This window comes from Canis lupus, chromosome 12 (genome assembly GCF_048164855.1).
Source record: "Canis lupus baileyi chromosome 12, mCanLup2.hap1, whole genome shotgun sequence".
Lineage (NCBI taxonomy): Eukaryota > Metazoa > Chordata > Mammalia > Carnivora > Canidae > Canis > Canis lupus.
The window spans coordinates 53,301,912-53,446,090 of NC_132849.1; the positions used below are offsets into that span (position 1 = coordinate 53,301,912).

Genomic DNA, 144,179 nt, shown 5'->3' on the forward strand with positions numbered 1-144,179 from the left:
CAGAAAATTCCCTTGGAGATCGCAGAAACAGGTGTCTGCTGCATTTTAAGCCCTGACAGAAGGCTGGCTCCCAGACTGTAGGAATAATTGTTTCTCCATAGCCTGCAAAGCCTACCCCAGACAAGTTCCTACAGGAACCCTTCCCTTCACTGCCTCCCACGCCCCCACCTCACTTCCTCTCCTGTCCGCCTCCCCCTCTCTCTGGAGTCAGGAATGAGATCAGCACCTCCCAACTGGTATGTGCCAAGTAACCTGCTTAAACTCATTTGCTCCCTGAACATAAATCCGAGGAAGTACATTTTAATTAAACTTTCCAGCAAACATGTCTTTTGCTCTGTAATAACTCCACTAAAAAGGAATTGCTATAAAGAGGCCCTTCTATCCACAAACACTGGAAATAGGTAAACAGACTTCAGAATCAGTCTTGTGGCATGGGGGTTCTCCACCCCTAGGGCTCAACCTCCCCTGCAAGGCCTTGCTTTGGCTCTCCTGCCTCCTACCTTTGCTCCAGGATTCTCCCCACCTGGAATGCTCAGAGGCGCTCTGCTCATGGGACCAAACTGACCCTGCTGATTCACCCTCACGGACCTCTCCCCACTGAGCTCTTCCCATAGTTCCTACTGCATAGCCACATCCCATAAAACATACTATCTGTTCTCCCCAACCAGAGCGTAAGTGTCATGAGGACAAGGACCAGGCCACATACTTCCTGGTCTCCCCCAAGACCCTCTCAGAGATCTTTGTGCAGAATAGAAATATCACTCAACAGATTGCCAAGATACAGCCACTAAAGAATCTCCGACCGCTGGCAAATAACACCTGGCAAAAAAGAGTGTTTTTAATTAACCCAGTGGTCTAGGAAAACTCTTGTCTGATTACCACCTAGAAAAATCTGGAAAGGACGTATGTGATTGTTGATTGCTTCCTCCTAAATTAGCTTAAGACATGTGTGTGACTCTCCAAAATACAAGTCAACAATCACTTGTCTGCAATTCGAACATACAAAAAGCTCTTTTGAAAAGTGGTTTTTGTTTTTTTAAGCTGATTTGGCAGCAAGACCTGAGTTGACCTAAACTTGTTTGCCAGCAAAATTTGATCCAAAACTAAAGTGAAGCTTTTACTTTGTGGAGAGTCATCTGTTTTGCAAAAATACTAATGTGCTCATTACAAGGACAGCCAGGGGTCCTGCAAGGAGTATTGTATATTATACCTATGGTGTATGTACTATATTTCTTTTCAAAAATCCAATACACCCTGAATTCTCAAGACATCGTGCCCCAGTGATTTCAGGTAAGGGATTATGGAGCTGTACCTTCAATGATCAGAAGTTTCCAAGCAGCCTGGAGGGGCTCAGCGGTTTAGCGCAGCCTTCAGCCTAGGGCATGATCCTGAAGACCCAGGATCGAGTCCCATGTCAGGCTCCCGGCATAGAGCCTGCTTCTCCCTCTGCCTGTGTCTCTGCTTGTGTCTCTGCCCTCCCCCCCGCCGTGTGTCTCTCATAAATAAATAAATAAATAAATAAATAAATAAATAAATAAACCCTTTAAAAAAAAGAAGTTTCCTGTTAAATATTTGTAGGCTGACTTCTATCTTTCTGATTCACGTACTATAAATCCTAGGGCAGGTATTGCAGATTGTATCATTGTTCCCCATTATCAACTTCTCTCTCCCCTGTAACCTAAGAGGTTATGTGTAAGAATGTAAGAGATTTTGCATTCTTGCTATCGTCATGTGGGTCTTCAGTGATTCCCAGGAAAGAATACTTACCACTCCATTAATATCAGGCTCTGTAAAAGCAACGAGGGCAGACACACCACACACCATGTTGGGGCTGAGTTTCTAAAAGCCATTGGATGGTTTGTATTTTGTTCTCTTCCCTCTACTACAAGAATGTTGTGTCCCAGAAATAGAAGATACACTTTTCGCCTCAATCCTGGAATGCAGAAGATACGACTTCACATCATACATAAAAATTAACTCAAAGTGAGGCACTGACCTAGACACAAGAGCTAAAACCACAAAGCTCTTAGAAGAAAATAGAGGGGTAATTCTTCATGACCTGGGATTTGACAATGATTTCGTAGTTTTGGCACCCAAAACATGAAAAACAACAAGATGCAATTAGACTATATTAAACTTATAAATTTTTGTGCATCAAAGTGCATGTTCATACCAGTACTCGTCACAACAGTCAAAGGTAGAAACTATACAAACTTTCCTTCATTGAATGAGTAGATTAATAAATTGTGGTCTATCCATGCAATGGAATAATATTAGGACAGAAGAAGGAATGAAGTGCTGCTAGGTGTTACGACATGAACGAATTTCAAAAACACTGCACTAAGTGAAAGAAGCCAACACAAAAGGTCACATATTATATGATTACACTTATATGAAATATTCAGAATAGGTTGATTCATAGAGAAAGATCCCAAATCACTGGTTGCAGGGGATTGGGGGTATAGCAAGGAGAAGGGAAAATGGAGTTTAGTGGTTACAGGGTTTCCAAAAGGAGTCATGAAGATGTTTTGGAACAAGACAGAGGTGGCGGTTGCACAACATTACGAATGTACTAAGTTCCACTAAATTGTTTGCTTTAAAAAGTTAAGAGGTGCCTAGGGGGTGCAGTTGGTTACACATCTGACTCTTGGTTTTGGCTCAGGTCATGATCTCAGGGTCATGAGATCAAGCCACGCATTGGGTTCCATGTTCAGTGCAGTCTGCTTAAGATTCTCTCTCCTTCCTCCATCTCAAATAAATACATAAATGTTTAAAAAAAATAATTAGGAGCACCTGGGTGGCTCAGTGGTTGAGCGTCTGTCTTTGGCTCAGGTCATGATTCCGGGGTCCTGGGATCAAGCCCCACAGCAGGCTCCCCACCGGGAACCAGCTTCTCCCTCTGCCTATGTCTCTGCCTCTCTCTCTGTGTCTCTAATGAATAAATAAATAAAATCTTAAAAAATAGTAAAAAATTACATCATATGAATGTCACCTTAATTTTTAAGAAGAGAGAGAAAGAAAAAAAAGGAAGAGTGATCAAAATTAGAAGTCTATAAGTCATCCAACTTGGAACCTCCCAATTAGTAATCCAGGAGGGTTACAGATTTGGAAACATACTGATACCCTTAGTTTTGGGGGCACCCAGGAAGGACCTGAAGTGGCCAGAGCCCTTGGCCATTCCCCAAGGTCATGGGATCTGATCATTTTCCTGATGGGCCAAGATGTGGGACAGTTGGAAGACATTGTTTTTCATGTCCCCTCCCCTCGTCCACTGGGATCAGCCTTGGTTGCCAGCATGGAGGGGGATCTGGGGAAGAATGCTCACTACTGGGCTCTGATATCTGCTGCTGTCCAGCAGGGTCCTGGCAACCTAGGCAATACAGCCGTGGCCTCAGGAATCACAGAGGGTCTTCTGATGGCCTTGATTCTGTGTGTGATACTGATGCTGGAGACCCTCTGCCAAGTGGTGGTAGCACTGCCAGGGTTGCTTAGCCCAGGCCCATCCCCACAAGGATTGTGGGAAGAGGCCCGTTTCCACAGTCCTAGTGGGAGCTTTTCATGGTTAAAACTTCCACTGCTATGTGAGGGAGACAAAGAATTGGCCACTGGAGTTTCTCTTTCTGGAGGAATAGCATCAAATTTTTGAAAGCTTTAGCCACATTGAGAGTTTAGAGTTCTTAAATCAGCTATTCTAGAAGTCAGACTCAAGAACAAGCTCTCAGAAAGAGCAAATGTAAAAACCACAAACAATGAGCTGGAAAGTGACAATCCTCTATTTGGTCTTAAAATAGATTCTTACGGAAAAGCATGAAGAGAAGAGAAATCCAAATGTTTACAGCCAGTTGGGCTGATAGCTGACATTACAGGTGAGTCTCAGTCCAGAAGACTCAACTAAGCAAATCTAACTGCCAGTGCTGCAACCAAAATGTCCTTTTAAACCCATCTGAAGTATGCGGCATAGTGGAAGGAGCACCAATACAGGGTTTGGAGGGAAACTCCAGTCTTCATAGAAGCATAAAACTTCATTCATGAGAATCTCAAAAATGGAAAAGGAGAACAGGTGAACTTATTAAAGGGAAACAAGATCTCAGAAAATCCTAAGGAGCCCATGGAGCAAGTTCTGAACCATGAAGAGAATCAAGTCAAGAGTCTACATGGACACCTGCTCAAGATGAGCCACTGGCCTGCTGGCAGGAGTGAGTCAACAGGAAGCACAAGAACGTGGAATTGAGTGTAGGGAAGACACCTCATGGAGGGAGAGCCTTTACCAAATGATCCAGAGGAGTTGTGAAGAAACTGATTTATGTGGCACAGTTAAATATGTATTGAAAAACTCTCTAACCGAGAAGAAATGGAATGAAGGCAGCATTAACTGAAGAAGCTAGAGTCATCAGTGCACTTAACTCATATGGAAACTCTCCAAACCAAAAGCTTCCTGGAGCAGCCAGAAAACAACCCTGCTGGAAAGGGGGTGGAGGTGCCAAAACTCCAGCAGAAACATCGAATCCTCCTAGACTGCATCAACAAAAAGAAATGTTTACCCCATAACTAATTTACAGAGAATTTACCCCATATATATACAGGAGACTCTTTCTAATGCAGATGAGGACATTAGCAATGCACATGAAGGGTTGCACACCTGTAAAATTCAAGCCAAAACTATCTCAGAAAAATTCAGAAGGATCACTGAATGATGTCAAGGCCACCTTATTTCCCAAGGAAGAGGAGCTCACAATATTTGGGTTTTGTTTTGAGGTGTTGGGTTTTTTTTTTACACGAACAAAGGGCAGAAGGAGAGAGAGAGAAAGAATCTCAAGCAGACTGCCCGCCGAGAGTGGGACCCTGAGCTCATGACCTGAGCCACAAGCAAGAGTAGGACTCTTTATCCAACTGAGCCATCCAGGCTTCCTGAGGAGTTTACAACATTAAGATGAGAACTCTGTCAGCTAAAAAAACAAATAAACAACAACAACAAAAAAACCTGAATAACATAGAAAAAATGGACACAGCACAGAAAAACTGATTGAAGGAAATGTAAAGGTTCTACAAAGTATCTTCTGTCCTTGATTGCTCCAAATGGGAAATCTGACAGAGGCTTGAGAGGTCAACCAGGGACCCTCTAGACAACTGGATCCCAGAGGAAGGAAAAGCATCAGGCTGTGATAATGGGGGACTCAGAACCCTGTGAGGAGGGCCTCCAGTCTGGCCAACGCCACCCTGAGTCAGAAGATCCTCCGCGAGAAGAAGACCCTCTCAGTTCTTCTCTGCAGGTAAAAGCTCAATATCTTCCTTTGACTTAATCACCCCAATACCAGAGGAACAGCCAGCTCAGGCACTGGTCCTTCCCTTTCCCTGCTGCAAGAGGTCAGCCGGTGAAAAAGTGTCCCAGGAGGAAGCTCGTGAGATGAGACACCTGTGCTTCCCACGATTTAGAGAGAGAAGTGGGTCGCCTTCCTGGTTGATCCACCTGCCGCTGAGTCTACTGGAAAATCCAGAGTAACAGCAAAAATTTTCTCTCTCACTCTCTTTCTCTCTCTCTCTCTTTCTCCAAAAATATTTGTAATCTGTCTCTTTTAGAATTATTTGATTAAGGGATCGTACATTACATGGCTCAGTGGAAACACAGAGGGCTCCAATTGTTAGTTTAATGTGTTATAATTGTAGAGTATATAATATAAGTAAACTGCTCCCATTTTATTCAATTTGTAGGTGGTGTATTCAGACTATTTTCAGTGTTGTTAACTAAAATAATCCAGAAACACAGTGTATTGGTTTTTACTATTTAAAATGTCTCCCCCATAACATCAACTGTAATAAAAGTTTTACTCAAGAAGTTTCGCCAGTGGAAATATTTGAAACTCGAGGTTTATTTCTATGTAACGAGGGCTCAATACCCTCTGGTTACAAGACTAATATTATTTCCCATTATAAATGTTGGTTAATCAAAAAAGCTTTCTGAAAAAAAAAAAAAAGACGCATGAAGCAAAGCAGAGCTCTATAAACCCGCTGCCAGCAGGCAGCTTAAGGGAGCAGTTCGTCTCGGCTGGCACGAGCCACTGGGATTTGGGGAGGGGCAGCAGGGGTCTCCAGCCCATTACGTAAGGAAAGCTAACAATTGTTATACAGCACACTAAATAATAAAAATAATAGAAATTTTCACGACTAACAGGCTGAAACAGCATTTTTAAATTTTAAGGGTAATAATCCCGTCCCCTCCCACACCTCCCACAACCCAGTCCCACGGAATCTAAGTCAGGAATGGGCCCACAGTCTTTCTGCGTTGAGTGATTCCACCTGTAATCCCAGAGGAAGGATGTGGGGTGGGCAGGGGTGAGCGGAGGAAGGAGGTCAGACACTCAGGTTCCCCCTCACCCTCATCATGGACCGTCACTTAAATCCTGGTTTCCTGGAGTACGTCTTCTTCAGGAGATGTGTTTGGAACCGAGAGTAGTCAGACTTTTCCAGCTAATCTTCCTCCTGGATATCACTCTTTCTCCCACTTCCTTCCCAGCTCCTTAGCCAAGAGCCTTTAAAAATAGCCAACACTCATTTGAGCCCTCACCGCATGCCAGGCACTGCTTTAAGATCTTTCCTTACGTTACCTCTAAATCCTTAGAGCAGTCCGTGAAGAAGCTTCCACTAGGAGGCCCATTTTACAGATGAATCATCCAAGGCACAGGAGACTCCGCACCTGCTAAGTGAGGGAGCCGGACCACTGCACCGCCCACCACACCCTTGACCACTGTTAGCAGCCCTGTCTCCTCCACACCTTCCTCTTACAAGGAGCCACTCGCAGAGCTCCTAGGGACACCGGCTCATTTCATCGTCACAACGATGCCCTGAGGCATTGGCATTATCCTAGGAAACCAAGCCCCAGAGCATTTCAAGGCTCACTCAAGGGTCCATGGTGAGAGAGGGTGTAGTGGGGGGTCTGTTCCAGGTGTGCCTTAGGCCTTCCCCTTAGTCACACAGCTTCCTGTCTAAGATATTAAAAAAAAAAAAAGATTTTATTTATTTATTCATGAGAGACACACAGAGAGAGGCAGAGGGAGAAGCAGGCTCCATGCAGGGAGCCCGATGCAAGACTCGATCCCAGGACCCCCAGATCACGACCTGAGCTGAAGTTAGATGCTCAACCACTGAGCCACCCAGGCATCCCTAAGGTAGATATATATTTTTTTAATATTTTATTTATTTATTTATTTATTTATTTATTTGACAGAGAGAAAGAGCACAAGCAGGAGGAGCTGCAGGCAGAGGGAGAGGGAGAAGCACGTTCCCCGCTGAGCAGGGAGCCCGATGCAGGGCCCCATTCTGGGACCCCGGGATCATGACCTGAGCCGAAGGGAGATGTCTAACCGACTGAGCCACCCAGGCACCCCTAAGGTAGATATTTTAAGTTCATATGAGGGCACATCTAAGGCCAAACAAAGCAGCTGCGAGAAGAGGAGCCTCTCTTCCATTTGGTGAAGGTCAGACACTCTCAGCTGGGAGATCCTCAGAGTGAGATGCTACTTTCAAGCATGTGGGTTCACAATCCAAAAAGGAGGAACTCTCCAATCATATGAGCATTTTTTTTTCTCCACCTGAGATGCCAAATCTCATTTCCACTGTGGTCCTAAATTCTGATAGGCATGCCAAGTCTAATCACTAAAATACACGCGCACGCGCGCGCACACACACACACACAAGAAGGTGAAAACCAAATTTGAAAAATAAGTCAGGACTATATATAAAAAAGACAAATACTGTTCCGTACGCATGAGGCACCAGGGGCTGGTGCTGCCTTAGAAGTGTAGAAGGAAAGAAGGCGGACCAAATTCATCATTCAGGTTTCTGCTACATTTCTGCATTCAATACCTGCTGTGCACTTCTCTTTAAGATAGTACGAGATTTTTTTTGGTAAAGGTGTATTTGTTAATTTGACACACAGAGAGAGAGAGAGGCAGAAAGAGGGAGAGAGAAACTTTAGCAGACGTTTCCATGCCAAGCACGGAGCCCCACGTGGGGCTGGATCCCAGGACCCTGAGATCATGACCTGAGCTGAAACCAAGAGTCAGACACTCATCCGACTGTGCCACCCAGGTGCTCCAAGATAACACAAGACTTTAAAGACATTAGTGACTTTATGTGAACGAGAATAATTTTGAATTTCCATTGGACTGACTGGCATGCAGGGCCCTGGACTCTGTAACTGACCCTCACCACTAAGTGTTCTTGAATGATGGACTCTCACCAAATAAATAAATAAATAAATAAATAAATAAATAAATAAATAAAAGAAATATAATAAACATGAGCTCTCAGGTGTATAAATGCACTTGTAGGTCCAAACCATTTTGCAAGGATCACCTCACGTGGTTTTCCTCGCAGAAGGAGGCAGGACGGAGCACTGACCACCCCAGGCGTTTAGGGAGAGGGAGAGGCACGAGGCCCGCGCCCGGCGCCGGAGGAGCAGAGGGCACCTTGCGTGCACCACTGGCTGCCTCGTCCAAGGGGCCGGGTGCTCAAAGCCTTGTGAGCAAGAACCGAAGCCCCGCAAATCGAAGGGATCCTTACAAAACCATCAGCAAGGGCGACAAACTCGAACCCAGATCTCCTGCCTGGGCCGTCTGCAGCTTTTCCGCATCACATCTCTCTGAACGCATTTTTGAAAGGAGCCCTGAAGGTCCAGGGCGGCCCCTTCGAGGTGGATCAGGACAGAGCATGTTTAAAAAGCAAATCATGTTCCCAGGATCTGAGCAAATTAGATCCCTTTCTGCCTCACAGTCCACAGCTTCATCACCTACTAGAAACAAGCTCTTTTGAGGTTGCAAACAGTGCCCTCAGCATCCCTGGTCTTCCTCCCATTGAAAACTAAAAAAAAAAAAAAAAAAAAGAAGAAGAAGAAGAAGAAAGCAAGAAATTCCCTTAAAAAAGATGAAGAACTTTACATATGTTCAAACATCCGCAAATCCAAGCCCCTTATTTGTCCCGTGTGTCTGGGCCGTGCGCAGACATTCAGCAGCCCAAACGCCCGTCGTCTCTATTCGAGAATGTGGGGTGAGTTTATCGGGTTAAAATCGGCTTTGTTTGGGTTTGCGCCGCCCTTGTTCCCCGGGGGCCCCACATGGGGCGCCAACATGGCCTGGAAGAGGGGCATGTCAAGTGCCCCCCATCACGCATTGTCGCTGCGCACTGAACTGGAGGCTCAGAGGGAAAGGGAAAAAAAAAGTAATTCCTCATTTTCATCCTGACCAGGGTTCCCCTTTTCTTTGGCGGCTCGGAGCCGCAGTAATCCGCATTCACGGCGCCCAGCCCCGGGTTCCTGGAGGAGTTCTCTCTGGCTCCCTGGCATTGTCTTCTTCTCTGGGCCCGCTTCTTCCAATAGTGCTCCTTGAAAGCTCTTTCTCCGACAAAAAAGGACCAGCTCTATAATAGCCAACTTGCGTCCTTTCTTCTCTCTCTCTCTCACCCTTTTTTTGTAAGCTTTCCGACCGAGCCGGGCTATTTAATCTTCTTGAGGCGTTCAAGATGTCACTTACCTCTGATGGTGGAGACAATGGAGAAATCCTTCCAGCCTGAATGCCGGGCCTTGCTGAATGCCTCTGGCCGCTTTGAAGAGGGTTCTTGGAAGTCTCTGTTTCAGCCGCTGTCCTGGTGGCCCGAGCGCAGGGGGTTTTTTTGTGCAATTGCATGCATGCCTCCGGGCAGCCTCCCCAGAGGCGGCTCCGCATAAAGGGAAGGGGTGGCTTTCTCATCAGAAAGACCCTGGTTCAAATCCCAGCTCAGACTGGAGCCAGTCATTCATTTAATCTTCGGGGCCTCAGTTTCCCTTACCTGCAAAATCGAGGCGAGGGGACTTCCCACACGAGCGTGATGCGAGAACTGATTACAGGAAAGCGTGTTTCTGCTTCCTGCCCTGGAAGTGTGTGAGTGTGTGTGTGTGTGTGTGTGTGTGTGTGCGTTAATTGATTGATTGATTATATAAGTTCCTGGCAACTGGTGTGGAATGCTGCCATTCGTCTCTGATGGAGGGGAATAAGAAGAGCTGCATTAATTAATGAATTGGAAGAGAAGGAGCCAAAAGCTCACAACCTCTGTCACCTTTGAACCCTCTCTCCCTGCATCCAATGCATTGCCAGGCCCTGGGGGCCGCGGGTTCTGTGGGCCATTCCTGTCCCATTGCAGGCCCAGCCTCCTCGGAGGACTTTTCCCAGGGCTTCCTATCAGGTGTCACTCCTTTGCTCCAGAACATGTTGTGGCTCCCTATTGCTTGTGGGATAAAAGGCAAATTTCCTCTTCACTTTCGGACTCTGGATGGTGGGCCTGTTTCTCCAGCTTCACCTTCCAGGAACCCCACCCCCAAGGGCTGCCAGGCCCTCTGCAGTCCTACTTCCCAGCCTTTGCCAGGACTTTTAACCCCTGGAATGACATCCTTCCCCCGTGCATAGCAGCTTCTCCGACCTCGTCACCCTCCGGGGCCCAGCGCTAAGCCAGTGCTTTGTCCTCCTCATACCACAGCCCTCCTCTCAGGTCCACGGACACCACGGAGCTCCTACTCTGGGCTGAGAAACTGGAGACCCAGAGGAGAAGCAGCACAGCCCCTGCCCTCGAAAAGCTTGACGCAGCCTGTCAGGTGCAAACTCGCTTCCAAGGCCCAATGCACACCCCGGGAAGGCCGGGGTGGTCTCGCTCACATTCGGGCTGCCCTCAGCACCCAGCAGAGTGACTGGGGCCCACAGACGCTCAGGCTCTAGGCTGTTGGAGGAACGGACATGGGCACTGCGGAGTCACTGAGAACTTCCCTACTTGCCAAGCCCTAGACTTTCCTGTGGACTAGGTCTTACCCCCATTTTACAGGCGACAAAACTGAGGCCTGGACATTCGCTGGCTGGACCGGGGTCCTGCAGCTGTCCTCGAGGGCATCCTTCACCTATGAAGAAATGTCCCGCCCCGTCCCCAAAAACAACTTTTAAGAACTTGGTCGTTCACTGGGGTGATCGGGTGGCGGTGGGGGGGGATTTTTCAGAGAACCCAGACTGAGCGGGGATAGGTGACTGTCAGGGACGGGCACCCCATGGGGACGATCTGCGGGCAGGGCTGCCCCGGCCCCGGGCTGACCCGGCGGGCGCCGCGTGGATCAAACACACATCGTGCACCTTCTCGGGGGCCCTGCGCGCGGTGAGGGCGAGCGCGCCTTCCCGGGCCTTCCCCGAGCGGGTACAACTTTTCATTTCCCATATCAATCATGAGAACAAGTTGAAGTTCAGATAATGGCAGCTTGGTTTCCCCTAATTGTTCGGGATTTGGACTGACTGTTTGCACTGCCGACTGCGGCCACTGGGCTCCCGGCGGGGGGCTGTGGCCTGCTCTTTCTCTAACAAACCCATGTTCATGCGTCCATTCAGATCCATCACCCTGAGATAAACTGTGAATATTGCCCTTTGTCGCCGCTGCATTCTTCCCGGCATCGTGGGGGCACTATTTACGGATTTAAAGGTTCATTTGCACAATTCTTTTGTCAGGAGCCCCGGCGCAGAATGGCAAAGTGCGGGCTGCCTCTTCTTTCTGGGTTACTGCCCCGGAGCTCTCCCCGAGCAGAATGGACATGCCTGCCCCCGGGCTCAGCACGAAGAATGTCAATGCGAAAATTACATTTTTTAAATGACCTGTCTGCTTCCGTGGCCAGGGAGGTCACCAGTTCACAGAGGGCGGGATTACGCGTTGCCACCCACCCCTTCAGCGGTGTGCACAGCCAGGCAGCTTGGAAGAGCAGCCGGTGGGGATTGAGGGGGTGGGGGGTGGAGGGGGGAGCAGGATGCACTGTGCTGCATGCTTCACGCCCCTGCAGCTTGGGGGTGGGTGGCACGATGCACTGTGCTGCATGCTTCATGCCCCTGAAGCTTGGGGAGGGGTGTGGCACGATGCACTGTGCTGCATGCTTCATGCCCCGAGTGCTGCGCAGAGGACTCTGCATGCCACCCTCCTACTCATGCCTCACGCTGCGAGTCCCATTTTACAGGGCAGGAAACTGAGGCTCTGTGAGTTCAGGGGAATTGTTGGAAGCCACACAACAAGGAGATTGGCAGTGCTGAACTTCAAACCCAGGGCTCTCGATCTCCCGTGTTCCCTCAGGTCTGCTCCCAAATAACCACGGTTTTGATCAGAAGACCCTGGGATGGCCTTCGGAGTGATGTGGTAAGAATCTGTGTCTGAAACCATGTGGCCCAGAGACACAGGTGACCGGATGTCAGGGAACATAAATGCTTTTCTGAGTCTAAGAACCCCACAACCTCTAAGGCCTCCATCAGATGCCGCCTCCTCTGGGTTCTCATCCTGATTTCCTCTGCCCTGGGCAGCCCTGTGCCAGCTTCTTATCCCATTTGTGGAGACTCAATTATGCGCTCATCTGCTCCCTCCCTCTAGATTGCAGGCTCCCTGAGGGTGAGACTGAGCTTTCATATTTGTACCTCAGTGCCCTGCAGGGGTACAAAGGGGAACCCTTCAGTCCGCCTACACACCAAACATTCTTGCAAGAATGAATGGATGCATGGCTTTTGTGCACAGGGGTATTTCTGAGAAAAGGAGTGATTCTGTGCACACCCACGTAGTTGTGCAGCTCCACCTGGAAGAGATCAGAGCCAGAGGAGAAAGATGACACGGTGAGCTCACCTGCTGGGGACGCAAAGATAAAGCAAAGAAAAAGAACAGCTCTCATCCAGTCTCAGATTCTCATTCATAGCCCCACCAAGTTCCAATCTGTTTTATAAGAAATATCTGCATTTATCTTTATTCTTTTTCCTTCTTACTTTTTTTTAAGACATTAGCCCAAACTTTGTGTCGCTCGGAAAACAACCAAATGCCTGTGCTCCCAGCACTCTGTACTTTATCAAAGCAGATGGAAGATGTAGAAGAGACAAAAAGGAAAGTTAAAAAGGCAGGGTGAAGGAATACAGGGGTTTGGAAGTGGTGAGCATGTTGAAGGAAATTTAAACAAACAAACAAACAAACAAACAGAAAAAGAACAGAAACACAGAAGCTATATTTTTATATTGTTATAAAGAATACTCACTTCTTTCAATATTCCCATTGCATCTCGAAATAAAAAATGCCACATTTGGATAATCTGATAAAAAATTTGATCCTTCCCAGATACAAGGGATGTTTCTAGAATATCACTATTACTGCTGGTCAGAGGTTAATATAAGATGTGGTCTATGTCTACAATAGAATATTCCTCAGCCATTAGAAATGACAAATACCCACCATTTGCTTCGACGTGGATGGAACTGGAGGGTATTATGCTGAGTGAAGTAAGTCAATCGGAGAAGGACAAACATTATATGGTCTCATTCATTTGGGGATTATAAAAATTAGTGAAAGGGAATAAAGGGGAAAGGAGAAAAATAAGTGGGAAATATCAGAAAGGGAGACAGAACATGAGAGACTCCTAACTCTGGGAAACGAACTAGGGGTGGTGGAAGGGGAGGTGGGCCGGGGATGGGGGTGACTGGATGGTGGGCACTGAGGGGGGCACTTGATGGGATGAGCACTGGGTGTTATTCTACATGTTGGCAAATTGAAGACCAATAAAAAATAAATTTATAAAAAAACAAAACAAACAAAACAAAAAATATATATTATATATATTATTATAATATATAATATATATAATATATATATTCCTAAAGGCCAGTTACACTTTGCTTAGTGGATAGATGTTGGGTCTATGCATTGACCTAAAATATGGCTTTGAGCCTTATGGTTCTTACACCAGGAGCATGGCTAACATTTGCAGAAAAAAATTTAAAAGCCACCATGTCCTTTTTTCCTTTTATCCACTTTCAAGAATATGTTCAAACTGAAATAGAGACAATGGGTTTATGCAAAAGGACATTCATCCCAATGCCACTTATAAGTAAAAAATTAGTGGAAATTGGATAGGTCCATTAATAGGGAAATGGTTCTATAAATATGTCAGTGTTATGATGTCAGTTTAAAAACCCAAAACACAGGGGCATCTGGGTGTCACAATTGGTTAAGCCTCTGACTCTTGGTTTTGACTCAGGTCATGATATCAAGGTCCTTTCTCTCCCACTGCCCCTCTCCCTGCATATACCCCTCAAAATAAATAAATAAAACCTTTTTTAAAAAACCCGCACAAAAATATATATGCTGTATAAACTCAATCATGCATATATATATATATATATATATATATACACATACATATATACATATATATATACATGGAAAAAAGAATTGGAAGAAAATTTGAAAAATTGTTGGCATTGATGATCTTCAGACAAGGATGTGATGATGATTGAAGGATTTGCTACTTCTTCATACTTTCTAAAATGTACAGATTTTATTTATTATTTTGATTGTTTTTTTAACACATTTTTAATAAGCATCTATGATATGTAATACATATGCTAGTAGTTAGAGACATCGCCAAGACAAAAGCAGACATGGGTGTGCCCTCTGGAGCTGGCATTCTTTGAGGGTGGGCACGGAGGCACAGACATCAGAGCAATGTGTTCATTACTACAGAATCAATTACTCACAGCAATGGCCACAGGCGATGTGAAGGGGGTGCAGGGAGCTGTGTCAGGGTGTAATAGATCCAGGGTGTTTGTGGAGGGGTGTTGAGAAGGGTTCAGAGGTTTCTATAAGTGATGTTTGTGCTCAGCTCCAAACAATGAGTAGGATTCAACCAGAAAAAAAGAGAAAGAGGTGAATACAGTGGTATTTAATACTGTAGCTTCTTAGGCATCCCTTCTACTCCCCTGGCCCACACCAAGGCTTCCGAACCCAGGTGGCTGATTTTGTGTGTGGTGGTAAGGTGGGAGGAAAGAGATTTCCTTTATCCCTGGGGTCTAAGAGTAGATCCTAGTTATTTCAACCCAATCAGGTTATCCTCATCCTCCTTGCACCAGCTATCCATTTCCATAATTTAGACCCAATCTAATCCCTACGTAACACTCCCCCAACCAAGGAATCAGTTCAAGAACCAGCACTGTATTCCAAAAAGACCTAAAGGGAGATCTGCCATGGTCTCTTGAGCAAGGGAGGAGGGGGCAAGAACCAGCATTCCTTTAAGGGAGTTATAACAAGCCAACTATTACTCTCCTTTCAGATAGAGGAGATCATGGATATAAAATCTAAAAGACTTCTGCAGCCATTTTGGCATCACAAGGGAAGCCAACACTGAGATGAAGAACAAAGACATGGAAGGAAACTGGATGAGTTTCAAGGGCTGGGTCTCATAGGATATGTAAGGAATTTGGTCTTTACTCTAAACACAATGAATTGTCACTGAAGGAGATTGGGCAGAGAAGCACCTCAAAGAGATTTGTGCTCTTAGAAGACTGCTTTGGCCGATTATACACAAAATGGATTTGGAGGTGGGAAGGCAGGAGATTGGTGAACGTAAACTGGGTAAGAGTGATGCAGGGAAGTCAGAGATAAATGGACAAATTCCAGAGATAAGATCAAAATACTAGGACTTGGTGATTATTGGATGGGAAAGGTAGAGAGAAGGAAGGAAAGGAAAATGAGCCTGATGTTTAAGGCTTTCAAAATTAGATGACAAGGTGGGATGCCTGGGTGGCTCAGCGGTTGAGTATCTGCCTTCGGCTCAGGACCTGATCCTGGAGTCCTGGGAATGTGTCCCACATTGGCCTCCCTCCATGGAGTCTGCTTCTCTCTCCGCCTGTGTCTCTGCTTCTCTCTGTGTGTCCCCTATGAATAAATAAATAAAATCTTTTTTTAAAAGTTAGATGACAAGGACATTCATTGAGGAAGGAAACCCCAAGGAATGCCAGATTGAGGAAAACACTCTGAGGAGTGGTTTGAGGAGACCACAGAAGAGGGTTCAGAGAGACAGGAGAAGAGAAGACTCTGGAACAGCATGTGGTTAACAGTGTTGAAAGTTGCTAAGTGTCACCTAAGATGACTGAAGGTTAATGAGTTGGGTGACTTGGAGGCATGATGGAGGCAGGATCCAGACTGGAGCAACTAGACAAGGAAGAGACACTAACATCAAACATGAACAAATATGCACAGCGGCTTGCGATTTGGCCATGCCCGAGGAAGACAGAGAAGCCCTTCTGGGTACAAACCCAGTGAGCTCAGCTGCTCTGGAAAGCTGGGTTACATTCTTCATGATTCTCCAAATCTGAGGATATTGCGTAGAAATGATTCTTGTTGGAATCCACAGATAAATGGACTTCTTTCATTGTCTTCTTTTCTCTCACATATTCATTTATTTCATGTGGATTGTTTGGGTTGCCCAGAAGAATCAAACCAGCCACTGGTGATACTTATTCCTAGATTTTTACTAGTTTCCTACAGCTTCCCTAACAAAGTATCACAAACCCAGTGGTTGAAAACCACAGAAATGCATTGTCTCATAGTATTAGAGGTTGGAAGTTCAAAATTGAGATGCTGGCTGGACATGCTCCCTCCAAAACCTCCAAGGATAGATCCTTCCTTGCCTCTTTTGGCTTCTGGTAACCCCAGGTTGTCCTTGGCTTGTAACTACATCACCCAAATCCCCACTTCCTTCCTTATGTGTCTCTGTGTTCAAATTTCCTTCTTCTTACAAGGATGCCAGTCATATTGGACAGCAGACCCAGCCTACCCCAGTATGACCTCATTTAACTTAACTAATGATACCTGCCATGACCTAATTTCCAAATAACGGAGTATATGAGGGACTGAGGACTAAGTCTTTAAGCTCTCTTTTTAAGGGGAAACAATTCAACCCATAACACCAGCTCTGAATCTGTAGGATCTGCAAGCTGATGGCATAAGCATGAACCGGAAAGACACATAACCATCTGCACCTTCATCTGCAGCCACCTTTGACATATCACTCACCATGTGGCAACAGGAAGACTGATTTAGGCTCAGGCTGGACAGAAAAGGCAGCATTGACTGAAGAGGTGTATTTAAGGTTTATCCTTACAGGGTCACATCATCCATGCTGGGGGTCTCTCCCAACTCAATTCCAACCTATTTTTAAAGGAATGACAGGAGCTACAAGCCCTATCTTGATTTCCTGAGATGCTGGAGCTGAGATGAGATGATGAGATGAGATGAGATGAGATGAGATGAGATGAGATGAGATGATGAGATGAGATAAGATGAGATGAGATGTTATCAACTCGTTCCACACACACATAGCATGTGCTTCCCCTCTGTCAAGCCCTGGGAACAGACTTAACATGTGACGTAGCTCCCTACCCTTAGGGCTCCTTGTCCGGTAAGGGAACCCGGATGGGTATAGCGAGAGCTGGACATCTGCTGAGCAGAAAGTACTAGAAAAGCTACAATAGCAGAAGGGGGATGTGCTTTCCTTCCTCCCAATTCATAATTGTGATTATCATCCAAATCCCTGAAAATCACCAAGACGGAGTGGCATACACCCACTGAGCCAGCCAGGGGAGCTGCTGCACGTCATTTTAAAATTTTTTATTCTTACGATTTGTTTGAATTATGAGTCCTTGGTCCCCTTCTACACATTACACATAAAGTTTCCCCTTTGCACATATTCTATTAGTGCTAGCTGCTACCTACAGGGGTAGCAGCACCAGCCACCTGGCTCCCTTTTACATTCTAAATGATGCCACACAGTGCAGTGGAAGAGCCACATGTTTCAGAGTGTCACTTACCTTCATGTTCGACCCTATGTGTCTGTTAATAATTGCAAATCATTACACGTGTTAGTAATCTTCTCTGAGACTTGCTTTGCTCCTCCGCGCCCAGTGAGCTAATATGCTAATTGTTGGGGGATAAACGATAAGGAAGGTGACAGAGACTGTGCGCATAGTAGATGCTCAACAAATGTGCCCTGTCTTTGCTCCTATAATTGTCCATGTTTCGCTGAGTCACAATATTTATCGAACATCTGTTTCAGGCACAGGGAATAGCAGAGTGAGTAAAACAGTAAAACAAATCGTTTGCTTGCTTTCTCAGAGCCTACATCTAGTCGGAGGGAAAAGAGAAGGAATAAAGTATTTTTTCAAGTGAGGTTAAGTGGATGGAAGGAAAGGACAAGATAATCTGATAAGAGACAAGACAAGGAGCTACTTCAGACAGCGCGCTCAGGGAAGGCTGCTCTGGAGGATAAGGAGGCCCCAGCCCTGTGGGGATCTAGGGCCAGGTCCCAGGAGGCCAGTGCAGGCCTGGGGCCAGATGTGAAGGGCATGCTGCAGGAACAGTGCTGAGGCCAGTTCACTGGGGGTCAAAAGGTGGGAGGCGAGGATGGCCAGATGGGAAAAGGCTAGATCCTGCAGGACACCGTTAGCCCTGGCTGGGGTTGGGTTTTCTTCTAAATATGATGGGAAGCCACTGTCATGTTCTAAGCAAGAGTGTGGTTTGAAAGACCACTCTGGCTGCTGTGTGGAGAATGGATGGGCTGAGCAAAGGGGGAAGCTGGTGGACTCCTCGGGGTGGAGGGTGGGGGGTGTCTTGCTCATTTGCCTGTGCAAGAAACAGAGGAGACTTAGACCAGCTAGGTGTGGGGAGAAGCAGGTAGATATGAAGATATTTCGAAGGTGGATTTGAGGAGAAGTGAAAAATTCCAGTTAAGTGTCGAGATATTAACTTTTATAGAAACAACACTCTTTAGTCGTTAGGAAGACTAATCCAAGTGTATCAAGAACTTAATAGCCAGTAAACTATGATCAGGATAAGGAAACAGCTAAAATGTACACAGCACTTCTATGTACTTTTACAAGCCATCTTCACATGCTTTGTTTTAGGTGATTAAAAACCTACATAGCAATGGAATTCTAGGTATTTTTCTGTCTTGAGAAAATATACCCCAGCACACATTCATAATATAGACTCTGGGTCCTGCTCCTGATATACAGACACCAATTTGTGTTTTCTACATTTCCACAACACGTCATCTATGTGCTTGTTTTTCAATGCCAGAATTAAGGTTTTTTCTGCGAAGGAAAAAAAATGCCTGTAAACATTAAGTGATTGATCTCTTGACTTTCTACTGGTGTTGTTCACCAGGATTCATTAGGTCAAGAGGGACCACAGGAGGTCCAAAGAATCCATAAATGTCTTGTGAGCACAGAATGTGGTTTGTTGATCATGCCTGAGAAGCTTTAAACCAGCAATTTTAAATTACTTCACAAGGAATGGATGCATTTCTAGACTGAAGGAGTTGACATGTCTTTGGGGATGAGCTTTGGTCTAGGAACCAGAAAGCCCTTAGATCTGGTTCTGCCACTGACTGTACTTCCTTGGGGGAAGTCAGTCTCTCTCTCTGACCTTCATTTTGCCCATTCAGTAATAATAGCATTTGTCAGCGCATCGCACATCCTTGTTGTAAAGTTGAAGTGAGGTTTCAAGTCTGCAAGCACTTCGAAAACTGTGGCATGCTAAGTTAAAGGGAGGGTTGTTTACTCCCGTGCCTTTGGAGTCACTCCGACAGCACTTGCCCTTGGCAAGTGCTAAGGGCAAGCACTAAGTTAGCACAGGCTTCATGCTCGTGAGGGATGCCAGTGACTTCTTGCCAACACCCTCTCTAGAAGCGATGCCTGCTGGACTAGATGAGCTCACTGGACCCTCCCACGTCTAATAGGCGACCTACAGGAGCACCAAGCTCCCCTTACCACAGACCATTTCCAAGGTTTTGTGATTGAGAAGTTTGGAGACCGGGCGAGTGCGAAAAGTTAGCACCTTAATTGTTGAAAACTCTCAAAGATTCCAAACTTGTAAATCATGAAAGGCCACTGTTTAGCAGGCTGGAATGCTTTTGAAAAAGACCAGCGATCAGAGATTGGCCTCGTTAATAACCACAGTAAAACTAGCTCTTGAAGCTCAAAGACGCAGCTAATTAGGGCAGAAAAATTCAACCTCAAATTAAGTATGTGTGTGTGTGTGTGTGTGCATGTGTGTGTGTGTTTCTGAAGTGTAAAAGCTTTTCTCCCAGAGAAGTATGTCTAAGTATATTTTGGACATCTTCCAAGATCCACTGTAAGACAAAGCCAGGACCGCAAAAATGTCAGGGTGGGGTTAATGAACTCCCCAGAGCATCTGTGTGCCCATCTGTCCAGCGAAAAGGAATAACCAACTTCATCGTCTAGAAGATTACCTAATCCTAAACTTTGAAAAGAGAAATTCGAAAACTGAGATTCCCTAAGGATGTTCTATAATACCTTCCCCTTTTTTTTTTTTTAAGTCATAACTTATGTCCATGACCCAGCACAGTCAGTACTTGAGAACTCACGGAGTACGTCTCCACGTTCTAGATAACGGGGATTTAGATATGAATATCAGCTGGTCCCTGTCCGGAGAAGCTTGTATCTGCTACAGACCAGAGCCTGGTACAGCAAAGAAGCTCAACATATGTTTAGGCCTTCCACTTTACGAGAAGAGATTTTACCCTATGTAAAGGTCAGCTGCAATGGACTCAAAATTTGCCAGTTTTGAAGATTAGATGAAGTCTTAGAGCCCAGTGACTGTTTATCAACTGTCTTATCAGTTTAAACTTAGAGCATCCCAACAGCCTGAAAGCATGGCCTTGTCAATATTACTGTAAGATTTTATCACTTAGTAAAATGTTCCAATAGAAAAGAAGTGGGGCGTTAAGACATCAGCTCGGCTGAGCGACCCAGTGCCCATTTTCTCACCACTGACACTGCCTACATGGTGCAAAAGGTCAATAATCAAACAAGAAAGAAATTTGGAGCCACTGTGGATCCAACCCAGTGTGAGCCATGCCCAGCGAGGAGTATCTGAGACCACAGGTCACTTCAGTACAAATAGGAGAAGACCTGGGCCCTCATAGAGGAACAACTCTCCCATGGGGCGGCATTGAGAGAAGAAGGTGAACTTCCAGCTGAAGACGCTAGGGAGGTTTCATAGGTGCAGGGATCATCAGCCTATATTTTAAAGGATGCCTGGAATTCTGACACATGAACATGGAGCAGAGAGTAAACTTTACTACTCTAAGTGCGGTCCATGGAGCAACAGCCTGGGCACCCTCTGGAAGTGTGTTAGAAATGCAGAATTTCAGGCATCACCCCAGACCTAGGTAGTCAGGATTTACAATTTAGTGAGATCCCCAGGTAATTAATTTGTCTGTGGAAGTTTGAGAAGCACTACTCTAGCTGGGCCACGTGGAGTTTTATTTTGCGGAACATAATCACTGGACAGTTACAGAGTGGGCAAGAAACATCATTGTAGTAGGATCAGGAAACCCTCACCTTTCCAGTCACAGCTAAGAGACTCTAGGAAAAGTGGAGTCTTGGTGTCTGCATCTGCAACATTGATCCATGAGCCCCATTCTGTCTACTTCACAAGTCTGCTTCGAGAGGCACCGAACTAACAAATGTGAAAGCACTTTAGTTGAGTACCCATTTTTGCTGACAACTGGCAGATGCTTTTCCCTTGCAAAGTGCTCTTTTTGAAAATGAGACCGTTAGATGTGACCACAGCCCCTCAGCACTGGCTCTAGTAGGCGATGGCCAGTGGAGATGGCCAGCAAAGCTTCCAGAGAATGCCTCCCTCACAGAAACAAATGGCAGATGGTGGTGGGCATAGGCACAGCAGAGCCCAGGAAGGACAATGCGAGAGCCTGAGGACTAGTCCATCTTATAATACCTGGATGTCCAGGGGGTAGAGGGTCTAAGAAAGCAACAGGCCTGCCCTCAAGGGGCCTGCAATCTTTCGGGGATTAGAACCTTTCCATAGTAGACCTCCAAAGGATTTCGAAAGTATAAACCTAGCTTGCAGGGCCTCTTGTTGTGGTAGATGGAACCACCCAGAGGTGATCTAGCAGGTTGGGAAAGAGGCAGAGGACTATGGTGTAAACACCAGCCCCGCCTCTCAGTAACTGGGATCCTGGGGAAGTCGCCTCACCTCTCTAAGACTTGGCATCCTCAAATGGCAGATGGGGGTGCTGATAACACCCCCAGAGGGTTGTTGTGAAGAAAGGTGAGTTGGAAGTAAACATGCCGAACACATGTGTCCCCCCCCCCCTTCACTACCACATCCCTCATTTTATTTTTTCATAGTACTTAGAACTACTTAATTGTTTTCTGAAAGCAGAAACCGAATGTCTGGTCCCCGTGATATTTTCAGCACCTAGAACAGTGACTAGCACAAAGGAACGGCTTAATAAGAGCCTGTTGAATGAATGAACAAATATTAGCACTCCTTTTGCCCAGATATGGATTTTTCTGGAGCTAAGTTAAATTTTCACTTTTGCAGCCAGAGTTACAAGCGCCAGTGTCGCCTCCGGGTAGTCACATCTCACACTTGGAACCGGGGTTGGTCTTGAGACTCGTGGATGTATCATCACTTCTGGGATGAGGTTACCATGGGTTGCAGTTTCCACTTTTGCTGCTCTGTCATTCTCTTGCTGTGGGACCACTTGCTCTGGGGGAAGCCGTGTCATGAGGAGCCCTAAGGAGAGACCCACATGGTGAGGACCGACATCTCCTGCCGACAGCTGTGTAATTTAGCTTGGAAGTGGGTTCTTAGACTCAGCCTTCAGTGACTGCAGCCTCATGTGGGACCTGGAGCCGGAACCCAGCAAAACCACAAGCAGTCCCTGACACTCGGAAACTGTAAGAGATAATAAATGGTTGTTGTTTCTAACTGCTGAGTTTTGGGGATAATTTGCTGCACAGTAATAGATAATTAACACATTCCCACTGAATGGCCTCCAGATCTTTGGCTAGAGGAAAGAGATGACTTCCCCCACCACCCACCCAGGAGCAGGTAAAGTGAAGTGGGCCAAGATGCTGAGTTATTTGCAAACACGTCTTTAAGAGGATTTCTCTCTTTCCTTTGAAAAAATGGCATCCACGGGGTGGGCATTGTCCTCAAACACTTTGTCAAGCTCATTTCCTGGTACAACAATGAATTTGGCTACAGCAACCGGGTGGTAGATTTTATGGTCCACATGGCATTCAAGGAGGAAGAGCCTCCTAGGCTACCAGCCCCAGTGAGAGCACAAGAACAAGGGAGAAGTCCTCAGCTTCTGGGGAATCCTTGCCCCGGCACATCCCCCAGCACACTGAGAATCTCCCCACCTTGACCTAGTTTCCATCCCAGATACCCCAGGATTTTCCATCAATAAAGCACATCAAACCCAATAAAAGAAAGAAAAAGAAGAAGAAAGAAAGAAAGAAAGAAAGAAAGAAAGAAAGAAAGAAAGAAAGAAAGAAAGAAAGAAAGAAAGAAAGAAAGAAAGAAAGAAAGAAAGAAAGAAAGAAAGAAAGAAAGAAAGAAAGAAAGAAAAAAGGAAGGAAGGAAGGAAGGAAGGAAGGAAGGAAGGAAGGAAGGAAGGAAGGGAGGAAGGAAGGAAGGAAGGAAGGAAGAGAGAGAGAGAGAGAGAAAGAAAGAAAGAAGAAAGAAAGAAAGAAAGAAAGAAAGAAAGAAAGAAAGAAAGAAAGAAAGAAAGAAAGAAAGAAAAGAGGGCAGCTCCGGGTGGCTCAGTGGTCCCAGGGTCCTGGGATCGAGTCCCACATTGGGCTCCCTGCATGGAGCCTGCTTCTCCCTCTGCCTGTGTCTCTGCCTGTGTCTCTGTCTCTGTCTCTGTCTGTCTGTCTGGTCTTTCATGAATAAATAAATAAAATCTTAAAAAAAAAGAAAAAAGAGATGAAGGGAGGGAGGAAGAAGAAAGAAAAAAGGAAAGGAAAGAAGGAAGAAAGGAAGGAAGGAAGGAAGGAAGGAAGGAAGGAAGGAAGGAAGGAAGGAAGGAAGAGAAAAGAAAGAATCTAGGATCCGCAGGCTCCACATTTGACACAGGAAGGTCATCCTGGACCATGGGGGTTCCTTCCACTGCAGAGATTTCACAGGCCCAATGGATGTGCAAAGGGGTTATCTTGCACTGATCCTTAATACCTTTTGTCATCTGGCATTCTGCTTTTAACACTCTACCAACCACAGCTGAGACCTGATTAGAACAGTAAAACGAAACTTTACTAAAGCCTTCAGGAAAGAAATACACACACGAAATACAGAACATCACCCATTGAGAAAATTTGATTGATAAAGAGAGACCCATTTATCTTCACACCATGAGAAGTGTTTCCTTCTTATCTTCCCATCTGCCTCCTTGTAGCTACCAGAACCCAAGACTTTAGAGTACCTACATGGAAATCTCAATTCCCCAAAATTATGGCTGAGCAGAAACTCTCTGAGTCACATCTCCAGCCTTATTATGAACCTATTTCTAAGTGCCCACTGCTTCCCTCATTCTTCAACACTGGGAACAACCAGACTGTAAGGCAGGACTTGCATTCACAGGCTGTAGCATATAAATATCAGCCATCCTTAAATCTCATACCTTCTTAACATGCCCTTGAGGGCTGCCTCTTTATGGTAACAGGGGCTGGGCTGCCTCCCCCCACCATCTCTACATCGTCCATCTTCACTTTAGAAAAACAACCACTAACCTACGTCCTGGGCTTTCTCCTCTACCTTTCAGCAAATAGAAAGACCAAAGGATAATGAATGCTCCTGATCACAAAGTTAATGGCCAAAATAGTCCTGGAATTACCTCTAGGATGTCCCATTTCTAGTCACATAACTCCTGGGATCTCCCAATAATATCTATATCGTGTGCTTTGTCCCATGATTGCACACCTTAGGACTGGAACCTCAGGCTAGTCCAGCCACCCACTCAGTGCTGGAACCCCCACCCCACCACAACATCTTAGACTTTCCAAGTGACAGGCTGCCTACTATCTCCCAAGGCCACTGTATCCATTACAGGACACCTCTAACATTAAACAGCTCCAGCTCATACTGAGCTAAAAATATCCCCCCACCTAACACATGCATCCAATATCTTCCAATATTAAGTGTGTCTCTGCACTCTGGCCCCATGTGACATACCTTGTCCCTCTGCTCCATGGCGGGCCATCAAAGATGTGACCAGAGTGATCATACTGCCCTACATCCTCTCCTCACCAACCACTCCTATATGACATTGTCTCAAGTGCTTTCATCACATTATTCACTTTCATTCTATTCTATTCCGACAATATTCCCTGTAATGTGACAAATCAAGACCTGCACGTCATCCTCTAGGCAAGGTCTGGCCGGTGCAAAATAAAGCTGGACTTACTTCCTTTAAAGTTATCACCATAATTTTATTATTATAACCTAAGTTGACACCAACTGATTTAAAAAGTACATCATCCTGTTGGTTCACAATAATCTTGCGGTAAAAATAAAACCAACCCCTCTGGCTCATTTTCTCATAAACTGTTGTTAATCCAGGCACCACCTGCCCCTTAACCTTAAAAAACTCATTGTAGGCACCTGGCTAAGGACCATATGCTCGTCTGTGTCAAATTTCACTTCATTGATTCTAGCCCATAATGTCAGCTTCAAGAATTATTTTTCATGAAATATTTCAGACATATAAAAAAGAGCTTGAGAGAGAATATAATATCCACCCACCTACTCACAAGCCGGCTTAAGAAAGAAAATATTTTAGATCTGATGGAACTCCCTGTGTGCCCTTCCCCTTTCTTCAGAAAAGCTACCATTTTGAATGTGATGGTTATCACCCCAACCCATTTCTTTATTTACTTTATCATATTGTTTGATGTTTTTTTAAATTTTTTTTTAAATTTTTATTTATTTATGATAGTCACACAGAGAGAGAGAGAGAGGCAGAGACACAGGCAGAGGGAGAAGCAGGCTCCATGCTCCGGGAGCCCTACGTGGGATTCGATCCCGGGTCTCCAGGATCGCGCCCTGGGCCAAAGGCAGGCGCCAAACCGCTGCGCCACCCAGGGATCCCTGTTTGATGTTTTTAAATATTGTATGAATCATTTCAGAGCCTAACATATCCCTCTGAAACTTACTTTTTTTCACTCAGAATTGTATTTATGATATTCAATCATGCCGATACATGTAGCTGTAATTTATTCATTGGCCCAAAGTCTGAGGAAGTGACCAATTTGTTTTCAAGTTGATGATCATTACAGTTTGCTTCCAGATTCCTCCATTACAAAAATGCTGTCAGGAGCATCATTATACGTGCTTCTCTCCGTATGTGTACAAGGATATCTCCAGTTACTTGCCCCAGAGAACTACTAGATCACTGATTATGAGCATCTTCTGATATATAAATATTGCCAGCTCGTTTCCTGAAATGATGGAGCAATTTAACACTTCCGTCAGCAGTGTGGGAGAGGTGCCGTGGTTCCACGTCCTCACGAAAGGTCAGCAGGTATCGGGCTTGATTATCAGCCAATCTAATAGGCATGAAAATGTTTCTCATTATTGTTTTACTTCTCATTTATCTGTCATTTGTCTCTAATCTTTATCTTGATAGCTGTTGACTCTACCTCCCCTATTCATGTGGTATATTAGTGAGAGTGCTCTTGAACACAAATAACTACACAGTCAACTAAAAGCAGCTTAAATATAAGAAACCTGAAGATACAGTGCTTCTTGATTTGGTCAACTTAGTGGCATTAGGACCAGGGGCTTCATTTCTCTGCTTTCCCATCTTCAGCTTCGATCTTTGCCTGCCTCGTGGCGGCAAGGTGGCTGCCCCACAAATTCACACAACTGCATCCAAAGGCAGGCAGGCTGTTCCTCCTCCTCTGTCTCTTTCTATCAGTGAGGAATACCTTTTTCAGAAGCCCCCTAACCAGATGTCCCTGACTTCCCTTCATTCCACATTGATTAGGATTTCTTTCTGTACCCATGACTAAAGTGATAACAAGAAGGAAATAGAATTTCCATGGTCAGTTTAGACTAATCAACATTCACCCTTGGGGATAGAATGATTCCCCTTCCTCTAAGCACACGAGAGGGTAAACTCCTCCCTCCCCCATTGTGGAGATTTTCTAACAATAAAGAAGAATGGGAAGCAATGGGCACTGGGTAACAAGGCGAGTGCCCATCACAGCAGACAAATGAAGTCCTTTAAGGCTGAAATCTAGAAAAAACACTGAATTCTAGAAAACATTCTGATCCTCCAGATGGGCCACAGGGAGATTCTGGGCACCTGGGCTGGCTAGGACTCCCACACTAAGGAAGCAGCTGGAGGGCCACCGCTCAGCCCCAGACCCCCTCACACCCACACAGACGTGGAGTAGCGGGGCCTGAGACAGGAGAATCACCACTCTGCACTAGGAATCATGATAGTTTCCTTTGGCCCCTCATTTCTTCCCTCATTTCTATTTTTTGAGAATCCCTGTAAACTAAAAATAAATGGAAAATTAACTTTATTTTTTATTTTTTTTCTTAAGATTTTATTTATTTATTCATGAGAGACAGAGAGAGAGAGAGAGAGAGAGAGAGAGAAAGGCAGAGACACAGGCAGAGGAAGGAGGCTCCATGCAAGGATCCCGACATAGGACTCAATCCCAGGTCTCCAGGATCAGGTCCTGGGCCAAAGGCAGGCACTAAACCTCTGAGCCACTCAGGGATCCCTGGAAAATTAACTTAAAAAAAAAAAAAAGGCCTGCCTTCAATACAGCATTCAGGAGGAAAGGAAAGGAAAGCTGATGCCACAAGAGGGGTGCAGAGTAGGAGTGAGGTGGTCTGGGGAGGGGAGGAGGAGGGCGTGTCTGAAGGCTGCTGGCAGCACAGGTCAGCTAGGAGAGGTGAGCGGGGCCTCTGAGGTGAGTGGACAGAGCAGGGAACCTATAACCCAGGCCTCTAGCAGCAGACCTTAGCTTTTCCTTCTCTTTCCTGAAGCTCTGGACCGTGGACACTTTGCAGAACAGAGTGACAAGACCCAGAGCCCTCTCAGCCACTCGTGATTGGGAAAAGCAACGTGGGGTGGTCTAGGCTGCCAGCCAGAAGTGACCGGAAGTGAGAGTTGTGGCTCCCACCTGAGTTCAGCCCAGTTCCCCTCATCGGGTCAGCATCTGCAGGCATCTCTGGGGACCTGCGAGCCCCTCTAACATGACTGCCTGCTGGCCAGGCCACCCTAGGTGCAAGAGACAGACGCTGAGCCTCCAACAGCGAGAAGCCCCCAAAAGGTGGGAAGCTGGGGAGCAAGGCAGAGGGGGAGGAGAAACATTTTCAGGGAAAAGAAAATGGGGTTAATATGGAGTTCGGTGTCTTTGAAAGTAGCCCAGGGCTATAGCACACGCTCTTGGTGATTTTATGTGCACGATCTTGAGCCACACCACTGCTGCACGAAGCTAGCGCTGGTAGCATCCAAGTGGCCCCAGAGTAATAGAAACGTACATTTTTAAAAATCACAGAAGTCACTCTGGTGATGAAGCTGCTCTTACCAGAGCACACGGACCCCAGCGGTTGCTTTGCCTTCCAACTTGTGACATTTTTACTACTCTTATTTTTTAAACATGGAGCTCCATGGGTTCCTCCAGACTCAGATTTTCCACCCTCCTTTCTGCACCTACTGTTATATTCAAAGAATTTTTAACTTTTTCCCAAAACTTTCTCTTCCCTTCGTATTTCCAGCCACCGCTGGAAACATAAGGGGATCCAGTTTCCTACCCCGAGCTCCACTCTTATGCCTCCAAGGATATCCCTTCTTCACACACGGTGCGTGTCTTTCCTTAGGATCGTAAGTTGATAGAAATGTTTACTACTTTTGCGATCCATCCAATTCTTTCCAAACTGGGACTATTCCCATCTTGTTTATGGTCTTTGGGGATGAGATTTTCTGATCCAGAACCTCAGATTGGTATTGCGGCCATTTTCTGGAGCCCTTAAAAATATCAAATTTAGTATAGAAATAAAAGCACCACTGGTGTTTCTGTCCCGTGAGACCAAAACCAAAGATCCTTTAAAAGTGGCACTAGAGACCAAAAGTTTTCCTGGGTGCTGATTCATTCCTCATCAGCCATATCAGTGATTAAATATTTACATGCCAAGGAGTCTGTGATTAAATATTAATTTCCAGCCAGTCTGCTATGAAATATTTAAGGGCTGGTGAGTCAGAAATATGCAGCTTTCAGCTCAGAACAAGAAGAGACCCGTCAAAGGCTGGACACTAGATGATGAAGCAGGTGCATGAAGACAAGTTGATGAGGAAGTGTATCAGGTACACCTGGACCCGGACGCCCCGGCTCCACAGAACTGAGATTGTGTGCACCCACACTGGGCTGCTCTGTGTGTGAGTGATGATTCGCCAACACAAACTTATTATGTGCGTTTTAGAGATGGTAACACTGAGGCGTAGAGAAGTGGAAGAAACCACCCTGGGTTTCACGATCAGCGAGGAGGGCTGTTGACTAAGTTTTTCACTTTTGAGCAGGAATTCATTTTTTTTCTGCCCCAGAAAGACCCAACAAGGAATTCTTGTGCAGTTTTTGTATCATTAAGAAATCACTGGCTCGGGATCACTGGGTGGTGCAGCGGTTTAGCACCTGCCTTTGGTCCAGGAAGTGATCCTGGAGTCCTGGGATCGAATCCCACATCAGGCTCCCTGCATGGAGCCTGCTTCTCTCTCTGCCTCTCTCTCTCTGTGTCTCTCATGAATAAATAAATAAAATCTTAAAAAAAAAAAAAAAAAGAAATCATTGGCTCTAATATTTCAAATGGAGGGAGTTTCATACCGGCAATTGGTTACAAAGAAGGTAGAAGGACTGGAAGATCAAATAAGGACTGGTATTGGTAGAACTAAGGAAAACGGGGGGTAACAGAGATCAAATGCTACCAGCACCTACCTGAGCCAGTGCTTGGAAGCCTGTTCCTGGGCTGAGTTCCTGGAGATGGTAGGTGGGTGGTTCTGGATCTACTCGAGAGGCATCTTCTCAGCCAGAGTCACGGCTGCTGAAAAAGATGCTGACTCTTGCCAGCCAGGCCTGGGACCTCCCTCAGGTGACCTCCCTGGACAACTGCAGCTCGGTTCCATCACTCAGGCCTTCGTGTTCTGCCTTGTGTCCTGCCTGCACCTGGTGGGCTTGTCTTTCGATAGAGATTGTCTTGTCTTTGTTTCTCATCATTTCTCACACTTTCTTTTTATCTTCCTAGTGAATCAAAGTCATAAAGAGAATAATTCATTTCACATGTTTTACAGTTTATAACATGTTTTTACACCCATAATCTCCATTGATCCCAAAAAGAGCCCTGTAGACAGAAAGCAGGGGCCGTTATTCCCACGACTGAATGTTCCAGGCACAGCAAGGCTAAGTGACTTGCTCAAGGGTACACAGCAGAGTACCTGCCGTATAGCAGATGCCTGAAAACTCCTGTTGAATAAATTACCAGTGGAAAGACTGAATGGGCCATTGTCATCATTCATAAAAACCAGGGATGGAAGTATTAGTCGAAGCTCAACAGGAGAAAGATTTTGCGAGCAGAGAAACAGATGGGGCTGTTGAGATGGAACCAGTGGGGAAAGGGGTGATATTAGTTTCCCCAAGTGGCTCCCAGAATCTACAGACAATGGTACGTCAGCCTATTTTAAGATTAGGCAGGAGGAACATTCTAATTACGGAAACCCTTGAAAGTGGGCTATTGCTTCTGGAATCCCTGCCTCTTGCCCATCACCCCTGCACACCCCTGACCTCTTTGGGTTTGGGAAATTGGTGTTCGCCAACTGCTCAGTGGATCGCACCAGATTTCTGACTGTCCATCCATATCCTATTGCCCTTGTCATCCCCTATCACCCGCATGTCCCACCCTCACCAACCTGTCCTCTCCTTACCCTGAGTCTCCTGGGCATCTGCCCTTCCCAGCTCCCGCCCCCTCCCACACCCACCACCCCTACTGTTACAAAAACAGACAGAGCCTACTGGCCCTATTTCTCCGATCCCTAATCCAGGGTGACATTCCAGGCAAACCACCACATCGTTCCCTTTCTCTTGCTGTTTAGGGCCTGCTTTATGCTGACTCCATTGCACTTGTTCTGAGACAAGGGGGAAGATGTGCAGTCTATTACCCTTATAAACCAGCTCCTTTCTTCCTCTCTCTGCCATTTAAAAGGGCCTTTCTATTTGACTGAACAAGAAAAGGAACTCTAAGAGGGGAATTAACATTGTCCCCATTATATTGTCCAATTAACACTTGTCCCGTCAAAGACTGAGTAGGAAGCCGGGAGCCTTGGTCAATGAGAACTTTTAATCCCTCAGGTAAATGCAAAGTCGCATTGAACACGATCAAAGGGCAGATCTCAATATATTCTCTCCCCAAGCCCCTTCCCTCCCCCCTCATGCATAGGACTGTATGAGGCTGCTAAATTCTGGTTTGAATGAGTCTCAACCTTCCTTTGTGGCCACGTTGGGTGAAAGTGTGGGGGATGGTTGATCAGACATTTAAAAACTCACACCAAGGCTCTTAATTACATTCAAGACAAAGACACCAACACAGACGTGGTGAAGTAATGACAACCCAACCATCTTCTTTTTTAAAAACCTATTTCCTCTCGGTAGGTACGAGGCCCAGCACTGTTATGAACAAAGTAAATTATGCAAATAATTAATCCTTTAGGAGGATGGAATTTGGGGGTCACTTTCTTCGTTTGATAGAATGTCCGCGTTCGCTGAGATTTGACCCATGAGAAACCACCGGGCAGATCGAGTGCGGGCTGCAGCAGCAGAAAGGCAGGGAAGGGCAGGGACTCTGCAACACTTGGTGGCCACTTCCCCATCTCCCCCCATCCCAACACGCCCCTTTTCACACAACAGCTGCTCAAAACTTATTTATATATGAAGATGTCTGGAAAAGTTATTTGCTTAAGGATTAATTTAAGACCCAGAACACTTCTGAAAGATTCAAACTGGTTTACTAATGTGAAAAATTAATCTAGGAGGAAAGCGAAAGGAGGAATGGTGGGTCAAAGCCCAGGGTGAGCGCGGTCACAGAAGTTCACACCGGTCACTCCTGTCCAGTTGTTGCTGATGATCCCCGGTGCCGACGAGCTCTGTCTGGCTGCAAAATCTGTATCGTCCAGAGCGTATCTACTTAAATACACTTCAAAATAAGAATGCAGTATGAACAAATGGAATAGCCTGGAGCAAGCACGTAATAGGAAGCCTCTCTCAAGGAGCAGGTCACGCTCCTCACCTTCTGGATGCTCGGTCTGGCAAATGCCTTTATGAAATTATACAGAATGGTATCAAGTGAAGAGGACATTCCCCTGAGATCTGCCCCAGTCCAGGTCTCCAGAGCAGACTGGATGACAGAGAGGTACCACGCAGCCCCTCTGGAGTCTGGGGCGGTCGGTGACAGTCGGAGGGAGCGTGGCTTGGGGCTCAGATGATTGGGAAACCTCAATAAACCCATAACAAAATGTCAGCGGTCTCATCACACTGGCAAGGCTGGGGCTGGGCTGTCCATGAAGCTTTGACTCAGAGCCACAATGACCAAAAGAGCCAGTCGATGTGTGATGCCGCCACTCCTCATCCACCAAGGTTATCAAGACGTGAGTGAGCTTTACTATCAAGCCAGAGCGTGGGGAGAACAGAGGGAAAAAAGGGCCCTCGGGGACTCCTAATCTATGTGCACGCTTACCACCCTCCTGGCACTGACAGCTATTCCACCCTTTTTAGGATTTTTTTTAATACACGTGGCTCCTTTAGTCTGAAATGCTTTCTCCCCACTGGGGTCACTCCCCACCTCCTTCAGGCTTCTGTTCAAATATCACCTTATCAGAGAAGGCTTTGCCCATCCCATATAAACCAAGACAAACAAATTCCCATCACTTTCCGCCTGCACCCCAACCCAGCCCTACTTTTTTCCATAGTCTTAGTCTATCAGGGAACATTATATATATATATATATATATATATATATATATATATATATATATATACACTTATTATTTCTCTGTGTGGGGCTCCTCCTGTGTTGCCATGGTCTGGAATGCTCTGTCTCATTGTCGGTGGGCATGCAGGACTTACTGGATGAGTGAGGTAGAGGAAAGACTAGTAACCTACATGGTAGGGTGAGATGGAGGAGCCCCAAAGCACTTTGCCTGGAAGGGAAGATCAGCTTGAGTTAGCATGGCAGGAGGGCTTCCTGGAGGGGGGTAAGTGGCAGCTGAGCATTGAGGGTCAGGAAGCACTCTGATCGTAAAAATGATAATTAGGGTGACCATATAATTTATCACCCAAAATAGGACACTTTGGGAGTGAAAAGAGAGCTATTAATAATTACACCAGGGCAACAGGCATAAAATAGGACTGTCCCAGGCAAATCAGAATTTATGGTCACCCCGGTGATGATTAACTAGTAAAAGAAACACCCTACTTGAAAGTGGACGTGGTTGGGTTGTATTCCAAGGAACACCCCGTAGAGGTCTCTAAGGCCATTGGCCTATGGACAGGAAGGGTCTGTCCCGAAGGAAGTGGAGATCCCCATGGCATCCCCCCAAGGAAGAGGTGGGCCTCACACACTCTGATGCAGAATCCATGTCTTGTGTGCAAAGCAGAGGGCACTGCTTTCCACTTAGTTCAAAATTTTCCAGGTCTCATCTTCTCAGGGCCTTATTTTGAGTCCAGAAGAACTCCTGGGGAGGCACCGAGACAGTACCCAGGGGGCAGGGAGCTGGAGTGGGAGGCAACCTTCTAGTAGTAGGGAGTGAGCTGGCTCTGATGTACCTCACTACCCCAATACGAGATTTCTTATTTATTTCCCTCTTGTTGTCCCAGAGACAGTCAAGCATTTGACTGTGACAGCCTGGCCTCCACGATCTCATGTCGTGGGAAAACAGTCATTTGTCCTCAATAGAACAGAGGGATAAAGGGGAGATAGATGATTTGTAGACCAAGAAGTGTCCTCAAAAGAAATGAATAAAATAGCTCTTAAGACAGTGATTTTCAAACTGTATTTTAGCCTATGAAAAATTAAATCAAATGTTCTGATTCTAATTGGACAAAACTTAATAAAACAAAGGATTTCTGGTTTGATCAGGAGTTTTACCTTCTCTTCCTCTCTCTCATCCCCTCCGCCACTGAGGAGCTCTCACGAAGTCCCTAAATGATGCTCTGTGGAGCCGGGTGTGAAGACCCCAACCCTACAGAACCACCTGGCCCACATGGAGCCAAGGCTACCATTGCAGAGGGTCTGTTGGGGCCAAAAGTGGCTTGGATTTTTCTTTAATTTTGTTTTATTTTATTTCATGTCCCTTGATTTAACTTTGTGTCATTTCATCTTCGTGACCCTTCCATGATGTCCTGAAAAGTCTGAAAGTGATGCAGACATTAAACATCGCCAGGAAGATTTATGGGCCGATCCCAAACCCACAGAGCCAGGGTCCCATATACATGCAGTGCCCTGTCCCCTAGTCACCCAATGGCCTACACACAGACAGCCTTTTGTGTCTTGACCCTCAGTCATTCCTGGCCAGGCACCACCTCCTAGATCTCTCTGAAGTCAGGGCCACAGAGATCTTCAGTGTTGCCTCCATCCTGAGAGATGACTACAGCTCCTCATGACCAGCATGCACCAGAACCCACAACCAGGAACCAGGGGAAGACCAGAAAGGCACATAGGGTACAAATCCAAGGTGACATCCTTCTCAGTAGAGGTAGTACATCCTAGATGTGCCCCAGCTGCCTCACCTGCCTTGTCCCAGTCTTGGGAATGGGCTCTAATCTTCCAAACCTTCCAGAGAGAAGCATCTAGAATTCATATTTTTACTAATATGGAACCCCTTTCATTGAATCGTATGGGTGAGTTACCATGCTAAGGACCCCACTCCAAGGGTGAGCAGGGGAAACAATGAGGGAGGAATAGAACACCCACCCTACTGCGTAAGAAAGTCACGTCTGCAGACCCATGGAGCTCATAAGGGACCGCCATGTGCACACAGCAAGCCAGGCAACGTGGTCGCTGCTGTGCTTGCTCACGTGTTCTTCCTTTCTCTGGGGTCTTCAAGTGCCACGTGGAAGAGGCCGGGTGGAAGGAGACACTCAATTTCTTGATCCATCTGTTTTGAAAGAGTTACAATTTTCCCAAAGCTGAAAAGAAAGATATCAGTGTGAAAAAAAATGGTTTGAGAGAAGCCAGCACGGAATTTGGGCAATCGGGTCACCAGCCATGCCTTTAGAGGTCCACGCTTTTCTAAAATGAGCCCTATCTCCCCAGCAAAGTCAGCAGCAGGAGCAGAAAGGCAACCAGATGTATGAACCTCGACAGTGCTTGGGGGCCTACACGCCTTCTTGCACTTACCCCAAGCCCCCGGTGAGACAGTGCCACGCTTAGCTGGACTGCCCAGTCTGACTTCCAGCCCACCCCTCCTTCCTAGCTGTGCATCAAGTTACTTAACCTCTCCGTGACTCAGTTTCCCCATGTGCCAAATGGAAATGTTAATCGCTCCGAATCCATAGTGGTGCTGGGAGGGTGATGTGAATACACACACATACATGCAGCTCCTGCATACAGAGTATGGTGGAATGAGTGGGGGCCACAACCTCCTAAGGGGTGACTGTTATATCCATCATCCCCCCTCTTAAGTCTGAGGCCGTGGGGCTGTGCGTCACCCAGCCGGGGAGCGGTGGAGCCAGGCTGAGAGGGAGGTCTGGCTGGTATCGCACCTCCAGCCCCCGTGAAGCCAATGCACCATCTCCTGGAAGTTGTCTCTTCAGATCCTCACGGGCCCATGAGGAAGGCACAGCAGGAATAATAATTCCCATTTTATAGGCAGGAAGACAGACCCACAGGGTCTCCCACAGGCCAGCAGGGGCCCTTGGTCCCCTGAGCCCTCTCCTCCAGCCCAGGCCAGGCCTGTCCGGTGGCTCCCTCGCAGTGGCCCTGCCCCACCCCTGCTAAGACACCTGCTGCGAGTGCCAGCCCTCCCCCTTCCTGGCACATTCACCGTGATGGTCAGCTCCATTTCGCCGGGCCAGGTGAGGACTCCCGGCCTCACTGTTAGTGAGAAGCCTCACCGGACTGGGGCTCTGGTGCCCTGGCCCCATGAACCAGGACCTCCCCACCCGAGGCCACTCTCTTTGTGCCAACATGCCCTTTTCAGCTCAGGCGGTGGTCCTCACAGGCAGGGGTGCTGAGGACCCCCACTTCCTCAGGAGACCTCAAGAACATCTAGAGTTGCAGAAAACACCCTGAGAACCACAGATCTAATCCTGGCTTCTGCATAGATGAGAAGCTGGAAGCCCTGGGAGGCCAAAGCCCTGACCTAGGTGACACCGCATGTTGGGAGAAGGATGAGTCTCTAACCAGTTCCTTTGTCTCCGGGCCCCAGCTCATCCCAGTGAGTGAAGCTGGCTCTCTCCCCTCGTTCCCAGGCTCCTCTGATCCAGAACTTCTTTCCCATCACTCCATCTCCCCATACCCCATAAACCAGAGGGCACGTTTCAAGAGAAAGTCATCTTCTGGAATTTGGGTGTTCAATCCAATCAACTAGGTATCAGCTACATGGCTTTGAGCAAGTTACTTAACTTGGCTGAGCCTCAAATTCCTCTCCTCTGTAGGAAGGGGGTAGTGCCGCCTATATCCTACTTTGCCTTGGGAATTAGATGCAGAAAGTGTAAGTGACAATATGGAATAATGATTTGTCATCCTGGATCCACCGAGTGTCAGGTACTGCTCTCGATTCTGGGGGCCCACCCAGGAGCTGACATCGGGACACCTTGATTCTGATGTTGAAGATGTCAGTTCTGGAGATAGAATTTTTAACGATTTTAAGATAAAGTAAGGTGAGAGGGGCTACTGGTTGGAAAGACAGGGAGGATCTCTGAGGAAGTGACAGCTCAGCAGGGACCTGAATGAAGGAAATGCGTGAAGACAGAGAGAGAGGAGTCCCCACACCACAACCCCACTAACGCCAGTGGCCCCTACACACCAATCGCAGCCCATGCACAGTTCAGAGCAGAGGCTCACATGGGACCTGTGGGCATGACAAGGACAGAATGCCTTTCTGGGGGCTTTGCCTTTCATGTTTCTGCATGCAGGTGCCCAGAGTCTCCTCACGGGGGTCCTCATGGCGCAGGAAGCCAGGACACAGTCTGCCCAGTCCAGTGTTCTGGAGACCAGTAGGGCATTGCTGCACACCCCAAACTGGGCAGAAGCAGGTTGGGCCAATAGACAGACACACCGAGCTTGATGGTCCAAGATGCGGAGACCTGCCAGGACCCTGGCTCCTTGAAGGGGTGTGCGTCCAGTGAGTGGCTTGCCCACATCTACCCTTACAGTCTACACCCCGAGGAGCGCACTGTGCTGTGCACAAAGCCCCGGCGGCCTAGCCTTGCGTTCACGCCTCACTGCAGTGCTTCATCTTCCCTGCTTGCTCCTGCCCGGCACTGTGATCTGCTGAGACAGCCTGCATGTGACCGCAGAGCACTGGTTCTGGAGCGTGTGTGTGCAAGCAGGCTCGTGCACATGTGTGTGCATGCACTCCCGAGCGCATGTGTGCAAACACGCCCCACACTCTTCATCTTTCCTCTTCTCTCACTGCTTTCTCTACCTTTTAAACACTGTCATTTCTGGCACATAGGATGCCAAACGTATGTCAAGGACCATCTCTGTGATTAGCAAGAAAGGGAAAAAGAACACAGATGGCAGAGGAGCAAAACAGAGCATCCATAACTGAGGGCTACCCTTTGGCGACTGTTCCTTCCAGCCTCCTTATTATTGTCCCAGTGACCCCCTGCTGCTTCTAGGTACACTGGGCACTAGTGTGCCTTTTAATGGGGGGGGGGAAGATGTGGGGTAATGGATATTCTAGGAGATTCTTGGGGGAGAGACAGGGTTGGCCCTGCAGAGTGTGGAGCCTGGGTACTGCCCTTCTTGGTTCAAATAGAGTGTGCGCACCCTCTCCCCTACCGGGGCACATCCAATGGGCACGTCTCTTCCATCTTCTTTTGGCCAGAAAGCGTTCTCTTTCTTTCCATTATGTTTTATAGTCTCAGGCTAATAATAATAATCCAGCCCAACTGGTATTCATTCAGAAGGCAATGGTATCGGCTGATTGATAGTAATTAATTCAATGTCATTTAGTGGGTGTTTTTAAATAAACCTTTCTGGATCTTGCAGGGGAAAGGAATGTCTTCAACATCTATCCTCACCTCCAAAAACTTGGCATTCTGTGATACTGTGGAAATTCGAGGGTGGATTCTGGTCTGGCAGAGAGATCCTGGAGTACTTCCTGGGGGAGGTGGTTTTTAGGAAGGGCATTGAAGGAGGGGAAAAACAGAACAGAGGGAAAATATATTCCAGGGAGAAGAAGGCTCAGGAAGAAATGCCGAAAGTCTGGAACACATGAAAGATTTTCAGAGAGCGGTGCCTAGACCGACTGGCTAGAAAACAAGAAGTGTGATAAGCTGCTGGGGTTAACATATGTGAAATCTTCTTTCATAAAGTGCATTAATCTTGCAAATGTTAGTTGCTATTTTAAGGCTGGAAAGGCCAGCAGGGGCCTCGTGAGAAGCTTCGAATGCCCCACCCACAAGTGTATTCCTGGTCAATTAGAGGCCTTATGGGGGGCTTCAGCAGGAGGCTGGTAGGGTCACACTTCTGGAGGCCAGATGGTGGGTGGGCTGGGGAGAAAGGCGACCAGCAAGAGCCAATGAAGTCCTGACCCAAGGCAGGGAAGAGGAGTCAGAGAGGCAAGGAAGTAGATGCGGGCCTTGCCCGAGCACAGCATCAAGCAGCGAGGGTGTGGTGCCCTCATGAGAACATGGTGTGAGCCCTAACCCTTCCTCCCTCTCCCCTCCATGGCTCCTCATGGGACTTTGGGCAGAGGTCTGAGCCTCAGATTCTCATTAGATGCCCAGCTCTGTGTGTACGGTGGTCTCATCGGTCAGCCTCCTACCTTTGTAGGCTTCCAAGCCTCTGTGACTCACCTTTTAGTAACACCAAAAGCAGAGTCTCGTTGGCAACTGGTGAAAAGAGTGAATCAAAAGATAGAAGAATCTATTAGTCACTTATCCTCTGAACTTAACTCCGGTTAGATCAAGCAGCAGAGAGGAAGTGAGAAAAGACAGGCCAGAGACAAATACTGTCTGTGCAGTTGTTCAACTGGGTTGCAAGGTGGGTGACATACTGTGTGAGGGACGAGTGACTTGAACACGTTTTCCTCTCTGACTGGCTGATGCCAGGCCTCGGTGTGATGCAGGGAGCTGGCGAGACATTTCCAGATACCGTCATCCAGACCCAGAGCAACCAGCTCAGGTCCCACGGGCTCCTTGTGACCAGCGAGGAAATCAGTGTCTCCTTTGCAGGACTCCCAGCAGGGCCTCTGAGCTTGCCAGAGGAGAATTCTCCTTGGTCGGCTGAGTTTACAGAGAGAAGGGGCAGCCCCTCCATCTGGAAAAAATGTTCATGGTGCCTGCTGGAAATCAAAGAACAACCAAGTCGCAGGCCTGGATGGTCAAGGGTTGACCTTGAGTGCAAACATCCAGAAGCTGGGTAGATGGGGAACCCAGCTCCACAACCCACTAGCAGTGTGACCCCAAGCAAGTCACAAAATTGTGGAGACTCAGATGCTTCATCTGCAAAATGGGCATGATAGGGCCTATGCTGTGGGGCTTTTGGGGGGAGCAAAGGAGATAGTGGATACTAAGGTGCTTTGAGATTCAAAAATATTGTTCTTACCTTGATGACAGTGTGCTCCCCGGGACATAGCCTTTTGGCAAGGACACCTCCCAACTCTTTCCTCCTCCCCACCTTCCCCCCAGCTAAGCTGCCCTCAGGCCCTCACAAGTCACGGGAGAGCTGGATTGCAGTTCCATTGAACCATCCGCCCTGCCACCCTGCTGCCTCTGAGCCATCCAGGCGTTCCCCGGACATGTGACCTTGACTAAGTCACTTCACCTCCGTGAGCATCACCCTCCTCACCACCATGTGAGCCTGTGGCTAGGACTTTCAAAGTCCTCAGCACCCATCACCTGCTAAAATAGAGCCCCTGCCCCAACTTTCCCTGTGACCATTGTGAACCCAGGCAGGCTGTGTGACCACTCTGAGCCTCAGGTTCATCTTCCACAAACAAATATTAAAAGTACTTAATGCCGGGAGCCATACGAGAAATGAATAACCTGATAAATAAAGTGCCCAGCACCATTCCTGGTTCATGGTAGGTGTTTAACAAGGAGTGACCCCCTTTCTCATTCCTGTCCCCTACTCTGCCCCCAGGCAGGTTTAAATCCTTAAACTGTTGGCCCAAATCTTTGGTAAATCATAAATCCACCTGACAAACATCTTCCATCTCCTTTAACCATGATTTAATCCTGCCTTGATTGGTGAAAACACTAGGTCTAGTATCTGTTCTCCTGCTCCTGTAAAAAAGCCAGAATTGGGGCACCGATTCAGTGGGTTCAGCAGCTGACCCTTGCATTCAGCTCAGGTCTTGATCTTAGGGTCATGAGAACGAGACACACATCGGGCTCTGCAGTGGGCATGAAGCCTGCTTAAGGTTCTTTCTCCCTGTGCCCCTCCGCCCCTCCCTCCCCTACTCATGTGTGCCCTCTCTCCCTCTTAAAAAAAAAGCAAGAATCACCCAGTGACTTGAGGATTTACAGGATACATGGACATTTATGGGATAATGGAAATCCTGTTTATAACCTACTTACAGTACCAGGAATGCCATTGAACAGACACTGAGTCCCCACTGTGTGCCAAGCATGGTGCCGAACACCTGAGAGGTCGCAGAGGACAGAGTGGTCGCTGTGCTCATGGAGAAGACCAACGAGACAACGATGACACTGTAATGCCAGAGAAGGGAAGGCCAGGGGGCCTGGGCCTCAGCTCACCCTGGGGGCACCCCCGAGAAGACACTGGAAGGGCGGAGGCAGAGGCAGAGGTGAGGCCTCTAGAGGAGGAACAGTTTCCAGCAGACAGGCAGGCAGCTGAATTCAGAACGTGGGTTTCACCCCAGTTAGGATCGGCCACTAGCAGGGAAGACAGGGACCCCCTGGGGACCAACCCAGATGGCTAGCCAAGTGTGTGTGCATGTGAGCAGTTCCCCGGGGCCAGCCTCCACAGCTTCCCCAAACCCTCCAAAGGACCTATGCCTGGTACTCTTTCTCTGCCCGCCCCCCCCCAAGGTCAAGAACAACTGCGGGGGCGGGGGGGGGGGGGCTATTTGCACACATGTCCCTGGGGGCAACCGCCCTGCACTGTCCTCGGGTGGGGGGAGCAGCCCACCTGCCCTCGGGGCCTCCCATCCGCACCCAGAGTGGGGCCTGTGCGCAGGGCCAGGGGCGGGGTGCCGAGGGGGCAGCGGAGGGGTCAGGCCAGGGTCACTAATGGGGAGGAGTGTCTCTCATCAGAACCCCTTCCCTGAGAGCTCATCGATTATTCATGGCCATTAAGAGGCCAAACTTCCTTCTAAGGGAGGGACCCAGGGCTCAGAGGGCAGCCGGCCGGGGGGGCAAAGGAGGCCTGGGGACAGCCCCAGCGGGAGGGCGCCATGGGCTGGAGGTGGCCGAGGTGGCTCCGCAGAGCAGGGAGCGGCCCAGGCAGGCCCCCGGCAGCCTGCGACCCCGGCCTGCACGGAGGCGGCCGCCTGGGCCCGCGGGCAGCTGTGTGCATCCACTAAATAATTCACGCCCTCCAGGAAATGGGCCGCAGAGATGCCAAAGCCATTAGAGGCTCTGCTGACGGGGAAAGGGGACCCAGAAGACAAGAAGACTTGGAGGAATAACCTGCCCGGCCCCCCCGGGGGGGGGCGCTCACTGGGCAAACAAGACCCAGAGGGGTTGAGGGAGTTACCCCAAGACTGCACCGCCTGCTGCTGTTCCAATTAGGGTCTTCTGATCTGCAGCGTGTCCTTTAGAAGAAAGTTCACTAAGAAATCAAGTGCCGGGTTTCTCTCTTCTTCACTTATTTCTGGGCGACACCAGATGCTCTGCTTCTCCCTCTCTCAGGCCTCTGGACCTGGCTCCAGGTATTCCCACGCTGCCCCGACACACCGGATAGACTGTCCCCCACCAGGACCCCGCCTCTAGAACACTGACCGGGCACAGATTGTGACCAGCTCCATCCATGGAGAGCCTGAGGCCCAGAGAGGAGTGACCTGTCCAAAGTCCCTTGGTGAGGAACACAACAGGATCCAGGAGCCGGGACTTCTGATTCGAGCCCCCTTCCTTTTGGGGACACTGCCTCTGTGTCAGACCTCAGGCACCACCTCCAGTCCACTGTCTAAAACATCCGGTTTGGACGGACAGCTGGTTGTGTTTCTGCCCCAAGAGGCAAGGCTGGGACCTCCGCCTTCCAGGAGCCCAAGAAGGTCCCCGCAGTGACCCACACAAAACCAGGGCAGCGAGGACAACGCCAGACCCCCACACACTTGGTTGGATGAGAGAAAGCAAGCTCCGGCTGACAAGCCAGCTCTCGGGCTGGCCCACACGAGGGAAGTGAAGTGCAAAGCCAGGGCAGATGCAGACGCGTTGCAGGCTGTAGACTTGCCCGGGGTTTATTGATCATTTCTCAGAAACTAGGTCAGTGCTGGAGAAAAGTGTCGGTGCGTGTGCTTCTGTTGTACAGTGGCTCACACGGCCCTCACTGCCTTAGGAGGGCGGGCTGGACCACACACACATGTTAGCCCCCTGGGACTGCCCAGCCAAGGCCCACAGAGCGGGTACAGAGATCACTGACTCAGTTCTGAGGCCAGAAGTCCAAATCCAAGATGTTAGCTGGCCATGCTCCCTCTGAAGCCTCTAGAAGGGGGGGATCCTTCCTTGCCCCTTCCGGCTTCTGCCAGTCCCAGGTCTTCCTTGGCTTTGGCAATGCGACTCCAATCTCTACCTCCATCTTGCGTGGGCGGCCCCCACACTTTCCTCTTCTCATAAAGATACTCATCATGTATGGAATAGAGGCCTCGATTTACCCAATGACATCTGCAGTGACTCCGTTTCCAAATAAGGCCACGCTCTGATGTGCTGGCGCTAAGGGCTTCAACATATCCTTCTGAGCAGCATCATTGAACCCATAACACTATACCAGATTTTAAAAATTCTTGGTTATAAGGGTTGGGCAAGGATCAGTGAATCCTGGTCTCCTTTTCCAACTGCCAGACACTGTCATGGCCCATTGGTAGCAGTGGCCTTTGGCTGAGGAGTTCAGTCTGTGTAAGAGAAAGAGCACCAGGCAGAGAGTCTGCAGCCATCAGGGCACCAGGATTATCTGTCACTACTTGCTTTGGGGGGCTTTGTTAACAAATAAGCTACTTATAGAAGGTTTTATAAGGTTTTCTTTCGCACACAGTCCAAATGATAACATTCCTTTGATTCCGCAAATATTTACTGAGCATCTACTATGTGCCAGCACCTGTGGGGAGCATCGGAAATACAGAAATTAACAAGATGCTGTCCATTCCCGTGCAGAAGTCGAGGTCTAGAGACAGAAGCATTTGAGTAAATGGATAATTACACCATAGGGTGATAAATGCTGTAATAAAAGGGAGTTCCAAATGTCATGGGGTACAGGACAGCAGAAAGCAAATCTCCGCGCTACCTTCATCACTCAAGTGACCAAGCTCTCTCTCTGTCTGACCCACAATAGATGTATCGCCTCCAGTAAGTACGCACAAATCTGGGTCTTCTTTTGACAATAACAGGTGGCTTACTGAGGAATTGCATGGTACTCTGGGTGGGTAATGAGGCTCGAAAGCTCTCTCCCAGAGCCTTCAGCATCTCACACCATGGAGCCAGAGATGAAAGGGGACGGTTCAGGCCAAGCAGCCTACAGTCGCCCTGAAAACCACCCAAGCAGCACAGCCTTATGGCGCCCACTTCCCTCTTGGCCACAGCAGGTCCTTGTATCACTGGGACATTGAAAACTCTCGACATGCTTCTACCATTTGGAGCACACAACCCCCGGGGGGCAGAAGCACCATAAAGTGCAGGACCCCGGAGGCAACTGCATGCAGTGGAGCCTCAGATCTGAGATTCCATGTCATTCTGTAGGAAGGACTGTGTATAGCAGATCCCTGGCAATGCCACCCAGGTGACAGCTGCAGCAATGGCCGTGTGTGGCAGCCCATCCTATAGACATTTTTATAGGAGGTGACAGCTTTCCTACTGCACAGCCCATATCTCATGGGAGGCGAGGAGCAGCTGGACAACCACAAAAGGACTTTGATGTCAATATCAATTCTCTAGACCATGAACAGTCAGTTCACGGGAAAAGGGGAACAAAGAGGCAATAACTGCATGAAAAATGTCTAATCTCTCTCAAACTCAAGGAAATGTTAATTAAAGCAACAATGGGTTATCAATTTGCATTTATTAAAATAGCAAAAAGGTATACGTAAGATGATCCTTGACGCAGGAAAGAGCAGTCATCCTTCATTTATAAAAGAGAAAAAGTTAGGACACCCTTTCTGGGAAAAGAAGACATCTGGCAATACAAACCAAGTCGCTTTAAGAATGTATAAACTTTTTTTAAATTAATTAATTAAAAGAATGTATAAACTTAAAAAAATAATTAAAAAAAGAATGTATAAACTTTGGTCCACCTCTAGCAAGCGATCTTAAGGAAATAATCAGAATGTGTTTCACATAGAACGGTGGCTCTCACGGAGCTACTTAGGATTGCGCAAAATAGTAAGCTATATAAAATGCCCAGCAACATGGGGGAAATTAAATAAATAACAGTACTTTCAGATGAAATGTACAAAGTCACTTCGAATTACATTTTTAAGACAATGTGATAAATGAGAAAATATTTACTTTAAAAGAAACGCTGAGAAGAGCCGCACAAAATCATACCTACCACTGCATATCAGCCCTGCAGATAATATATTTTAAAAGACTGGAAAGCAGGAACAGTGACTGTATCTGCTCGTAGGATTACAGCTTAGGAGAGAAAATTTTCTTCTCGAGAAATTCCAACTTTTCTTCAATACCTGTATGTGAGTGTCCTAGTTAGAAAAATATTAACCAAAAAAAAAAAAAAAGAAAGAAAAATATTGACAGCAGTTTACCTTGTATAAAAATATACACATGTGTGCTAATATGGCTAATTTTAAGGCCAGGACTCTGTTACAGGCCAAAGAATATTCACGTAGTGAAAGAGAAGGTAGTGGTGACTTCAAAATCATCACTCTCTACGCCAGACATCTTTATATTCAGTTGTGTTCAGTTGGCATGACCATTGTTTTAAATATTCGGCTGCCTTGGGGACAACCGAAACATTGCTTATTTTTCAATGCCCAGTTCAAGTCTCATCTCTTACTGGATGACTCCATGAAAAATCAGTCCACAGGATCGGCCCTCCCCTTGAAAGTTTTGGACATGGCATACTGTACAGTCACTGATGCTCTAGCATTTGCTTCCATTCCATGCGTGTGCGTCACTGCCTTGCTAGATTTTGCACTCTTGGGAGCAGATGTATTGGTTAATTCTTATTGCATAACAAACCATCCAAAACTTAGTGACTCAAAGTCACAAGTCTAGAATTGTCTGAGGGGCTGCAACTGGTTATTTTTAGCTGACTCCACTCCTGTGCCCATGGTTAGCTGCCAAATTGACTAGGGCTAACTGGTCTAGAGAGGCCTCCATTGACACAACTGATCTCTGCTCATGTAGCCTCTTAACCTCCTACCAACTAACCTGGACTTAATCCTGGAGACGGGATTCAAAGATAGTAAGTGGAAGCATACAGGCCTTCTGAGGCTTAGGCTCGGAACAGGCATATGATCACTTCTGCTATATTTTATTGGCTGATGCAAATCACAAAGCAAGCTTAGATTCCAAAGGTGGGGAACTAGACCCCCACTTCTTAAGGAAAGAAGCTGGACGGTTGCATTGCATGGATACAGGAAGGAAATAGTTAGGGCCATTGTTGCCATGGAGGTTCGATTTGTTTCAATTCGATTTTGTGCCTAATCACTTGTCTGGTGATAATATATGCACCAACCATTTTACTGATTGCTAACAGCTTCATTCCCACTTTGTCCCCCCCCCCCCCCCCCCCCCCCGTTCTGAATTGCAGGAGGCTGCAAGCCTGGAAACTATATGCAAGCCCAGATTCCCTTGCCAGATGGCTTCGGATTTGGTTCTGCCAATGAGAGGCACTGCCAGGAGATTGAAAGGCAGGAGGAAAAGAGAAGCCACTTTGTTTTTCCTACTTTTGCTTCTAGCAACAGCAAGAGAAGCAGCAGACAGACGTGGGCTCCAGGGTTTCTGCTCAGGTAACACAGCTCCGTCGGGAATGACAGGTTGGTAAGGGATGTGCGGGCAGCACGATGCCCATGGGCTCTGGCACCAGGAGTGGCAGCAGCACGTCAGCCATCGGGTGGCATGGAGCCTGAGTGCTCTGACTCTAGAGGAACAGTACAGCAGCAGGCATTAGGGTGGCCTCTCAAGATCCCATGCTGTCATTGACAGTAGGCTCCCCTCTCCCAACTCCCTACAAGCAGGGCTTTTGCCATAGTACCAGCAGCCACACCAGCAGGTTAGCTACACAGGCATAGACTCTGCGCAACCAACTCTCCAAACTGGCAACCTGAAATGAGTTATCTGGGTATTTGGTCAAAATCATGTGCGAGTAGACAACGTTCTAGAAAGTACTAGTAGGGGCCCCTGGGTGGCTCAGTGGTTGAGCATCTGCCTTTGGCTTAGGTCATGATCCCAGGGTCCTGGGATCGAGTCCTGCATTGGGCTCCCCGAAGGAAACCTGCTTCTCCCTCTGCCTGTGTCTCTGCCTCTTTCTCTGTGTCTCTCATGAATAAATAAATAAAATCTTTAAAAAAAAAAATAAAAAGAAGAAGAAGGTACTAGTAGATGGCAACTAGCACAAGGACAAGTTACTTAAGTTATTATCTGCAATTGTCTGTGACGACTTGGGCATTGAAAGCAACGTTTCCAGAGATGAAGTCACTGGTAGTGTTGGACAGAATGATTACGAGAACTGGTGTGATGGGGAGGTGCTATCTCTGACTCCACAGGAGAGTTTACCTGAAGAGAAGGTCAAGACCCAAGTTTGAATATTTAGCTTAAGGTAGAATCTGAAAACTGGAAAACCTCCGTGTCAGCCCTAAAAGAATTGCCAATTTCTCATATCCTCCAGGTTGAGTCAGGCCCAAAGTTTATGTCTACAAGTCGCAGAATTACAATGTAAATCGAATTCACAGCCTTGCCGGGATGTTCTTAGGACATTGAGGGGGAAAGAGTGGAATTCTCAAAGTTAGAACAGGTCAGTTGAGATGACCTTAGATAAATGTCAGAATCTGGATTTATCAAATCCCCTGGGAAATTTTTCTCTGTAGAAGCACCCTGTCCTTCTCTCTGGAGGAAACCCTGGAATGCAAAATGACCTCCGTAATATAATACATCAGTCATTAGGGGCTGAGAGATTTAGGATATTCACAGGAAATGACTCAAAGAAATTGTATAAAGAGTGGAACTGGGCCTTAAAAAAGTCATCTCACCTAACCTCCTTAGTCAGCCGGGTAAACGGAGTCCCAGAGATCAGAACCCTCAGCCCTTCCCATCACTTTACGAAAATTAAATGGGAAGTGAATACTTGTAGGTTCAAGTTGAAGTCATTTTTATTGGGTCCACTCATTTTTTTGAGGGTCGTCCCTACCGAGAATCCCACAGGAATGTGACATCGGCTCGTCAAATGCCACTACTCACTGCTACATTTGATCAACAGGTATTCCAGTCTGGCTTTCTAGAGACTTATTCACAGGTTACAGATTCGGATATATGCCCTTAGAAGGCAGACAATCACCGTCTGTGGAGAATCCCCTCACTCGACTTCAGAGTCCACGGGGAAAGGTGGCCTCACCTGTGGTGATGTTTCAATGACTGAGTGGCTGGTATTGAGATCAAAACACAATATTCTCTCAGCAACCTCCCCAGCATGCCATCCTCAACATGATGCTGGAGGTTCACTTCCTTTCTAGATTTGGTATATTTTCTTAAACTTGGTATATTTTCCAGGGCAATATGAGACAGCCAGCAGAGAGCACTATGGGAGCTCCCCAAGGTCAGAGCCAGGATGGAAAGAGAACAAGTGGATTTGAAGCTTATGCTCTTAAGCCCACATTGCCTCCCCAGAGATTCAGATATTCCTGAAATATCTCTTTATGATGTCCCCTCCTCTCCACTTCCCCTGCAGCTGCCGTGGTCAGCACGTCTCTTCTGCAGGGTTGTTCCAATCATCTCTTAACGCCATGTCTACAGTCTCCTTCTCACATTCTCCACATGGGCTTCAGAATGAGCTTTCTGAAATGTCAATCCCACCAGTTCCTTGGGTCAATGGCTCTCAAAGATCTGCAGATTGAATTCCAAACAATGCAGCCTGCAGACAAGGCTGCCCATCGTCTTCCCCCTGCTCTCATAGCTGCAAGTGAGCGTATGTTCGGGCTGAGCAGAAAGGCTTGGAGTCCCCCAAGCATGCCGGATCTCACGTGAAAGTTGTCTCTCATGGTGGTCTCACAGCCACCACTGACAACCCACTTCTCCCTGGCTTCGTCCCCCCACCGCTTCAAGAGTCAGCTTGCTCAGTGTCCCATTCCTTGGGAACCGTTCCTGGGCACTTCTGGCCTTTCTGTTCCACCACCTGAAAGTTTAGCTCTCTTCTAAAGCTTATCCCAATTTAGTGTCCTTGTTTCGTGACATGACTCTATCCCACTATGTGTGTGAGCTCCCTGGAGCCACCTCTGTCTCCTACAGCAAAGTCTGACACTTAGTTCATGTTCAGTGGTATTTAATGGATGTATGGATGCATGGATGGATGCATAGATAGACGGATAGATGGATGGATGCATAGATAGATGGATGGATGGATGCATAGATGGACGCGTGGATGGATGGATGGATAGATGGATGAATAGATGGATGGATGTATAGATGAATGGATGGATAGATGGATGGATGGATGCCTAACATGCTTTTTCCTTTTGCTAAAAAAAAATTGTTTCTTACCCACCAGACTAGTTTTTCCCCCAATCCTGCAAATTAAAGGATATTATCGCTTCTATCAGTCATAGTTTCAGAAATGTAAAGATTAATACTCACTACAAGCAGCAAATGTTTCATCCTTAAGGTGCCACAGGAATAACATTTGCTAATTTGTATTTGCATTTGAAATTGAAACACAAATTGGCACAAGAACTATTACACATCCCGGCTAATTAATGTTCTAAAAATGAATTATGCAAATCAACCTCAACAGGCCTCCGAAGCTCTTTCCCTGTATAATGAACAACTCGGAATGTGAACCTTGTTTAAGGGCTGATTCTGATGGGCTGGTGCAGTGGATAGGAGCTGGGCTCCGGAACCAGACTTAGCTAGTTCTGTCACTTTTAGCCAGGTGGCAGCCCGCCTGCGCCTCACTTTATTCACCTGCTAACTGGGAATGAGAATGCCTACCAACTCGGGTTCCCGAAAGAGTAAAAAAAAAAAAAAAAAAAAAAAAAAAAAAGCCTATTTAGAGAGTCCCTGACTATTATAAGTAGCTGCCTTTAAACATTTGCTTCCTTTGTCCTGGGCCTTCATGATGCAGTCCCCTTCAGAATGTCCTTTCTCTTCCCACACTGCCCCTGCCCTGCCTCCCCCTTGCTTTTGCCGGTCCTGCCTCAGACATGACTCTGCCCCACGGATCCCGTTTTCATTTCGTGTACTAAGAATCCAGCCAACGAGGTAACATCTAGCTTGGCCACCGAGCATTCCTTAGGCCTTGAGAATGGAATGTCAGAACAGCTGGGGGGAGGTCACGGTGACTGTTTAGGGAGCAAAGCAGACAGCAGTTAAGTTCTGGGCAGCTGTCTGTGTGGTCTGCAGCAATGCCCTGATAACCTATCATCGTGACCATTAGCTGTCTCCTGGCTCAGCTGGACCTACACCCGTTCCTACAAACCTGTTCGTGTGATGCAAGAGGGTGGGGTCAGGGACATTTGCTCAGAAAGGACTCTGGTCAGCAGTGTGCATGGTGAGCATGATGATTAGAAGGAATACACTAATGGGTTTCGAGGAGCCCAAAGAGAGCTAAAGGCCGGAGCAAATGGCAGGCCCATCAGGGGACAAAGCAAGGGCTTACCAGGGAGACTCGCTGGACAGTGTAGCTCTGAGCTCCTGCGGCCAAGGCCATCAGCATGTCAATATTTCCTTAGTTTGCAGCTATCCATGCACATGGGAAGGGTAACAACACAGGAGGAGCCTGACAGCCAGTTCCTTTCTGAAGCCACTGTTGCCACACATTGGTGACCAGCCAGACCTCAATGAGCGGAGTCCCAAGGAGAGGGTGGCATCAGCCGCAAGACCCGCACTGCCAGTACCACCAGTCAGCTTTCCACATCCAAGCTAGAAGACTTTCCCAAACCTCCGGTGAGGAAGAAAGGCAATTTAAAAGAGCATCACACATTGCCCAGGCACATGATTGTCAGGCCTTCATGCGGAGCCCTTACGCAGACGGGGGGGGGCAGCATCTTCATCTGTCCAGTGCAGATAATTCGGGTCCTTTACATTTATGCCTTTGATTGAAAAGTTCAGGTTAAGGATCAAGCTAAAGGTATTATTTCAATAGCAGTAACGGAATCAAGAGCCATGTGCTCAGAATCTCAGTTCTAGGCACATTCCCCTCTGACCCCTACCCCACACCCACACTTGTTATGTGTCTCAGACACGCAAAGAACAGAAAAGCCTTGGGGTAGGAACTAGCTGTGAATTGAAGTATTTAAAGTAGGGATTATAAGAGAAAATGAAAAAAATCTCCTGAGAGGAGCTACCTCTAAATAACCTATGGTCAGCGCCGTGTTGTTTTATGCTTAAATTTAAGCGCGGTCTGGAGACTTCACAAAAGCAGCAGCTTCAAAGCCAGACTTCTCAGCTTCGAATCCCAATTCCACATCCGGATGCTTGTGTGACCTTGGGAGAGTCATTTTATCATTCATTAGGTGTCTGGTTCCTTAGCTACAAAATGAGGTTTATACCTATAGCACTGGATGGCGCATGGATCTGGAAGGCACCCAACGTAGCTGCTAGGGGTGAAAGCACCAGGGACCCAATCAGACCCTGACTCCAGCACCCTCCAGCTGGGTGGTTCTGCAGTTCCCCGGGGGCCTCCACAGCCAAAGAGGGCCTCCTAGGATCAGTGACAGTACCAAGTGAGTCTGCCATGGTCTGGTTGTCTGTGTTGACATCCTAACTCCCAAAGATGTTGGTAGGAGGAGGTGGGGGCTTTGGGAGGTGCTTGAAGACGGGAGCCGTCTTGAGTGAGATTAGCACCCTCTCCAGAATCCCTTGGCACCTTCCACCACGGGAGGACATAACCCGAGGTCAGCACTCTGCAGCCCAGAAGAGTGCCTTCACCTGAGCGTGGGGGCAGCGCGATCTCACTCTTCCAGCCTCTAGAACTGTGAGCAATTAATTCCTGCTGACTATCAGCCACCAGTCGGTGGCATTTTGTCATAGCAGCCCGAGCAAACTAAAACAGAGTTGACACATGAATACACTGCCTGGTGCACAGTAGGTTCTTACATGTTGACTTTTAGGATTATGGATTCATTCAAACACTCATCGAGTGCCCCCTCCATGCCAGGTCCTGTCCTAGACACCGTAATGCAGGGGATGAATGGAACACCAACCTCAAGGGGCCCGATGTCCACTGGGCAAGACCACACACACACACACACACACACACACACACACGCACGCACACGCGATTGCTGCAGAGCCAGGGGTTCCAGAAGAGAGCAGGCCCAGAGAATCCCAGGGAAGGGGACCTTTTGAGACAAACCTTGAAGGAAAGCAAGAAAAAAAAAAAGTCCGAAAGGGTAAGAGTGTGTTCCAGAGAGCAGTACCTGAACGAACAAGGTGAGGTGAGGACAGCAGGGAGCAGAGCGGCAGGTGGGAGCCTCCGGGAGAGGTGTGGTCCAGCTTACACAAACTCTACCCCAGTGACTGGGAGCCAAGAGACCTTGGTTTTTAAACTCTCCCGAGCACCAGCCCTGAGCGTTTGGATTAATTTCCCAACTTGTAAAATGAGCCTATTAACAGGCATGATCCTTGAGGGGCCCTCCCAGCTCTAAAGCAATTCAATTCTCACCAGATTGCAACTTCCTGGAGGCAGATTTCATGTCCTATTCCTCGGCTTCCCCTCGCGCACCTCAGCGGGGGCCAGGTTTGGTGCTTATGAAATGCCTTTGACGCTTTCTGAATTTTCTAGTCTTTTCTAGCTCGGAAAGCTCTCATTTTAACAGTTTGTTCACAAGCAGGTTTCAGAAAGCACGTATTTATAAAACTGAGACTCCCCCCTCCCCCCCAACACACACACATCTTGAAGTGTTTTCCCATTAAAACGAATCAAAAATACCTAGACAATTGATGTCAGGGCTTTTAACATTCTGAACCAAAACGTGACTATCACCGGACTTGTCTGGTTCAAAGGACGTTGAGGTCGGGGAGCCTCTTGGACAAAGACAACCCCAGGACTCTCCAGAGTAGACAACTTGAGAAACGTGCGAGAGCTGCTTCCAGCCCTGGCTCCTGCGCCCGATAAAATTAGCCTAAAAATGATCTCCATGGCAACCGGAAATTTGTTCTTAAAGAAGGTTAGAAATAATGCCTTTGGAAGAAACTCGGCAGCAGATAGAATATTCTCAGATTACACATAAATGGTGTCTATGCCAACAAAGTGACGGGCCAGGCGGCTCAATTATCTGGATAATTTAGGCCTGAACCAGTGATTTGTAAAAGAATAGGAGGCTTTTAAGACCTGAAGAATGGAATGTGGCAGGTAGGCCCAGGCTCCTGCAGGGCCATCGGAAGCCCTGCCTCTCCAAGTTTCCTCTACCAAACTGGGACCCAGAACGGGACTCGACGGCCCCGGGTGTCAGTCTCTGCCAGCCTAGTCCCAGGAATCCAGGAGGGGCGCACAGAATCCTTCACTGAAAGGTCTGGAAGTCACTGGGGAGCGAGGGTGAGTCCTGGAGGGCCAATTCCAGCGAAGGTGCTCAGACGTCCTCCTTTTTACACGAATCAAAAGAGAGCCAAGATCCTGAGACCCTCAAGGGTCTCTCCAACAGGTCTCTGTTTGCGACCCATTAACCTTCTTTCTTCTCTGCTTCCATCTTTACCTCCTTTATTCCAACCCTCCTTGGACGATCGTGGGTCCTTTGGGAAATTGAAACCCATTCTGCTTGGATCAGTTTTGAGAGGAGACAGCAAAGCGTGGCCAACTCTGGGGCCAGGCTGCCCAGATCCAAAGCCTCCAAAGTCTGGGCCTCGCTTCACCTGTAAAAGGGAAAGGAGAATAAACTTGACTTTCTCGGGGCACAGAGATGAGGATTGAATGAGTTAATGTTTGTAAACACTTAGAAAGGTGTCTTGTGCATAGTAGGAGCTGTATCTGCATTTGACAATCCCCACCCACCCCCCCACCAAATCATTTAAAGTACTCATGAGCCCTTGGTGTTATACCCAAGGGATAAATTATTGAACACTACATCTGAAACTAATGATGTACTCTATGTTGGCTAATTGAATTTAAATAAAAACATTTTTTTAATTAAATAAATAAAGTACCCAAGCCACTGCAAAAAAAAAAAAAAAAAATCAGACTGGAATCTCAGACACAGAGGCACCCTGGTAATTCCTGGGTTGAGATCTCTTTCACTGTGAATCATTAAAGAATTACAGATGATGTGAAATGCCACATGTCATCCTGTGTCCTTGTCACACGGATGAGAAACTGATGCCCAGAGAGAGAAGGCATCTCTGGGGTGCGGAGTCTCAGGGTGCCCCAGGGACTTTCTGAAGGGGACTTTCTTTCTTCCAGGCAATGCCACGGGGATCTGAGTGTGGGGCTCTCTGCAGCTCCCAGCTCAGGCCAGGCCCTGGCAAGCACTCTGTAAATGTTTGCCTAACATCCAGGTCTCCCTTTGGCTCGTGTTTGTTTATTTATTTACTTGTTTGTTTGCTCATTAATGCATGAAGGTAGTCCTCAGGCAGAGATAAGGATCCCCAGGGCCCCGTGAACTCTTCAGGAGCTGAGCATATAAGCCGTATCTCCACTGAAGTGCCATTGGATAATTGATTTTGAAACCATCCAGCTGTGGGATTCCGTGCACCCCCCCCCCCCCACCGTGACAGTGTTTCAACAGCTCCAGAACCTGGCGGAACCCAGAGTGTGAGCTTCAGAAGCAAAGTGGGAATCCGGGCTATGACACTTCTCAGCTCTGTGAGTTCGCCAAGTTACTTAACTGCCAGTTTCTCCATCCCGAAGTATAATAATATCCAACATTTGTTGAGCATTTACTGTTTGCCAATAACTGTGTTAACAGCTTTAGGCATATTATCTCATTTAAATCTCACCATCAGAGCCGAGAACACAGGGGCACCCAGAAGGTATCCCGCACCCCGCCCCCTACCCCGAATAAATAACGTGCCCATAATGCAAATTTACTTATTGGTTAATAAGTAAATGGCACGACTTGGGTAATTATCCTCAGGGTCTTCCTGGTGGCTGTGAGAACTGAGTTTTATAATGTATTGGCTCTCAGTGGGAATCAGCAAATACTACTTCCTCCTTTCCTCTTGGTTCCAACTACTAGACTTGATCCAAAAGAAAATGACCTTATTTCCCTCCCTCTCTCCTCCCGCCTTCCATTCCTTCTCTCCTGCCTTCCTTCCCTCTTTTATTTATTAACCAAACATTTATTGAACACATCCTCAGGACTCCACACCAAGCTCCTTATTAGGCAACCACACAAACAAAACTGAACCAGGCAGGACTGTCCCTGCCCTGAGGCAGCTAGCGGTCTTGTCTTGGGTTTTGCGATGTTACCTAACTCCACGGAAGCACAAAGATCCCCCCTCACCCTCCCCCCCAAAAAAGAACCAACCAAGAGCCCAAATTTCCATTTTATTTTGTTCTCAAAGAAGAAAGAGAATTCATTTCTCAAGCTCCTCCATGCATGGGCAAGGTGTTCTTCTATCATCTCATTGGATTATGGTGGCCACCCTTTGAAGGGTGTTATTGTGCTTATTTTTTATGTGAGAACTGCTCATGGACTTGTCCGTGGAAGCCCAGATGGGCTTGACCCTCGGTCCCTCCCCTCACCAGACGCAGACGTTCTGTTGTCCTGGGCTTCTCAATGTCCCCCCTGTCTCTGGGCTCACTTTGCAAACGTGAGTAACTTTGGGTTACTACTAACTCCAAGATTTCCGGGAATGCTTTTCTCCCTTTTTGGTGGAAATACTGCTTTAGCCAATCACGGTGCCACTAAAAGCCCCCACCCCATGGAGGCTGGCAACCACAGTCCCAGGGCTCAGCCTCAGCCGGGAGGGGGCACCGCCCCTGCACCCCCTGCCCCAGGAAGGCCTGCCCCACCCCCGCCAGATTTACAGCCACTCACACAGCTGTTTCCAGCCAAGGTGAGGGCTTCCTCTTAATGGTGTCGTTTACAAGTCAATAAAGCGATGGAGCCCCGTTTCCGCAGCCGGTCCCACCTGGGGGGGGGGGGGCTCTGTTGTCTCACCCTGCAGTCAGGGTGCCAAGGGGCCAGCGAGGGGCCTCATTCCTGCCCTAATGGCCCTGCTGTCCCAGCAGCCCCAGAGCCCCGGGCCATAAAGTCCTCCTCCCCTCGGAGGGCAGAGTTCAAAGCCCTGGCTCCCCAGGACCCCGTCCTAAACCGTTGGCCCGCCCTGCTTTATGGCTCCTGCTCCCCTTCGCCCAGCACAGAGCCAAGCCCGGGCTCTTATCTGCCCGGGAGATAAAGGCCGGGGCTCTGGGAGGGCGCCTCGGGCCTGGCTCCAGCTCCCCCTGCTCCCCGGGCCTGTGTTTACTGAGCTGGGGAAGGAAGGCCTTCCTCAAACCACAAAGAAGACCCTCCCTCTGGTGCTGGCTTTCTGTCTTGGGGTGGGAGGGCCCCGGGGGAACCTCTGAACTCTCTGGGGCTCCCTGCATCCCCGGAGGCTTCCCCAGGCCAAGGTGATAACGAGGTGAGAGAAGATGGCAGCTTAATGGGCCTGGGCCTGGGCCTGCGGAGAAGCCCAGACCATCAGACCTCCCGGCCCAGCAAGCAGAAGCTCCCCACAAGGAAGGGGGAACCAGGCCAGGTCCTGAAGCCCACAGGGGGCACCGCAAGGTCAACCCTCACCCCCTTCTTCAGGAAACAGAACGAGAGCACCTACTACGCACACAGCCCTTCAGTGGATGCTATGGGCTTGGACGTGGGCAGCAGCTCCGCCCACCTGCTGCGGTCCAGGGATGCTTGCCAGAGGAGACAGGGGGCACCCTGACAAGAGGAATCAGCCGGGAAGAACAGGGAAGCAATTGCATCTGCAAAAGGGAAGGGTGTATACCAAAGGCTCAGTTGGCGTAGGTGACTGAGGTGGAGGCCGGGGGACAGGGCTGGGCTCTCTCGCTCTCCTTGCAGACTCACACTCAGAGGGGAAAGAGGTGCTGGCTGTTCCGTCTCTGCCCCCTGGCCCATGTCTAAGCCAGAGACACCACACACACACACACACACACACACACACACACACGCACAGCCTTCTCTCTTCTGGTGGTCACAGGAAGCCCTGTGGGGAGGGCCAGGGTCATCTCCTCCTGCCCCACAGTCCAGCAGGGACGGCCTGCATTTACTGAGACCCAACTCAGGAACTGGAATGACCAGTGGGAAACACCATGAGCCCCCTGGAGAGAAGAATTCCAGGGATGCATCGCCTTGCCACCTGCCAGGTTGCAAATAGACCAAGAAGCTCATGCAGCAGCCCACCGCTGACTCTGTGCTGGGTCTGGTAGAGATAGTCCTGCTTCCCCCAAGAGCTCACAGCAGACGGAGAAAGATTCCCACTTCTCAAGAGGAAAAACTGAGGCCTAGAGAAGTTATACAGACCACAGCTAACATGGGGCCATCGCTGGCCAATTCAGAACCTTTGTGTGAACTAGAAAAGGCACCCCTACAGGGCGGGTGTGGGCCCCACGGGGACAGGCTTCAGAACAGACAGAAGCTTTCTGCAGAGGAGGAAGTGCCCTTCCTCTGGGTTGGTGCAGACTCGAGCTGGGTACACAAGGTGTCAAGGAAAGCATCCACTGGACCGTGGCCTCCTTGGTCGGGTATCCTGTGCAATGGTCAGCGGCCCCCCCTGAGCTAATAAGAGAAAGCACCCGGGCCACATAAAGCTGAGGGAGAGTGACCCTGACAGGGACTGCTGTCAGCCACAAGTGTCACTCACTCCCAGCTCCATGACACCATCTACTAGCGCTGCAGCCACGGGTAACTCACTACCCTTTATCTGTGGACCAGGGCTAATAATATGTCCTTCACCAGGGTTGGCAAAGATTTGAAAGTAGATAGCAGTTCCTATTATTCCAGCGCCTCAAGAGCCAAAGATAAAGGATCCCCAGAGCCCTGGATGTTTTCTTTCCTTCCTCACTCAGAGACAGGTCTTAGCTATTTGTTTCCTGCCTCCATATAATTACAGCGCAAGGGCCTCATTCTGCAGGCCTGTTTTAGCGAAGGAGGAAGGAAGTCACAGGCCTTTCCACTCCCCACTCAGAGACGCCAGCTGGGAATTTGACTAATCTCTGATTGCAGCCCATAACCCCTACATGTTCCAGATCCAGGTACGGCCCAGGCCATTTGGGACTGCTCTTGTGGCCATCAATCCACCACTGTTCTCAGGCTTAACCTCCAGGACACCCAATCCTCTCCCACGGCCCTGTGAGTTTATGGCTGGGGAGAAGGAGAGTCCCTTCACACATTCTGCACAGCACACCAGGGCAGGGCCACTCCAGCCACCACCTGCCGTGACCACTAGCCGGGCCAAGGAAACACCCACAGCGCGCATCCCTCTCTGGAGGGTCTACGCAGAGTGCTATACCAAAGAGCACTTGCAAAAGTCTTGGCAGAGCTGGGAACCCATCAGAGGATGACTCCCTGGAGTACCTGGGTGGCTCAGTGGTTGACCATCTGCCTTTGGTTCAGGTCGTGATCCTGGAATCCTGGGATTGAGTCCCACATCAGGTTCCCCACAGGGACCCTGCTTCCCCCTCTGCTCTGCCTATGTCTCCACCTCTCTCTGTGTGTCTCTCATGAATAAAGAAACAGAATCTTTAAAAAAAAAAAAAAATGATGACTCCACCTCAGGGCTCAGCTCGGTGACCCAAGGTCTCCAGAGGCAACCACTAGCTCTGTCCAGAGGTGTCCTGGACAGTAGCCATTTCCATCGAGTTAAGGGAAAGAGACACAGCTCCAAGACTGGCTCTGCTCTATGAGCTCAAACAAGTTCCCTCCTGCTCCGCAGCAGACCCTCCTCTACAATTGGGGAGTAGGAATAGGAATATAGAACCCGCAAGGGCCCTTCTGGAGCTGACAGTCCGAGATACTGTGATTCCGGAAGCTACAAAGGACCCTTCCTCAACTGCTGGTATGGATCAGAAGAGAGTATTACTTGTAAACATTGAGCTGCAAAAAAGAAGAAACCCCATCCCAGATTGAGGGCTGCAGGGTTCACGTAGCTGTTACAGAAAAAGCCATAAATTTGTTTTGCAAACAAAGTTGGCTTTAATGAAGCATCTTGTGGATAGATAAAGAGACTCCCATCCTTGGAAAGAAAGGGTCTTTTAAAAAAAAATTTATTTATTTGAGAGAGAAGAGAGAGTATGAGCTGGGAGTAGGGGGGCATAGGGACTGGGAGAGAGAGGCAGAGGGAGAAGCAGGCTCCCTACTGAACAGGGACCCCAATCCAGGGCTTCATTCCAGGACCCAGATCATGACCTGAGCCAAAGGCAGACACTTAACCCATTAAGCCACCAAGTCGCCCTGAGAAGAAACCATCTTTATTATTTAAAGAATCAATAGGGAAGGAAGACTCCAGTTAAGGTCCACATGCATTAGAAAAGGCTATTCTGGCTAAGATGTAAGAGATTTACAGCTTTATTCACCCCAGACCCACAAAGGACCTGCTTACCGTGTGCCAGGCCCTGTGCTGAGGACAGAGAACAACACACCTCTTGCCCACAGAGTGGGTCTGCTCCAGAGAGAGTCATAAAGAAGACAGTGGTTTACCTCACAGTAGTTTACCCAGGATGCTCGGGAACATGACAGGTCTGAGAGGTGGGTTGGGCAAGAATTATCATCTCCCTCTTACAAAATGTTAAGTGAGGCTCAGAGAAGAGCACTCATTTGTCTAAGGCCACACAGCCAGGGAGTGGAAGAGAAGTTTGAAAATTCTGATTGGTGGGCCAGAGTTCTTTCTCTCCGTTTCTGTGCCTATCTACCACAGAGAGCCCAAGACCAAGAGGTTATCATCCCTCAGGGTCTCCTGCGCAGAGTAGGTGCTCCATGAGCATTTGTTAACCAACTGGGTTCTTGGCTCCGCTACTCTAGACAAAGGCTCGATTGCCTCTTTCTAAGCCCTTAATTTACCTGTCTCCAGTTCTTTCATACCGAGTGTTTGTTAAAGGATTGTGGCTTCTGCAAATGGAAAATCCTAAAAGACATTGCTCTTGCAATCCCCTTAAGCCTGCTGGTATTCCGAGCACAAACCTCAAAACATGCTCCTAATTTCCTCTAAAAATTGCAAGCACTTCTGTCCGTCCCAATGGCAAGAGGACATAGCAGAGCCCAGGAATCAGGCAGGACTGGGTTCCTGTCTCTGGGTCACTTCGGGTAGATAAATTGGCCTATCTGAGCCCAAGGGTTCCGGTCTGTAAAATGGAGTTAGTGCTCCCCCGACAAGATGTTGGACTTACCAGATGAAATCCGTCAGGGTCTTTGCCATCTTTGCCACCCCACGGGCTTGTTTATGACATGAGTGGCCTTCTGTACTCCAACTCCCTTCCACAACTGGACTCAAGCAAGTCCACTTCTCTGGCCCATTTACTTCTCTGCAAGAGTTTTCCCACCATCACACTCTCTGGCCCACTGGTATTTAGCCAATACCTGAACCGATGATCAGAATTGAACCATCTGAACTCATGATGGAGAATTCAGAGCCTCCAGAATTATTTGGTCATCTTCTTGGACCTGCTTATTCCATTGGCTGAGCAGCAGGGTTTCCTGCCAGCAGCAGCATTTAGCTCAGGGTGAGTTTGCATACTCCAACCCAAAGGACAGCTCGAAATGAGGGATGATTCCTCTTCATGACTTCAGCTTTGAAGACACAACCACAGGGACTTTGGGAGCTCTTCCCATTGGGAAAGCACTAGCCTCAGCCATCGGATCTGTCAGTCTCCATAGCTACAGGATCCGGCTCATGAGATTTTTAGCGTTCCGCAAAAAAAAATCTGAAAGCTGAAAAAAAAAAAATCAGTTCTAAAACACAAAACAAAAACAGCAAAATCAAAGTAGATAAATGTTTAACTAATTATCCAAAAAATGAAATGTTATGTCATATGCCACTTCGTTAATTGTTAAATTTATCACTTGTGAACATGTCATTACGTTAGAAAACAGGGTGTAGGTTATATGTTCTCACTTGGCACGAATTTCCGAATGGATGGAGAAGGGAAAAAAAGAACTTACTGTAAATTAATCAAGTTACCCATAATTAAATAATTTCAAAAGCAAAATTGCAGAAGTTCTTTTGAATGTTTTTTATAGCAAAAGTAAGGAAAACCTCGTGATGCACAATAAGGAATGACAGAGTCACGGCACATAGGATAGGAAGTCACCTGAGATCTCCAAGAGTGAGAGAGCCAGGGCTTCCAGAGGCCTTTCAAGAGTGCCTGGTCACAGATCATCGTCTGGTCAGTCCTGAGGCTTTCCCCCAGAGGTAGGCACCCACCTAGATGGGTGTAAGGACTTGCGGAGATTTGCCCACCCAAGAATCGGGTGCCATTTTCAAATGCTGGGTCACCCTTTCCCAGCCCCTTCTGCTGAGCATTCCTTCAGCTAATGAAACACAGGTCATCCAGCCCTGGCTGAATATTTACTCAGTACACACCACCCTAGAGTTAAAGGCTGAAGGCCACGCTAAAGTTAAAACATTAAAAAGGAAGTCTTACCTCCTGGGTCAGTGTTAGAATTTTCTGGGAGTGGAATGTGACCCCTGGTGGATTTTAATCACGACAAGTGGCGTTACCTGGGACTGAAGCAGAATATTTAGATCGGCTTCCAACCCTGTCTGAGGCTGACATTGCAGAAATTCTTTTTTACTCCCTTCTAGAATTCAGTTTCCATGGCTGTAAAATGGGGGTGATGAGTCCTACCGAGAAATAGTGAGCAACAAAGTGGCTTCTGCTAACACTTCTGGGACCCGAGAAACACTGCGGGGTAAGGCAGTTATGCATCATTTAGCCCAGAATTTCTTTTTCACTTAAGTGTAACAATAAAACATTCCCAATTGAAATGATTGTAGCTTCATTGAACATTTTAGCGGTAAATACTGAGATTTAATTGTGAGAAGTTGTATTTCTCAAAGCTGGCCACATTGGTCCATCTCCCTTCCCGCATGCTCTCCCTACTGTGGGATGGTCAATTCCTCCACTAAGAGGTGGGCTCCGTGCACCCCCTACTCAAACCGGAGTGGAACTTTGTAACTCCCTCCAGCAATGCCATCCCATGGAGATGAGGCTGAGTGGCTTCTGAGGCTGGGTCACAAGAGATAATAGAGCTTCCGCCTGACTGTCTCTTGGGACACGGCCCTTTGGAGCTCCGAGCTGCTATGTAAGCACTCCGGCTACCCTGAAGCCACCGTGCTGGAGGGACTGGGAGGAGACCGAGAAGATGCCCAAGTAGCCCTGGTGTTAATGCTCAAGATCCTGAAATGGTATGATTATCGTTTTGTTCATGTATTTTTTTATTCTTTTTGCTTATCTCATTTATAAAATGTCTATAGCAAATACATTACTTTCCTCAAAATAAGACATTATTGTTTTTTAATTCCCCTCAAAAGGGGAGTGTTTTTTTTAACACCCTCTCAAAGCATCACCAGGCATTAGCTAATATCTCCCTGGAATTCCAACAACGGACTCTGCATAATTCACCAAAATAACTGCCCCCTCCCCCCGCCCAGAATCCTGACAAGCTTATACTAGTGGACAGACTCCAGGAACCATCGAGGTCCTCAGCCGACACGATTGGATCTGATGCTTGAATTCACCCATAGTTAGATCCACCAGCCCAGCTGAGACCTGAGCATCTGGTTTTTTGGTGAGTTTTTTTTTTTAAACCATAGGAAAATAAAACTTTTCTTTCATTCATTCAGCTAACATTGGTTAAGCCCTCTATGTGCCAGGGACGGGGGTAGGCGCTGGGGATATGGATGTGAGCTGAAGGAGGACTTGCCTTCTGCCTTCATGTAGTGAAAAATACAAATGGAGCAATGATCTGAGTGCCATGAGAGGGGGCACCCGGGGCAGTGAGTGGACGGAGAGGGCACACCTGGCCCAGAGGTGGAGCTTCGGGAAGGCTGCCCAGATAACCCAATACTCTGATAGGCAGTGAAGGGATCCCCATGTCCCAAGGTAGGGTGCAGCGTGCTATAGACCACATGTTTATTCCTCTCTGAAGCCTGATGTTGACATACTAACCCTCAGGGGCTCCTGCATGGCTCAGTTGGTTAAGCATCCCACACTTGATTTCTGCTCAGGTCAAGATCTCCAGGTCATGAGATCGAGCCCTGTGATGGGCTCTGCGCTCAGTGGGAAGTCTGCTTGTTCCTTGTCCCTCTGCTCCTACCTGTCCCCATCTCTTTCTCTCAAATAAATAAATAAAATATTTTAAGAAGAAGAAGAAGGAGGAGGAGGAGGAGGAGGAGGGGAAGGAGAAGTCCTCACCCCCAGTATGATGGTACTAGGAGGTGAGTAGGCCACGAAGATGATACCCTCCCAAATGAGATTGGTGTCCTTATAAAAGAGACCCCAGAGAGGTCCCTTCCCTTCTGTTCTGCCCTGTGAGGACACATCAAGAAGACAGCACCTGGACTGTCTCTGACCAGACGCTGAATTTGCCAGTGCCTCGATCTTGGGTGTCCCAGGGTCTAGACCTGTGGAAAACAAATGTTTGTTGTTTAAAAATGGTATTTTTATTATAGCAGCCAGAACCAGCTGAGACGGAAATCAAATGAGATCATCTTTGTGAGTACATTTTGCAAAGTGGAAATGCAAGGTGCAGTGGCCAGCCGCTGTCCCCACAGCCTCCGGCTGCTTCTGTAAACCAGCCGTGATTCTGATGGGGCAAGAGGCCTCTGTTTTCCACACTGGTGAGCACAAAGAGCCTCGGACCGTGACACTGACACAGGTCCTTGGTTGCCGTAGTCTCTTGTACTCCCGTATGCCGTTCACTAAACAGGCAGGGCACAGAGAGCCTTTCTTGCTCTAAGGCCAGTGGCCAAGGTCCAAGATGCTGCTGGGGACACATTGCCCCTGCCAGCCTGGCCTGACCATGCTGCCGGCCAGGTGGGGCTTGTGAAACAAGTGCCCTTAATTTGTTCTGACGTCCAGCCACGGAGAGCGCCAATCCTCCAGGGAGTACGGAGAGCTTGTCCTGTCCCCCATTATCCACTGGAACCAAGGGTGGAGGCCAGAGCTCTGTCTTTCTCCTGCAGCCACCACCCTGGGCGGGTCACTCGGAACACTGGCCCCAACTTCCCAGTCCCCATGTGTCCTTCTGTGTCACAGTCCATCATCACTAAGAGGCTCTTTCTACTGGGAAAGCCCTGCCATCCCTCCTGGGAGTCCCTCTCTGTGTTTCTCTGGTCCCTGGACAAGGAAGCCCAGACTTGTCAGCCAGGCCCACTGTCTCCTGCTCCTGGCCAGCTGCTTCATCTCCTGCCATTTGTTCTACCCAAAGCCAATTCTGACCATTTGTTCCCACCAGGCCCCAAATGGGACACCATACCACCTCCTTCATATAACTCCTGCCAATCTCTTAAATCTTTGTTAAATTGTCACTTCCTCCAAGAAGCCTACCGGAAACTGCCAGCCTTCTGCCCCTCATGAGATCCCACAGATATGTATCTTCTACTAATCTTGCTGTATCAATGGGGCCACTCGCTGCCTTTCTTTTTTTTTTTTTTTTTTTTTGCCTTTCTTTATCACACCACACCCTGGGTATCCTGGGGAGTCTTTGGTGAAATGGAGACTGCAACTTATTGGGAGAGACGTTATGCAACAAGAAGGGTCCATATTGGCAACAAAAGTTTTATTCATCTTGCAGACGCTTAACTCTGAAGACCCCGCAAGGGCCACAGCTCCCTGCACGGCCCCTGCCAGGTGTGGGCAGAGCTGGGATCAGATGCTCTTGCTGAGGGAGCCCAGTCTCTGAATGAGAGGCAAAAGGGAGAAAGGTCTATGGAATCCGATGGATGCAGTGACTCTCCTAAAGAGATAGAATCTGCCTTTCTTCGTGGAAAATGCTTCTGCAGAGTCCAGTTCCCACAAAAGGTCCAGGGAAACCCAACCGGCCGCATGAATTCAGGGATTCCCCCGAATGTTGGTTCTGTGGCCCAAAAACTTTGGGAAATAATTATTTGAACCCAATTTACTGGGTTTCTTTTCAGCAGACTCCTTCAGGTCCTCAGGAGAATGAATGCATTGCAAATCTCCAAGAGGGAAGTAAGTGTGAATACTAATGATGTTTATCTGGCCACAGCATCTGATTCTGAGGAATACCTCTCAATATCTTCTAGAATCACTGTTTCACGGAACACAGTTCAGAAAATGCTGCCCTAAAGATATTTATGAATTTAAGAATTCCCAAAGGGTCATATCTCCTAATAGCTAGATCTTTTAGAGAATTTTATTGATATTATTTCTTAATACATCATGGAGAATCTGCTTTTACAGAGGCAGTTCTGTTTTTTGTTGATGCCGTGAACCATGTATTCCTGTTTCCCTCATTACCATGGTTACCAGGGAGCTCAGAACTGAGCCCTGGCCCACATCCAGCTTCTACCCAGGCTTCTGGAGGAGAATTTCTGTCTACTTATGTTTCCTTGTTACCATCTTATCTCTTCTCTTTTCATTTTCTCTGTCATGATTCCCTTGTTTATTTGTTGTAAACTTATTTTACTGATATGTCAAAACCCTTTTGAAAAAGAAGCAAGATGGGGACAACCTGGGTGGCTCATTTGTTTGAGCATCCGATTGTTGATTGCAACACAGGGTGTGATCTCAGGGTTATGGAATCCCACATGGGGCCTTGTGCTGAGCAGGGAGTCCACTTGAGAGTCTCTCTCTCCCTCCGCCTACCCCCACTCAAAACATAAATAAATAAATCTTTTTTTTTTTAAGAGGCAAGATGTGCATAAATAACTGTAAACAACTATAGTATTGTTAGCAATAATGACGACAAAAACACTTTGATTCCAAAGAAGAGGTGACTCTCCTTTGAGAGATATTAAGGACTAGCTCTTTTTGGATCAGGAAAGGAGGACCCAAGATGGGTTTCCTCCTGGGCTTAATTCTCACGTTTAAGTGTTTCTAGTCTTCAAAGTCAGAAGAAATGTCTGCTTCCCTCCCCCACTCCCTTGAGAAACTGAAACAAAACCACCCTCGAGATCAAATAGATTACGTTAATGACATAGAGAAGAGAGGATGGTCTGTGCCCACTCCCTGAGCTCCCCAGACAACAGGCTTTTGTGCTCAAGGGAGAGACGGGGGGACGGGGGGCACTTGATAAGTTGCATCCACTGGACAGAGTATGCTGGGCTGACACTCCTGCCCTCCAAGACTCTGTAAGTTGAGTGGACGGAAGGCCATTGATTCTCGGCCACTGCCCCCACCACTGAGGACCCCTGCCTGCTCAACTCCTGGGGCCTTTTGAGGACCCAAAGGAGAAGTTGAGTCTTCAGATGGCCCTACCTTATTTGAATGTTCTTTCTCTAGACAAACTCTATCTAATCCTCTTCCCTTCCGACAACCTGTGACGTGACATACGTATGGTAATAACTCTTTTGCCTGCCCATCTTTCCTGAGCTGGAGCTGCAGGCTGTCACCTACTGAGCCCCTTGTCCCCATCTTTGGACAATAGCCATGTTCTTCCTCATAGCGATTCCCTCACGAGTGGTCACCCAGGAGCAGACCGCCGGCTGCCTATATTCCTTTAGAGTTCTCTTTGGAGGCCGTGAGCCCCTGGGGGGGGGAACAGAACCAACTGTCTCTCTCTTCCATGGTGCACACACCCTTTCCCCCAGACACTGAAGGGCACTGCTGGCAAGAAGAGCCATGGATATGAAGACAGCCGTATGCATGAAGCTGCGGAAGGTATGACCTAGACCCTGATGGACAGTAAAAACTGCCCAAACCAGGTCTTCCCTCTCTGAGCCTATAAACACACCTGATGCCACATCATTCTCAATCTCCTTGGCAGTGCATCCCAGCAGGTGTGGGCTCGCTGAAGACTGGAACTCGTGGAATTCATGAATTTGTGTCTCTGCCAGTGCCTGCCTCTGAGTATGATCTAATGAAACAGGAGGAAAGATAATAAAAATTTAAAAAAAATAAATAAATAAAAAAGGAAGAGAGAGCAAGGTCTTCAGAGTTTGGGGAGGTCAGACATTATAGTCATGACCTCTATCAGTCTTCATAAAACCCTGAAAGGTTTGGATGTTATCATTAATCCATCTCAGAAAGGAGGACATGAAGCTCATCTAGGAAAGAACCAGTTGAGTCGGGACCACCCTCCAGACATTTCCATGGCCCTGGCTCTCCAGCTGTACCCAGGGCCAACCAGGAGTTTCAGCTTCATCCCAGAAGCAGTGGACCTTGAAATCTTTTTGAAAACTTGTGAGTTGAGTTTGCAAAGCAGTGTTCAAATCAGAATAGGGATTTTCCACCATAGAATTGGCCACAGCCCCAACTGGACCCCAAAGACATACGCTTAAAGCAATCATATTTATTGGACACTTAAATCAGAAAAATCTAGAAAACAGGGATGTCTGGGTGACTCATTGGTTGAGCATCGGCCTTTGGCTTAGGTCGTGATCCCGAGGACCTGGGATTGAGGTCCCCATCGGGCTCTCCACTGGGAGTCTGCATCTCCCTCTCCCTGTGTCTCTGTCTCTCTTTCTGTGTCTCTTGTGAATACATAAAATCTTTTTTTAAAGAAAGAAAAATCTAGAAAACAGAGATTTTCCCCCAATTCATCTCTACACTTAGAGTAGTGTCCTTCTGGAAAGCCCAGACTTCATTCCACAGGCATCTTCAATTCTCCTGGGGAAAAGAGGAAAGGAAGTTCAAGCCTATCAGCCAGGGCAGCTCACTTCAGGATAACAAGGCCTCATCAGGCCGCCATGGGCACGCACCGAGAAGACCCCCGAGGCCACAGACCCCACCCCCTGCCCACTGGGCACCAGCATCCCGACGGGAAGTTGGAATAGAAATAAAGTACTCACAGGTTCACCACGTGCAATGAGAGGTTTACATGGGGGCCGTGAAAGTTTGGCTAACCCTTGGTTGTAAAAACTGCAAAGGGCTTTATTTGTGGCTGTCCCTTCAGTGGGTGTCTGCTCCAGGGGAAAAAGCAAATCTTTGTGAGGGACCTATTGGTTCCTGTGTACGGCTTACTTGGCTCAAAAGAAAAAAAAGTCTTTAAACGATTTAATTGGCCTAATTTGTGTTCTTAAAAAATGAAAATGAAAAAACTGAGATTTTATGGGCGGTGTTACATTTTTAATGGGCAAGTATCCCAGGCCGGTACTTTTAATTGGAAAATGTCAAACAGCTGGTTGTTTTTGGCTCGGAAATAAGAATACCTACCATTTGCTGGAGGGCCACAATTCACGAAGTACCTCGTGTCAACGTGGTGCTTGCTGCTAGCATGTGCTGAGATTAAATGGTGATGTCCGAATTCATCTTCACTACGCTGTGTTCCAAAGGTGGCTTGAGACAACTGGTAGCCTTGCTCGTACAACCCACGGGTGTGAGGCCTTGCTGACACAAGCTCTATTCCAGAAGGTGTGGCCAGGAACTGGGAGCATTCCCACCACTGAGACTTTTCCCAAACATAGCATTTGTGCCTTCCTACCGCGATTATCTTAAAAGGCCTGGAAATTCAGGCTAGTCCCACACTTCTTGGCCATTGCTGGAGCATGAAGGACCATGCATTGTTGGAGCATGAAGGACCTCGCCTGAAGCTGGGTACGCTGGGACAAGTGTGTGGAGCTGGGGTCAGCGGTGCCCCAGTGTCCCCTCTTTGGCCAGCATTCTCCTCGATGCCTTAGGCCACGTCTTTGTCCTCCCTGAGCTTTCATTTCTTCATGGGCAGAGACTGAACCCTGCCATGTCCAGTTCTCAGCATCACTCCAGGGCTGCTGTGAGATCGTGCGAGAAAAAGGCTTTACCGTGCTGTTGTCATCTGAGACCTCCGTGTCAGGAGGCCTGGCTACCAACTGCAGCTCCATCTCTTGCTGTGAAACCGTGGACAGGTTATTTCTTCCTTCTCAGCCTTTATGCCCACATCTGTAAGACAAAGGTGGTGAAGGCCGATGTTCTTGGTCAGTGCACCTCGAGTGTAGCCTTCAGATGAGCACAAGATGAGGAGCTTATATTCAGTGCTAGAATATAAATCAATACCCTCCCCTCCTCATTGAGAAAGTCTTGCTGTGAAAAAGAAAGAAGAAAAAGAAAGAAAGAAAGATAGAAAGAAAGAAAGAAAGAAAGAAAGGAAGGAAGGAAGGAAGGAAGGAAGGAAGGAAGGAAGAGAAACAAGGGAAAAAGCCAGCTAACCTAGACAGTAGGCCACAACGATTCCAACGACATTCTTATCCTACTTACAAGATACGCGGGGACCTAGGAAATGGGTTTGATTCAGAGTTATTGCTATCCAGGTGGGGTCACTGTTCTAAGTAGCCAACAGGGTTTCCTGGGGGACTTCACATAGCCCAGCAGGGCTTCAGGTCAGCACAGTGGTCCCTGCCCACTTCCAAACTTGAAACTGCCCAGAAGCTTCCAAACTTGGCGGAGAGATGAGGCACGAGCAAGAGTTTATCAAGAACGGGCCAGACCTCTAGCTGAGGGACTGGCAGCAAGCAGCCCTACACGAGGCCTGTCGGCAGAGGAGCCATGGAGAGAAAGTTCACTGAGATGGCACAAGTAGGGAGGGCTTTCTCACCAGGGTTGTTAGAGTTAACATGCCGCTAAATGAAATTTGGACAGGTCCGGGAACACAGTGCCTCACACACATTATCCTTGTGCTCATTTTTCCATAATCTAGAAATGAGTTCTGGGGCTCATGTGTGGGAGACCAGCCAACTTTCTCAGGCAGCTGATCTGGACTTCCGACGTAAAGTTCGATTCCCGTGAACACCATGATACCCTTGTGTATATACCTGCATAGGCAAGCATCAATGTACACATCTACATGGATGTACGCTAGCACCTCTGCAGGGGGGGGTCCCAACTGTTGATTTCCGTGATGCCTCTGCCCCCGCAGCCACGTTCTCAGCTGGGACTCAGACCTGCTCATGAAACACAAACCTGTTCTCATGTGTCGTCAACTCCATCCCCTCTGTGCTCAATTTGCTGTGACAACTGGAAAGTGAGATGCACAATCGGCCCCTTTGTTCATTTTCCACACTTCACTGTAAAGAACAAGAAATTATTAGGGAAAATATGGAGGTATATAGGCTGGGAAATTCATTTCTCCCCTGTAGTTCAAAATTTTGCAATTTGAGGGTGTTTGTCATATTTTCAATCACCTGATGATAATTGGCTAGGGCAGTATCTGCCTGCATGGTAATCTTATTTTGCCTTCCGGGGTTCAGGCATGAACTTTCTTTCTCCTTGTCTCTGAATTTCTTTTCATCTGTCTGTCCTTTGGTGGACTTTTTTTTTTCCGTCTTTATGGTTTTTCTACGCAATCCGTTGGCCACATGATTGCTTAAATTTAACTTCCAACTTTCAAACTGCTGTGCATGTGTCTGCGTGCGTGTGTGTGGCTTCTGCCCCACCCCCGTCTAGAAAGGAAATATTCCCATGGGAAAAGATAAGTGTGAAACGAGGGTGGCTAGGGTCCTATCTTTGAGGTGTCCAGACTCATACAAAGAACTTTTTAACGAATTGTTTTTCCTCAAAAAAGGAAGACATGTGTAGTCTCTCCCCCAGAGGGTTCTGAATTCTTGGCTAAGGAGGCTAGAAAGAGAACGCTTCCAACCCTTCTCCCTTCAAATCCGAAATCTTTGAAAGCTACGCAAGGATAAAGCAACGTTTTCTTGTAAATTTTGCGACAAGAAGTCTAGACTTTTTGAATCTGAGGCACATTTGAGCTTACGAAAGGGGCAAATCGCCTTGGGTTTTCGGGGGCCATTCTAGAATGCTTGGGAAGGGCTCCCTTTATTCCTGGCCCGCCTTTGATGCCACATGACCTTTGACTCTGATCAATGCATCCTCCTCCTGGAGCAGCAGACAGGAGATGAACTCTCTCAGCGCCCAGAGGAAGAGCGGGCAGTTCGGCCCTGACCTCTCGCCCTGGCCCTAACCTCACTGATAATTGAGTTTTCCATCCGTGCTCATCAGCAGGGTAGAAACACAAAGAAATAAGCCCCTCCTGACTCTGTCGTTGCCCAGATGAAACCTCGAGCCAAATCTGTTCAGCTCACACCGACATCCAGCGCGGGAACGCACACGAGGGGCCGTGTATCGGGGGGCCCGGCTCCCCCATTCCAGCCTGGGCCTCCTGGCACTCCCACATCCCTGCTCCAGGCTGTGTGGCTCCCACAGCCTTTGCTCCTCCTCACAGAGAGCTGAGAGACAGAGACAGAGACTGGGGGGGGGGGGCGGGGGGCGCTTCGTCTCCTTGAAAGATTGCACAGCCACCTACAACACCTGGCCCCCGGGGCCTTCTGTAAAAGTCTGTTTCCCAGACACTCCTTGAAGATGAAAAATTTAAGACAATTTAGAAGAAATTTTCTCTACCTCACCTTCGATCTTCGTAAAAGTTCTTATTTTAGAATAAAGTGAGCGATCAATAGGCTTCTTTGGAGCACTTCCAACCCTAGATTTGCCCTCCTGGAGGAAGCTGTGGATGGCTAGCTTCGTGGCCACGGCTGGCTGCATTGGACACAGCAGGTGCGGGCTGGGGACACAGGGACACACGGATCTGTCTGCAGCTCGCGGCTCCCCCGGGACTGGTTTGAGGGGAGCCAGGGGAGAGGCCCTCCCTGTGTTGCTTGTGGATAATAACCACCTCATCAGCGTGATGCTTTCCCACCTTGCAGTTTGCACAGTCTCCTCTGACCCCCCACAGCCCCACCGAGGGAACTGAATGACATCCCAGGACACTGAAGGGCTGCAAGCTTCTCAGTCACCCAGGCCTGGAAAAGGTGAAGTGGAGAGTTGAAGCCAAGGTTGCAGATTCTGCGGCCCACGAACTCTCTGGAGCATCTCGATGCTGCAGGAGGAACACTCCGGGAATGCAGAAGAAGGAGGAGGCTTCCAGGCTCTGATAAACACCCAAGGAAACAGAAGCAAGATGGAGCAGCGATGGCCAGAGGGAGCGGTGGAGACCGGACTTCCGAGGATGGAGAGGCTGTGGCTGGAGCTTCCTAGGAGAGGAAGGGCCTCCACGGAGCCTCAGGACGGAGCAGCACAGAAAGAGGGAACCAGGAATGGTGGAGGGAGAGGTCAGCTCAGGGACAGTGGCCAGGCTGGTCAGTGGACGCCACAGTCCGGCAGTCCCGACGGTGAAGCACTTAGGGATGGAGGGAGGCACCAGGTGTGTAGGGCCTTTGCTGTCGGGCCAGGAGTTGGGGGTTTCTTCCAGACCCTCCTGGAGTAACTACTGCAGAGATATGATATGTGTGCAGCATTAATACAATGAGAATATTTTCCCATTTGGAAACTGAAAGGTGAAAAACCTCATCCGAAACAGTGCCTGGTCCCTGGGCCTGCCAGTGGTCTTCCCAAAGCTGGGACCTATCGGCATAAAGAACTCCTTGCCCTCCTTGCTACCTGCCCTCCTGTCTGGGCGGTATGAAGCTCCCGAGGCCCTCCCTAGACCTCCAACCTCTGAAGTCCCTGCGCTGCCTGTTTGGAGGTAGAGGGTCTGGAAGTGAGGCAAGAAACTGTATTTTTACCCAGTGCCCACAGGTGGTTATTGGCCGTGGACATGTTTAAAAAGAAGGAACACGACCATAAAAACCACCCAGGGCACTGGCAAATAATAGGGCACCTCCTGGAAAGACTGAGACAGTAGGTCTGGTGGCGGGGGAACCAAGGATCGGGATTTTTAACAAAAGCTGAGATAGAATTAGGGTAGGCCAAGAGGTGGGTCATGCAAGTGTAGGGTTAGATCCTTTCTTTATTTAAAGGTTTGCTCTGTTGCTCATCATAGGTATGTTTGCACTTATTTGTTTTATTTGTTTGTTTGGTAAACGTATTTTACTTAAATTCACTTAGTTAACATAGAGCCTACCATTAGCTTCAGATGCAGAGTTCAGTTATTCATCTGTTGTATAAAATACCCAGTGCGGGACACCTGGGTGGCTCAGCGGTTGGGCGCCTGCTTTCGGCTCAGGTCGTGATCCCAAGATCCAGAATCGAGTCCCGCATCGGGCTCCCCGTGAGGAGCTTGCTTCTCCCTCTGCCTTGTCTCTGCCTCTCTCTCAGTCTATGTCTCAAATAAATAAATAAATAAATCACCCAGTGCTCATCACATCACGTGCTCTCCTCAATGCCCATCACCCAGTGACCCCATCCCACCCCTCCCCTCCTCTCCCCTCCAACAACCCATGGTTTGTCTCCTCTGATTTCATCTTGTATTATTTTTTCCTCTCTTCCCCATGATCCTCTGTTTTGTTTCTTAAATTCCACATATGAATGAGATCATATAATAATTGTCTTTCTCTGATTTATTTCACTTAGCATAATTCTCTCCCATTCTTTTTTTTTTTTTTGAATTCTCTCCCATTCTAACCACATTGATGTAAATGGTAAGAATTCATCCTTTTTTTTTTTTTTAAAGATTTTATTTATTCATGAAAGACAGAGAGAGAGAGAGAGAGAGGCAGAGACACAGGCAGAGAGAGAATCAGGCTCCATGCAGGGAGCCCGACGTGGGACTCGATCCCAGGTCTCCAGGACCATGCCCTGGGCTGAAGGCAGAGCTAAACCGCTGGGCCACTGAGGCTGCCCGAATTCATCCTTTCTGATGGCTGAGTAAGATTCTATAGTGTATATACACCACATCTTCTTTATCCATTTATCTGTTGATGGACATCTGGGCTCTTTCCATAGTTTGGTTATTGTGGACATTGCTGCTATAAACAATGGGGTGCAAGTGCCCTTTCGGATCACAAAGTTTGTGCCCTTTGTGCTAATTTATGATGTTCTCTATCTCAGTGACTGACTTTTTTGGCCCTCCTTAAATTTTGCACCCAAAATGAGTTCCTCACTCCCCTCACCTGATCCTAGCCCTGAACAAAAGCCCCGGGTGGTCCTGAGTGCAATCACTGCCACCACCTTCCAGGTTCTTCCCTACATTCTGGCCTCATAGGCCTCCACTCCTTACATTTTCTATGGCCTCAGCCATAGGCACAGGCTCTGCACCCCTACTGCACCCACTCTGATGACTAGCTCTCAGCTGGGCCCTTGGACCTGCTGTCCTACAAAGTCCTTATTTCCTCTGGGATCCTCACTCCCCCTGGTCAATTCCTCCTCCAGTGTCACCATGGCCTTCTTCCTGTACACAGCACTAGAAGCCCTGCAACATACTCTTCCATTTAAATCCCTGAACCCCCAACACCTCCAGAGGAGAATAGTTTTTGCACACACCTCCGCGATAGGACTATCTCACCATCCCAGGATTTCTCTGTGCCTGTGAGCCCTGGTTCAGCAAAAGAAAACAACCTTAGATTCCCTCACACCTAGAACATATGTTGGCACTCAGGATTTTGATGAATGAATGAATGAATGAATGAATGAATGAATGAAAGTCAGGGTGCAATGGGATGAGCATAGACTTTGGTCTCACAATACAAACTTGAGCTTGAATCCATATCCACCACTGACTACCCTAGTGCTCCTGACAGAGACTTAGAATCTCCAGGCTCCATTTCTTTATCTGTGAAATGGGCCTGATAAAGCCACCCTTCAGGGTTGTAAAAATCACAAGTACCTGGGACACAGTAAAGGATGTTCCATAAACTTATAAAATACTAGGGATCAGAGAGTAGATCTTCCCCTCTAACCATCTTCTGGTGCTGTCTGCTCTGAGGGGTGTGCACTAGTATCCTCTGAGGCTGACTATTGTGGTTCCTGTATCATGTCTGAGTTTAGTTTGATGGGTGATTAATAATGAGTAAGACTTAGGTGAGAATTGGTCCCCAAATCAACTAGATGGTTTGCACAATCTAAAGCCAGACATAGGAAAGAATTAATGTGGGTCTTTGTTGAATTGCCCTGATTTACCCCCAAATTTCAGGATCATCATCTGGTGCCTGTGCTTGTGTGTGGTGGCACTCTGCTAGGGAGACTCCTATATACCATCACAGATAGAGTCTCCCAAAGTCCCTTGAAGGCCTAAATGTCACAAAAAAATATCTTACTCTGGAGTAGATTTATCCTGACCCTCCCCATATTAGTAGAGTTTTCTAGAGAAACAGACGTAGGGTGGAGAGAGAGAGAGAGAGAGAGAAAGAAAGAATTTAAGAAACTGGCTCAAAAAAAAAAAAAAAGAAAAAAAGAAAGAAACTGGCTCACGTGATCATAGGTGATGACAAGTCCATAATTTGCAAGGCAAGCCGGGAGGCTGGAGACCCAGTAAAGAGTTGATGCTGTCTTCTTGAGTCCAAAGACCATCTCAACACAGACTTCCCTCTTTTGGGGGGATCTCATTCTTTTTATTAATGCCTTCAACAGACTGGATGAGGCCCACCCACATTACAGAGGGTGATCTGTTTTATTCAGTGTTCTGGTTTCAACACTAATCTCCTCTAAAAAATATTTCTCCAGTGACATTTAGACTGGTGTTCAACCAATCAACTGGGCACCATAACCTAGCCACGTTGACACATCAGAGTAACCATTATACTCCCCAAGTTTACAGCATGAAATGAAATCAGCGCATGAGATAATCAACATGTAACTAAACAGAAGCAATCATGGGAAAGCACTTTGTGCGGGTGGCAGGGAGGATCCCACATGCAAAGGTGCCACTGGGGTAAGGGTTGTGACCAGTCCGCTGCTGGAGAACAACCAGAAGTCACCAGGTGCTCATCCAAAAAATCCCTGAGTTATCCCTTCAAAGACTAATTCATTCACCAAACGTTGTTGACCCTCCAAAGTACTAGCCATCTCACTAGGCTCTAGGGTAAAGATACGGATCTGACCATGGACCTCAGGACCTCACAGTCCAGGGTGGAGGCAGACACCCAAGAGACAAGTGCTATGACAGCAGAGTATGTCAAAAAGGAAAGGCAGGTATAAGCACCTCCACTCGCGGAGGATGTGATGGTGTTTGTGGGGATAAAGAGCTAGCACCAAACATAATGATCATCACTAGGGAGATGAATAAGGAGAAATCGATGGGGCACAATGTGAAATTTTTTACAGCATTTAGAAGCAAAGAACTAGGTGTATGCACAACATTAGATTTTTTTTTTTTTAATGTAATGTGGGATGGGGGAAAGAAGTAAGAAGCAAAACAGTGGATGGCTTGGTGGCATTTACATGATCTCAAAATACACTGCACAACATACTTTAGAGAGATGCATGTGATTTCAGGGGTACACAGCAGATGCCTTGGGACAGTCGTCTGTGAAGAGAGGGGGATGGAACGAGGACGAGTGAGTGCATCAGCGCGAAGAGGAGCCTGGCAGGGACCAGTGAGGGATGTTGAAGACTATGAGGGACTCAAGCCTCTGCACTGAGTTCCAGAGAATCCCCACAGCAACCACCATGGGTGAAAAATCATGATGAGAGAGATTTCACAGCCTGGTTGTAATGACTTGATCATTACAAGTCATTGGTCAACGCCTGTCTTCCCTTCCAGGCCAGAGGTTGGCATACTACAGCCCATGAGCCAAATCCAACCCACCATCTGTTTGTGTAAATAAAGTCTTACTGGCATAAGGCCACGCTCATTCATTCGCAGAGCGCCCATGGCTGCTTCCACGTGACAATGGCGGCTTCTGGAACTGCAACCGAGACTGGGCAGCCTGCAAGGGTATTTACCAAGTGGTCCTTTCAGAAAAAGTTTGCCCACTCCGTTCCAGATTAAAAGCTCATGGCCAGGGCCAAGGATAGAGAACAGAGGACTCCACAGATGGTGACATATATATATATGGTGATCAAACACTAGACAGGAGGGGCACCTGGGTGGCTCAGTGGTTGAGCATCTGCCTTTGGCTCAGATCGTGATCCCGGGGTCCTGGGTTCGAGTTCCACATTGGGCTCCCCATGGGGAGCCTGCTTCTCCCTCTGTCTATGTCTCTGCCTCTCATGAATAAATGAATAAAATCTTTAAGACAAAACAAAACCAAAACACCAGACAAGTGCAGGAGCATCTCAAGATCAGACTAGCAGACTCAGAGGGCAGGTGAGGGCCACTCGGTTCTTCATGAGCACTGGGCCTTTGTACCTGGCGCTCTTCTACGTGCACTGCTCTCCAGGCCTGCTTTTCCTGGCTGTGCTTCTCATACCTCTTCCTGGAGGCCTCTCTGGTCCCCCACCCTCAGGTCGAGAAGCCCTGCTCTGTGCTGTCATATCATTCTGCGCTTCCTGGTACTACACGACACTCTGGTGATGATTTGTTCAATGTTGAACTTCATTTCTTCACACGGGCAAGGGTCACGTCCTGCTCAATTCTAGATTCCCAGCAATTCCAGAATGTATACGGGAAGAGCAAGGAATAAGATTCAAGGAAAATGCCAAAGGCTTGGAGTGCCCAAGAGAGTGGATGCTTTCACCCAAGGGGCAGGTGCTTAGTCCTGACTTCCTCATACAAAGAAGATGGTCTGCTCCAACAATTATTGACCTGGAGCTAGAAGGAGCCAGATCCAGGCCAACCCAAGTCCCTTCTGGAGTTTGTGCTACCTTGTTCGCATCTTTGTTCCTCAGTGAACCAAGACTGCACACAGAGCATAGAATGCAATATTGCTGTTTTAAAGACCTGTCATCAGGAAGAGGGTCCCTGAATTTGGAGTGCTAGATCATCCCTGCCTCCATCCATCTCCAACCTCCAGGCACTGTTCTAGGGGCTTTACATAAATTCATTCCTGGAATCCTCAGGACAACTCATGTTACAGATGAGGAATCTATGGCAGAGGGAAATCTAGCCTCTGTACCCTGGGGGATCCATCTTTTGAGCACCAGAGCCAGATTTATTCCCTGGGAGCCTGGTGACAGAGTTCAGGCCTTGGCCATTACTCTACGCCACCTCTCCCCCAAGGTTGCTGGTGGACTTGTCACATTTGACGTTCAGGTCCTTATGTGTTCCTTCTAGCACCGTGTGGAGGGGCAGATAGGAAGAGGGATTCTTATCCCACGGAGCAGGTGAGAAATCAAAGAAAGTGGGTGCTCTGAGCAACATTCTGGACTCTTCCTGCTGCCTCTGCTACCAAACCCCAACACAGTGCACCCATGGCAAGAGGACAAGGCATTCTACATAGGAAATATTCACAGTGCACTAGGCCATGCCAGGTCCCACGCTAAGGATCCAGGAGACCAGAGAAAGAGCAAGACTGACCAACCCTGGAGAGGGTACTGGGTCTGTGGATAGTAGGACATGGAGACACATTCTGTAACCAGGGGGAACGTCAAGGTGAGGGATCAATCCCTAGGTGTGATCATTTCCTTCTAGGATTATCAGGCCGTCTTCCTGGAAGGGAGTGCACCTGCCAAGTCCTTGAACTGAGTCCATGTTCCCACATTTTTTATTTTATTATTTTTCCCACATTTTTTACCCAGTAACCAATAAAAGGGTGCCTTGGGCTTCCTCTGCCTACAGAAGGAGCCTTCGCTCCAGGCTCCCTGACTTGGATTCAGCTTTGGCTCCCACTCCCAGCTCAGCCCAGACGTCCCCATAGAATGTCTACTACACAGCAGCTCTGTCCCTGTCCAGCCCCATGACCTCCCTGAACGAGGCACACAGCGTCTGACCCTCAGGATCACACAGGAACCCCGCTGGAATTCACAGGCTCTTCCCTCCTGGTCTCTTCTGGTGCCCCTCCCTGCTCAGCCGTGAGAGCTGGCCTGGCATCGGAGGGACCAGAAAGGACAGAACTGAAGGCAACCACGTGCCCCAAGGAACCCCAGGCTTCCTTCCTCTCTGGGAAGTTGATGGCTCGCTTGCCTGCCTTCTCCATCCTGTCCTTCTGTTCTTGAGGCTATTTTCCCAAAGGAACCTTTGGAGACTGTGCTTGTGGGGACTTGACGACTTCAAGGGTGACTTTCACTTGAGCAAATCTTGACTTCCTGACACACGAGGTGCCCGCATGAGGTGCGCTCTGATGAAGAGTACAAGTGACTTCTTCGACACAGGAAATGAACCCTGGCCAGTGCAGGAAAATGAGAATAGATGGAGAGAAATCTCCCTCCCAAATGTCCCAGGATCCCAAGGATCTGCCACAGTAGAACACGAAGCGGCTCTAGAACCGGGTCTCCATCAAGCTCCCACAGACACCTTCAGAGGATGCCCCCGGGAAGATTGAAGCCAAGTGCCACCTACCAATGCTGGGGTCAGCCTGCTGGCTTCTCCTCCTCCTCTCCCTGAGCCCTCTTCTTCCTCAGCACGTCCCCAGGAGGGTTTAAAACTCAGCTTCAAGTGAGATTCCCTCTCCTGGCTGTTGTCCCTGACTCGTCTGCTTGGCCTGTTCCTGCCTCTTGTCTCTTGTCACAAACCTTGGGCCCACTGACCTCTGGCCTCTTCATGCACCACCTACCCTGGCTTCTTTTGTACCCATTTATCTGATTGGCTGACCTCTGTCCATCCTCTAGGACTCTTGATAAGTCCTCGGCAGTGAGGGACCGAGCCCGCTTCAGCCTGAAGCCTGGGCATACTGGACAGCCCGTTCTGTCTCTGACCAGGGAAGACTTCAGCCAGTCAGGCCTTGACCTTTGCAAGGATCAGCTGGCCTCCAGGCCAAACTGCCTCAGACACCCAGCAGCCAAGGTGACCTCACCATCTGCTCAGCAGTCACACAGACCCTTGAGACTCCTCCGGAGCCTCTTCGGGCTCCCATTCCGGGGCCTGACAATAATACAAGGACACTCACCTGTCTTACAGGTAATAGCACTTGCATCATCTAACAACGAAAACAGAATCTTTACCTTCCATCAACTGGAGGATCTTCCTGTTGCCAAATATGATAAGGAAAGGAGCCCAAGGGAGCCCCTCGAGTGGGATCTCTGGGGTATGGACTAGAGATTCAACACTGAACAGAATGTGGACCACCCTCTGCCCAGCGGGCCTGGAACAGTGTGGTTAAGGGAATCCCTGTCCCCTGCTCTGCATTCCCATAGGACGCTGGTCGAACCTCAATCAAAACACCAATCAGTAGCTAAGATCTCATTAACTCTGTGCAAGGTGGTCTAGTCTGCTAGAATCTATTTTTTTAAAGGCAGGGAAGGTATCCTCACTCTTCCTTGCATTTATTCAGATATTCCCCCCCTCATATTCCTGTTGTTGCTTCATTTATTGAGCACCTACTCTGTACACAGGCCCTGCCCCAGGCCCTAGGGACACAAAGATAAGTAAGATACAGTCCCTGAACTCAGGGCTCCCAGCCCAGGGACAGGTAAACAGATCATCAAACTTTATTTATTTATTTGTAACGATTTTATTTACTTATTCATGAAAGACAGAGAGAGAGAGGCAGAGACACGGGCAGAGGGAGAAGCAGGCTCCCTGCGGGGAGCCTGATGCAGAGCTTGATCCCAGGACCCCAGGATCACGACCTGAACCGAAGACAGACACTCAACCACTGAGCCACCCAGGCGTCCTGATCACTAAACTTTAATGTGACAAGTACAGTAGTAGAAAGATGCAGCGGGCAGTGGGAATTCAAAGGAAGAAGCTTTTCTCCTGCTTCAGGAGATCTAGGGATGCATCATACGGAGAAGAATCATTTTCACAGGGTTTTGAAGGACGAATAGGAGTTCTTTTGGCCAGAAAGGCAATGTTGTCATGGACACATAACCATCCTCATTAATGAAAGCTCAGCACTTCTCACCTAGAAAATGCTCAGGAACTGCGGCATCCTAACCAACGCAGACTGAGTGTTGGGACAGGGGAGGGAGGGCATTGTCCTCGCTCTTCTGCCTCAAACCTGGAGATACATTGGAATCCCTCGGGGTGTCTTAGAAAATACCAATGTTCCGTCCTCCCCTAGGGATCCCCACATCCTTGGCCTGAGACGAGATGCTCCCTGGTCATTAAAACTTTTACAAGCTCCCCGGGTGACTTCAATGCCCAGTCGTGGTCGAGAACCCCCGCTTTACACCAACGTTCCTCAAGCTTAAGTGTGCAAATTCATTCAGGGCATCTTGTTAAAATGCAGCTTCGGGGGTGACAGGTCTGGGGCGGGGCCCGAGAGCCTGCACTTCGAGCAAGTGGAGGTGATGCAGGTGCTGCCGGCACTGGGACCACACTTGGAGTAGCCAGTCTCTGAGGCTGAGCCCCCAGAGCAAACTCAACACAGGCCCTTGCCTGCACCCCGGGGAGATGGTTCTGCTCCCCGAGAGCTAACCTTCAGTTCTGGATTTGGGGTTGGGGTGGGGGGAGGCTGTTTGTTGGTGTCTTGAGAGCTGGCACGGCGTCCCTGTCCCAGCCAGCTGCCCGCCCAGCCGCACTCAAGGCCGGGGCACAGCCAAGGGGGCCCCGGGCGAGCCAGCTACATCCCAGTGCAGAGGGTGGCGGCGGCGGCTGCGTTGGCAGGAGCTGCCTGCTGGGTAAACATTGTTCTGGGTTTTTTCTTTTTTTCTCTTCAAACAAGCCCTTCCCAGCGCCGGCCACATAACCCTAAACAATGCCTCTCTGTGCTGTTGACACAAAGGCACAAATGGTGTCATTCCAGCCCAGAGATAAAACTCTGATCCTCCCATAATGGGGGGCATTTCCTCTTGGGAAGAACACCAGCAAATCAGGAAATTCAACAAGCCCAGTCTAAACCCTGCCCTCCGGCTAGGCTCAGGTTTTTTGTTGTTTTGGGTGGATTTCTTTCTCCCCAAAGCTCTGCTTGTTTCATGTGCCTCCGTCAGCAGATATGTCAGCCCCAGACAATGGCCTCTTTCTGCAGACAATGGTCAGCGTGAGGAATGTCGCAGGAGGGCAGGGCTTGAGGAGGGACAATCAGCTTTCAGAATCCAGTGGCCGAGTGGGTGCTGCAGGGAGGGTCCTGCTGTCACCGGGGCAGCCTCCTCAAAGGCACCATTTATAGGACCCGCAGCCCCGGACAAACGGATGCTTGGGCAGCTCAGAACCAGAGGCCCCTGGCTCGGTGGCCACCGCCGCAGGCCGACCCCCGACCCGCGGCCCCGGCTTTATCGGCCTCCCGGGGCGCCTGCAGCCAGGGCCCCTGCCATGCAGACTCTGTTTAATGAAAAAACAGTCACCCCCAAATTAGAGCGAGGCCTGCTGTTCCCCACACTGCCCCTCCTGCAGTACCCAGCCCGGGCCTCCACTGGCCAGCTCTCCAGAAAAGAAAGGGCTTATTCATCCCCTAAGGTGGAAACTCGCTTTCTCCGGGGGGAAATTGTGTAACCGTTTTGTAGTGGAATTGACTACAGTCCTCAAGGTCTTCTGGAAAAAAAGAAAAACAGATAAGGGGGCGGAGGTTGGAGCCGGTGCTGGCAGTCTTCTCGTTAGATTTGCTCACTGCAGAACAATTTTTCTGACAGAGGCCACAGGCCCAAACATCCCTGGATTTCAAGGACCCTCCCTGCAATCGGAAAATGAGAAAGGAACTCCTTGGCAGATAGCCATGCGCGCATGCCCTCATTCACTCCTCTAGTGCGATGCCTCACACACAGTAGGTGCTCAGTAAACGTGTGTTGAGGGAATGAAACCTTTCGTAATATCGGATTCCATCTCTCCCTGTTTCAAAAAACCTTCAGTAGCTCCCTATTACCCATAGTGTAAATTCATTTTTCTTGACATGGTGGCCCAATGTGTCACCTGGCTCCTCAAATACCTCTCCAACCTCACCATCGCCCCATTTGTCCCCAATACATACACCAACACACACACACATATGCTGCCCACTGCTTCTTGAACCAAACCATTGTACGAGACCCTACGCCTTTGTCCCAGCTGTCCCCTAGCCCCCAGGCCCTTCCCAAGCTGCTCTAGAGACCTAGAGAGCTCCTCCCCCATCAAGACTCGCCTCCAGGGTTTGCCCCGCCTCTTAAAAGCCATCACAGGGCTTCTGACTCTACCGCCTCGCTCTTGCACATGGCCCCTATGATTACATTTGCCACAGTGTCATATTTATCTATTCTGATCATATGTGGACTCCTTGGGAGCAGGCTTTGCATCTCATTTAGCCCCATAGACCCAGTAGCGGCCCAAGGCCTGGTCCATCGTGGGTTCTCAGTAAACCGGAAGCCATCCAGCCCTGACATGGCCAGGACACTTCTCATCTTAGGGCTGAAAGTCCCACATCCCAGCAAACAACCTAGTCCTAGGCAAACCAGATGGTTGGTCTTCCTATCGCTGAGTGAGTAGTGAGTGAATAAATATCGGGTCTCCATTCGTTCATTCATTCATTCAACACATGTGTAGAAAAATCTGTAAGTTGGGTCCCCCACTCATCCAAATGCAGGGCGTATCTAAACAACCCAACATCTCTTCCAAACAATCCCACTACCCAGCGTTGCAAAAAAGAGGAGTCTTTGCTGTTGAATGAGCAGTAAGTCCATTATGCATCTTTCCGTGGCCCTTCCCGTGGCCCTGTTTGTCTTCCTGGCTGTCTCTCCAGGCAACCAGCCACACTGTTTATAAGGCATCTGTTGACATCTGCCTTCTGTCCCGGGATTTGCCCGGGGTCTTCCCCAGTCTGCTGCCCCCCGAACGGGTGGGCTCTCCAGACTCAAAGCCTCATAGATGAATTCCTACATAAGATTTTAACTCAAAAGGTGCATGCTAGAGCTCGGTCCCAAAGCAGACCCGAGCCCCAGGCCCTCAGAACGGGAGCCGTTGCAGCCAGGACCCATTTGTCTGCTCAGCCTCCCTCAGACCCTCAGGCAGCTTGAACCCATCTGTTTCCCAGTTCTAGGTCAAATCAAGCTGAGAAAGGATCAGGCTTCTTTGACCCGAGATGGCTGCGGCATCTGGCTGCCCCCTCCACCCCACCTCCTCCCCATCCTGGCCAAACGAGCCTTAATCCCCCACCCCCCTTGGTGGGCTTTCAGGGACACCATGTCTCCCAGAGGATGGCTGCAGAGCTCCTGAGAAGTGTGACCCAATAGAAGCCACAGAGATGGACACATCTGGTTTGAATCCCAGCTCAGCCACGTAGCTGGGTGATTGCAGGTAAGTTACCTAAGCTCTCTTGGGCCCCTTGATTTAACCGAGAAAATTCTTACGATCCACTTTGCAACATCATTATAAAGATGATAAGAGATTGACGGGGGGCATCCAGTTCAATGTCTAGCACAGAGTAGACGCTTCAAAAGCTACTTCTCACACCTTCAGGGAAGAAACAACCATTTGGAGTGAATCCATTCGGCACCTTGGGACCAAGCCCATCCTTTTTGGAATCTCATTCCTCTAAGTAAGGAAGAGAAGGCATCACGGGGCAGGGTCACCATGCTCTGCCCCTTCTAAAGTGTCCTTTCGCATAGGAGGCGGGCCCAAATTGGAGAAGCTGCCCCCAACCAAGATGGATAAAAGTCATAATCCTAGATTGGAACGTTCCAGAAAATCTTTGGTTGACAAAAGATGAGAAAAATAAATATTAACAGATGAATTTCTTTGTAATCCTTGCCCCCCAATTTACAACAGAAACATTAAAATTTGCCAAAAATTGACTATAAAGCACAGCATGGAGGCAAATATAAGGCATCTTAATGCTAATGTTTGGAGGTCCCACTTCAAAGAAGCAATAGTCTAAAATCCCTGTCGTTTCCCATGAAAAAAAAAAATGATTTCTTTTCATGCAAGCTCCCTAGTTCTCCAGGAGACAAAGGCTACGAGTCGTGTGCGTGACCACCCACCTTTTAAAATGCATGTATTTAACCAACCTGCTCCGTTCACATTGTGTACACTGCCTTGACCTGGCATTCAGGCAATCCCTAGCTCACTTCTCCGTTTCTTCTCTCCATATAATCTTAATGCCCCTATTTATTTCTTGCTTGTTTCTATGAACGCTTTGACTTTTTATTAAATCAAAATTAATAGCTTTGCACCCTAAGAAACCAGGAATGAGCTACAAAACTATGATATTTTTGAAATATCAGCCAAGGTTTTGGTTTTTTGGGCTGTTTTGTTTTGTTGTTTTCTCAGTGGTAGCCCTGAATTAATTACTTTAGGGACATCTAAAGTAAGGCTGTCTGAGCTCACACATGTTTAATAAACATTGTGTGTATGAGCACACAGGTACAAGAAGGGTGACTATCATAGGTCAAGAGTCGTGCAGTGGATGTAACACAGGGGAGCTTTATTATCGACAGCAGGTGCCTTCTATCATATTCTATGTTGTTGCAAGTCAGATTGGAGAAAGACTGGAAATTAACTGGGATAGCCATAATGACAACATCTGAAACTTCATTGTGCATGCTGCGGTCATTTTTTCCCAGTTAGTCTTTTGAAATACTTGCTTTTGTTCCTCACTAATTTCTGGGTAATTGTCCACTTTGGAACTCTTACAGAGTGGGTAGGTATTTGAGAACCATGATGACCTATGACCTCTGACCCAAGGTGATCTTTACTGGGGGGATCCATGAAAGATTGATTTGAGCAGAGCTGAGTTAGACAAACAAGCCATTCACATAACTTTAAATCCGGAGGCAAATCAGGTAAAAATGTTAGCAACCTTAGTGGCCTGGAATTTCCTGCCCCCATAGTCGGGAATTAGGACAATACTGCTCCCAGCCTCTGAGAGTTATGAAGAAGAAGTTTCTAGATCTTCCTCTTCAAGTGAACCCCTAGAACAATCCAATAGAGCATACTGGGTCCCATTAACATGTAAGTGGGCTTCTTGGCAAATAGTTTTAAAAAGGAATCGAAAAGTGTGTCTTTTACCCAATTTAGAGCAATAATTCTTAATATTTCAATCACAGACACATTGAATCACACGAATATTCAATCGTTCTTCCAAGAAGCCTAAGTTCTAGGAAGACTTTCTATTAAACAAACTGCACTATTTTAATCTGTGCTCCCAGTCTTTAGTCATCAAAACACAGGAAATTAAATATCAGACTTTCTGGATCCCTGGGTGGCTCAGCAGTTTAGTGGCTGCCTTTGGCCCAGGGCATGATCCTGGAGTCCCGGGATCGAGTCCCACGTCGGGCTTCCTGCATGGAGCCTGCTTCTCCCTCTGCCTGTGTCTCTTCCTCACTCTCTCTCTCTCTGTCTCTCATGAATGAATAAATAAAATCTTTAAGAAAAAAAACATCGGAATTTCTGACAGGGCTGAGGTCCCAGGGTCTACCACGCATATAGGACAGGATCACAACCTCAGAGAAACTGGCTAGTGCTACGCTCTCCAGTGAGGGGACCTGCATCAGGGTAGGACACCAGCTACATCTGGGCAGCAGTAGCAAGCATTCTAGGCTGCACTTACCGCCTTTCCAGAAACTCCAGTAGCTGTGTGGTGGCCCAGGCTGGGAGCTATTGACCCTGAGGCCTCACTCCCACTATCCTGAGCCCATTGACCAAGCCGAGGAAACAAAGTAGGTAGAGAGGGAGGGTTTAGGAGGCCACCTGCAGGCTTCATGTTCATTTTCTCTGAGGTGTATTTATTGTAAAATGTAGAAAACAATAACAGCAGCAACAACAAAAAAATTGATAACATTAATGAAAAAAATTTTTAAGATTTATTTATTTATTTGAGAGAGAGAAAGAGAGGGCATGCGCACTAGCAGGATGCACAGAGAGTGAGAGAATCTCAAGCAAACCACGCTGAGCATGGAGCCTTCTGTGGGCCTCAATCTCAGAAGACTGAAATCATGACCTGAGCTGAAATCAAGGGTCAGATGCTTAACCGACTGAGCCACCCAGGTGCCCCAACATTAATGAAAATTTTATTTATTGTTTTATATTTTTTTAAGATTTTATTTTTTTTTATCTGAAAGAGAGAGAAAAAGAGCACGAGCAGGGGGAGAGAGAAAAGGAGAAGCAGACTCCCTGCTGAGCAGGGTGCCCTGACCCAGAGCTCAATCCCAGGAACCCAGGATCACAACCTGAGCTGAAGGCAGATGCTTAACCGACTGAGCCACCCAGGTGCACCAACATTAATGAAAATTTTAAAACAGAAAAGCATCCATAGTAATCCTATGACCACTGTGTTTATTTTCTTCTGTATCATCTCCAGTCTTTATTCACAAGCACACATTCATTATTTGTGGATTCCTTGTTGGCAAACTTGTCTACTCGCTAAAATGCATCTGTAACACCAAAACCTCTGCTTGAAGCACTTTCATGGTCATTCACAGACACTCACAAAGTGAAAAATTTGAGTGATCCCACATCCAGGTTCCCAACCAAGGAGGAACACAGAGAAGCTCTGCCTTCTTGTTTTAGCTCCGTACTATAAACAAGTGTCCTCCTCCCAGTCCATTCAGTGCAATGTTTGTCGTATTTCTCTGCTTTCTTTTGGTGATTTCAGTGTTGGAAATAGACACCCACCATAGCTTTGTCAAGTGTTTCCAGGAGCAAGAAAGCTGTGATGTGCCTTATAGAAAAAGTGCATGTAAAAAAAAAAAAAAAAAAAAAAAAAAAAAAAAAAAAAAAAAAAAAAAAAAAAAAAAAAAAAAAAAAAAAAAAGAAAAAGTGCATGTTAGAATAGCTTCACTAGGCAAGAGCCATAGCACTGTTACTTATGAGTTCCATGTTAATGAATCAACAATAGATATCAAATAAAGTGTCTTTAAACAGAAGCACACATAAAATATGGTTAAAAATTGACCAGTTGACAAAGAGGCTATAACCGGAGGCTCACAGGAACCTAGCCATGTATTTCTCATAGGAGCCATGGTTCATGTTCACTAAGTTGGTGTTCGAAGTGACTTTATAGAATGTTACCATGAATATTGAGAATTAACTCTCCTTAAAATTTCATTTCTTGCTTCAGTTACTATTGTATCAATAATACTTGTCAACGTTATCATATATTAATGCTCCCTTGTGTGCCTAAACCATCTACTTAACCATTCCTTTATTGCTGGGCCTTTGGGGTGATTCCAAAATTTCAACCTTATAGACAAAGCTGCAGAGAGAATACAGTGTGTGCACTCCCTAAGGACCTGTATCCATCTTATCTTTGTCTGCATCCACAGAACAAATCTCAGGGCTTGACATATAGTTTATCTCAGGTACATATTTGTTGAGGAAATAAATAGCTTAAAGTTGGACCATGATGGGCAGGAACCATCAGTTCAAACAAGACTGTTGGCAGGTGTTCAATACATGCCTGTTGTTTGACATATTAACATCCGCTGATCACCTCTCGTTTGTTACGTGGCTAACACTAGGCCTGGATTCTTACTTTCATTATATTATTTAATCCACATTACCTTTGGAGGTAAATTTTATTAGCCTCAGTTTACCAGTATGGAAGCTGGGACTTAACCAGGTCGTATGTTCAAAGTCACACAACTAACCAGAGCCACCACCATGCTTCTAGCCCAGGTCTCGGTGACTCCCAATCCCTGCTTTTTCTACTGCACCAGGCTGATACCCTCAGTGCATGCTGAGCCATGTGGGCCGAGCTCTAGAGCCACTGGATCAGGGTGAGTGATCGGTCAGCCTCCTATAGAGCCCACAGGACCCCCAACCCCTGAGGCTCTGCTTCCTCCCAACTCTTCATAATCCTCTCACCTGAATTCCTCCTTTCTCCCATAATCACACGAGCCTGACATGGTGTCTGTCTCTATTCTTCACTTTGGGGCCCTGCCCTTAAAGCGGTAATCAGTGGGCACTCAGCCTTCAATACGTGGTTGCAGGTAAACTGAAACCCACACCTGACTTGCCTGGACTGCGGGAATCGATGTGAAGAGGCCAGCAAGGCAGAGGCTATTGGATTCCAGGAACTTTCTAAGGTTGAGGTTTTGATCTCTTTTGATGTGAATGGGTGGGAGTTGTGGGTGAGACGGGGGCATTGTTGGGTCTTTTTCTGAAATTTATAAACAATGAGGCATAGATGGAACTAGGGTTTGCTCCATGTGATCTGCATTTCAAAAGTAGAGGGATCACCCTGACTGGTAACTCCTCAGCCCGAGAAGGATGATGGGGCTTTGGCATAAACCCAAAGGTAGGTATTCTTGATAGAATAGCTCAGATTTGGCGGTTGGCCCCAAAGCAGGGGGCAGAGGCCTGTCGTAAATTCCATAAATATAGAGGCTTACCAGTTGGTCTGTCAGGAAGCTTTCTCATTTGCTGTTTTACAAAACAGTTACATGCCATTATGTTCTCTGTTTCATGAGCTCATCAGGAAGGAAGAGAGAAGATGGTGTTCCCTCCTCTGAGAATATCCTTTGCCTCTCAGTTGTCTACAGCACTCCCACTCATCGCTCTCGCAAGCCCCAGGGTCGATGTTTTTACTTCTCTGAAGACTTCTTTGGTAGATGTAGTCACAGCCTCCCCTTTGCCATATCCTGCCCCGTGTAGACTCATTGTACACAACACTGTCCTATAAACACGGGCTTATTATGTCTGCCTCTCCTGGGGACAGAAGCCATATCTCATCCATTGCCAGGTCCCCAGAGCCCATGCAGTGTCTGCCACACAGAAGGTGTTCGGCAAGCACTGAATGAATCAGTGGGAGTAAGCAGAGATCAGTATCTTTTTTAAGAAGTTGCAGTATCTTTGTGCAAATTTATTTAAGAACCCTAAAAATTCACAGTATTGCCTCGAGGCCTGGAATCTTCGAAAGGGACACTAGCACTAGCTTCTCTGACCATCCAGGAATCCCTTTTGCAGTATCCCCTAAAAAAAATAATTGCCCCGTATCTCCCCCTGGACACCCCCTGTGATGATAAGTAGGGAGAATTGTTCATTAATCCTATCTTTCTGCAGGTACTCTGCCTAAGATTCTGGGGGATAGAATGTCAAACACAATAATGACAGTCGTGGTTTGTCAATAGCAACGTTCATCGTAGCAGCTAACGGTCACTGAGGGGCCACGTACCGTTCCTGGCGATTACTTCACTTAATCTTCATTCCATCTTTTACCAACCCTATGGAGGAGTACGATTGTTATATCCACTTTATAGACAGGACACCTGAGGTCCAGAGAGGTAAAAATAACTTGCCCAAGGCCACACGGTAAATTAAAGAACTAGGATCAGAACCCAGACAATCTGGCCCTAGAACCCATACCCTAACTACCAAGCCGTGCTGTTCCATAGAAATGAGTGAATGATGTTTATGGTAATGCACGGGCTCCTGGGGACTTGTTAGTCCTTTTCCATAAACTAGCTCACTCATCACTGGAGACAATCCTTCAACACAGACAAGAGAATGTCCCCCTTTGACAGGGGCAGCGACATCCATATGATACGCGCCACATGTGCCCCAGGTTGGTGAGGACCACACCTTGTACACAAGGAGATGGTGGCTTGGAAAACACTTCTTCCTTGTGACACAGAGATGCATTTTCTATAAATTCATTCTGGACCTGTCAATATATATGTATAATGTCCAAGGAGTCCCCTTTCTCCTCTGGGCCTCGTTTCCCCACCTATAAAATCTGGAGGCCATACCGAACTCTCAGACCTGTCCTACCATGGGGGTCCTGCTCCCCTGAGATCTAAGGGAGAAGAGAAGGGCAGAGAGAGAGGGAGGAGGAGGGTGGCGTTGGCAGTTAGAGGAGGAGGGATGTGGCATCAGAACCCCCATATCTTTTTAAAGATTTTCTTTATTCATGAAAGACACAGAGAGAGAGAAAGGCAGAGACACAGGCAAAGGGAGAAGCAGGATTCAAGCAGGAAGCCCGACATGGGACTCGATCCCAGGACCCCGGGATCACAACCTGAGCCGAAGGCAGACACTCAACCACTGAACTCCCCAGGTGCCCCTGGAACCCCCATAGTTTAAAAATGGGCATAGGAGAAGAACCTACAAAAAGCAGCAAAAGCAAAAACAGGAATGAGCTCTCAGGCTCTCCTGGTGATACCCCCAGGATTCTGTTCTCTACCCCATTCAGTGCAGACCACCCCCTTGCCAGACCTCCTAATAGAACCTAGGCTAGCCCCATTTCCAGGCAGCTGATGGAGCTGGCAGTGATGGGACATTTCTCAACACTCCTCAGGCCATCAGTTCCAGCACCTTCATCCCAGCCTCCCTGCTCAGCCCCCTGCCCGCTGTCCTCCTTTTGCGGGCTGCGCTGGGCAGAGAGAAGTCTTCCTGAGGACCCCAGGTGGGTGGAGTGGGCGGTCCCACTGACACTCACCCCGAGGTTAGCTGAGGCTTAACGCCCCACCTGGAGAGCAGGTGCGCCCAGCTGCTCCCTGACAAAACCCTTCCCCTGGTGGGGGCCGGCACCTCAGCCTTCTGCAGCCCCAGTTGATGCTGAGAACCCTGCTTTGGGGAAGTGGCAGGTGCAGGGGAAAAGTTGAGGCTGCTGGGGCACCTGGGGGGCTCAGTGGTTGAGCATCTGCCTTCCGCACAGGGCGTGATCCCAGGGTCCAGGACCCAGCCCCACATTGGGCTCCCCATGGGGAGCCTGCTTCTCCCTCTGCCTATGTCTCTGCCTCTCTCTCTGGATCTCTCAGGAATAAATAAATTATTTTTTAAATTCTTAAAAAAAAAAAAAAAAAAGGACTCAGCTTTTTGTGTGTCATTCATGACTGGGGACTCCAGAGCTCAATTCAGCCCGGCAGGTCAACCGAACCACACTGTAGGTGCACCCCGTGTGCGGCAGGCTGGTGGGGAACCTGGCTGGAAGGCACGTGAAAGGAGGCTTCATAGCATAGAGCCCCCACCCTGTGACCATTAGGGAAACTTGTGCACCGTCTCTGAAAAGGCAACGAAGAGGTAGTAAGACACTTGGGCCCTCCTTCCCCTACCCTCATGCCTCCTGAAAGGATGAAGAGGATTCCCTTTCAGCCCTTCTCTGGGCCAGCCCGGCCGGCTGGTGTGATCCCCCAGGCTCTGTGGGGTATCCTGAACCGTGACACTGAATGCTCAAGGTCGGGGTCTGGCCAGAGCTGAAACCCCAGCACAAACAGGTTTGATGCGATGAGGCAGCAAACAGGAACACTTCAGAGCTTCTCGCTCTTCCCCAGGTTTTGAAGTATAAACTTGGGGCGATGGGGTGGGGGAGGGATGTTAGAAAGCCAGGCCATAGCCAGAGTGCCAAGCCATGCCCCCCAAGCCAACCTCAGCAATAGTAAGGCTAAGACTTGTACCCCGGTAGGCCCACTCCTGAGGTTGTTTCTCAGTTGGCCCAACTCAGAGGGAAAGGAACGGGTGTGAGCCCCACCATTTGAACCCCACTATTACATCTTCACCACACCAGGAAGAATGGCAAACAACCCTAACAGACCTCATCCCCAACTTCAGTACTGGCCACCAGGACAGCACAGGTCTACGACTCACACCGTGGACCCAAATGACAAATTATCCAACCTAGAAAGAGAGGGGTCCAGGTCCAGCCCCACCTCTTTATCTCTCAGGGCCTCAATCTGCTCGTCTGTAAACCAAGGGTAAGAAAAGCCTTTTCAACGAAATGACCGCAAATCATAATGTGAAGAGTATTTGCCACCATTGGAGGGAGTCTTACCTGAGAGCTTATCTCCCTCCACCGTGAACCCTCATGGCCCAGAAGTGTGCACCCTTGGCCTTTCTGCATCCAGGGACAGATGCCTCGCCTGACACACAGTGGGTGCGTGTACATTCGTGAGAGGGAGGTGTAAGGGGAGCACTTGGTCCTACTTACAAAACTAGTAGGTGTCGCCGAGGCCACACTGCTGTCACACCTGCACAGACATAGCTTGCTGAGAAGTCTTTAGGATTTCGCAGGTGCAAAGGGAAAAGAGCTAGGCCCGGTAAGTGAAGCTGGGGCCCGCATTCTCCATTTAGAAAAGCTGATATTGAACATTCCCTTCAAGAGAGAGGAGAAGCCAACCAGAACTGTTTCACAGCTATACCTGCTCCCAGAGGAAAAAGGCCTCTGGGGCTGGTGGAGGGTATTATCAGGGCCCAGATGAGCTGTCGTGGGTGATGCTGCTTGGCCAGGGCAGGAGGGGAAGGGTTCAGGGGCCAGGGGCTGGCAGCTCTCAGAGTCGGCAATTGTCTGTCGCCCGGCTCCCTCACACATGTGGCAGGCAGAGATAAATTAATGGCAATCAACAATAAGACTTCAACTTTCTAATGAACTTGGTGGAGTGCGCCTTCTATTTTTAACTGGCCCAATTTCTCGGTCACATCACATGACTCCCATTGTCTTGGCTGAGAATTATGAGAAACAGAGAGAGGAGGAAGAGAAATTGGGCCATATTTTTTAGTTCAGCAAGGTGATAAACCCTCTAGTTGCATGTGTATTTTCTCTTTCATTTGCAATTTGGTTAAGTAACTTTAGAGAAAAATAATGCCTTCTTACGAGGTCGGTGCTCTATTTAAAGAAATGAAGAGCTATCAAACGATCTTGTCGGGGCCATATATAAAGTCCTAAACTAAACAGGGAGTTGCTTTGGAGACTATGTCAATATTCCAGGTTCATTTAGCTCCAGGGGTTCCAAAAAGTATTCTGGTTTGGTGATGGGGCCTATCTTAAGTTTTTATGATTCATGTAATATTTCACCTCATATTGAGCAACACTATATAGGGTAGTAGAAGACTGCCTTAAACTTGGAATGAAACTATACTCTGCCTTTCTTAACCAGCGTGGTGTGGGCAACTCTTACCATGTAAATGTGTTCCCGGCGTACTATGTCATCCCCTCAGTCTCGAACTATGACATCTTCCAGGGCAACCATCAACGTCTTAAAGACAAGAGGTAACTCATAGCTCATCGTCTCCGAGGAGGGAGGGGAGGAGATCCTTGTTTCTCATCTGTTACATATGAAAGAAAGCAGAGTGGTTCTTTAAAACTCATCAGTTTCAACATTTCAGCTTAACTACACAGGCTCCAAATTATCCAAGTTCAGAGCATCCTAAAAATTTGAAATCGGAATGCCCTTGTTAGGAAGTTGGGTATTTATTAAGAATCTGCATCTTCAGCTGTAGAACCCTAATTCTAAGTCTACTATGGGTAAGCCCATGATTCCCAAACTGTGTGCTGAGGTACCCTGAGGCCCACGGCAAAGTCGTGGGAGCACTGAAGAATATCTTGTAGTCTGGAGCAATACCTGACAACCATTAAACATCACATAAACCATGACCTCGTGGTTGTCCCTTCTTGCAGCATTAGACTGTGTTACATTCCTTTCCACGACATCATATCCTTCCTTGCCAAGTGGGTTTTGGGGGTTCAGTGATACCAAGCATATGAAGTGTGAAAATCAGTGTGAAACAGGAAATGAAGAGGGTGGTGTCCAGTCAAATGCCAGGATCTAAGAAACTGTGTAGCACCCAACAGGTTCACAGGGCTCACACATCCTGTTAGCAATATCTATTTAAGGATGAAACAGGGGTGCTTGGGTGGTTCAGTCAGTTAAGCATCAGACTTTGGTTCATGATCTCAGGGTCCTGGGATTGAGCTCCACATTGGACTCTGCGCTCAGCAGCAAATCTACTTGAGGATTCTCTCTCCCTCTCTCTGCCCCTCCTCCTGTGCTCACTCGTGTTTCTCTCTCTCTCTTTTTCTCAGGCAAATAAAATCTTTAAAAATAAATGAAATAAAGATGATTCTTTTTCTTTCAATTTATGGGTATTGTTACTATTATTAAATGGCTACTAATACAGTAAGAGATAAATAATTATTAAGTTGTTGGATATAACTACTTAATGAACAGAACTATTAGGTATTTCTTTTGGTCTAGTGCCACCAGGAGCCAACACAGTTTAGGAGACCCACAATCTAGCGTACAAACTTAGAGATGGCCATTCAGCTTTTTACTAATAAAACAATATAAAAATATAATGGAAAGGATTATAAATATTGTGATAGGTCCTATTTTCCCCCCAAAAGCCTACAGGAATATTTCCAGTCCCATTCTGATTTTTTTAAGAACCTTGCCTCTCCTCTCATTAAAAGGTTGAGATTAATCTCGCTTCTCTTTTGAACATGAGTCAGGTTTAATGACTCCCCTCTAACAAATGCTACGGAGTACAATGTGCAGAAGCCCTGTGTCACTCTTATGACCAGGTCAAAAAGGTGGTGTGGCTTCAGCCTGCCTCTCTTTCCAGATGCTCACCCTGGGAACCCACCCACCATGCTATGAGGGAGTCCAAATAGCCCACGTGTCAAGTCCACAGGAAGAAGCCCACATGGAAACTGAGACTGCCACTGGACAACAGCAAGCATCAACTGCCCCCTACTTATTCAAGTCTTGATCAAACAAGCCTTCAGATGATTCCAGCCCCAACCTTTGAGTCTGGTAGCTAAGACCCTAGACATCATAGAGCATAGAGACCATAGAGCAAAAACAAGCCATCCCCTCTGTGCCCTAATAGAATTCCTGACCCAGAGTTGAGTGAGCACAATAAATGGTTGTTTTAAGCCTGTGAAATTTTGGGCACCTTGTCATGCAGCATTAGACAACCCATGTAAGTATGACAGATATTTATGAGACACCTCTCCAGCCCAAGAACTATTGGCTTCCCCACGCTCTTCTCTAGAACTCTCTCCATATACATTCACCCCAGCCACATAAGTGTAGGGAGGACACCCCCTACACTTCTGGCCACAGAGGATTAGGTGAGGAGCAACAACCTCACCAAACTGGGCCGACCCAAGTCCCGTCTCAGGAATGTGGAACCGACTGGGTCTCCTAACGAATAACTTCAGGAACTTGGGGGGAGCCATCTTGCACGCCACATAGAGTGACAAGCAGAGAAAAAGAAAGAACTAGACACACAGGGGAAAAGTAGAGGTGAAGGAAAGAGAAAGTAGGCCCCCGGGGTCTCGGAAGGACTTGCCATTCTAGAACCCAGTCCTTCCTGAGGCTCCAGAGAGCAACCACCAAGCCATTTCTTTAAAAATAAATTCCCCCTGTTTTGCTTACATTTGCTCAGGTTGGTTTCTGCAGCCTCAGGGTATTTTTCACGTCTACCCAGCACTTTCCAGCCCACTGAGCCTCTTTATATGGATGATCTCATACGATCCTGACCAGAACTCTGTAAGATGTATGTCATTACCCCCATCACTGGGAAGAAGAAACAGAGGTCCAGAGACAGCAACACGAGCAAGGTTCACAGGCAGAAGCAGATGCTAAATCAGAACTAGAAACTGTCCTCTGTCTCCAAACACCAAGCTCTGTTTCAGAGACATTTCTTCCTCCTGCTCTATAGAAGTGGGGAGGAGACACCCGCTTTGTCCTCAGAAACTAGCCGTATGTCCACAGCCTTTTCCTGCTGCTACATCAGACTCAGGGAGGTCCTGCATCTAGGCCCGTCCCTATAAGACCAGACCCTCAGCCCAGAATATGGTGCCCAGCACCCAGTGCCCAGCAAGCTCAGTACCCAGAAGAAGCCCAACCAGTGGGCCCTGTGGGCACTCTGGACAAGAGACTCCTCAGGCCTGAGGTGGCTGGAGAGGCTGCCCAAAAGAAATGGCATTGGAAGGTTGGGAGGGCTTGGAGAAGTAGAAGGGTGAGGGAGATCATGCTCCACAATCGCTGTTTTCTCCCAAGGATCTTCTTGGGTTCTTTAGGAACAAGAAATCTGAGCTTTTCAAACCTCAAGGCCTACAAGTCTCCCTGAGAAAGTCTAGTGAAGAAAGCATCTGGTCCAGCCTCCAAGCAATGCCTGAGACCCCCTCTGCCAAAGCCCAGCAATGCTCTACTCTCCTGTTCTCTTGAACAAGAGGCAGGAGGCCGGGGGACATGGACAGGGCATGAGCACTGAAAAATCTGGGTTCAAGACTTGATTATTGGGTCTTGAACCAATAATCAAGGGTTCAAAACTTGATTATTGGGGTCCCATAGCCCCACTGGTCCCTAAATACATCCCTTACTATGTCTAAACCTCGGTTTCTTCAACTCTCGTCTTCCACTGAGATGGTGTTCAGCTCAGAGAAAAGGTAGGCAAAGTGCCCAACGTCAGGGCCGAGTCACAGTAGATGCTTGATCAAGTCTAACATTTAAATGATCTCGTCTGACAGCCCATCCGACCTTGGTTCTGTTCGAATGGTTAGAAAGGCTCTCTTCTATGTGGATGAGCTGAGTCCTGTCTGCCCGGAATGCCCACCGCTGTCCTTGCCCTTGCCTCCGGGGCTCCCAGAAGAAGGACAACCCCGAGGCCCCCAACATTCAAGCAGACGCCACTGCTTCCTGCCTCTGCCCTCAGCCTGGGCCCTTCCCTGCTCCCCACAGTCAGATTTTTGAAGCTGCAGAGGGCCCGTGTGTTCCTGGGGAGACTGCGCACACTGCGGGCCTTGTTTGCATGGAAACTTCTCTCTGAGTGGCTCAGCGGCTTCCGTCAATACAGCCCTCAGATAAGATGCTGCAACTCAGAAGGGCTGGCTCCAGAAAAATCAGCTACCACTGAATCGTACGTCCTGCGCTAACGTCCTCCAAAAAGGCAATTTCAGATTTCTCCATCCTTCTACCCCCCCTTCTCTCCCATGCCTGGCCTCCCCACTGCACAAACAGAAGCCAAAGGGAAAGGTCCAATTATTCCATGGAGATTTAGCGACCGTATTGATAAAACTCAGCGTTAATTCCCAGAAAGCATTCAAGCCCTGGGGGGGGGGGGGGGATGGTGGGGGGTGCAGGGAGAGCCTGCTGGATAACTGGGTGAGAGTCGTAGCCGCTTTTCAGCCGAATCTGACCTAGTTTAATGAAATCAGGTCATCTGTGAGCTCTTCATTACCCTCAGACTAAACAGGACCCAACAGAGCAGCCAATGTCCCTGGCCTTTCTGAATTCTGCTCATTCGCATTATGACATTTTGATGTTGGGTCTTAATGCGTGTTGACTTAGTGGCTGGGCCCCTGCAAAGGTAGTAAACAGCCTGGGTGAAGGCAGGAAAGTAAACAAGAAGGCTGCTGTTAAAAGCACACACGCGCACACACACACACACACACACACACACACACACAAAGGCAGTGTAAATACCCAGGTCCCCAGCCTGCATCCTCAGGGAAGCCAGCAGACAAAAGGCGTCATGAGTGTCGGTGACTATTATCGCTGATGGACGGACGGGACTCACCTATTATCCTGCCGCCTCTTGAGATGGAAGTCGCGGTTTCAGCAGATCTTCGGGGCAGGGGGTGGGCCGGAGGGAAATGAAATTGTCAGGATCGGGGTGGTGTATTGGATTCAAGGGCAAATTGCTCCCCGGCAACAACTGCGGAGGACTGGGACCGTCACTCCTCTTGAGACTGTCCCGTGGGCCGGTGATGGCTTTATTTCATCTGCCGTCCTGATCTGCATTTTCCGGAAACCGAAGCCTGTGGTCTGGGAGACTGCAAATGAACCCTCTCCTCTCGGTGGATGCTCATTAATGGCATGACTATTTACGGAAGTAAATGATATGTGTGAGTTCCCTGTCCCTATCAGGATCGTCACAGACTGTCAACCTCAGAAAGGGCAGGATGCTCCATCCGTAACCCACACGACAAACGCTTCAGTACAGAGGTGGCCCAAGGACTGAGGGTTTGGGGTGTGGTCACATTTTTAACAGGAGATAAGGCCACAGGCACTGACTGGCGTGGGCAGACAGCCAAGGGGGGTGGGGGTGCAGAAGGAGGATTCTCGAATATCCTGGGGAGTCTCCGAAGTCTAGTGCTGGGTGGGGTTGAGAGTCTCACATTGTGATGAACTGGATCTGGCTTTGGCTTCACCCTGGGGTACTGCCTTCTGCCTACTGAGCACCAGCTCATGGTGGGGAAACGCCATCCCCTCCTCCTCCCTCCTGAAGGCTACCCTTCAAGGAAACACTCCTTGCCAGTTATCATATTTACACACTCAGCCCCTGTTGAAACTTGCAGACTCACAATGTTACCTGGAAGAAGGAAAATAATGTGACCTAGGGGTGACCCGGGGCAAGGGGTGTCACTTATCTGGGCTTTAGTTTTTCCACGCATTCATTGAAGAGGCTCCATCATATGATTTTGAAGGGCTTTCTATGAAGTTCATTCAGATTTTAAGCCAATCTCTGCCTCAGTCCCCAGGTCACCATCCTCTTCTTCAGAGCAGATATGCCCCCACAGAAACCATCTCTGTGGTCCTCTGGGATCCACCACTGACCTTGACTTCCTTAATCCCAGGCAGGGACACTGACCTGCTCCCTCCCAGCCCTTCCATTTTACAGCAGTGCTTGGCCTGGATCTATTGTTTCCTTTAATGATTAGTTGACTTGGTCGGAACAGAGCAGAAAACCAGTTTCCTACCCAAAGGCAAGGGACTACAAGCTGGTCTATTCCATGAGTCTCCAGGGCTGAGGGGATGAAAGGAGTTGAATCTGCCTCTATGCCTGGCGTGACAACCAGAGTTTGACTGCTGAGAGAAGCAAGATCCTGCCAGCAGAATGACAGTTGAGATTCTGGCTTTAACCCGTTGGTACTATCTAATCGGGAAAGTGGCAGGATCGGGTTTCCTGTTTTATTGGCATTCGATAATGTATATTGAGTGACCATGTCTGCAGTGAGGCAATTGGTTTAAAAGGGGGTTATAAGGATTGACTTGTATTTAAGTGCTTAGAATTCCAGAATGGTAATTATCTCGATGTGCATCCTAATTTATAGGAACTCCAAAGAGCTCAACAGCATATAAATTTGAGCCTGTCTAAATGAGTCTCTGAGAGAACATGTACAATGAGAGAGCCGAGAAACATACTGCCCAGAGAAAGGCTAGAGAAGTTTTAGTTCAATGGCACTCAAACATTTAACCACAGAATTTTGTTTTTGAGATAAAAGTTTACATGAAAATGAATACATAAAACAGACCCAAGGGTACCAGCTTAGGTAGAAGCAGAGGAAGGGCCCAGAGCCCTCCTCCTTTTCCCTATTTTAGCCCCCTGCCCAAGCCACCAAGGCTCAAGGTATCCATGGAACTTCTGGGGCTATGAGGAATGTGTTTTGAGAAGCAATGACCTACTCTAAGTTACTGTTTGTAGATAAGGACCCCAAGGTCTAGAAAGATGAAACGAATTGTCAAAATCAGAGTGCAAGTCAGAGACAGAAGAGGAAGTAGATTTCCGGGTCTCTGAGTGACACTCGCTCACCATTACATTAAGTGCCCACTTAAAAAAAAAAAAAAAAAAAAGGGCAGCCAAGGTGGCTCAGCAGTTTAGCACTGCCTTCAGCCCAGGGCATGATCCTGGAGACGCGGGATTGAGTCCCACGTCAGGCTCCCTGCATGGAGCCTGCTTCTCCCTCTGCCTGTGTCTCTGCCTCTCTCTCTCTCCTCTCTGTGTTTCTCATGAATAAATAAAATCTTAAAAAAAAAAAAAAAGATTTTATTTACTCATTTGAGAGAGGGAGAGAGAGTGTGTGTGAGAGAAAGTATGAGCAGGAGGGAGGGGTAGAAGGAGAAAGAGAGAGGGGGAGAAGGAGAAGCAGACTTCCTGCTGAGCAGAGAGCCCAATGTGGCACTCAGTCCCAGGACCCTGGGATCATGACCCCAGCTGAAGGCAGACACTTAACCAACTGAGCCACCCAGGTGTCCCTAAGTGTCCACTTTTTTTTTTTTTTTAAGATTTTATTTATTTATTCATGAAAGAAAGAGGCAGAGACACAAGCAGAGGGAGAAGCAGGCTCCATGCAGGGAGCCTGATGCGGGACTCGATCCCGGGACTCCAGGATCATACCCCAGACCGAGGGCAGGCACTAAACCGCTGAGCTACCCGGGATCCCAAGTGTCCACTTTTTAATGCCGCCCCAACCGATCTCCATAATCCACTCACATTCAGAAGTTAATTTTAAAAGTGCCCTTTCCAGAATTTTCTTTTTTACCTTTCCAGAATTTAAACAAAGTTTTCGCCATGATAGGATTAAAAGGCATAATGTCGTAGTGGAAAGACAGCTATCCTAGAGGTAAGAAGGTGTGGTACATTGCCTTAAATAAATTATTTTCCTTTCTATAAACTATCATCTTCATCTGGGAGAGGCTAAACCCAGTGACTTCTAGGTTCATACATATTTTAAAGCTAAATATCAGGGATTTAGATCCCCAAGGTCATCTCTTCTGTATTTGATGATTCCTTTGACTTAGACAACATAGCAAAAACAGAAAAATTCGATAGAAAATTCAGAAAATAAAGTTATGGAACCTTTGAATTTTATTTTTATATATAACAAAGAATTGGAAAATAGGACAGAACATTGAAGTGTTGGGATCATTCCAGGGTATTCAACACCTGACTGATGCTATTTACAGAAAGGACAGAGAGGAGAAAATTATTGCAGACATAATTACTTTTAAAAAAATGTCCTAGAAGGGATGGGCATGAGCTCCAGTATTGAAAGTATACCATAAAAAAAAAAAAAAATAGAGAGAGACAGCAAGACAAAATATCCACAGTAAGTAAAGCTTCAAAATACTGGGATAAAGAAAGATCTTAAAACTCCCATTAGCTAAAGAGGAAAAAAAAAAATCCAAAGGTTTGGGGGTCAGAATGGCATCAGACTTCTCAAAAGCAGCATAGAATATTAGAAAAGAGAGAGACAATGCTTTCATATTTCTGAGAGAAAGTGATTTTCAACATAGAACTCTATACCCAGCCCAACTAGCTAAATAATATAAAAATGGAATGAAAGAAATGTTTTGTTATGCAAGAACTCAAAAATTTTACAGCCCATACACCATTTCTTAGGAAGCTGGCATGGGTTATGCTACATCAAAACAAGGAATTAAACAACAGAACGGATCAGTAGGTAATTGACTAAAGAGAGAGAGAAAGAGAGAGAGAAAGGTGATAGATCAGTTGAACAAACAAATAGAAGAATAGCCAACACAAAAAGGCAGCCATGATAAGTCATATGTCCCAGACAAAATAGCTAGGGTGTGCTGGGACTTACCTCTACAGAGGTTTATTTCTTCCTACATGCCCACCATGGGTTGGCTGTGGCTCTGCTCCATGTCATCTTTGCTCCAGATCTGACTTGATGGAGCATCCTCTATCTGAAATGTTGACAGCCATCATGGCAGGGGATAGCAGAGGCCATAGCAAACCATACTTTGGCTTTAAAATTTCTTTTCAGAAGTGACACACACACATACCACTCCTACTCACGTTTCATTGGCCAAAGCAGGTTACAAGACTAAGCCTGATATCAATGGGACTCAGAGACCTCATCTTCTCCAGGAAGGGACAGTGAATATATTTTTTTTTTTCAGTGAATATGTTTTAACATGCAGTCTACTACATCCTAGGATGACAGCTATGTATCAGGCTTAAAAAGCAGTCTACAGTGGACCACAGGACAAAGAGCAATGAGAGTGGTCTAGAGGTTCTAGAAGGAAAACACGACTGATTGATGGTCTGTTTTATATAAGCATTTGCAAAACACTCTTAGTAAACCTTAATGATTAAAAAAAATTAAAAATATGGACATAGTCTTAAGCAGGGAATTACTAACTCCAGAAGACAACAAACAAACAAACAAATACTGTATTGAAAGAGGAGAGCATCCATCTTGCACTACTTGGCTCTTCAGTGAGCAACATTTTCATAGTAAAAATGTAAATACCAACTATTGATTTAACTACAGATTACAAAGTAATTATATAGGGAGGGTAGAAAGAGAGGAAGTGAAGGGCATGGTTATAAGAGATTTAAATCCTCAACTCTACTAAAGTAATCCGAAGGTTAAATATATTCTTCCTGGATTCTGATTCTGTAGTATCTCACTCTGGATGTGCTCCATCAGGAATCAGTAACGCATAGTAATCAACCAGAGGTGTGCTGGCAGTCAATATGGATAATGCCTAGCATTAATAAATTTTAAAATAGCAATATAAGCACATAGAAAATGGAAATAAATCATGCAAAAACCAACATAAAGTGTTGAAACTGGTCGCTTTTAAGGAGCAAAGTCAGGAGATGAGGAGCAGAGCAAGGGGTATTCATTGCTGTTAAAACAATGCACATTTGACTCTAACAAAAATACAAATAAAATACAAAAAATAAAATATGGCATGCTACCTCTGATTCACTTTTAAAGTCACCAGGGTATAGATCATAAATAAATAATAAAATATTTATACTTCAATGATTAATTTTCAAGGCATCCAGACATAATAAATTGAACCTGACATTATAACCATCCGGGCAGTAATGCAATCTTTCTTTGATGATTCAGGAGGCACTTTAAGGACCTGGCAATGACCTCAGGTCATTTCTCTGAGCATCCTTCCTCATTCTTTCCTAATTTGTTAGTCTTGTAGGAATTGATTTCATCTTGGCCATTCTAAAATTCCAAAGAATCTTTCTCTTCTGCAAATGCAAACCACTCCCCACCCCAATGCTCTACTAATGGTTCTGGAAATGTCCATGGCCTTCCCTTTGCTCCTAGACTGACTGGGGAAGAGCAGAGGGCTCCTGACCAGTCACAGAGAGCCAAGCTGTGCAAGCTGAGATGTGGGAACCAGCCTGAGAGGAAACAACCTGGCTTTCTCAGAGGCAGGAAGTACTGAGATAACCGAATTCACTCAAGACTCTGGAAACCTGGGCCCATAGTGCCCAAATATCACCATGTAGAAGTATAGTCAAACTCTTCAAGCTAGAAAATTGAAGTGGAGTGTTGCCTGCCTTAAAAGAGCAGGGCTGGTGTGTATCATGCATAGCTGTAAGCAGATTTTACCTGGAAAAAAAATACAGCCAATCTTCCAGATAAGTTCACTATATGATATATTCATATGACAGCATCTTACATAACTATTAAAAAAATCACATTTATAGAAAAATTCCTAACATCATGGTAAAATATTTATGAAGTGTTAAGTTAAAAAAGCAGAAATAGGACCCTTGGGTGGATTAGTCGCTTAAGCACCTGCCTTTAGCTCAGGTCATAATCCCAGGGTCCCCGGATGGAGTCCTGCATCCGGCCCCTTGGTCTTCAGGAAGCCTGCTTCTCCCTCTCTCTCTGCCTGCCACTCCCCCTGCTTGTGCTTCTTTCTCTCTCTCTCTTTCTCTCTCTCTCTCTCTCTCTCTGCCAAATAAATAAGTAAAATCTTTTTTAAAAAAATTAAATTAAAAAGATTTTTAAAAAGCAGAAATAAATTGATATATAATATAAAGGGCTAATAATATCCAAAATATATAAAGAATTCATACAACTCAGTAGCCAAAAAACTAAATTCAATTTAAAAATGGGCATAAGATCTGAATAGACGTTTTCCCAAAGAAGACATGCAGATGGCCTGTTAACAGGTGCATGAAAGGATGCTCAGCATCATTAATCATGAGGAAAGTACAAGTCAAAACGGCAATGACCTATTAGAATGACCATTACAAAAAAGACAAGAAATGACAAGTGTTGGTGAGAATGTAGAGAGAGGGGAACCCTCTGGCACTGCCGGTGGGAATGCAAACTGGTGCAGCCACTCTGGAAAACAGTATGGAGGGTCCTCAGAAAATTAAAAGCAGAACTACCATATGATCCAGCACTTTCACTTCTGGGTACTTATCCAAAGAAAACGAAAAAACCAATTTCAAAAGATAAATGCACCCCCATGTTCATTGCAGCCTTCTTTACAATAGCCAAGATTTGAAAACAATCTGAGTGTCCTTTGATGGATGAATGGATAAAGAAGATGTGGTGTATATATACAACGGAATATTATTCAGATGTAAAAAAAAAAAAAAAAGGAAATCTTGTCATTTGCAACAGCATGGTTAGACCTCGAGGGCATTATGCTAAGTGAAATAAGTCAGAGAAAGCCAAATACCATATCATGTCTCTTATATGTGACATCAAAACAAAGCAAAGCAAACAAACAACCAAAAACAAGTTCATAGATACAAAGAACAGATTGGTGGTTGCCAGAGTCAGAGGTTAGAGGGTGGAAGATATGGGTGAAAGGGGTCAAAGGGAAAAAGAAGAAAAAAAAAACCTTTCATGTCTGAGCTTCTTGTAAAAAAAAAAGAGAGAGAGAGAATCTGTAAATTGCATATGTGTGTGTATGTATATGCACATTTTTTAAGTTTTTTTAAAAGACTTATTTATTTGAGAGCAAACGAGAGAGCATGGGGGGGATGGGCAGAGGGAGAGGGAGAAGGAGACTTCCCGAAGAGCAGCAAGCCCAATATGGGAGCTCAATCCCAGGACATTGGGATCACGACGTGAGCCAAAGGCAGACGCTTAAGTCCCCAGGCATCCCTGTATATGTGCATTTTGAATGTTAACAGTACCTAGCTCTGGCTTGTGAAATTGGTCAATTTTTAGTGAATTTTATTTATGAAAATCAAATGCCACTTAAGAAGAATCTTGAAATCACTATAGACAGAAAAGGCGGTGGAAAGTATAGAACTTAGTCCTGATTTACCAACCAATCAACTGGGTTCACTTCTTTGGCCTCGGTTTACTCGTATATGACATGAGGTTGCTGACTGAGAAAAGTGACATGCACCCTTCCCTGAAGCCTGACACCAGTACCTGAGGGGTGTGAAGCATGTGGGGCTCTAAATCTTCTGTACCGACTTTACCCAAAACAGCTACCCTTTCATCCACTAATACCATTGTGTCATCTCCAAAGTCACTGCTGATCATATTTTTATGTGAATTTAATGTGGACAATTATGTAGTCTGGCCTGTTTTCTTTCTTGCCTCGGGGTGAAGAAGCTTGAAGCCAAATGCTGTGCTCCCCTGCAATAGCATGTCATCCCAATGACCTGTCATGGTTTCCACCCCATATGAAAGATTCACATCTTGCTTTTGCTTTTTTTATTCATTAATGGTTTTGTTTCATTGACACGAATACTGAAAACTCTCCTTCTGTTTTCAAAGAGGCAGAGTTTTAATGACAAGGTTTCAGTACCGTTTGGGCCTAAGTCAGTACTGGTTCTCCAATCCCCCCACCGTGGAAACTCAAAGGAAAATAAGCAATAATCCGGAAATAATCCATGGAAAACACGCATCTTTTTTATTTACCAGGCCTCTAATGCCTTAGTAAGTAAACAAACTGAAATCCTTATATCATGGTCACACCCCTCTCCTCACACTTAGAACTATTTGGGGTCTACGTCATTTATTTTTGTCATCCGAAGAATGAATGCAAGTTCCTCATCCAAGCCAAGGTTTAGAGACCGTATATACAAGAAGGTTTGCTAATTGATTTCCTGAAGAATAGACATCCCGCTGCTTAGCTCAGCAGCAGAAAGGACACTTCCTTAATGAATTAAAAGAAACTCTGTTGTACTTAACCCTCGGGTCTGGCTCTGCAATATCTCACTCAGGGTGAACTCCACCCAGAGGCAGCAGCTGATGTCATGCACCGGATGCTCCTAAACGTATACACCAGTCAGAGTAGAAGAAAACACACTGACCAGGGCATATGGTCACCAGAAGGCAGAAATGAGCCTCATTCTCTCTCCAGTCCAACTGGCTTGGCCTCAGCCCGGGCTCGAATCCCATTTACTGTCCTTTGTTTTCTAGGGCAGCTCTTCAGTGGGTCTCAAGGAGCTAGGGTTGCAGTATCCTCCAGGCACACTGATCTCGTTCATCCCAAGGCCAGCCAGCGATTCTATAAGGCATGGAAGTTTGCTGCCCAAAGGCTCACCGCCCTACTGAATTCTGGCTTCCACCATCCACCATTCCATCAACACCCACCAACATTGCCTATCACCCTATGGCCCGAACTCGATGGGCTTTATCAGTCTTTTCATTTCTAGACTTTCCTGCTGCATTAGACACATGGACCATCATCTCCTCCCTGAAGTCTGTTTTCTCTCATCAAGAGGAATCCCTCCTTTCTCTCTGAAGTCTCCTTTGCAGATGGCCTCATGCATTCTCCTTCTCGTCATCCCTGACATGAGGATGCTCCTTGGGGCTCTGTCCTCAACCCTCTCCTTCTCTCACTGCACATGCCCCTGGCTAATGACCCTGTCAGCCTTGGCCTCTGACTCCCCTCCAGTCCTCTCTTCTGTGTCTGGGACCCTGCAAACCCAAGTGCCCACTAAACACTTCCTCTTAGATTTCTACAAGTTCAAACCTGAACTCACCCTCTTCCTCCAAAGTCTTTCTCCCATCTGCTTCCTCGTTTTCCCCAGCCACTGTCCTGCTCGTTCAAGTCTGTGTCATCTCTGTCCTGAAGAAGTCTCTTCCCTGGCTTCCTGCCTCCAGACTCTTCCCTGCACAGTCAAGTGATCACACGATGAACGGTTGACTGTATCCTTCTTAGCTGACGTTTACTCCTCCTTCATGATCAAGCTCAATTATCACTTTCTCTGGGAAAGTGCCTTGATTTCTGATCAGTTACCTGTCGCTTCTCTGTCTTCTTCAAGTACTTTCCCTCTACCACACTCCCTACTCTTCTGCATTGTTTACTTGTCTCTCAACAGGACTCTTAGCTCCTCTGGCTCAGGATCTGGTCTTCTGTCTTTTTAATCCTTAGAATCTTTAACAATACCTGGCCTGAGTAGTCCCCAATACACCAATACAGGGAAGGAGGGAGAAATGAAAGGAGGGAGGGAGGGAGGGTCCCAGGTCCCTCTACCAGCACCACCAACAATCTTCTCTATGACCTGGAGTGTACCTTCGTAGTTCTTGGAGTCAGAGTGTACCCATCTGCAAAATGAGCTGCTTCGTTTACTAAAGACAAATATGTTTTGAGCACCTTCTTTTATGCTAGGCACAATGCTCGGTGCCCTGGCTGTCAGAAATGTAAACAAGCTCTTTCCTTTCCTAGGACCTTATGATCAGAATCATATTTTCATGGATCTGTTCTGTCGCGGGGACAGATGGCTCACTTCTGATGCATTTGCCACAGCTCTTCCATTATTTGCATGCCTCTCCTGGGTCTCCTGCACTCTGAGGAAAGTGTGTTTCTAACCCAACCAGGTCCTCTTCCACAAGGTATTGCAAGGAACAGAAAGGTAGGAAATGACACGCTTCACCAACAGGCAACTTTCCTAGAGACCCCCTGCCTCGTAGAATACACCACGTGGTTTTGGGATCTGCGTGGACCAAGCATCACTCACCTGGGGAATTCGAGCCCCAAATTCCACATTGGCCACTACCAATGGGAAACAGTTTTATCTTGCCCTGGCTTGGGGAGGGAGTCTGAGCTCCATGTTCTGTTTCTTGCACCCCCTCCCTGGCACCTTTCCAAACTTGTGATGTAGGGGAGAGATGCAACGTTTCCGTCAACCGATGTTGAGAGAGGGACAATCACCAAAAGCGCTAAATTGTCATCTTCCATAATGGGAAGCCAAACAGATTGTTCCTCAAACTGTCACATCAAGAAACAATATTTTAGGGACACCTGGGTGGCTCAGCAGTTTAGTGCCTGCCTTTTGCCCAGGGCGTGATCCTGGAGTTCAGGGACCGAGTCCCACATCAGGCTCCCTGCAGACAGCCTGCTTCTCCCTCTGCCTGTGTCTCTGCCTCTCTCTCTGTCTCTCATGAATAAATAAATAAAATATTTAAAATAAAAAAAAAGAAGCCTTGCAGAACTGTTGAAACCATATGCCTATATAACTCTGATTTAAAACAAAATTGAAAACCAAAGTAAATCCTCCCTGAACTTGAGTCATAGCTCGAAGTGACACCAATCACCTGGGCCAATGGCCATTGTGGTCTCCGATGGTGAAACAGTGGTTTCGAAGATCCCTTCCAGGCCCTCCGGTCTGGCACCCTGTCCCTGTCCCCCTACCCCGGCTCCTGGGTCCCCCGAGAGCCTGCAGCGCCTATGGCGAGGTGGCTCCCAACCGAGCCTGGTGACTGCAGCATCAGGAATGTCACAGACTGCAGGTGGTCCACACCCACCTGAATCCCGAGAGTGCCTCGACAGCGGTCCCCAACCTTTCCCTGGGGTCACCACCAACCCCCCAGCTTCTAGGAATCGAAACCAAATAAATGCCTCCCCTGTTAGAGGCAGCAAATCTTCGTGTCCAGTGCGCTCCGCCAGAGCCAGGGGCACAGAACAATCTCGCTCATTACACCGACTCCTCCGGCTCTGGCCGGTGGCAGCTGCTGCCCCATTAGGAACGCATTTTCCACGGTGTAAACCATCCTGCCACCCACTGGGCTACAGCCAGTGGCGGAGCGGCCGCCAGAAACAGCTGGAAGGGGTCACTCAGCCCCACGGACTGTGGCGCCCGGAGAAACATTAGCCCCCCAGATAGAGTGTCTCCTTCCCACGCGAGCCCCGGGGGAAGAGAGGCGCCCGGCCAGGCCGGGGAGTGTTGCGGTGATGGGACCGACCGGGAAGGACAGGCTCCAGACACACTCCTGCACCCCGTGCGGCCACACAGCCCGCACCCCCGAAGACGAGCCGGGGCGCCCAGTGGTCACCAAGCAGGGCCCAGCCTCCGGTCCTGACACGCTTAAGGAAAGGCGCTGCAATTAGCCACCGGATCCGTGGACCCAAGGGAGGACAAGCACTGAGCATGCCTTCCCCTCGCACTTCGCTTTTACTCACAAATGGGACAAAGTCTTTTTTTTTTTTTTAAATCTCATTTCTAGGGCAAGGACAGAAGTGCGCTCTCTTCAGCGTTAATGGGGAGATTCAGAGGGCACAACAGTCTTATTTCACAAACGCCCACCAGCTAGCCCACCACCGCCGCATCAGCTCCTGCCAGGACCATTCCTGGAAACCCTGCCGCTCCTAAAAGTATCATTTTGGTCCGAGATAATAAATATTTGATTTGAGCATCCCCGTCCTAAATGGACAGCTTGTCCTTGCCCCGGCAGACTGCCCACCAGACTCAGAGTGCTCGGCTGCATTTTTAAAATCCCCCGGAAAGCTCCAGGCATTGTAAGCAGGTCCTGCTGACCAGGCTGATGTTTTACAGTCCGGCTCCCCAACAATGCCATTTACTGCACACGAAAGATCACAGCCAGCAGATGTGGGCGGCCTCGCTCTGGCCTCTTGAAATTGCATCTGTTTTGAAATGTGACTCGACTTCAATCCGAAGCTGGCCATAACATCCATGGCATGGACGGGAGGTGTTTACTAGATAAGCTTTTGATATTTGATGTTTGCTAATCATATTAAAGGCTTGAAACAAAATCCCAGCTACAATAAATCCTCACAATTGTCCACATGAGGCAGGAAACGCCAAGGAGCTCTCTGCCTGGGGGTGTGACCTGACGCTGGGTGGCACAGTGAGAAGAGCCTGGGTCCTGGAGGTCGAGGAAACAAGGGTTTAGTGGCTCGTTCTGATTCTTTCTGTGAGTAGCTGCGGGTAAGTCACTGCCTCCGCTGGGCCTCAGTTTCTCCAGTTTAGGATTATGGCCTGGGCTTCAACTGTGCCGTAGTCTCCAGTTTGCTTTCCAAGGGGTCCTGACGCCTTGACAACCCGGGGCTTTGGTGTCCCGAAAAAGTGGCCTATCAGAAGCAGCCTGTCCGTTCCCAAAAGCGAAGGCTGCTTTTGCTGCCCAGGCAGGCTAGAAGGCTTAGGGCCTGGACCACTAGAGCTACAACTCTCATAAAGGGTCAGCACCGATTCCTTTGCAGGAGTCGGACTCCAAGCATGGAAAGCACTGTTTGGGGGTGAAAGTGGCTCTGGGGGTCATCTCGACGCACATACCCCCAAACCCTAGACGAACAGTCATGTTCCCTCTGGCGCATCATGCATTCGTGCCTCACTGTCTCACTGCCCCTATCCCACACCCACCCCATCCCGTATTTGGGATGTCCTCCTAGATTCTCTCCATCTTGTTTTAGGCTTAACCTACACTGAATTTAAAAGTGGATGAAGGGCAGCCCCGGTGGCACAGCAGTTTAGCGCCGCCTGAAGCCCGGGGTGTGATCCTGGAGTCCTGGGATCGAGTCCCATGTCAGGTTCCCTGCATGGAGCCTGCTTCTCCCTCTGCCTGTGTGTCTGCCTCTCTCTCGCTCTCTCTTAATAAATAAATAAATAAATCTTTAAAAAATAAGAATAAAAAAAAATAAAAGTGGATGAAATGTAGACCTAAGGGGACTGGTCTACTGTGTCTCCACTGCAGTTCTCCTGTCTGCTCTCCCAACTGCCCACAACCTTGCCATCGTGCGGTCCTTACTTATCTCTACTAACCCGACTTAATAACAGTTGCTTCTCATGGCATAGGATGTGACCCTCCCAAGACGATCGAACTCTTAAAGGGAGGCCCTGAAGCCTGAGCAGCTTCCAGGCTCTGGGGCGTGGGAACAATCGTGGTGGAATGACAGGTATCAGTTAGGTTGTTCTTTCTAGACTCAGCAATCTCCCTGGGAACCCCACAAATCCTAGCCGCCTAAGCTCCTATCTTATTGGGTCATCTTGGGGGCTCTCAGGGCTTCTCAGAGCCATCTGGCCAGAAAATCTGTATCAGCATGTGCGAAATCCCCCTTTGGCAACAATGGGGAGATTTGCCTCTATCCGTGGAATCTAAAACTGTTTGCTGAACTGGGGCCAGGCAGGTAGAAGACGGCAGCAGAAGGGCGTATAAGCTTGCCTCACCAGGAGTCGTGCCAAGACCCCTGCCGGTCTCTCAGATCCTGTGAAACCCCTCAGGAGAATGAAGGGATTGGCCGTTGGCTTTGTCTCTTGTGGAGAGGGACCTTCTGGGTAGTATCAGTGTAGGACGTCAGGAAAGCCATTTCCTTTGTGGGGCTAATTTAGTGCCTGTTCACACAATGAGGCTGGCCTGCTAGGCCGCGTCATGAACCAAACTGGCTAATTTAAGACTGGGATCGTCACAGCCAGTGGTCACAGGCAGGGACACATCTCTCACCAACAAAGGAGCAGCACACATCAGCTAAGAATGACCCTACAAACAGGAGTCCCTCCTCCCCATCAGGTACTTGGCAGACAGCACCTCACTGCAATCTCTTGGGCCTTCCTCTTCGGGGTCAGGGTTGTAATTCCCTCTCTGACAAAGGAAACCCAAGACCCCAGAAGGAGCAAGTAGAAGCAGGACATGAGCCTGAATCTCTGACCCAAGGTCTAGTCTCTGCCATGAAACCTCTCAACCTCCACTGTTTCCCAAGAAGATTAAAGATAGAAATTAGGTCGTTTCAGCGTTTCACAAAACCCTAGATACACAGACTCGCAACTGTCTTCATGTCAGTACTGGTTCCTGCAGGTCCTGACAGAAGCCTGGCACTCAATATTACCCCCAGGTGTCCCTGTCAGAGCCTCTGAGGAGCTAGTATCACTCAGAAACCTGCCCTTCCATCTAGAACCCAACGCCCACCAACCGCCACCGTCTCAAGGGCTTCGGGGCAGAGTCTTTCCCCCAGATACTCTTCTGAGGCCTTAAGCTGTCCTCTTGCTAGTCATGGACACAGCCACAGTCACTGAATTCCAGAAAAGGAGTTAAGAATTACCTGGCCTTGGGATCCCTGGGTGGCTCAGCGGTTTGGCGCCTGCCTTCGGCCTAGGGAGCGATCCTTGAGTCCCGGGATCGAATCCCGCGTCAGGCTCCTGGCATGGAGCCTGCTTCTCCCTCTGCCTGTGTCTCTGCCTCTCTCTCTCTATGTCTATCATGAATAAATAAATAAAATCTTTAAATAATAATAATAATTACCTGGCCTTTACATGAGACTTTTCGTTGCCATTCCTTTCCATCTTATTTTTTTAAACATATTAATAAAGTTTATCTTATTCGAAAAATAACATTAATTTTTAAATTCACTATCGCTCCATCAATCAAGTATGGTTACCACTAATAGTTTTTTTTCTAACTTTTTCCGTGCGTAATTGCATGTCTGCTGCTGTGTTTTTTTTCATTATTATGACTAAATACACAATTTTATGTCCTGTCACTCCTTCTTAGTATCATGACATAACCATTTTCCCTCTGTTCTTATAAAGTCTTCGTAAACATCCTTTCAATAACTGTGTAAAACCTATTGCGAGGATGGAACACGGTTTACATGGTGAGTCCCCTGTTGTTGGGTCTCTAGATTATTCCCAATTTTCCCCTATTATAAACAATGATGTAATGAACATACTTGTTTATAAATTTCCTTCAGAAAGATTTCATGAAGTGGAATTACATGATCAAAGGGTATGAAGAGTTTAAGATTCTCGATATGTATATCCAAACAGCATTATAAATATTTAAATATATTTTAAACATTGACTCACAGAGTGTCAAAATAGGAAGAGAACTTTAAAATCACCTGGTTCAACCTCTTCTCCTTCCAGATGAGAAATCCCAGTGGTTCTATGAGATCATGGCCAACAGTCACCACTTGCTCAACACTATGGCCCCCACCCTCTATTTTATCCACTTCCAGCAACAGTGTGCATTTGGCCTTTGCTCACTTCTTTGTTTTTTTCTGCCTGGAATATCCTCACATTGTCTCCTGGCCCATTTCTCCATGTGGAGAAAAATACACAGACATCAAGTCCTATGGGCTCCTCTCTGGGAGGTTCTGCTCCCTATTGGTTGATCATCCTCTGCTCCAGGAGCATGAAGGGCTTACAGGAATCCAAAGGTCCACTGGTGAGACCCCCCCTTCCTACCCTGAGGACCACACCCCTGATCCCATCCTCCATGCCAGGGGTGTGCCTGTCTCAACTTGTAAGCACATAGCAAGTGTTCAATCACACTGAACATTTTCTTTCTTCCACAGTCCAGGCCCAGCCCAGCCCTCAACTCTAGGTCATGGCTAGCCAGGCATTGCCACACTGAGAAGCAAATTCCTCAACCCCTTCCTGGACTCACCACTAACTCTGCATAGGGCACCCCAACAGCCAGGTCAACATCCAACACCGAGGCCATTGAGGGGGGAAAAGGCAAGCTTTCCAGCCAGAGACCAAGGTTCAAATTCTGACTCCAGCTCTTAGAGGCAGAGAGACATAGAGCAAGTGGCATGTGTCCTGACTACCAATGTTCTCACCTGTGGAACATTCTCATAGCTGCCTTACAGGGTAACTGTGAGGATCAAGCAACTATAGGGCACACGCTCCCTTTCCTATTACCCAGGAACTTGTCTCAATTTACTTACCCCAGTGGGCATCAGTCATGGGCAAGAAACAGAGTGGGCAGGCTAGAAAGAACCAGAAATGATCACCCCCTCCCCCTTCAAATGGCTACAGGCTAACTGGGACGTCTTTGTCAGGAAGTGATGTGTACAAAGACACTAAGCCTAACTGTGTAATTATGCTGGGATTCCTTCTAGTAATTAGCTTTTCCTTATGAGAAAGGCAAATAATTATCTTTCTGCCTCAGATTCAGACAGCATGTGCAGAGGCATCTATCCTCATATCCAGGGGTGGGGGGTGGGAGGGAGAGGATGCCACCCAACTGAATACAGAACTGTTTGAAGCCGCTAACTATTCTCAGAAATAGTCTGCACAGACAATGCAACATTTGGGAGGATGCTGAGGCTTTTGTGTGCTACTAGGGTGCTTCCATAGGACAAAAGTCGATCCTGTTTGAAAGTGGCACTCAGGGGCACCTGGGTGGCTCAGTGATTGAACATCTGCCTTTGGCTTAGGTCATGATCCCAGGGTCCTGGGATCGAGTCCTGCATCAGGCTCCCAGCAGGGAGCCTGCTTCTCCCTCGGCCTGTGTCTCTGCCTCTCTCTGTGTATCTCTCATGAATAAATAAATAAAATCTTAAAAAAAAAAAAAAAAAAGAAAGTGGCAGGCAGGTGGAGTCCAGCAGACAGCGTCGTCAGGAGGTGGTGGTCACAGACTGCTCCATCCCTAGGATACAGTGGGAGGTGCCAGCAGAGGGACCACATTGACAGAATGGAGGGCACATCCCCACGCCCTCGGAGCCCTTCAGAAACAAGGACCAGAACCCACTCTGAGCTGGCCTGAATTCCCACTTCAATCTCCCCATTTCCAGGGTCTTCCCCATAACCACCTTCCTTCCAAACCCAAACATGATTCTCCACCTGACCCTGTCCCTTCACTTGGCTAATGCCTTAAAATCTTTCAAGTGTAATCTCAGCTAGCAAGACTTTTGCCTTCTTTGAATATCCCCGGAAAGGGCTAAGGCTCCTCTCGAATTTCCCCTAACATGTGGTATTTCCCTCATCACGACGCTTCCCAGGTGGCATGGTCAGTGACCCTCACTAAAATAATGTTCTCGAGGGCAGAGACCACTGTGTGTTCATTTTATAGCTCGTGGAACTCATACGGTTCCAAGCACTCTGTAAAGCATTTGTGAAATGATTGCATGAAAATAACTGGTTGACTGACAAAGAATAGATTATTGATTAGGAATAAATGAGTGGGGGCACCTGGGTGGCTCAGTGGTTGAGCATCTGCCTTTGGCTCAGGTAATTCCGGGGTCCTGGGATCAAGTCTCACATCAGGCTCCCTGCATGGAGCCTGCTTCTCCCTCTGCCTGTGTCTCTGCTTCTCTCTCTGTGTCTCTCATGAATAAATAAATAAAATCTTTAAAAAAAAAAAAAAAAGAAAGAAAGAAAGAAATGAATGAATGAATGAATGAATGAATGAATGAATGAAGAATGAGTGTATTCACCAAAGAAGCCAAGCTTACCTTTGGACAGCCCTAAATGAGGGCTGGAAAGGAGCAGCTAGGAGACAGAGGACCCCACCCCGCCGCAGAGGGGGCTTTAGGTGGATCGCAGAGGGTTGGCCCAGAGCACAGGCAGGTGTGGCTGGCTGCCGACAGGCCAGCCCAAATTTCCCAAAAAGGCATAGAGACCAATGTCAGTAAAGTGCGTCCCGCTGTCTACAGGCAGACGGACAAGGCTGCATTGAACTTGTTGTTTGATGCTTCAGTGTCACTTCCTCATAACCACTCTTTGGAATTGGAACTGAGATCGTTCACTTTGGGGACATCTATTATCCCAGGCTGTACGGTATTGCCTATTCAATATTTTCCTTGTGGACATTTTACATCTCCCCCGGCTCACCTGCCCTCCCTCTCCGGTCTAGTATCTTCTCTCTCTCTCTCCGCAGAATTCAGCAGGGACAAGAACCTCCCTGTCATCACACCCCCTGATAGGCCACGCTCTCCTGCCCGGGGATGGTGACCGCCACCTGACCTAGGCACCACGGACAGGGACCAGGATCTCTTTCCCTTCTGCACGCCTGGTGCCCAGGGAAGGTGTTCCAGGCCTGTTTGTATAAATAAAACAGCAAATGAATTGACACCTCAGATGTTTTGAAAACTCACCCAAACCCTTCCTGATGCCTCTGCCCACCTCTCAAGCCCTGAGAACCTGTCACAGGCGTTCAGATCATAAACCATCTTTCCTCCTGCCTGTGCTCTAACGCTCCCTCTGAAGGTGCCCGAAGTCACCCTACGGCTGGCTAGTTGTGGCTCCACGCTGTGCTTGCACTCCTCCAGGCCCAGCAGGAGGAGGGACCCAACAAGGAGAAAGACGTGGCACCTGCCTTCAAGGAGCTCACAGTCAGAGAGGCCCCAGAGCTGAGAGGTGGTGGCTGTCACTGCCCAGAGCTGCTCACAGAGGGGTTGTCACAGAACCACGACACCCAAGGGGACAGCGGGAGTCCCATTCATGTGGCACCTGCGGGGACATTGCAGGTAACCACAAGCAAGCAGGAGATGTGCTATTGCTGGATGGACCCAGGGGTAGGGGGGTGGCAGGGCTGGTCTGTGGGGGGCTAGAAAGGAGGGAGGAAGCTCCCAGGCCCTGTGGCTTTTGCATCTTGAGGGGCAGGGCCTCTGGCTGGAAGGCACCCCACTAGACCCCACTCTCTCTGCTTAGCGACATTCCAACATGCCAGGGGCCCACTCGGCAGGTGGGCACACCCTGCGGTGGGTGACCAGGGCCCTGATGGCCGGGAGGAGGGGGGCCCTAGGTAGGAAAGATCAAAAGCCCCGAATCACCTCTGGGGTCACAGTGACAAAATGCTTATGGGCTGGAAGAGGAAGGAGCCATTCGAGTGAGGAAATGAATGCTGGCCCTTTCCCCCCCAGTAGGCACAATGGGAGCCAGTGGGGAGGGAGGGAACAAAGCTGGCCCACTTGGGCGGGAGGCGGACGGTGGGGAGCGGGCCCTGTTCCCTGGCCCAGGAGTTAATGCAGGCCAACGACACAATGGGAGCGCTGACCCGACCTCGGCTTTAGAGTCACAACACTGCCGAGGTCAGAGCCGCCTGACCCCCAGCGAGGTTAACCACATCAAAGCCCCCGCGGATCGCCCAGCCCACTGTGCCCCTAATGACTGTAAAATTGGAGTTTCCACCAGCTTCGGGCCAGCTACCTCTTCAGGTAGCCCTAGAGCAGCAGGGGTGGGAGCCACCGGGATGGGGGACCCCCCAGCCCATCAGCTCATCAACTCAGCGACCTCTCCCCTCTTTCAAATGGTTCTGCGGGGACCACCCCCTCACCCACCCATACTTCCCAGGGCATCCGTCACACCTCCTGCCTTCCCTGTTCTGTCTGAGGTAGCAAGAGCAACACAGCTTTTAACTTGTTAGAACATTGAATCAGTAGGTAAAGCAGTTCAGTGGCCATCCTTTATATGGCTTTTGTTTCACCTGTTAGAAAAGTAAAGCATGCCTGCTTTGGAAAATAGAGAAGAACAAAAAGGAGAAGAATCATTCCAGAGAGAAGCTCTTGATGACAGGCTGACGTTCTTGGCGTATTTCTTGCTGGGCTTCTCTCTACGCTTTTGTTTTTACATACCCAGGGTCATTTTGTGTTTATAATTTCATACCCAGAATGTCTTGAGTTAATAATATATCTTAAGAATATTCTCATGAGGGACAGCTGGATGGCTCAGTCATTTAAAGGTCTGCCTTCAGCTCAGGTCATGATCCCAGGGTCCTGGGATCGAGCCCCACATCGGGCTCCCAGCTCAGTGAGGAGCCTGCTTTTCCTTTTCCCTCTGCCACTCGTCCTGCTTATTCTCTCTCTCTCTCTCTGTTTCTGTCAAATAAATATTTTAAATCATTTAAAAAGAAGAGCATTCTCAAGAGATGTAAAATTCTTCATAAACATGATGTTTAATATCTACATCAAGTTCTAAGAATATTATACCTAGGATAGCCTAGAATGGGCCACAGTGTGATTAAACATTCACCCTTAGGAGGTTTCTAATATTTTATTGATACAAATGCTTCTATGATGAACATCTCTGGCACATCCTTGATTATTCCTTTGCAGTAGAGTCTCAGTGACACATAACGAAATTATCCGATCAAAGGGTATGAATGGTTTGGAAAAAACTCATTTCAATTTTTTTCAAAGATTTTATTTATTTATTTGAGAGAGAGAGAGAGAGCATGAGCTCTCAGGCAGAAGAAGAAGCAGGCATCCCGCTGAGCAGAGACCCCCCCCAATGTAGGGCTCAACCCCAGGACCCCGAGATCATGACCTGAGCTGAAGGCAAAGACTTAACCAACTGAGTCACTCAGGCATCCTCATTTCAATTGTTTAAAAATGGTTAAGAACCAACCCATATGGTAATCACTGAGGACACAGGGACCATTAAGATATGGCCTCTACACTCTGAGAGCTCACAGAACATATGCACACACACCATGCTAAATGGATCACCATTACCACTCTCTATGGGCAATGGGGGTAGTGGGCAGGAAGAGGTAAAGTCTTCCCATACCACTGGGCTTCCTTGCAACACAGAACTTGGAAATTCTTTTGCCATGTAAGAGCCATTTACATAACATGCTACGTCTATGATCCCCACTCTTCTTGGAGTCAAGCTTATGGAAGATTAGTAATTTAAGACAGTACAGACACCTGCCACCCCCTCTGCCAAACTGGTTGCTCCTTCTGGGCCTTCACTGAAATGAACCCCTGCCTAGAATGCCTCATCCCAAAAAAGTTCTTCATCAGCCTCCAAAGGCCAGATCCAATCCCATCCCAGAAGTTTCCCCAGGGCCTCCCCAGCCCACCCCTAACTCTTTCCAAACCCATTGCCATGACCACAAAGATCAGCCCTCAGTGAAATGTGAGCTACTAGACAGCAGGCCCTGTCTTATTCATCTTACAGAATTTGGCATACGACTGGAATCCAATAATGTTTAATGAATCCATTGAAAGGCATATGCCACGTGTTAAAAGATAAACTGAGGCACACTAAAATTTCTGAAGTTCAATATTCAAGCAAAAATCGATTCCAATTGCAGCACCAAACCAGAAGTGGTTAGGAGCAACCCCATGGGCAAGAACTAGAGGCAAGAGCTTTATGGGAACAAGAGAAAGCAAAACAAGAAAATTATGTGATTGACTATTGCTCCACGGGGTGTCTTACTTGGAAAAGCCTGGTTGGCTCTTTGTGATTGGTTGTCCTTAGGTTTCATTTTATTAACCTTGAGGCAATGCAGGCTTAGGTATTGGTTTGCTAACCAAGCTGCTAAGCATTAAACCCACCTTGCTCTAATGGCCCCCTACGGAGATTAATTTAACAAGTTCTTTGCTATTTACTAATTATTTCTTTTCTGTTTTCTTACCTCTTCAAATAGACTATGCAGCATAATGGTCAAAAGTTTGGAGTCAGGGGTGAAGATCATATCCCAGCTCCACCTTGATGGCCTCGTGGCCTTGGGCAATCTCAATTTTATCCTGTGTAAAATGCCAATAATAATAGAATCTATCTCTCTGGGATTGTTGTAAGGATGAAACAAAAAGCACCAGAAAGCAAGGAAGCTCTCTTAAGATTCTAGGGCGGTGTCAGAAGGACGCAGAAGCAAACCTGAAGGATTGCCTTCGACCAAAAGTAAAGAAAAATACAAAAATAACCAGAGATGGGACGCCTGGGTGGCTCAGCGGTTGAGCATCTGCCTTCAGCCCAGGGCGAGATCCTGGAGACGGGGGATCGAGTTCTACATCGGGCTCTTTGCATGGAGCCTGCTTTTCCCTCTGCCTGTGTCTCTGCATCTCTCTCTGTGTGTCTCTAATGAATAAATAAAATCTTTAAAAATAAATAAATAACCAGAAGGAGAGAAGAAAGAGAAAGAAGAAAGAGAAAGAAAGAAAGAAAGAAAGAAAGAAAGAAAGAAAGAAAGGAAGGAAGGAAGGAAGGAAGGAAGGAAGGAAGGAAGGAAGGAAGGAAGGAAGGAAGGAGGAAGGAAGGAAGGAAGGAAGGAAGGAAGGAAGGAAGGAAGGAAGGAAGGAAGGAAGGGAGGGAAAGAAAACCCAAAAGGAATGAAATGTGAAACATACAAAAATTCATGAGTTCCTAACAAGTTTTCAACCCCATTGTTCACCAAAGAGTCACTTAGGCACCAAGGCTTTCTAAAAATTGATGAAAAGGCGGAATGTATCATTTCAAAAGAAAAATAACCCATTTATCTCACATTAATTTGTTCGTACAGAGTCAGGGTTCAGGAATGTTATGCTTTACTGAACAGTTAGAATGTGAGTTTTTTGAGGGCAAGAAATGAATTTCTTCTTCTTGTGTGTTTTAATTCCTTCCTCCTGTTGATTATTATACAATTTTATACAATATTATACAATATTATACAATTATGTCGCCAGTTCACCAGCGACCAGGTCATCCTTGGGCTCGGAGCGGGTAGGCAACAAGTAGTCATCAATTCCCACTTCCGAATCTGCAAAAGTCTTCCCACATCACATTCCGCTACCTCTGACTTGGTAAGAGGCGAGATGAGTAAGTTGCACGGGCAGAAGGCAAGGGCTCTGGGAGGCCACACTTTGATCCAGGCAGGCAGTTCCCTCCATCCTCTCTCTGCCTCACTTCTTTGATGGGAGAAGAGGAAGGAATCTGCTTTAAGAAACCAGGTCATTAGAGCTAAAAGGGGCCGTCACAAAAACTCAATCCGACTGCCTTGTTTGCAGATGAAGGGACTGGGGCTCCCGGAGGTTAAGTGACTTGCCCAAGATCACAAAACCAGCCAGTTGGGCTCCAGCCGGGGATTCTTTCCACTGTGCTGCTTCTAGTAAGTCACTAGAAAAGAAATCAAAGTTTGGCTTTAAGATTGCAGAGACTGATTTGCTAAGGCAGTCACGCTCAGTTCTGCTTCTGGAGAAAGGGAGGGGAAAAAAAAAAAAAAAAAGAGTGGTTTCAATCACTCTGGGTGGTACCCGTTCCAGGTGCTTTTCTGCACAGTATTTGGAATGTCATTGGTGGAAATGTCGTGGCTGTTTCAAGTGGTTCGTGAAATCACAGCTTCTCCCAAATGTTCCTGGCATTCTGAGGGAGCACAGGAGCTGTGAGTCCCTACCCTCTCACCTCCAGCACAACCATGCGTACCAAATGCCATGACATTCAGACCAGGCCGGGAGAAGAAGGCCAGCAGAAAACCCCACTGCACATCTCAGTCCAATGGGAAAGGAGGAACCTTCAGGGCACTGGGGACTAGCAGCTAGGCCAACAGGTTCAAAGCATGGCTGAGATGGAGCCTTGGAGCATGGCCTCAACCAGTGCCATGGCTTAAATGACATCAAAATATGGATGTCACCGACACTGAGATCTCAACCTGACCTCCCCACTTCCACGTGGATGCCTAAATGGCACCATTACATGTCTGCTGTAGAGCTGTCGGTTTTCTGTCTCATCCCTCTCTCTCCCTCTCTCTCCTTCCTCTCTCTCTCTCTCTCTCTTTCTCTCACTTTCTCTCTCTCTCTTTCTCATTCTCATGCTTTCACTAAATATTCTTCCCACAGTCTTCTCATCTAGAAATGACACCTTCCGCTCAGTTGTTCAAAGTCAACCTCTGGAGTCATCATGATACCGCTGTTTCCAGCCTCCTCTAGGTACCCCTTCAGCAAGTCCTATTGGCTCTTCCTCCAAATCACTTCCAAAGCCTGACCACGGCCATCCTCCTTCACTACTACCAGCCTAGTCCAAACCATAGTCATCTCCATCTCGGGCCATACCTGCTCCTAACTCTTCCCGCTTCCATTCATGGCTCATCCTTAACCCCCGTGCTCCTCCCAACAGGGATCGGCTTCTAAAGCTGTAAACCAGACCATATCACCTCCCCAGCAAAGGTTCCAGTGGTCTCCTACTGCACTTCAAATAAAATGCTCAGCCTCCGTAAGAGGCTCCTGCCTCTCTGTGTTCCTGTCGAGGACCTTCCTCTCACCAACTCTACACAAGCCTCATGGCCTTTCTAGCCTTTGAATGCGTGAAGCTGTGACCACCATCTAAGGATGTTCTCTACATAACTGCTGCCATCACGCCCCTCTGGGCTCATCTCAAATGTCAACTTCACAGAACCCCAGCTGAGCCTACTCTACACTTTTGCTTTTCTCTTCCTTACCAGTCTTACCACTATTCTCCTTAACACCATATTTATTCTCTTGAACGAACATTTATCCCCACTTTCAAGTGTAGGCTCCATGAGTATAGGACTTGACTTGTCTTGCTCAGGAATGTATCCTCTGTCCCACGCACATCACAGGTGCCAATAATTTGTTCAAGGTATGAATTCACCTTTTAAGGTGGGTTGAGCCAAGTGGAGAGCCTCTAGGAGCCAACAAAAAGAGGACTTCCTTCCAGAAATCTTCCTGACCACTTCCAGGATCCTGATCATCTATACACTACCGGTTCCTCAACCTGGCCACTCACTCGGGGTGAGTTTTGAAAGACATTGATGCCTGGGTTCTATCCCCAACCAATCTGATTTAATTTGTCAAGGGTGTGCCTGGACATTAGGAACATTGGAAATTCCCCAAGTGATGCTCATGTGCTGCCAAGTTTGAGAACCACTGGCCTACACTTCTTATGAAACAGTTCCCAGAAACCAAATTATGCACAATCCACATTATTTTCCATGTCTGAGGCTATCTCGTATGGTTAGAGCAAGGCTCTCTGTTCAGAGGATACCGTTCACTGTTCTCCTCTCTCCAGATGCCAGCCACTCAGGACGCCCTGTCCCTTGGCTACACTGAGCCTCAGCTGGGATGCCATCCTCCACATGCCTGGCATGGTTTTAATATTCTAGCTCATTACTCTGTTTAATTCTCTCTAAGGCACCTGTCACTGCCTGAAATTTTCCTCCTACAGATAAAGAGATCGAGGCACAGAAGGGCTAAGCAACTTGCCCACCTCCCCAGGGCTCCCAGTGGCAAAGCTTGAGAGTGGAACTCGGGCAGAATGGCTTCATGAGGCCCTGCGCTCATTGGAGATGGCCCTGCCTCTGGTGCCGAAATTCTGTTACCAAATCCTAGCTTTCTCAAGTCTCTCTCCAGGTCTAAGGCTTCTTGAAGTGTAAATGAGGGACAAAATTAACCCCGTAGGAAGGGTGTTGTGAAGACTGATGGAATTCATCACTGTAGAGTCCCTTGAGTGCCTGACACATCGGAGGTGCTCTGATGCGTGTCTCAGGTCTGCTGTCCACTAGCTATATGACCGGGGCAAGTGATTTAACCTTCCTGGGCCTCAATTTCCTCATCTATAAAATGGGAGTAGTAACATCAGATGCCTCATTAAGATCTTGTGACAATTAAGTACAATAATGTATTTAAAGAGCTTAGAAAGCTACTAGAACCATATAAACTTGACAGATATTGCTTATCGATGGTATTATTATTATTCTGCTCCTGCCCTTGTCCAGAGGTACACATTCTACAGTTTAATCAGAGCATAGAAACCATCTCAGTGTCTGCCATTCTCATTAATCCCATACCTTAGCCATCCTTTCATGACTCCATAGTTTCTGTAATTACCATTTATTTTAGTGACGGTGGACCACCATAGGGGCCGACCCATTGGCTGGTGGGTTTTCAGTTCCACAAGCAGTTCTTGAACAGACTCTGGGCCCGTTCTGTCCTCAGGTCATCAAAAGATACAGAGAAATATTTGTGGGATTTATTCCCTAGCCTAGAGAAAAGAGCAACACAGTGGGATGCTGTGCTGTAGCTGAACCTACAGAAATTTCTTTATCAGCACAGAGGAAGAAGGGAGCAATATAATCTAAGAGGAGATTTAGATTTTGAAACAAAGCACAATCTTTCTCAAAAGATCTCTTGGTGAATATAAGCCAGAATGCTAAAAGATTGGGTTGGGGAAAGGACCCTAGAGATCTTCAGGTGCATGATGCTTACTTTATACCTGGGAAAGCAGAGACCCAGAGAAGGCAGGAGAATTGCCCCAGGCCATACAACACAGTGGTGACCTCAGCTGGCAGAAAGCCAGATGGTGCCTAGAGCCCACAGGAAGAATACAACAAGAACTTGGAGTTTTAGATTCAAGAGAACTAATGTCTGGACTGGCTACGTACTGCTGGGAGGACTTGAGTGGTTACTACCCCTCTCTGGGCCTCGACTGCCTCCCCAGCCTATTGCAGAGGTATGTGAACCAGCAAAATATTCCTAATTATTTCATAGAATAGAATTTAATTTAATATTTAATAGAATTATTTATAGAATTTGATTTTGGGTCGTTGTTGTTGTTTTTTCTTTTCTTTTCTTTTAAATGCAAGTTTAAGCCAGTTTGCTGGCCTCAAAAATTTGGCCCTAATGGAAGTACGGCTAAGCTGACACTTCACACAGGATTTTAAAATTTATTATCTATTTGAGCAAAGGTCTTCAAGATAGCTAATGGTGACAGGGAAACTGAGGTTCGAAGACACCAAGGGACTCTTCTGAAGTCATCCACCTGCTGGTAAGAAGCGGAGATTCAAACCCATCCTGCCCAGTCCACATCTTTTTCTACTGTGCTTTGCTGGAGTGATTTGGTTTTATTATTTCATAATTAGTTAACAGAATAAATACCTGCAGATTTCACCTCCACACTGTGAAAACTTGAAACATCAGCACGTCAACTGAAATTATTTCTTAGACATTTAAGAGCCTATGTAAAGTTACTCACTTATTTCATTCATTCAAAAGGTTCTACGAGTAACCGAGTGGACACCAAGAAATCCTTCTGCCTTCCTCGTGCTTTGGGAATTACACAGAGGCCTTGGCTCTCCTACATATTTTGTAGTTAAAAGCTGACAAATATTTATTGCAAAACTGCAGTGTGCCAGTTACTGTCCTGGGCACTGTCTCTACACTAGAGGATAAGCCAGCCAGAGCTGTGCACTTTCAAAGGGCCAGGAGCAAAGGTGTCAGGGGCCTAAAGGCAAGTTTTCCAAACTCCGCACCATGATGGGAGTCCCTAGTTAGAGACGATGCTTGGACCTCTGGGATTGCTTTGAAAAGCTTTTGGGAAGGAGGCCCTGTGGGAAATGCCTGGAACTCTCTCAAATTGGCTTCATTTCAGACCCCCAAGACCAAGAAAGCATTCAAAGGGGAGTCCTGAAGGAACCATTTATATGGAGATCTTCTCGGGGGGCTGAACAGGAGCTTGGACGCAGTCCACGGCTAACAGGGCTATTTCTGTTCCAACCAGAAGACGCCTAACTATCTCTGGCTTCTAACCAGTTATAATAGCTAAATACACCCACTTTAAAAAGAAAGAAAGAAAAAAAGAGAATGAGAGAGAGAAACAAAAGGGGAGAGGGAGAAAAAGAAGACAGACAGACAGACAGAAATTCTAGTCAAGAAAGAAAAAAAAGGAGATGTGTTTTTCCTTTAGGCTTGTGGTATTGCGGAGCATTATAACTGCAAAGGGCCTCCCATCTTAGCATCCAGATGTTTGGAGTTAGAGGATCCTATTCTCGCTCAAAAGAGAAATCCATGAGGAATGAGGGATGGACAGTGAATGGTCCGCGGGGCCCTTGTTACAAATCTCCATACACACTCCCTCCCAGCCTGGACTCACAGGTATTATCTGGGAGCCTGGTGATAGGTTACAGGGCCTGCCCCCTCCCTCCCCCCTCCATCTCCCCATCCTTCACCCTCCACCGCTTCCCCACCCTCTCTCTGGGGACCTGCAGAGGTAGAAGAGTAGAGTTTAGGAGCAGGACACTGCCGGTGTGTAAATCCTAGCTCCACAGAGTCTCAGTTTTGTTTTGTGTATGAAATGGGGAGAGCCCTTGCGAGGGTGACACACAGCAGTCCCCAGAAAACTCCAAGAAAGCGCTGTCCCCTTCCAGTATGGGAAAGACTTCGCAAAGACTTTGTATGTGTCCAGAGAATGCATTCCCCTTCCGGATCCTCAGCTTCTGGGTGTACTCTAATCTGACTTGGACAGGGAAGGGGGGGCGGGGAATCCTGCCGAGATCAGGGCCACGCTGAGCCCCAGGTGGACCTTAAGGCTCATTAAGCATCCAATTGAGAAGAGAATGAAGCCGAGTTCAGCAGAATGACCCCCCTGGAAGAAAGGTAAGAAAGCCTGGCAATGCCCGCGCCGACAATGAGGTCTACCTCTGATTTATCTTGCAACAGTAAAAATGTCAGGGTGCCTCTAAGCTAGTTAGTCCAGCTGTCAATATGTGCTGGTTGACCTAATGATTAACTAATTGATCACAGAGAGTTCCTAAGTGCTATCTCCTCATTAGAAGCCTTTGTGATGTTGATGGAACGAAGTAGGATCTCTGAAAGCATTGAGGCTCCGGGGGACAGCTGATCACAGGGCTTACTTGAGGAGCACCTGAGGGAAGAGGGGGACTGCTGGCCTGACCCATCCAGGGGCCTGAGGAGGCTCTGGGGTACAGCCAGCCGTCTAGACTCCCATACTCGCGGCAGCTTAACATGGTCCAGGGTCTCTTGTGTGAAGATTCGTCTTCACTTCTCCCCCCTTCTCTTTTATTATTTGTAGTTAGTTCTGGCATTGTCCCAAGGAACCCCAAAGCATCAAAGGTGACCTCTTGTCACTGGTGAATTTCAGTTGACTAAGCTGTGATCAACTGTTTCTCTTTACCGCAGACCAATGCTTCTCATACTTCCCTGTGTCTTTGGCTCTTGGGGTATTTTGTTCCAATGCAGGTTCTGATTGAGTAGGTGTAGTATGGAGACCACAGTCCTGTGTTCCGAACAAGCTCCCCGAAGGATGCTCCACGGACCACACTCGAATGAAAGGCTGGGATGGCATTTGTTCTCCTCTTGCTCATTAGAACAAAATCTCCTTGGGAGAGTAACACAGAACTCAGGAAGCTCCCTAATTGATGGGATTTTCTCTGTCCCTCCTCCTTTTTGGAGAGCTGATGACAACCCCTACCTCCGGTACAGCAACTTAGGATTTATGGGGTCATTTTCTTTCTTTCTTCTCATTGCTCTTCCACCCATCCCGTGAAGTAGTTCAAGGAGCCTTTTCTCTCCCCCATGTGTCAAAGGAGAAACGAGAGGCTCAGGGAGCTCCCATTTTCTAAGCAGCTCTGGTCTGTGTGGCCCTGAACAGCTGACTCGCCTCACCCATGCCTGGCCTCACCACGGGCTCACAGACCACAACTCTGGTGGTCTCTGGCCTGGATCAGAGGGAGGAGGTGATGGAGAGCTTCCTAGTAAGGGAACACCTTCTCACGCCCATTGATGGTCAGGAAGTTGCCACTGCCGGAGTCCATTCTCGTATCATCCTACCTTCTTGGGTCTCAGCACATCCCTCCATACTTAAAACAGCCGCCCACAGGGAAAAAAAAAAAAAAAAAAAAAAAAAAAAAAACAGCCCACAGGACACTATTGGTGGAGATACAAACCAATGCAACCACTCTGGCAGAAGGTATGGAAGTTCCTCAAAATGCTAAAAATAGAACTACCCTACGCTCCAACAATTGCCCTACTAGGTATTTACCCAAAGGATCCAAAAATACAGATTTGAAGGGGTACATGCACCCCAATGTTTAAAGCAGCATTATCAACAATAGCCAAACAACATAGAGAGCCCAAGTGTCTATCAACTGATGAATGGAGAAAGATTGGGGGCGCCTGGGTTGCTCAGTTGGTTAACCATCTGCCTTTGGCTCAAGTCATGATCCCAGGGTCCTAGGATCAAGACCTATGTCAGGCTCACTGCTCAGCAGGAAGTCTGCTTCTCCCTCTCCCCCTGTCCTTCCCCCTGCTGTGCTCTCTCTCTCTCTCTCTCTCTCTCTCTCTCTCAAATAAATAAATAAAATCTTTTTGAAAAAAAAAGATGTGGTGCGTATATAATGGAATATTACTTAGCCATCAAAAAGAATGAACTCTTAGGGCTCCTGGGTCAGTCAGTTAAGCATCTGCTTTTGGCTCAGGTCATGATCTCAGGGTCCTGGGAACAGGCTTCGAGTTGGGCTCCCTGCTCAGCGGGGAGTCTGCTTCTCGCTCTCCCTCTACTGCTCTCCCTGTTCTCTCTCTCTCTCTCTCTCTCTAAAAAAAAAAAAAAAGAAAGAAAAGAAATGTTGCCATTTGCAATAAAATGGATGGAGCTAGAGTATATTATGTTAAGTAAAATAAGTTAGAGAAAGACAAATGTTGTATGATCTCATACGTGGAATTTAAGAAAGAAAACAGATGAACATATGGGAAGGGGGGGGAGAAAAAAAGGAGAGAAGGAAACAAGCCATAAAGACTCTTAATAATGGAGAACAAACTGAGGGCTGATGGAGGGAGGTGGGTGGGGGATGGGGTAACTGGGGGAAGGGCGAAAAAGAGGGCACTTGTCGTGTTGAGCATTGGTTGCTGTATGTAAGTGATGAACCACTAGATTCTACTCCAGAAACCAATATCACACTGTATGGTAACTACCTAAAATTAAAGAAAAAGGGATCCCTGGGTGGCTCAGCGGTTTAGCGCCTGCCTTTGGCCCAGGGCGCGATCCTGGAGTCCCGGGATCGAGTCCCACGTCGGGCTCCTGGCACGGAGCCTGCTTCTCCCTCCTCCTGTGTCTCTGCCTCTCTCTCTCTCTCTCTCTCTCTCTCTTTCTATGTCTAAAATAAATAAATAAATAAATAAATAAATAAATAAATAAATCTTTTTAAAAATTTAAAGAAAAAAAAAAAGCCAGCAAGCATCTTGTGTCCTCAACGCCAGGCAACCTGCACATCTGGACTCTCCTCTTCACAACAACCTCGCAAGGTAAGATTTGCTATTTTCCCTTTTCCAGTTGAGGAAAGAAAAGCCTAAAGAAGCTAAATGACTTGCTCAAGGTCAGCCAGGTAGTTGCAGGGCAGGGTTCGGAGTCAGAGGCACTGGACACTTGGGTCTGCTCCCGCAGAAATCCGTTTACATCTCTTAAATGTATTACTCACCCTCTTCATCTCTACGCTCGCCCATATCACAGTGCCTCGCTCTTTGCGAAATGTCTGCCGTGCTCTGGAAACATCTGCTGAACAGAATTAAATTGAATTGAACTGAATGATGCTTTATAATACATTATGTTTCCATAGCTGATTGCCTCCTGAAGTGACTTGGAAATAGGAACACAACGTTGCATTCTCTAAAGAAAGTTAGGACAATGGTGTGCTTCTGAAATTGCGACAGAGAAAATGTTATAAACGGAACTACGGTGATAAACAGGGAGGCAGAGGGACGGTAATTATTTATTTCTGTTTTAATATTTATTTCATTCTTAGCAATAATAAATTTCATTTTTTATTTCATTCTTAGCTATAATAAATTTCTTTCTTTTTAATAAATTTCAATAATAACAACTACTCTCTCTTTTTTAGCACTTGTTATTTACCAGATAGCTCATCGGATATACATTATTTCACTTAAGTCCTCACAAAAGGCCTGAAGAGTAGGTGTTGTTATGCTCAGAGCTGTGGGAAATGATGCTCGGCAAGTTTCAGTGCCTGGCCCAGAATCACACCTCTCATAAGGGGGTTTCCATAGTTCCTCTGACTCCATCTCTCCCCTCTTAGCACACTATCTACCCAGTCTTGAAGCAAAGTTGGCATGAAAATGGGATCAAATTGGCTAATATGAACACTCTGAAATCACCTACAATATTGAGATCCTTTTCTCATATTTATGATTTTCTTTTTTTTAATTTTATTTATTTATTCATGAAAAACACAGAGAGAGAGAGAGAGAGAGAAAGAGGCAGAGACACAGGCAGAGGGAGAAGCAGGCTCCATGCCAGGAGCCTGATATGGGACTCGATCCCAGGTCTCCAGGATCACGCCCTGGGCCAAAGGCAGGAGCTAAACCACTGAGCCACCCAGGGATTCCCCTCATATTTATGATTTTCTATTCTCAACTCCACCCCAATCCCCATGCCCCACCCTTGAAACAGATACACCCATGGCTAGGTGACGGGAAGAAGCGCAAGCCCAGAAGGCTTATCATTACAAAAAGCCACCCAGGTGCAGCCCCCGAAGAAACCCTTATACTTGGAGTTCTGTTCCCTGTGACACTTTAACTACAGCCCATCTTTCCCTTTCTGGTTAGACCAGGTTGTATTGCTTTTGGCCAGAGTCCCTGCCACACTCCCAGGGAGTGAAAAGAACAGGTACAGAGTCATCCAGAGAGAGCCACCAAGTAGGGATACGTTTCCGAGCACGAAAATATTAACATTTCGGAGCTCGTTTCATGAAAAGAACCATCACCCAAATACCTCACTCACAGTCTCGTTCATTCAGCTCAAATACTTGTTGAAAGAATGAATTACAGCATCTAAAGTGAATTTTTGCTCTGACTTTTCAAGTGGTGAAAGGAAAAGAGAGATCATAAAAGCTATGTTCATGTCTGGCTCAAATTGTCAGTAATTTCCCTTTTATAGAATTGATCCTCCGTGAATGACTTCCCCCGAGTTCCTGGCATAGTTTCAGACATGAAAAGCAAGATAAAAATATTGAAGAAGATCCTTCAGTTCCGCAGTTTGCTGGTCTCAAGTGCATCGCTTATCTGCCTCTGATGCAAAGACAGTCACCGCCTGGAAACGCAGGACTGGGCTGGGGAAGGGGAGCAGGTGGTCCAGAGGCGGGAGACCTGACTGTGACGGCCTCTGGTTGCCTTACCCTGCCCAGGGAGCCAGTGGAAGGGAGACAGAAGGGGTTCTCTCTCCATCGCTTGCACCCTCCGCACTTGACATCACGGACGTCAGCATCAATAACGTATTTGTTGGTGGGATGGGAGAAGGGAGGTGGGCAGGAGGAAGGAAGGAGCCTCCAGCCTGCTCCTCGAGGTCGGAGAGGGGCATGCCAAGAAGTGCAGCCGCGGGAGCAGAGAGGCAGGGGCCTGGACTCTTGGTGCAAGGGGCCGGGACAGGGAGGGGAAGCAGGGAGGCCGCAGGCAGAGCAGAACCGGGACCCAGCGGCTTTGCCCACCAAGCTGAAGAGCTTGGTCTTTATTCTCTAAATGACCCTCGTGGGGCAATGAACCGTTTCCAGGGGAGAAGACAGATACACAGACCTGTGTTTTATTTTATTATTATTATTATTATTTTAATTGGAGGTCAATTTGCCAACATATAGCATAACACCCAATGCTCATCCAGTCCTGTGTTTTAGAAGCAGTGGGGAGACGATGGGTGGGTGGGGAGAGGAGTAGCTAAGGGTGGCCCAAGGGAGCCCTGCGGTTATGGGGGCAAAGCCCGGGACGGCAGGAACAGGTGCAGGGCAGTGCGCGCCATCAAGGCAGGAACCCCCAGGTCTGGGTGCCCGCTTGGGCGCTGGGGTGAGAGCCTGGGCGAGCTGGGAGTGGGGCTGGGGGGGTCAAGGCTGAGTCCCAGATGAGAAATAGCTACTCTCTGTTGCTTTTCTGTTTCCCTTTCATTTAGTTTGGACAAGAGAGGCACCAGGAGTTCAATGACGCCTTTCTCTTTCCAGCCGCGTTGGTCATTGACGGAGGGCGTCGGGGCAGGAGCGGTGCGGAGGCCGAGGGCCAGGGTATCAGCAAACACCGAGCCAAAGCCGCGCAGCGGTGGTTAAACAGAGGCCGCGCGGGCCGAGCACCTGCCGCGCGTGGGGCGCCCGCGCCCTCCAGACCGCGAGGGGCAGGGAAGGGGCGCGGCCTGCACCCCTGGGCCCCTGGGCGGCTCCGGGCCGCCACTCGCTCCTTCCCGCTTAACTCTCAGAGTTTGTTTTCTCTTGCAGTGATTGTTTTTTTCCTTTAAATTCTATCTGGGTTTTCTTTTCGTTTCAAAACAGCTGCCACCTGCCTCTCCCGTTTCAGAGTGACCGGGGGGGCCTGCTCTTCACCCCTCCTTGCGGCCTCTGCATCTGGGACTCTGGAAGACCCTGGCTCCCTCCCGGGGACCAGGAGCAGGAGCCAGCAAATGCCATGTGTCCAAGGCTGAGTCTCCACAGAGATCTCCTGGGTCCCAGGTGGCTCCCCGGGCTCCTGAAGCTGGGCCCCCCTCCCAAACCCTGGCTGCTTTTCATCCTCCAAGGTCTCCCCTCTCTGTGTCCATCTCTCTCTGCCTCTCGGTCTCTGTCTCTGTGTCTCTCTCAATCTCTGTCTGCCACCTGTCTCTCATGTGTCTCTTTCAGTCTCTCCCTGTCTCTGGGTCCGCATCTCTTGCTCAATCCCTCTCTCTCTCTCTCTCTCTCTTTTCAGATTTCAAAGCAAGCCCTTGAATGACGGACTATTCAGGCCAGGCAGAATGAGGCCTCTCTCGGGCTGGGGCCGCAGTCAAAGCCGCCACACTTCTAAAGGGGCTGCGGGCCGGTCTGCCCGGAGCGGGCGGTGGCGGCGGTGGCGCGGTGGCTGCGGCGGGCGGCCCTGCAGCCCGACTGGCCATCTGTATGCAAATCTCAGCAGACCCAGCAAACTTGCATCAGCCTGGCCGGCCGGCGGGCTTTACACTCAGCAATTATCAGTGCACATCGGGCCTTTGTGCCCGCGGCCCGGCTTTGTGGGTGCCGAGGCTGCCCAGCACCTGCGCCTGGGAGGTGGCAGATGGCAGGACTTGGCAGCAATATGGAAGTTTGCCTGAATGTGGCCGAGCCACAAATGGACATCTTTTATTTCTTCCTGGGGGTGGGGAGCAGAGGAGAGGGGATTAGTGCTGGATTACCATCCATTCACGCACTGGGCAAATATTTATTGAGTGCCTACTATGTGCTCCCCGGCCAGCGGTGGAGCGGGGGGAGCCACAAAGGAAGGCCCCGGTGCCGGTGTTTCACGAGAAGGAGAACAAAAAATTCTGGGAAGGGGCTAGTGACATTCGCAATGGTTACATGCACACTTGGCGAGGCAGGTTCTGTTCCTGGGGACTCTTCCCCTCCCTGCCACCAAGCCCCCCCCCACAGAGCCACCTCCTGCCCGGCCCCCACGTGCCCACCCTACACAAGTGCCACCGTCGGAGTTCTTCCCACCCGACAGCGTGTGTTGTCTTGAACCCCAGCTGAGGCGGGCCTCTGCCAAGGACTCCAGATGAAGACAGAAAAAGGCTGTTTCTCCGTGGGCCTACCCTCGGGGTGGGAGACGATTTGGGTCGGCGGCGGTAGTCCCCGTGCTGCCTATGGATGGGCCTCCCCCGGGACCGCCCGTGTGAGACCTTCGCTCCGTGGAAGCCCCAGCGGGCCCTGTGCATCTTCAAACACTTGCCAGAAACATAAGCTTACAGATCCTCTCACCACCCCGTGATGGGTGTTTTCTCCCTTCGACAGAGGAGGGGGCTGATTCAGAGAGGTTCGGGGAAGACGGAGGTTTGAGGGTGAGCTGGGGGCTGGGGGAGGGTGAAGAGATCAGACTATATCTCGGTCTCCTGGGCCCCAGCCTTGTGCTGTGGGGTGGTGGCAGGCAGATCTTTTCTTCAAAGTTGGTCGGTCTCTGCTTAACCTGGACCACTTTCACGCCTGCCTATTTAGAGAAACATTTGGACAGGGCCCACAAATCCTTATTTGTTTCCAAATAATGTACTCGCCTGGCACTGTCACTCCACACCTTGACCCCCTACCCACCCGTCCCTGACCCCACCCATCCCTGATCCTCACCCTGTGTCTCATCCTTTCGTTAGTTCCGAGCTCCTCGCTTGGTTGTATTGACCATAAACTACCTCCCGGGGAACCTAAGGCTTTGGGGACATACCTGCAAAGCTCCTGCTCTAATATATGGGATGACTTGTGTGAAAACATAGATGGAATGCTCTAGGAAAGCTGCTGCGGTTCCTACATGGCAAACCCATAAAACCAAAGAGTAGCATTCCCTGCCGGTTAATGAAAACAGAACCACCAGGCAAAACCAACGTCAATGCCAACACCCCCAAGGGAGAAAGTCAAGGCTGGGATGAAATGAGAATCAGGGATGAGGGAGGCTCTGTCTGGGGCTTGGCTCAGCAGCTGGGGGAAGGAAGAATCAGGGCAGGGACAGGACAGCATGCCTGTTGCACATGCTCACCGATGATAACTACTACTGTTTATGCAATTTGATGGCACACGGGCAAAATGTCCAATGTGCTGGATGGTGCTGGGACCATCTCCTATCACCAGGCTGCAGACTCCTGGGAACTGAACCCGAGTACACGATCCTTTTCTGCCTGTAATTACCACCCTAAAATAGCTCCCAGCCTAGGCTTGGGGCTCTGCTTATGGTCTTGGGTTCCAGGAGGTCCCAGGTAGGCTGGAAAAGTGCCCATCTGCATACTTCCTGAAGGAAGCTGATTCAACTCACCACGTCTGTCATGTGCACGGAGGCCATCGTCCAGGGGATGAGTCATTTTAAATGGGGGGGTGCAAAGACCCAGAAAGGGGAAAAATCCAGAGGTGCTCAGAGAACAGTGGGTTGCCTGATTCAACTGAAATAAGCTAGTGAGGAAAGAAGTACTTAGATGAAGTAAGTAACTGCAGGTCACATGGGGTCCTGACCCTCCAAGTCAGGAGGTGGGACTGGTTCCAGGTCCGTGGGAAGCCCTGAGGAGCTGTGGGCACAGAATGTGACCTGCTCAGGTCTCCACCAACTCGGGGGGGTGGGGGGGGTATTGGTTGGAGCAGAGGGGTAAAGAGAGCCAGGGAGTGGGGAAGCAAAGGGCGGAGGCTTTTTAAGATAAGTAGATGTTTCTTCCTTGATATAGGATGAGGTGGACTGGAATGGGGCAAAAGGAGAAGAATTTTGTCGCCTGGAGTCAGCATTTTTATCTGTAAATTTGGGATACTATTACCTACCTGACAGAAGGGTATAATTAAAGGGAGGAATGTATAGGAATGTGCCTGGCACATGGTAAGAACTTGTTATCTGTTTTATAAGTGATAACTCAGTGAAAGGATGGAAGAAAGTGAGGCAGGGTGGACAGGTGAGTGACTAGTAGATGGAAGGAGGAAGGGACAGATGGACAGTTGCTGAGTCCTTTCCTTCAAGATCTTGTTCAGATGCTGCCTCCTCCAAGAAGCCTCCCAGGACCTCCATTTTACTAACCCCCCACCCCCCACATGACCCCTTTCTCTATCCCCCCAACAGTAAAATAATTTCATCCTCTCTGAAGCTGCCATGGAGCACAGGTCCTTACGCATTTCCATGGTCACTTGCTCATTCAATTCTGCTCTTACTGCATCTCACCTCTAACCATGGTCTCTTCCGATGATACCATCTGAAAGTAGGCTCTGGGCAAACATTTGCGTGTTGGGGTTTTAGAAAGGGCACGTGCTTCTGAATAGAGAATTTTTAAGATGATTTGATTTTATCCCAAAACCCAACCCCACACTTAACATGGAGCCTGGAGCAAATACACTTAATCCCACTGGACTCCATCCCTCACCTGTAAAGTGGGTGTTTACCTCACAGCGGGAGGCTGCCTAGGGCCCCCAGAATTCCTCTGGGAGGGGCAGGTGGGGCACTTGCAAAGGAGCCACAGAGGGAGAATGAGCTCCGTGAGTGATCCCCAAGCAGGGTGGCCCTGCAAGCCCAGGGTCCTCTTTCCCCTGCAACCTGACACGAAACGCAGCGGTCCCCGGACAGTTGGGCTTTTATGTCCAGCTAGGAGCCCCCACTCACCTGGCTCCGTGCCCACATCCTGCAAGACTACAGTAAGCTCCAGCAGAGCAGATCCTCTGGAGGCACAAGAGGGCTCCAATACCCTCACTGAAGTGAAGGCAGCCAGCTCTGAGAGATGCCACTGGAGTCCCTGTATCTATGAGACTGTACCAGCCTTTGAGATTGGGGTTCCCTTCCCCTTCCCAAGTCCCATCTGGGGCTGAAATTTTTTTTTTTTTATGATAGTCACACAGAGAGAGAGAGAGAGAGAGGCAGAGACATAGGCAGAGGGAGAAGCAGGCTCCATGCACCGGGAGCCCAACGTGGGATTCGATTCCGGGTCTCCAGGATCATGCCCTGGGCCAAAGGCAGGCGCCAAACCGCTGCGCCACCCAGGGTTCCCCTGGGGCTGAGAATTTTATAGCAGATGCAACAGAGAATGGAGATAAGCAGGAGGGAATTCTCTTCAACATTCTAGAAGAGTCCTTGAGTTCACTTTGTGGATACTATTTTTTGGTTTTGGTTTTGTTCTATAAACAGCAAGCTGGAAAGCTCCCCTGACTTAATGTTGGAACTAGAAACGTAGACATAGAAGGAATCATTAGGTCCAATCTCTCTCCTAGTGCGAGAGGACACCCCCATCACACACACACACACACACACACACACACACACACACACACCTTTCCCATCTTCTAGTCTTCTGAATCCTGTCAGCAAGAGAGAAAGATCCTGCTCCCCAGGCCTTCTGCAACTCTGCTGTGTGGCTCCGAATACCAAGAAGCTCTCTCTTGCTCTGGTTAGGACCCTGCCACACAAATCAGGCTTCTGTATTAATCTAGATTCCTCACACCCACCAGGAGGCTTCTGACCCCAGGGGGTCTTTCTCTCTTTTGAATTTTCTGACAGTAAAACGCATTTGACCCCTTAACATAGGTAATGCACTGTTAACGGATTTCCCATGTGCAAATGCAACTTCTCCTCTCCTCGGCCTTAGTTTGGGGTTGCTACAGCGAAGATGACGAACAGGAGGACTTCCACAGCAAAGATGGGTTCTTCCTGTCAGCTCTGGAGGCTGGAGGGCTGAGATCAGCACGCTACCATGGTCGGTACTGGAGTGGGCTCTCTTCCTGGCTTGTTTTGCCTGTGTCCTCACATCCTCCTCTACTTACAGGGGCATGGATCACATTCAAGAGAGCTCCACCCTCATAACCTAATTACCTTCCAGAACCCCCATCTCCCAAAACGATCCTATCACGATTTCAACATATGAATGTGTTGGGGGCACCGACACTCAGTCCATAGCACTCCCTCTTCTGATCTAGGTTTCAGGCTCCTGGAATGAGGGTCTGTATCTTATTCATCTCCATTCCCCAATGTCCTTGTCCAGAGCCTGGCACAGAGGGGGTGCTTCTTCGTTCTTTGAGCAAATACTTACTGAAATTCTACTATGTGTCAGACACTGGGGACATGGGGATGAATAAAGCACCATCACTTCCTTCTAGAAGTTAATTCTAGCCCCCCAAATAGTTGTCGATTGAGTGTTGATTAATTTCCAACATTAATTTGAGGCTCATTTAGGCTAAAAAGGGGCAGCAAGGCCAGGGCTGCTTTGAAACCCAGCACATCTCTGCTCCTCGTAGCAGAACAGGCTCTGCGCCCCGGAGAGCCTGACCCATCGCTCACCATTATTCCCTTCTTTCTGAGAAAGTCCAGAGGGCAAAATCATAGTGCAAACACTTTGGCGGCAAGAGTAATGGAGCACACATAGGGAGAAAGAAAGAACTACATTGTGAAATGTGATTCTGGACCAGATGTCATTTTTGGAAGAATAGAAAGCAGCATGGGGTGAGTGTGTGTGTGTGTGTGTGTGTGTGTGTGTGTGTGTGTGTGTGTACACACACACACGTCCATGCGTGTGCATGCATGTATGTGAGTAGAAGGAGAGAATGGCCTTGGGAACCAAAAGACGAGTTCCCAATTCATATCTGCCAGGAACCTGCCATGTGGGACAAGGTAAGCAGTTTCCCTAGGCCTCACCTGAAAATACAAGAGACTGGAAGAGCTGAGTTCTGTGCTTCTACTATTGCACGTGCACAGACTCACGGAGACACATGGGTGCTAACAAACCTAATCAATGCAGATATATATAATCTATATGGATATAGATGCACACGCTTAATCATCTGTTCAGTCTCTCAATCTGAAGTCTCTGTGCTTTCTGGCATGGTTGAGCCATGAACTTTTTCCAACATTCCCTATAAGTGTTTACCGTATCTGTCGCACACGGAGTTTCAAAGAAAGAAAGAGGAAGGAAGGAAGGAGAAAAAGAAGAGAAGGAAAGAGAAGGAAGAAGAAGAAAAGGAAACCATTTCAGAGCACGCACTGGGCGTCAAGTCTCGAAAGTTTCACCTATGCTACTTCATTTCATCCTAAGAACAATCCTGACAGGTAGGCATTGTTTTCATTCCTTTTGTAGATAAAGCAACTGAGGGTCAAGTATACTCTCCTGAGGCCCCACAGCTGGTAAGTGGTAAAATCAGGAGTCGGCCCCAGGCCTCTCGGGGCCCAAAGCCCGAGCCAGCTCGGAGATGCAATGCCAGCCACGTAGGTGTAGACACGTGTGTATTCATGTACGTAGGGGTGTGTGTGTATTTCTTTTCCTGTCACTAAGAAGCATCCTTGGGCCATTTTAAATCATTTAGAAAGCCAACTTGTCTTTTCTTTCCCAGCTACCAATAAGAAGATGGTGACCAAAGCCAAAGACCTGTCTTCTCACTTGGTGTTTTACAATTTCCTTCACAGCCCAACAGCACCAAGCCAGCTGGGAAGCAGAGGAAGCCCGGGCCTGCCCTCTCGAATCTGGAAGCCCTCCTGCGGGAGATCCGGGATGGGGCGTTCCCTGCAGGGCCCTCTCGTAGTGGCCTGTAGCCACCAGCTCCTAAGAAGTGGAATCGGCCCCCTTCCTTAGGAAACTCCTCAGGCACCCACTGACCTCCTCGCTGGGAGACATTCCCAATCAGAGAATGGCAGGATATTCCACGGGGAGGCAAAGCCAAATCCACTAGATTCGCTTCCCAGCGGGACTCTGCGTAGATCATTCTAGAAAGGAGAGTCCGAAGTTAGAAAAAATTCTAGCCAAAGCAATTTCCTGAGTCCCTAAATAATCCTCTGTAGGTGACCAGCCTTGCTCCCAGAACCTTCTCACTGACATTCACCTTAGCTCTTGCCGCTTGGATTTCATTCGTCCCCCGTCTCATCTGTTCTCAGCCCTCGGAGACAAAGCGTGGCTCTCTTCTGAATGACACCCATTCACATCCCCCAACATTGTGATTAGACCCCCCGGGCCGGCCTTCTTGGGTTAAATGATCCTCATTCACTGAACTTTTCCTCCCCTGACTTATATTGCTGTCCTTATATCAATTTCCCGGCCCTTTCTGGACTCCGGGTGAAGAATGTGAAACACGCTTCCCCTTGTCTCGGCTCTTATAACATCTCTCCTTTTACATTTCACCCTGGGAAGCCAGGCACACACCAGACCCTCTTTCTTAGAGAAGAAACTATCGCCAGGTTCATGTTCTTAAATTTGGCTTCACCGCATGTTAAATCATGGTATGTTCCAGCACTCCGAGGAAGCACTCAGTGCTATTAAGTATCTATGAAAGTTATATTAGGATAATACACTCAAGAGCTAATGATTATCCATATTATTCCTATACTTAAGACATAGGCACTCAGAAGGTGTCACAATAAAGGGGGGCTGCTGAGCTCTTTTCTGTTTCTAATTAATCTATTACATACTCTCTCTCCCCATCTCCATCTTTCACCTCCACTTCCAAGACACACAGATGTATGTCGAGTAGTCTTCCATTAATTCGTGGCACTTTGAGGCACCATTCTAGAGTCTCTCTTCCAGGTGTAATTTACTGTAATCACCTCAGAGAATGAAAGCCATCTTCCTGAAGCCAGGCAGTAGGCAGACACTCATTTGCATCCCACACTGCAAGCCCTAAATTACTCTCTGGTTCCCCAGAGGTCAAGCGAAAGCAGTGGCTGTCATTTTGCTTCTCGTTGGTGCACGCCACTGGCTGCCCCTGCAGACATAGCGTTTGATCCCTGCCTTCTTCCCAGGCCCCGGGATTATTGAAAACATCCAGGGTTTGACCACAATCGGAAAAATAAGACTCGACCACGTAGCTTCAGAATGCGTCCTGTCACTGAGGTGGACCACAGTAGGAACAAAAAGGAACAAAATCTGGTGCAGGAGAAAGAGCCGAGGCCCTGGGCTGCTTTGCCTGGAGATGAGAACATTCAGGACAGCGAGGCCCTGGGCTGCTTTGCCTGGAGATGAGAACATTCAGGACAGCGGCCCAAACTGCCATCGCATGCCTGAGGGCTGTCATGTGGAAGAAGGATTAGTTTAAGCTGTGTGGTCTCCCAGGGAGGCGGGGAGGGGGGGCGGGGGGGGTGGTGGGAGTACAAGAAGTCGTGAGTGGGAGGCCCAGAGGAAAAGATTGCAGCGCTACCTAACGCAGACTTTGCCAAGTGGGTGAAAAATGCGTGTGGAGCCACCACTTGCTGAATTCTTACCATGTGTCAGGTGTTCTGCTGGTCACCAGCCCTATTATTTCCCCTAATCCTTACAAGAACTCAGCAAGGCCAACCGGATTATAGACATTTCCTAGCTCCTAAGGCTCACCGGAGCATAGGGCACGGTGCACAAAAGAAGGAGGGCCTGGATTGGAATCCAGATCTACCTGGCTCCAAAGCTCTGTTGGGGAGGAGCCGGGTCAGCAGGTCACGTGGCCCTGGCATGAGTGGACCGCGAGAAGCTCCTGGCCTTGCTGAAGACCGGATCCATCAGGGTTGGGTGTAAGAACCTACCACTTCGGGGGGGGGGGGGGTGCGGGGAGGACATTCCTGCCCCAGGAATCACCACTCAGATACTACCAAGTGCAAACCACCTGCAATAAAGTGCATGGGGCTTTTCTTTTGCTTCTATGGAAATCATAATAATAGCAACTGTGTGTGTGATGTGTCTGTGTCTGCAATATGCTGAGCAATGTGGTAGACATTTAACATCGCTCCCAGTTTCGACATCCTCATCCACTCCCTCCAGGTAGTTGAAATAAACACAGCCAGCTCAAAGAGACCTAGTGGCTTGGCAAGGTCATAGGGCCCGGCATTGGAACCGCCCCAGATCCCCCAGGATTCTGAGAAGTGAACTGAACTGTCTCCCTGAGCGGACGTGAAGGTTCACACCATAAGAGGTGGAATAGTGTTTTGGGAGGTGGGACTCTGGAAGGAGACCTGTGTTCTAACCCCAGGTCCACCGCTCCCTGCTGTGTGACCTTTGGGAAGTTGCTTAACCTCTCTGTGCTTCAGCTTCCTCAAGTGAAACGGAGATAACTGGGTGACTGAACTGAGTTAAAGCATTTAGATCCTTGCCTGATACACAGTAGTGCCATGCAAGTGTTGGTTATTACAATTTATTTGTATCTGAGTAGATTAAACCGCTCGGAAGGCTCTCTGCCTCCCCGGGGCTGACCATAATCTGTTGCACCTCTGCTGGTGATGGAGCCAAAGGACCACAGTCCCTCTGGCTGTCAGATCCTCTGTAAACTGGGAACATGTTGTGCCTCCAAAGGCAAGTGCCTCTGTTGGAACTTCCGGGAGCCCAACTGCCCATCCAACTCGCACATTTTTGCAAGCAGCTGGCAAACTGCAGACAGCACCCCAGGGCCAGAGGGGCAGTCCCGGGTCCAAGCTGACCCACTCACAGAAACACAGAGACAACCCAGGCATTGCCAGCAAAGGGGCCCCTGCTGGTATGGAAGCATGTAAAGCCTCACCTCCCGTAGCAGCCAGCGAGAGGAGCACATTGGCCACCCCGTTTAGGTGAGACATTGTCACAGCAGAAAGAATTTGATGAGTTAAAAAATAGACGTCAGGGATCCCTGGGTGGCGCAGCGGTTTGGCGCCTGCCTTCGGCCTAGGGCGCAATCCTGGAGACCTGGGATCGAATCCCACATCGGGCTCCCAGTGCATGGAGCCTGCTTCTCCCTCTGCCTGTGTCTCTGCCTCTCTCTCTCTCTCTCTCTGTGACTATCATAAATAAATAAAAATTAAAAAAAAAATAGACGTCATTCATTAAATAAGTGGGAAATATCAGAAAGGGAGACAGAACATGGAAGACCCCTAACTCTGGGAAATGAACTAGGGGTGGTGGAAGGGGAGGAGGGCGGGGGGTGGGGGTGACTGGGTGGCGGGCACTGAGGTGGGCACTTGACGGGATGAGCACTGGGTGTTATTCTGTATGTTGGCAAATTGAACACCAATAAAAAATAAATTTATTATTAAAAAGAAGAAGAAGAAGAAAAAAAAAAATACTAGGGAAGCACCAGACATCAATCTATCTTGGCTCAGTCCCGAATATTCCTTGCTCTTGAGTGAGACCAAGGACAAAAACCAGGAAGGAAAGCTCATGCACAGAAGCATAGCTTCCCGGGTGGGAAGGAGGACGTGAACATGGATGGAGCCCGGCTCTCCCCGCCCGTCCCCCCCCCACCCCCGCAGCTAGTATGCGACCTGTCACAGAGTCCTTGGGATAGCCAAGGGGGTGCCGGAGAGCAGACCACCCTAAGCACCCTCCCCAGGTCACAGGGATGATGGATGCAGGAACCAGAGCTTGAGTCTCAGATCTATTCAGCTTCCAATTCTACTCCCACCTCACTAAAAAGGCCTGGGGGTCACCGACTCTACCGCATGCACCCAGGCTTCTCTTTTTTAAACAAAGATCCCGCTTTTGGTCACCAAAGGCTGTCCTTTGCTCATAATGAGCTTCTATCAGGCAAAGACCTGCACGCTCTTTCCCAGGGGCTGCTGGTGAGCCAGGAGAGTAGATGAGCCCAGGTCAGAGCCCCCACAGAGCCGGCCCACTGCAGGAGGGGGCTGAGGTCCCCCAGGGCCAGCACTGGGGAGGGGAAGGGGTCTCCGCTCAGCTCCAGCTCCTGTGTCCTGGTGGCTCCTGCAGACTCTCCAAAGCCGGTGCCTCTTCTGCTGGGCCCAGGGCAGCGAACAGCTGTGGGGAAAGGCACCGCCCCGATTTCCATCCTGAGCATAAAGCAAGGCCTAGACCGTAATCCACTGCTCTGCAGAAACCAATCATTTCTCCTCATTACTGGGCGAAGAAATGCCTCTCAGGGCTCCTTTCCCTCCTTACAAACAAAATAAAACAAATCCTTCCTATGGATTTCATTTGCCATTTAATGCAACTTAATGATTTCCAATTGAAACCATATTTGTATTTGTATTGACTTATTAATAGCACATCCATTTTCCACGCAATAAAGCCTGAACATGAACTGATGACTTTGACCGAAATGCATTAGGTAGCATTAAAGATTAAATAAACACTGTTTCTATGAATAATGTTTCATGTCGTCTATTTGCCAGCCCTACTGAAAATTGATCTCTGGGTATTTCAAGCTGGGGTTCCAAGGAGTGCATTTTGAACATATTATGAGTAATGACTACGCATTACGACGTGGAATGGTTTCCAGGCGATCCCTAGAGCTTGTTACAACTTGACTGTATTCTGGTTAATTTGCGCAAATTATTCCGTTGTTGATGGCAAAAGCGAAGCACCGTGAGGACCAAACCAAAACACACGCATGATCCCGAAGAGCAATTTAGAAATGACTTAAAAGAAAGATGAGAAAGAACTTCCTCCTCCCTCTGGGCATGGTGCTCACGTTTGTCGATATTTGCGATTACTTTAATCATCAATGATCTTTGCTGTTACTCCTCGTATTTTGGCAGAACGTGCACTGTACACTATTGCTCAGAAGTGAGCTCCCTCCCGGCTCTGCCTCTAGAGAACGTGTGACCTTGGGTGGAGGCGCCCGGCCACATCCTCTCTGGGTTTCCACCTTCTCTACCCAGAAAAAGGAGAGCGTTGGGTCAGGCGACTCGAAGGCCCCGAAAGCTCTGGCAATTCCTGCCTCTGTGATCTCACTGCCCATCAATTCTGCAACAGCAAAGACAGTATTCTCTCGGCCTTTGAGACCCCAGGGCCGAGCTCAGGGTCTGACACCCCAGAGGTCTGCAGAAAGGAAGGCCAGATTTTCAGAAACTTGGGCCAAACCTTAGAAGTCAGACATTCCTGGTAGGTGTGGCTTCAAAAGGCCGATACTGATAAATACTGAAATAATATAACTACTACCTACTGGGCACCCACTTTGGGCAGGCAGCTTGCCGGGTATGTTATATACCTGACCTCTAATGGTCTCAATAAGCACCAAAAAAGTTATCACCCTCGTACACACTGGGTGATTTCTTTCGTTCATCATAATTGACATTATCCCCGAGATGGTTATCAGATGTCTCAATGCTTTTGCTTGACTCTCTTTTCGGTCTACGAAACTGTTAGGCAGGAATGTTTCTGTACCCATTTTACAGATGTGAAAGTAAGGCTCAGAAGAGTGAAATGACTGCTCCCTCCCCAGTCTCTCTGGTTCTTTCTTTCCTTGCTTCTCTCCCTCTCTTCCTTCCTTGCCCTTGGGGTCTGTCTCTGTCTTCCTCCGCTCCCTCCTCTAGTTGCCAGCGATGTTCTGTATGCACCCCCAGCTATGTCTTTCCTCTCTTTGCTTCTGTGACAGTGAGGGTGGAGGGGTCTACAGAAGCTCCCCAGTTAGTAGGAAAGACAGGCCTTAAAACGTTTCATTTCAAAACGGTGTGATAAGCGCCTGCCTGAGATCTGCATGGTGGAGGGGCGTCTGAGCTAAGAAAGGGAGAAGACATCCCTGGAGGCTTCCTGAAGGGTCCACTCCTGAGCTGAGTGAGTCAAGGGAGAAGCAGAGGAAGGGCATTTTAGGTCATGGGAGTAGCATGAGCCTGGGCAGGCAGAGAGGATAAAGCATCCTGGCACACTCTGGGAATGCTGGCACAAAGGACATGGAAGCACAGGCCACACCACGGAGGCCTAAAAGGCCAGGCCAAGGAGTGGAGGTTATGTGATCAATCACAGGGCACCAGAAGTGTGCAAGCTGGGCCTTGACATGGTCAGCGGAACAGGGAACATTTGAAATGCTATTCACAAGAGATCTCTTGGCCAAGGTTTTCAAAAGCCAACTGGTGGGTGTGGAATCTTAGTTTGGTGGATCTAGATCTCAGTATGGTGGATCTAGATCAGATCTCAGTATGGTGGATCTAGATCAGATCTTAGTATGGTGGATCTAGAAAGGCCTTCAGCCTTGAGCCAGCCTCATCCCTACATTTTAGAGAAAGAAAAACTAAGGCATAAGAGAATATTACCTTCCCTGGATCCCTCTGCCAGGTGGTCCCCACTTCCCAATGGTCAGCTTTTTCTAGAACAAGGTTGTTCCATCTCCAACTGTCATCATCACTTCCATTTGCTTCCTTGCCTGCTCCAGCCGGGGCCCCAAGGCAGCTAGGGTTTGTTCTGCTGCCCGCAGTGCTGCCACTATTTTCCTAAACCACCTGTCATGTGGTGGGGGCGCCTTAAAGGACAAACAATCGGTAGATTGTTGGTTACAGCTGTGCACAGACAACTGTATTCATGTCCCTCGCGCCAT

The 144,179-nt window shown here is 48.0% G+C and overlaps 3 long non-coding RNA genes across 4 annotated transcripts; 1 reads left to right on the forward strand and 2 right to left on the reverse strand.

Annotated features, from left to right (window-relative positions):
* Positions 1-25,844: 25,844 nt before the first annotated feature.
* On the reverse strand, positions 25,845-40,865 carry LOC140601708 (uncharacterized). 2 transcript variants are annotated; one of them, XR_012004748.1, is made up of 4 exons: positions 38,912-40,865; positions 34,657-34,871; positions 29,634-29,936; positions 25,845-26,231 (listed from the first exon to the last, which is right to left on the reverse strand). It is a non-coding gene; the product is annotated as an uncharacterized lncRNA (long non-coding RNA). The 2 variants fall into 2 exon arrangements; XR_012004747.1 differs by lacking the exons at positions 25,845-26,231; positions 29,634-29,936 and having other exon boundaries at positions 33,992-34,871.
* Positions 40,866-41,012: 147 nt separating this feature from the next.
* On the reverse strand, positions 41,013-60,650 carry LOC140601709 (uncharacterized). The gene is made up of 6 exons (XR_012004749.1): positions 60,442-60,650; positions 59,521-60,061; positions 51,620-53,051; positions 50,546-50,684; positions 44,581-50,290; positions 41,013-43,134 (listed from the first exon to the last, which is right to left on the reverse strand). It is a non-coding gene; the product is annotated as an uncharacterized lncRNA (long non-coding RNA).
* Positions 60,651-60,934: 284 nt separating this feature from the next.
* LOC140600746 (uncharacterized) lies at positions 60,935-75,735 on the forward strand. Its single transcript, XR_012003912.1, has 3 exons — positions 60,935-61,042; positions 61,785-61,921; positions 75,433-75,735. It is a non-coding gene; the product is annotated as an uncharacterized lncRNA (long non-coding RNA).
* The last annotated feature ends 68,444 nt before the right edge of the window (positions 75,736-144,179 follow it).